The 144179-nt window shown below is 32.0% G+C and overlaps 9 protein-coding genes, 18 non-coding genes and 1 pseudogene across 29 annotated transcripts; 14 read left to right on the top strand and 14 right to left on the bottom strand.

Moving 5' to 3' along the window:
• Positions 1-719: 719 nt before the first annotated feature.
• Positions 720-32237, bottom strand: Nadsyn (NAD synthetase). The gene is made up of 13 exons (XM_068771620.1): positions 32101-32237; positions 13810-13965; positions 12319-12574; positions 11312-11457; positions 8619-8868; positions 6782-6986; positions 6188-6334; positions 5464-5612; positions 4701-4856; positions 3901-4115; positions 2820-3042; positions 1768-1944; positions 720-1349 (listed from the first exon to the last, which is right to left on the bottom strand). Exons 2-13 carry the CDS (start codon positions 13953-13955, stop codon positions 1209-1211), a joined length of 2211 nt encoding a protein of 736 aa, XP_068627721.1. The 5' UTR covers positions 13956-13965; positions 32101-32237; the 3' UTR covers positions 720-1208.
• LOC137929064 (U5 spliceosomal RNA) lies at positions 10702-10815 on the bottom strand. Its single transcript, XR_011108670.1, has one exon. It is a non-coding gene; the product is annotated as a U5 spliceosomal RNA (small nuclear RNA).
• Positions 20040-30516, top strand: Nna1 (Nna1 carboxypeptidase). Its single transcript, XM_068771898.1, has 17 exons — positions 20040-20244; positions 20336-20511; positions 21135-21287; positions 22473-22705; positions 22940-23086; positions 23596-23854; positions 25088-25252; positions 25327-25442; positions 26206-26365; positions 27221-27540; positions 27618-27741; positions 27813-27887; positions 28013-28189; positions 28260-28408; positions 29250-29426; positions 29944-30105; positions 30197-30516. The coding sequence occupies exons 1-17, from the start codon at positions 20040-20042 to the stop codon at positions 30507-30509; spliced, it is 3111 nt and encodes a 1036-aa protein (XP_068627999.1). The 3' UTR covers positions 30510-30516.
• An 874-nt stretch (positions 32238-33111) lies between the features above and the next one.
• On the bottom strand, positions 33112-34184 carry LOC137929010 (uncharacterized). The gene is made up of 4 exons (XM_068772024.1): positions 34131-34184; positions 33951-34037; positions 33657-33755; positions 33112-33474 (listed from the first exon to the last, which is right to left on the bottom strand). Exons 1-4 carry the CDS (start codon positions 34137-34139, stop codon positions 33163-33165), a joined length of 507 nt encoding a protein of 168 aa, XP_068628125.1. The 5' UTR covers positions 34140-34184; the 3' UTR covers positions 33112-33162.
• A 1912-nt stretch (positions 34185-36096) lies between these two features.
• LOC137928763 (vacuolar ATPase assembly integral membrane protein VMA21 homolog) lies at positions 36097-36577 on the top strand. Its single transcript, XM_068771725.1, has 2 exons — positions 36097-36258; positions 36329-36577. Exons 1-2 carry the CDS (start codon positions 36238-36240, stop codon positions 36575-36577), a joined length of 270 nt encoding a protein of 89 aa, XP_068627826.1. The 5' UTR covers positions 36097-36237.
• Positions 36578-36622: 45 nt separating this feature from the next.
• On the top strand, positions 36623-37847 carry LOC137928762 (piRNA biogenesis protein EXD1). Its single transcript, XM_068771724.1, has 3 exons — positions 36623-37210; positions 37282-37398; positions 37468-37847. The coding sequence occupies exons 1-3, from the start codon at positions 36623-36625 to the stop codon at positions 37708-37710; spliced, it is 948 nt and encodes a 315-aa protein (XP_068627825.1). The 3' UTR covers positions 37711-37847.
• Positions 37848-39397: 1550 nt separating this feature from the next.
• On the bottom strand, positions 39398-42798 carry Vps36 (vacuolar protein sorting 36). The gene is made up of 7 exons (XM_068771736.1): positions 42658-42798; positions 42384-42579; positions 41574-41935; positions 40619-40783; positions 40248-40348; positions 40064-40178; positions 39398-39797 (listed from the first exon to the last, which is right to left on the bottom strand). The coding sequence occupies exons 1-7, from the start codon at positions 42751-42753 to the stop codon at positions 39624-39626; spliced, it is 1209 nt and encodes a 402-aa protein (XP_068627837.1). The 5' UTR covers positions 42754-42798; the 3' UTR covers positions 39398-39623.
• A 569-nt stretch (positions 42799-43367) lies between these two features.
• On the top strand, positions 43368-53192 carry HisRS (histidine--tRNA ligase). 3 transcript variants are annotated; one of them, XM_068772099.1, is made up of 9 exons: positions 43368-43636; positions 43781-44056; positions 44540-44752; positions 44923-45144; positions 45674-45880; positions 46325-46619; positions 50069-50169; positions 51438-51620; positions 52209-53192. In XM_068772099.1, exons 1-9 carry the CDS (start codon positions 43544-43546, stop codon positions 52440-52442), a joined length of 1824 nt encoding a protein of 607 aa, XP_068628200.1. In that variant the 5' UTR covers positions 43368-43543; the 3' UTR covers positions 52443-53192. The 3 variants fall into 3 exon arrangements, with proteins under 3 accessions (XP_068628200.1, XP_068628203.1, XP_068628202.1); XM_068772101.1 differs by lacking the exon at positions 43781-44056 and adding an exon at positions 44299-44463 and having other exon boundaries at positions 43547-43636; XM_068772102.1 differs by lacking the exon at positions 43781-44056.
• A 1517-nt stretch (positions 53193-54709) lies between these two features.
• On the top strand, positions 54710-55843 carry LOC137928977 (uncharacterized). The gene has a single exon (XM_068771985.1). It carries the CDS (start codon positions 54710-54712, stop codon positions 55841-55843), a length of 1134 nt encoding a protein of 377 aa, XP_068628086.1.
• Positions 55844-67100: 11257 nt separating this feature from the next.
• On the bottom strand, positions 67101-67173 carry TRNAV-UAC (transfer RNA valine (anticodon UAC)). The gene has a single exon. It is a non-coding gene; the product is annotated as a tRNA-Val (tRNA).
• Positions 67174-81035: 13862 nt separating this feature from the next.
• Positions 81036-81127, top strand: TRNAY-GUA (transfer RNA tyrosine (anticodon GUA)). The gene is given in 2 exon segments: positions 81036-81072; positions 81092-81127. It is a non-coding gene; the product is annotated as a tRNA-Tyr (tRNA).
• A 1769-nt stretch (positions 81128-82896) lies between these two features.
• TRNAY-GUA (transfer RNA tyrosine (anticodon GUA)) lies at positions 82897-82985 on the bottom strand. The gene is given in 2 exon segments: positions 82897-82932; positions 82949-82985. It is a non-coding gene; the product is annotated as a tRNA-Tyr (tRNA).
• A 133-nt stretch (positions 82986-83118) lies between these two features.
• TRNAY-GUA (transfer RNA tyrosine (anticodon GUA)) lies at positions 83119-83207 on the bottom strand. The gene is given in 2 exon segments: positions 83119-83154; positions 83171-83207. It is a non-coding gene; the product is annotated as a tRNA-Tyr (tRNA).
• Positions 83208-83342: 135 nt separating this feature from the next.
• Positions 83343-83431, bottom strand: TRNAY-GUA (transfer RNA tyrosine (anticodon GUA)). Its single transcript is given in 2 exon segments — positions 83343-83378; positions 83395-83431. It is a non-coding gene; the product is annotated as a tRNA-Tyr (tRNA).
• Positions 83432-83566: 135 nt separating this feature from the next.
• On the bottom strand, positions 83567-83655 carry TRNAY-GUA (transfer RNA tyrosine (anticodon GUA)). Its single transcript is given in 2 exon segments — positions 83567-83602; positions 83619-83655. It is a non-coding gene; the product is annotated as a tRNA-Tyr (tRNA).
• A 135-nt stretch (positions 83656-83790) lies between these two features.
• Positions 83791-83879, bottom strand: TRNAY-GUA (transfer RNA tyrosine (anticodon GUA)). The gene is given in 2 exon segments: positions 83791-83826; positions 83843-83879. It is a non-coding gene; the product is annotated as a tRNA-Tyr (tRNA).
• Positions 83880-84014: 135 nt separating this feature from the next.
• On the bottom strand, positions 84015-84103 carry TRNAY-GUA (transfer RNA tyrosine (anticodon GUA)). Its single transcript is given in 2 exon segments — positions 84015-84050; positions 84067-84103. It is a non-coding gene; the product is annotated as a tRNA-Tyr (tRNA).
• Positions 84104-84462: 359 nt separating this feature from the next.
• Positions 84463-84551, bottom strand: TRNAY-GUA (transfer RNA tyrosine (anticodon GUA)). Its single transcript is given in 2 exon segments — positions 84463-84498; positions 84515-84551. It is a non-coding gene; the product is annotated as a tRNA-Tyr (tRNA).
• A 373-nt stretch (positions 84552-84924) lies between these two features.
• Positions 84925-85013, top strand: TRNAY-GUA (transfer RNA tyrosine (anticodon GUA)). The gene is given in 2 exon segments: positions 84925-84961; positions 84978-85013. It is a non-coding gene; the product is annotated as a tRNA-Tyr (tRNA).
• A 135-nt stretch (positions 85014-85148) lies between these two features.
• TRNAY-GUA (transfer RNA tyrosine (anticodon GUA)) lies at positions 85149-85237 on the top strand. The gene is given in 2 exon segments: positions 85149-85185; positions 85202-85237. It is a non-coding gene; the product is annotated as a tRNA-Tyr (tRNA).
• A 135-nt stretch (positions 85238-85372) lies between these two features.
• On the top strand, positions 85373-85461 carry TRNAY-GUA (transfer RNA tyrosine (anticodon GUA)). The gene is given in 2 exon segments: positions 85373-85409; positions 85426-85461. It is a non-coding gene; the product is annotated as a tRNA-Tyr (tRNA).
• Positions 85462-85596: 135 nt separating this feature from the next.
• TRNAY-GUA (transfer RNA tyrosine (anticodon GUA)) lies at positions 85597-85685 on the top strand. The gene is given in 2 exon segments: positions 85597-85633; positions 85650-85685. It is a non-coding gene; the product is annotated as a tRNA-Tyr (tRNA).
• A 134-nt stretch (positions 85686-85819) lies between these two features.
• On the top strand, positions 85820-85908 carry TRNAY-GUA (transfer RNA tyrosine (anticodon GUA)). The gene is given in 2 exon segments: positions 85820-85856; positions 85873-85908. It is a non-coding gene; the product is annotated as a tRNA-Tyr (tRNA).
• A 134-nt stretch (positions 85909-86042) lies between these two features.
• On the top strand, positions 86043-86131 carry TRNAY-GUA (transfer RNA tyrosine (anticodon GUA)). The gene is given in 2 exon segments: positions 86043-86079; positions 86096-86131. It is a non-coding gene; the product is annotated as a tRNA-Tyr (tRNA).
• A 2096-nt stretch (positions 86132-88227) lies between these two features.
• TRNAY-GUA (transfer RNA tyrosine (anticodon GUA)) lies at positions 88228-88317 on the bottom strand. The gene is given in 2 exon segments: positions 88228-88263; positions 88281-88317. It is a non-coding gene; the product is annotated as a tRNA-Tyr (tRNA).
• A 618-nt stretch (positions 88318-88935) lies between these two features.
• Positions 88936-89027, top strand: TRNAY-GUA (transfer RNA tyrosine (anticodon GUA)). The gene is given in 2 exon segments: positions 88936-88972; positions 88992-89027. It is a non-coding gene; the product is annotated as a tRNA-Tyr (tRNA).
• Positions 89028-126028: 37001 nt separating this feature from the next.
• LOC137928896 (uncharacterized) lies at positions 126029-127478 on the bottom strand. The gene is made up of 2 exons (XM_068771900.1): positions 127297-127478; positions 126029-126925 (listed from the first exon to the last, which is right to left on the bottom strand). The coding sequence occupies exons 1-2, from the start codon at positions 127424-127426 to the stop codon at positions 126300-126302; spliced, it is 756 nt and encodes a 251-aa protein (XP_068628001.1). The 5' UTR covers positions 127427-127478; the 3' UTR covers positions 126029-126299.
• Positions 127479-143608: 16130 nt separating this feature from the next.
• LOC137928891 (piggyBac transposable element-derived protein 3-like) overlaps positions 143609-144179 on the top strand; it is a 1001-nt pseudogene continuing 430 nt past the window's right edge.

Genomic DNA, 144179 nt, shown 5'->3' on the forward strand with positions numbered 1-144179 from the left:
AATATTTTGAAGCAGCGTCACTTTAGATGAAAAATGTAACAAGAGACAAAAGTTTCTTAACATTCGGGAATATAATTTAATCGATCCAAGGATCAAAATAAATAAGTTTGTACCAATATCATTTTTTTTATAATTGTAATGAAAATATGATTTTTTACGAAAATAACCCCACAAATAGTACATGAAAAATATATATGAATGACATATTTATGTGAAAAAGAGCAATAAAACGTGGAGATGAAACAAAAGAAGAAGTAATATTTTATTTACACTATCGTGTAAACATAACCTCAATATTATAACCTGTATATTAATTTGTAATTTTAAATCTGTTAAACATAATTCCTACCTACCTTCTTTCAATATTAAACTATCAAAAGTGCATTTCATAAAGTTCGAATAAAAGGCAAGATACAAAAAACTTAAAAAAAAATTATGAATGGCAATATTAATTTATTAAAATAAAAACAGTAACAAATTTGATTTATAAATGAATTAATGAAATATCCTTAAAGTTATTCTTACAACATTGTAGTTACCAAAAATCACATTTTTATATAGAACGAAATACAACTTAAGCGAAAAAAACATGATTAGGTACAAAGTTATAATAAAACTACTATACAAGTTTGAATTTTCATAAAATTTTCATGAACAAAGACAAATGCAGCTTAAATTTTTTTACATACATTATCTATATAATTAAACTCAAAGGACAAATGTGTTGCTAAGCATAAAATAGTTAAGGGTTCTTATGGTGAAATATACAAAAACTGAAAGGAAAATAGTAAAAGTACTTCTCTAGTGCCAAAGATAACACAGAGTAAATTAAAACATTTGACCTTAGCTGTCAACCATTTGACACCAGTTAAAACCGTAGGTAAACAGAAAGTTTTATGTGCCATAAAGCAATTACAATAAAAAAATAATCTCATAGTTAGTCTTGAGTTTATGAAAAGCGGAAGCCTATTTTGGTAAGCATTATTAGTTATAAAATATATCAATTAATAAAGTAATCACTCTGAATAATGTCGTCTTTACTTATTTTGTCTATTGTATTGCGATAGATCCATGGCGTATGACAGCGCTAAATCGGGAGTTATAAATAAACATAAACTTAAAACTAAACAAATAAACATGGCGTTGAACGGAGGTATGAAGCTTTGTTGAGTAAAAACAGAGTATACGGAACGCGCAGTGTAATGACACTATATCAACACTCCTTTCCTATCTCTGCGCATGTTATACGGCGCAGATAGTGTAGAAGTAACAGAGTTGTTGCTGCCCATGGGATCCTGCTTTGGACGATCCACGCTCGATGCACGCTTATCCTTTGTCATTTGAGCTACCTACGAAAAAATAAATGTGTTTACAATGAGCTTTACTATATATGGACCAAGAAACCAAAAAAAAAGTCGTGTTATGATTATCTTCATTTTATTATTTTGTTACTGATTCTAATGGATAAAGTTTTAATTATATTTTTACTGTAAAACGTTTACTACAACCGCTATTAGCAAAAAGGCAATGAAGGCTTTATATAGGCATCAATAATTTCACATTAAATTACAATTTTTTCTACAACATCCTGTAACCCTGAAAAATAAGTAATAACCATCTCATCACATGTTACACATGGAAAAAAAAACTTTACACCAAATATTGTCTGGAAGAAATAGCAGATTACAATAAAAAGATGTTTTGGTTATTATATATTAATTCTGTATTTCTGTTTCTACAGTCTTGATAAAATTAATTAATACTTACGGCATCATCGATAGCTTTGAATTGCCAGTTCCAGTGGACCCTGTAAAGGAAGGGTCGATGGTCGAAACGGTTGTCATCTGGACTGTACGTCTCCGCGTGGTACGAGGGAGTTAACACTGTCATCTTGTGTCGGTTGATGGCATAACATCGGAAGAAATGTTTCACTTTCTCTGCCACCTACAATTAATAGCGCATTTTTATAATTATACTAAACTGTTTAAGATTATGCTATAATAACTGATTTGCTATAATGTCAGTAATAAATTCTGGAATGTTCTGTACACATATGAAACAAAAAATTATACGTTCTTTAAGAAGTGTTTAGAATATCAATCAATTAAATGTTTTAATAAAAATATATAAAACGTAATATAACAATGTAAAATATCTATAACTAATAAAATTTTGGAATGAATTGTTCTGACTATTGGATTAAGAATTATAGTGTTACCCTTCTGGCACTCTTCTCAAAATGTATGTTCTAAATAACTTTAAACAATTCAAATGGATAATAATGTCAATAAATGAATTAATAAATGTATGTATGTAATAAGTGTATTGTATGGTACCTTAGTATGGTTCTACATGGGGTCATGTCCTGGTTGTAGTTTGTTACTTAATTAAAATATTATGTTACACTAAGGTACAATAAAACGTTCAAAATAAAATCCCATACATAACCATACTTGTTTCATACAAAAATTATCCCTTAGCACCATCTTTCTTTTACAGTGGTGGCATTTAAAAGTCGATTATCATTTAATTGCTGACAAAAGGCTCTTCGAATACCTAATATTGAGATAGTTCAATCCAAAATTGTTCAAGGAAAAAGTCGCAAAGGATCTTAAGGATAAGAATGTTGTACATTTTCCTTATTTACGAAATAGAAATAGAGAAGTCGGATTAACGCCAATGCATTAAAAGAAGATTCTCTTTCTCTTTACGACGCCATTGACCCGGCATCTACACAGTGAACCCGTGGAATGGAAAATGTTAGTTTCACTTTTTTTTAACGAATTGACATTGGACTAAAAGAAGTAGAATTAAAATACCTCCTGCGGCGTGCACTTATTGCTCCACGAGTGAACTAGCTTCTGGTACATGCTGAACGGACCACAATGGTGGGTCTTCCTAAGGCGCCCGAATTCAGAGAGCTCTGCATACGTCATCCCCATGTCTTGTTCGTCCGTTTGTGTGATTTGACCGTCGGCGAGTGGCTCGAGTTCTGCTGTGGGCGGTGCTTGTAGTATCTCCGACAGCGACGGTAAGAAGAACCTTAAAATAAATTATATAGAATCATGAAGCATCACTTCACTTGTATGTTAGTATTAATTGAAAAAGAAGTACCAAACAACTAAAATTTAAGAAAGTTTTTATATTCTGAAAACAATATGCATCATTCAATCTGGAAGGTTATGTTAAGAAACGTGCCAACTGCATAACAAAAAAAGTATGAGGGGATATTCCTAACAGCTCTTATCCATCGGTGTTTCTGGTTAGAGACCCGAATTTATTTCCATGGTTTTCGAAGAAGTGTGTTTGTCAACCGTTTCTTTGTTTTGACAATAGTAAAATAAAATAACTATTAATATATTTGTACAAATGATAATTATTGAATTACTAGAAAATTAATAAAATTAACAAATATTATTACACATTGTATAAAATAATAGATTTGCGGATCGCGCATGCGGATTGCGGATATACAATATTGATCGAAATTAATATCTTATTGATAATCACCTTCATAGTTTTAAACAGTAATCAATTATCAACCACGAAACTCCCTTCCCTTCCAAAATGGGACATTAGTAGTACCCATGCGTGATCGAATAGCAGGAGTGAAATCATCTAATTTATCTTTAAAATTTAATAACAGGTCATGTGATTACGGATAGATCAAATTAATATTCTCTTTATTTTCATTTAGCACTTATTACATTAAAGATTCAGATACTTTTGGGATAAATATTTTTTTCATGAAAATAGAGGGATTTCTTAACGCTCCTTATTTGGTCACATGAAAAATAACAGCGTTCACAAGAGAGCGCCACCGGCCTCTCCAGCAAATTATGATTTCGAAGAATATCAATATAGTTATTATGTAACAAAAAGCGAGATTTGTACAATTACCTATTCTTAGCGTATTGTAAGAAGGATTTCAAATCAGTTTTCGAAATACCCCCTATGGGGTTGACATCAGCACTGGAACAGTCATATTTCGTCATATAGCCCCTTAGAGCTTCGTCCACATTGGAGGAACCCAAAACCAGCAAGCCTCCTGGTCTGCCCCGCGCCCACAGCATTAGCTGAGCGAATAAGTAAGACAGGACCATTCTTAAACGAGCCTGGAAAAAATGTTAAAGTGTTTATTATTCTTCACCTTTTTAATTTTTTGACAAAACATCGAAAGACATCTTATCTAAAGGTACGTTATAAAAAAAAAAATAAAAAGAATGAGGTAAGTATTATTTAAAAGTAACTGCCACAAAAATTATTGGCATTCGCAGAAAAACAGAAAATAAATAATTGAACATATTTCTTCGTTGTTTATTAATTTAATTTCCTAATAACAAACAATTAATCACAAAAAATAATTTTCGGTTTCGTTCTCTGCAAGACTACTAATAATAATATAATTGCTTAAATTTTTATTATAATGATTTATGCTCATGAAAGACATGTTTTTATTTTATCAACCATAACCATTATTTTCGCATTTTTTAAAATTTATTCTTTTCGTAAAGGTCTTTCTCGAGAATCAACGAAAATTTGAATAAAAATAGTCGAGTCATACCCCAAGTTTTGAATTTAGCAACACATAGGTTATTTCGCTTGCAACTGGTTAATATGAAAGTCCCTATTTTCGCTCTAAATGTTTAATTGGTAGAGAAGTCTCAATACCATTAATTCCTTTGTATTATTAATTGTACCTGGATATTCTGCAAAGCGAGGTTCTGTCGAGGACAGCCTCCTTTAGTTCTAAACTTGGGCACTAGGCCGGTAGCAGTTGTGAATATTCCTATAACCGCACTCACTGCCGCGTCGATCACTATCGGAAAGTGGTAGCTGCCGATTTCGCTGGCGAGCTGAAAATAATTAACAAAAATGTATTTACTATCAGCATTTGAATATTATCATCCCCTGCTAAATATATCGCAACTTGTTTTAACTAAAATAAGGAAATACTACCTACTATTTATGTATCAATTTTTCGAGACATGATTCAAACTATTGTCATGCTATGACCATTCTAAAATCAAAAGCAATTATTTGCTAGAAAATTGGTAAAATAAAAAGCTTATTCTCACTAATTTCGGTATCCCAAATAGAAGCATGATTGACGATTCGAAAGTGCTTGTAATAGGCTATTTGAATATTTTGATTTTCGATTTTAATTGTACTTAGTACAAGTGTATAATAAATTATTGATATAGAAATTTTTTTACCACTTCTACTTAATGCCAAAGCTGGCATTCTTGTACTTACGAATAAGATAGTACCTAAATATAAAGATTAAAATATACATAAATTAACCGTTACATATCTCTATTTTATGTTCTATAATCTATTCTTTTCTTGTCTCCTTTATCAGAATACATGAAATATTAAGACTAATTACTAATAAGTGAAAAAAATATAAATAATGAAAAAGAGTCTATTTATAATTAAATTATATATTTTTTTCGCATTTACCTGCAGAGCTCGTTGCTTCGTCTCTTGACTAGAGTTTTCGGTGGCCATATAACACGTGACTAGAAGTCTGTTACACAACTCCATGGGATCCGACGGCGTGTAATCTGACTGGCAAAGTATCTTCCGAACGTCGTATAATACTTGACTTTCTACATCCAAAACCATTATTTCAAAAAGTTAATGTACAAGAACTTCACATTAAATTTTAAGTATTTATTATTCTTTTTATAATGCGTAGCCAAAAATTGTTTACACTTACACACATATAGTAATAAATTACAAACCATTATATAATTGAGAATAAAAGAATATCATTCATACTTAAACTAATCATAACAGAATTAATAAAAGTTTCACAAAGAATAATTAATAAATATAAATTTAAATTATTATACTTTCTAAAACAGAACCAATATTTTCTATAATTTGCAAACAAAATAATAATGGAAATCCACCATAGTTAAACACATGATTCTGCAGTCTTGGTACAGGTAAATTTACGCCTATAGTCGTTCTTCTAATGCAAAGAGGGGTCTCAGGGGACTAATCCTAGGTTGTAGAAAAATTTTTTTGACACCAAAATAGAGAGATAAAGAAATGACGACATATTAATGCTTTTGTACAAATGTTTTAAAACATGAGTGCCCGTCGAATTGAAGTTAAAAAATCACAAATAAAGGCTATTCGTAAATTAATTGATCGTCTAATTAAAATCAGAACAAACCTCCTTTTTGAACGGCGTCACATATCTGTGTGCACATGGAGAATACTATGCAAGCCGTACTTGTAGAATCCACGCCACCACTTAAAGGAAGAAAGAAGCCACCTTGTCCAGATCTTCGAAGGTAATCCCAAAGCCAACACGCTGGACCTAGAAGACATGTTGATTGGTTATAGGTGTAAAGGATTTGAAGGGATGAATGTTTATATCATTTGCTGTCAATTAATGTGTGGTTCGCCCTATCCAAATTGGTTTCAGAAACAATAATTTAAATAAAATATAACAAAAAAAAGGTCTTTTAAAATTCCGACATATTGAAGTCAATTGTTGTTTACTATTTGTCCATGCAGACTTTGTAATGCCAAAAGTTTTTGACCTCTCGCAATCGAAGAGAAAAAAATATATTAATGATATTTCAGACTGTTTGCTCAATACCGGGTGACAAGAAATAGGTGTAAAAACTTTTTGCGGATAAATAAGCTTTATCATATTATTCATCCCTTTTAAGGTGTTACACATGTAATCAATCATCCCATATAAATAAAAGTTAAAAAATTTTAAAAATACTTTAATAAATAAAAAGTAAAGCTTTCTTACCTAACTCAATTTCCTCTTCAGGTGTGAGATACTTCCAATCTATAGGCGGACTTATCGTCAAGTGTATATCTTCATCATCAGATAAAGCGAAGTCCACATTAACACGTGGGAACGGAACGTTAGAAGCTGCCAAGTGCGATCGAGAACGTATTTGTGTGCGGTAAGAACGGATGTCTTCCAGATCGATCGTCGCTGTAACGACTTCCTAAAAAAATTAGTGGTCAATAATCAAAAACTAAATTTGCTGTATACTTCATATATCAGGGGCGGGCAAGCTTCTTGATAATTTATCGCGAGCCTCTATTGTATAAATATTTAATTGGTACATAATAAAGTATCAAATATTGTTTTTTATGGAAATTATATGAACCCTTCACATGAAAGTACAAATTCTGTGTATTGAATTTTGATATTAAAACTATTCGATTTCACTGTTTTGATAACTCTACAATTTAGGAATTGATTATTTGAATAAAATTTTTAAACACATACAGAACAATAATTTTTTTTAAATATAAGGAAGAAATATAATTAAAAGGTTATGAGTCTCGGATATCCGAGAGCCACAAATAATCCTACAAAGAGCCGCAAGTTGTTTTTATATAAAACAGGAATCATTAATGAAACACACATACTTAACAAAAACTTAACATACACACTGTACATTTCATTTTGATCTCCGTTTGTTTTTTTTTTCTTCTTTGGAGTCAAAAAAAAGTCAAAGTCAGAAAATAATGAATTCTTCAAAATGACGTAATTTTTCAATTAATTATAAACATTAACTTTGTTATATAATGTAAAAATATAAAAGTATTGTTTGACAAATAATTTAAGCTCTCAATATTGAGTCATCGTCATTTCAACAGTAAGACCAGTTGCCTGTATCCAGAGTCTTCCGACGTCCTTAATAAGGTCGTCTTTCCGTCTTAATTGGACGTCCAACACTCCCGAACTTCGAGTTGGTGCGGCCTGTTTTGTATATGTAACCCATTCACTGTCACTTCTGGGTCATTCCGCTACTGGTTAATTTCGATTATTGACATTTATAGTATCCTCATTACATTTTATCACGTGGATAAGTTCTAAGCATTGCCCTTTTTCATGTCTAACTGAGCGACTGTGAGCTTACCAACGAGGCCCGGTGTGGAACCACGTCAACATCACTTATAAGCGAATAAGTATTGGGGGAACTCAGAGAAAGTCGTAAGTATGTATGCAGTAGTAGTCTTCGCCGAACGAAATCAGCCCTAAATCTGCTTACGGTGAAGTTTAATTTAAACACCCGAAAAGTCGAGGAAGTGTCTCAGTTTACTGAGAGTTCACCGCATGCGATCCCTAATATTCCAAATTAATGAATACATCTTATTAAAGAATATTATTCAAGACCGGACCGCAACATTCACAAATATATTTTTTCTGGCTATGGTTTATTAACTGTATAATTTCATTTATTTTTATTTTACGTATTACTGTTCTATGTTTTGTTTTGCTTATAATACCTAATGTAAATGATGATATTGTGCGCATTTGTCATTAATATATGTTTTGGCACTTCGGGAAAATATATGGCAACACTTTTAGAAATTTATCAAGATGCGAACGATGACAAAAGGATCGCGTTAAAAACCCTTGTCCGGATTGCACTTCTGGCGCGTTTCGAACGTTGAAAATGTAGAGATTATATGAGAGTATAGAAATTACTTTTAATAGTGTAATATTATTGGCAGTGCGCCTGAAATACCGTTTGTTATCAGTGACCATCTTGATGAATTTCTAAGTGTTGTGGTATATTTAAAAAAAATAAAAATAAAATCAATGTAAACAGCAGATAACGTACCACATCATGTAAAGCAAACTGCAGACCTCTACTGACAATTTCACCATTAACAGCGACACAAGAGCATCCGTTGAAGTAGATTCTCTGACCATCGCATCCTCTAAGATTGCTAAACAGATAAGCTCCACCACTCTTGAACGTCGCACTTTTCACCAAGTCCACAGTGACGTATGCCTTCCTCAATTCCATGTAGCTGCCTGACCCGTTTGATATAATTTCCACTCCATCAAGACTTAAAGGAATATGACGGCTGGAAATTAAAAATACTTTTTTTTAATTGGTTAAAAATCATCTATTTTATTTTTACAATAAAATTTTATTAATAAAAAATTACATCATTATTCTACAAAAAATAAATGTTGTTCTTTGCAATGGAGATCTATTTATCACCTATTGCAAAATTAATTTAATAATATGTCACAATAATTTTTAATTAGCAACTATCACAGAAAAAAATAAGATTCTATTTATAATATAAGTAGTAACTAATAACAACGTCATTTTAAAAATTTAAATTAAAATTGTAATTTACTATAGAACTTGATTTTCATACAAAAATACTTAATAAAAATACTACAACTTAAGGCAATAAGGGATTATGCAGTTAGGTATGAAAGGCGCTAAAAAAATTGTATGTGCTTAAAAATTTATTCAAATATATTAGAGAACATTTTTATTCAACATCTCAGTCATACTTTTTGCAAATAAGAGATATAGGATTTACAGGATATTATAATGCATCAAACTGAAAAACAAAAAGAAAAAAATCAGTACATTTTTTTAATATCCATAAATATAAATAATTAAAAAATGTTTACTATCTGTTGTCCCGACAGATTTTGTTCTACCAGATGTCATTGACCTGTCTCGTATTCATATATTTTTACCGAAAATAAGTTATATATATTTACTCCTTCACACTCATAACCTATCAACATGTATATTAAAAACTATAAGGTTACTTGGAATGAAAACTACTTTTCCAGCAACGTTTTTTTTAAATTATAGTTAGGGGTACGGAAATTTCGTATTTACGAAATAGATGCAAATAAATGCGAAAATTACACATAAATGCGAATAAATGCGAAATGTATGGTAGTGTTCGTATTGATTATTAAATTATTTATTAAATATTTATTAAATTATTATCGTATCGCCCGAGTCGCGACTCGCGTCAATTGCAGTTGCAAATTGCAGTTTTATATCTTAATGATTATTTGGATTACATACTTGACTTTTTTGATGAAGTAGAGAATCCAAATTCTAGTATTCTATTTTTGAAAAAATGTTACGTTGATATAACTTTTAAGCGAAAACTAAAAATTCAAATAACTTTTATCTCTGAGTTCTGCCCCAAAATAATGAAATTGATTGATGAGTTAGAAGGGACAAGTTATCCAATTGCACTCCTGTTATGGAACAAATGAGAGGATTTAAAAGTTTCAGTAAGTTTTCTTTCACATTGGCCAATTGTTTTCTCCATCTGTGGCTGCAAGTTCAACCACATTAAATATAAACGTATTGCTGGAAAGCTTTTCGAAAATTCCTTTTTTCCAAGGATTTCCTCAAAATGAGCTAATTGATGGGTATGCCGCACTTTCATTCTTCGGCCTATTAATATAAATGAAAACTCCAATGTAAGGGGCATATTGTTGGCTGTCAAATGCAACTTCCCTTCCTTTGCTGAAGCAGCATTACAGAGTATTTGGAGTCCAACCAACAGCGTGGACGCTGAACGCTTCTTCAGCATATACAATGATGCCGTAGCAGACCGAAGAACGACGCTTAAGGAGTCAAATGTTGAAATTTCTACAATGTTATCTTTTAATTAATTAAAATTGTTTAATGTTAAGACTTGTACTTTGAAATTTTGTATTTTGTTAAACTTTACTTTCATATTTAGTAATAAAATTACATAACAAGTATTTTTGTTTAATAAATACCTAATTTACACAAATTTTATAATTTCAAAAATATAAATGCGAAATTTATGCAAAATTTTTAAATTTTGAAAATATAAATGCGAAATTGGTGATTTTTTTTTTTGCGAAATTTCCGTACCTCTAATTATAGTAAATGATATACCCTACGAACGTAGGGTTGCAAAAATTTATAAGACTCATTTGAGTGTTCCCCTCCACGGAAATCTTTAGTAAAAGGCGAAAGATTTGTACGTTTTGAAGGGAAACCAGAGTTAGTCAGCATAACATATGGTCTGACTATGTAAGTTGCACGCGAACAAAACGATAGCACGCTTTTTTTCGAGGCAGCGACATCTAGTGTCAAATTTTGAAACCTTGTTGAACTTTACAAAAATCGTATACAAAACTTTACTCAAATTGGAACATTATAATTAAAAAAGTTATCAATAAAGAATATTGTAGGTATGATCTCGTGTATTTGACTACGAGACATTCACAAGTAACTGAAAGAAATTAACTCTAAACGAGCGTCTTCAAATCACCACAAGAAAGTTTTCGTATTATCAGACTACTAAGGACTGTGGTTATATGTTTTAACAAGAGTCATTTTTAAGTCAAACCTGTTTGAATACCGTTTCATTGTGAAAGGAAAACTGTTTTTATAAACGTGAAGTTTTTAGATGTTCTTTTATACTTTTTATTTTATGTGGTGCCTATGCACTGAATATAAACAGTTAAGTCTTGATTTTTGTATAAATCAAAGAATATTACCTGTGAGGATTCCATAATTCTTCGCAAATCTCAAAACCAATACACGTATCTTTGGTCGCGATCACAGCATCTCCGATGGGCACTGTAGTTTGATTTGTAATATTTGTTATCATTCTGGGCAAATAATAATCTTCGACTTGTCTTTCCTGAAAAATATTATATAAAAAGGTTTATATTATGTTTACACGTTGTGATAATTATATTTATAAGTTGATCAAATTACAGCGTTTAGTTTCACTTTAAAATAAAGGACATAACTAAATTAAGGTGCGAGACCTCGGAAGCTGAATTTATACTCTCTCGTTGAGAAGCGATTCCTCGCAAGTCGTAGTAGAAACAGCTGTCGCCTTCATCCAATGTTGTCCTCATCGCCTACGTTTTATTTTACAGATATAAATTCCTAGAATATCGAACATTGGTGTAAATTTATAATTTATTTATTTATTGCTCATTGTATAATATGTATTAATTTCTACAAATTACGATGGCTTATCTGCTGTATATGTAACTAGTTTCTATCACCCAAATACAATAAAAACATGTCATCTATTATATTTTATCTTTATACTTTCACGTTCTTTTTTGTAACGTTTGTCCCAAACTTCTGGCAGCTATTTGCAATCGTTCAGAATAAAAAACCAAACTACGTTTTTCCGAAATTTTTCGTTTAGCCATTTGAATATATATTTGAAAAAAGATTTATACATTTTTCATAATTTTAGCCGTAGAAGTTTCACTGCTAAATATAGGTTTGCCCCGAAGATCTCAAACAGGTCCGTTTGATAAGATATTGATAATAGTTTTTCTTTTTATTAACAAATAACTACTAATAATGCTCGTCAACGTTAAAACCGTAAGTTTTTATGACACATTTGTAAGTTTATTGTAGGTTTCGTAAAAAGTTCCGAGATACGTTAGTACCAAAGTATCTCCCACACGTATTATAGTCAGCATCATTAGAAACAAGAAGTGAAAAATCAGAGCTAATTATGCGAAATTAAGCTTACCTTAGTCCAACAAGAGAACCATCTAGTTTCTCTATAGTTTCCATCTTCACACAACATCATCTTTGGTCGTATCAATAGAATCTTCTTGTTAAAGAACGCAACCCGACAGTTATATGAAACGTTTCTATGCTGGACGGGCATTCCAACATCTATGAGCATATCTTTACATGTTGCGGACTTCAGCAGTTCACCCAAGACTTGCCAACTATGAAGGTATGTATCTGATTCATGAAAATGATCTTCGCAGCTGTAACCACTGTAAATAATATAATATCCAGATAAATATAAAGTTATAATTAGAATAAAAAATCATCGCTGGAAGATTTTAGAAGAATGTTAAAGAATAATCAAACACTGGTGTGGCAACGGTAAACAATTTTTGTTAATTTTTCGTTTAGTGTACTCATATACTTAAATGAATTTTTTTTTTCATTTTATAGACCTACCTATATCATAACACTAAAATATCTTAAGTAGCAATAACACCCAATCTATAATTATTTCGTGGATTCACCACCCCAATGCCAGTTCAATACCATTGTAGGAACCGAGTACGATTCACGGGGCTGACGACCCACGCAGTAGGTTTTATGAGGCCTTGCAATGCTATAAGGTTCACCTTTACCGACCTGATTCCTCTATCTACCTGACCAAAATTTTAAATGATCCTACCAATGCGGCTTTGGAATATCGTTAGTCAGAAGTTAACTGATTTTCGCTCTTGACAGACCTCATTCCTAGCGGTAGCCCAACGGTAAAGGACATAGGCTTTCGATCGTAAGTTTCGGGTTCGATTCCCGGGATTTTATATAAATTATACAAAGTATACGTAGTTACGTTAGTTTTTTTTCCACTATATACTAACAAGTTTCCAGAGGATGGCCAGCAACATCCTGAGTGTACCACAATACCATACAGCGTCCAAACTGCTTGCCAAGCGAAGCGATTTCGGTATACTTCTTTGATATTTTTGAGAGAGACCAATGTCTTGCAGTGGGCGCCTATGCGCTGACGACGAGAGATATTTCGCTGTTCTAACTCTCGTTCTTATCTCGACCGCAAACAAATTAACTATAAATTAAATCCTAGTCACTTCGTTGACTAGTCATAATACTTACTAGCTCACCTTAGCGGTATCGTCTTTAGGTAAATTGATATTCCATGGAACAATAAGTTCTATTAATACACCATGTTTGAATATTCTTGAAAACAGGGAAACATCCGGTTTAGAAGAAGTCACAACCACATTTTCAGCGAATCTATATTATTTCATATACGTGTCCATCGTTAGTGTTCAATCAAGAACTTGAGCTACTTCCAAGATAGAATAAGAACATTTTTTATATTTTTAATTATTTAGCATATTTTAACATAAATAAATAATACGAAAAAAGAGTAATAATATGTGTTGGTAATCATTAACGAACGATAAATAAGCATGTTACAATAGAAACTATATTAAGAATTAGGGATGATGATAAATTAAAATACCATATTTCCAATTCAGGACCAGTTCGATATAATGCACCCAATTCTTTCGCTTCCTGCACCGACTGTAATATCCTACTTAAGTTTCCTTCGAAATCCAAGGCCCACTGGTTCAAAGTGCAGACAGCTACTACAACTTTACGACCCATATTTATTTATCTGAAACATACAAGAGAAGTCAATTGTAAAAATGTCGGGACAACAGCGTGAAAAATTAGGAATTTGGTTTTTCTGTTCAATACACCGTTAGATGTGACGCCAAACAAAATTTACGTCCTATGTTTAATTAGGAACAAAAATAAACCTGAGATCGCTACCTAACGGGAAGACAGGTAAAACTGAAAGGTGAATTGCGTCAAAAATGAGAAATTTGGTTTTCCTTCAGACGCAACGCAGTCCTGACACCGAAACATGTGCTCGTATGTCGGGACAACGGGACAAACGGCAAAAGCAGGCAGAGTACAAAACATCATAGCCGTTCGAAATCCAATCGGCCTTGTCGGAATCGAGGTCAGCTCGTGCATCACAAGGGTCGCCAACCCCCGATCATTCTAAATATTACCGTTCCTAGAGATACTTCTGACACTTCTCCCAGCGATAACAATTTCCGAAGTGGTAGTAATGTTAGTCAGATAATAGAAAATGACTAAGTCAAGTTTCTTCCTGGGCACTCTTGAGTCGGAATTCTAAAGGGATATTATGAGTCACAGCCCAAGGAAAGGTCCTTTCGAGGGAGCCCTTTTTCCTGTTACTCCATGGGGCTTTAAAACGACCTAAGCTCTTGACAGCTTTCTAATTCTGTGAAACTGTGGTGGCCCGTACTGAGGCATATAGTGAATTTACTTAAGTACATCCCTAAGGGATGCAGATGTCGTGCAAACAATATTGTATCACAAAACTCAGTACAGCACAGTTATCGACAGGCGTCGCTTATTATCAAGTAAACTAGATATTCTGCATTTCTTAACACTTTTTAGTGTATTATACACTTTATAGTGTACATATTAAATATTTAATTGCTCCGGCTAAGTGGTCCTGTGGTGAAGTAGAAGTGGTCATTGACGAAAACGTAAATACAATATAGTTTCCTACGAATGAAACACGATTCATCAACAACATTTTTTTTTTATTTTATGCGTTCCCCTTGTTTGGCGTGGGACAGAGACGTTACAATTTCGGGTAATATGTTTTTCTGATATATTTTTTTAACAACATTTGTCCTCTTTCCTCCTTCACAGTATCTTTCATTCTTGCATTCTTTCTTTCATCCATCATAAAAAAAATCACTACATAAGCATCATTGTCATTTCACCATCGCCTTTTATCTTTCTTCTCCATTCCCAAAGTATCACAGAATTTTTCTCACATTATTGTTTTTTAGTTTTGTGTTTTGACTTCTGTATCTTACATTTTATTATATTCTGCAACTAATTTATTATTATTCATCTTTAGTACTTTTTATCTATTCATAAATATTTTTACATTCCTGAAGTCTTACGCAGCATTTAAAAAAAATCAAAAGTACCAGCAAATATACAGTAGAGTTTATCTTTACTACTGAAAACTAATTCTGAATGTACTTAGGCCTCATAGTAAGAAAGGTAGGTATTGCGTAGAAATGTAGTAGGAAATTCATTGATAGGTACAATAAAAATTGCTTAAGTGGAAATCGATCCGTGGCAACCCGTGCCAGGATCGGGGCAATCACCCCAACTGTCCGTCGTGCTTTCGCGACCCTATTACAAACTGTATGAATAATGAAAATCGAAACCGTATTTAAAAGAGTAATGTCAAATGCATTCGTTAAATTGTATTAATTACGTTTTTTTATTGACAGCAAATGATAAAATACACCTTTAACCAATCACCTGTATAATAATAGATTTGTTTGTTTGTCCGTGTCTTTTTTAAGGAAATAATAATTATCCAATGTGGCACGAAATAAACAAGTTATAGTACGACCGGAACCGTTACATACAAGTACAGTACAGAGCTTCAGGTCGGATTACATTATTACGTTGTCATCATAAAGCCTACCAATAATTTAAAAAAACCGGCTGTAAAGATAATGTTGACTATAACAAAGGACGTTAAAACTATATAATACAACTAATTTAAATAAATTTAAAAATTAAAAAAATGAAAATCATTACTATGTTTGATGAAAACCAAGTTCATTCTTACAATGGTTTGTGTTCTTTACAAAAACACATCGTGAAGGTAAATTGTATAAAACGCTAGTAACATTAGTATATAATTTACATTTAAAATCCATTTATAAGAACCAACTGCTAGCATATAGATATAAAACTAAACTATTATCAATGACCTATATACATGTATTTACTGACTAAATTTATAGCAGAATCTTTCGTTAACGCAAAACACGAGAACGGTTTAACCAATTCCGCTGATTTTTTTATACATTCCTTAAAATTCGGAGAAGGTTCTGATGCATAGAAATGAGAGAAGAACAAAAAATGCGAGATAATTTGTAAAAACTACACTTGCCAAATAACCGTGCCTTTTGTGTACCTTACGATTACTAAAATCTTCCTAGCATTGAACGAAATAGAAAAGTTATTTTCGTAAGTACCTGTATTTATTATAATGACATTAAATTAATAAATGAAGTGATCACTCTGAAATAAGTTTTATTAGCTTTTTTTCTACTAGACTGTTAAAAGGTCATTTAATTATGATGAATGATGAGTACGAAGTGTGACAAAGTAACTAGATAAGAAATAAAGTCAATTAGTTTATTAAAATATTATTAGTGCGTTATTTAGTCTCGCCATGGTGAAAAATATATTTATATTTTATATTTCATCGTATATAATTTTTAACTTATAATAATGTCAAAATCTTGAAATATAGTAACACATACAAAATATATCAAAAAATTATCACTGACAACGTGACCGATTAAATTAATGCTATTTATCACTCAGTAGTGAGTTTGTGTCACTATAGTCACGGTTAAACAATTTACTGAAATGTATATCTCACCTTAAATCCAACAGACGACGATATTGGTGGAAACTATCGACTAAACCGCGTTCGTAGTCACGGCAACAAAAACACGACTATTCTAAACATCGTTGGCATACAGTGACTAATGAAATAAAACTTTAAAAATTAATACAATATACGTGTAGATAACGTTAAAAACAACACCAGATAACCCTGTTGTAAATAAAGCTAATTTTATTTTATATTTAAACATTAGATAAATAATGTCAATTAAATAGATTACTTCAACAGAATTTATTTCGTGTTCAGTAAATTTAAAAACATATCATTTTCGAAGATCGAATCGCACCGTTAAAGTTGTCGAAAAATGCTACATGCAGGCCGCTTTCTACCAGTCTTATAAAAAAATCTATGGGGGAGATCTACGTCTAACAATGGTTGACCTGTGGCATATTATAATCAAGTTTTCTAAATAGATAATACGAAGTAAAATAAAAATCTAAATACACATTCCTATTGAACGTAAGCGTAACGTGGTTCGTGTGATATTCATGTTCCGGGCCAAAATATATCTTCCGAGGGAACCCACGAGCTTATTCTTCTTTTTTATTTGTTAACTAATTTTCATATATGTCGAGTACGGAATATTTTTGCTTTTCCTTTAATGTCATAAAGAGAGCCACAGGTCCATCTTGAGATTGTACCCGACATTGTACCAGACATTTCTTTTTCGATACGTTTGCCTATTGCATCATTAACCCCGTTTGTGTAATAGAAATAGTCGACAGTGTGGCGGGAAAAGGCGACTACGACAGGCTGGACAACGTCAAGCAACAAATTTCTTTCCTACTTTGTTCTTATTATCCGAACATGATTATGCCTGTCCCTGAGCTTCGCGAGTTCAATCGATTTTGAGGAATGACTGGCTGTGAACCCTGATTTTGTTAGTGAATAAGTTTCGATCTGGCCATTGTCAAACTCATTTGAAACACGAAGGAGTTGTAAATGATATCGGGAAACAGTAATTACATTTAATTACTGTATTTATATATATTATTTGACTTTACCATTGTAAAGTCAAATAATAATAAAAGACAGAATACTTTTTAATCTGTCTAAATTCACGCCGTAACGTACGCCTCAAACTATAATCTTAAAAAAAAGATGTTCCTTCGATCTTTCATATGATAGTTATTTAATATATCGAACCTAAATTTGATAATTGACTTAAAAGTTGTATATTTTATAAAAGAAAAGAAGAAATCAATTCTGGCCACTAAGAATTTTCTTATTCTTAATTTAAATATTCGTTACCTTTTATAATCTGATTGAAAGTGGTATAATAAACAAAGAATAATTCCTTAATTATCAAAATATAAGTGACGATTTTTCGTCTAATAAATCGTTTTTTGTTTACAGATTTCACAATAAATTTCCGACTAAATATCAACAGCGACGTAATTTTACCTTGATATGTCAAGTTGAAACAGAAACAATATTTTGAAAGCCTACGAAAACTTTTTTAATGCAATGTAGACGGTTCATCTATATGCTATACCAGGGGTGGTCAATCTTCGGCTCTTTAAAAGATTATTGGAGGTTCTCTATATTATTTCAATATTCAGAACAATATAAGTATATTATTTAAGTATATATAATTAATTCATTTCCCTTTTTTTTAAATGCAAACACCGATCAGTATTAACTCACCAGCATCGGAAAAAATTACTGAAAGTGCTTTCAACAAATATTAATCCAATTTTAAAGAATTGTCAGAAGTAATTTTTTAATGTTTAATAATCACATAAATTTTGTAATTTTATTAAATTTTTTAAAAACTATAAATTTTGTAAATATTATTTAAAAACTTTTATTTAAATAATAAAATGTTTAAATTAAACAATAAATAAATTGATGGCGGGTCGCCTATAATTTCAAATTTAGAATAATGGCGCGGTCTTTCAAGGCGGTTGGCTACCCCTGTTCTATACAAGACTTAGCTGAAATACCAGCCATGGAGCTATAACTGTCGCTGCGCTTTCCGCTACTAGAGCTACCATTTAATTATTAATTAACATTACTGACGACATACAATATTTTACTTTTTCAATTCTTTGAATATTGTAATGCTCAATAATCTTAATCCATAATTCCTAGCTCTTAATTTATTTCATACTTAGTAAGATGACATAAAAATTCATTTACATAATAAAAGTTAGCAAGTTAATGTCGTATGTGAATATTGTTATTAGTAATAACATAAAGATGTATTCATCTTTAGAGTATGGTATAATATGAAAGCAAATATGTATCAATAAATAGCAGTCATGTCTCTAAAACAAATTCTAGCTCTTTGACCGTTTTAAAGTTTTCCGACCATGATGGGGGCCGTGGCAAACTTCATCGTTTCCAAGCCATTACGTAGAAGTGCAGTAACCTTTCAAACATTCGAGGAACTAACGGATTTTTTTTTTGTTTTCCTGAAACGCTCATTTCACGGATTATGTTAAATTATAGCGTCGGCATTTGATAGATTCTAATATACCGTACCAAATTAATTTAATAATAAAAATAAAAAAACAATTATTAATTAAATTTACGTATTATCTAAAGTAGTCATTTAACAGGTTGAAATTTATTTTTATTTACAAATAATATTATAAATCTGAATATAGCAATCTTACTTCGAATGTAAAAACATTAAAATTAAATTCTGGATTGTGAAATATTTCTGCATTTTAATAAAGATTGTACCATCGGGAAACTTATAGTCCTAAAATGCTTATCTCTAAAAACATCATGAGTAAAAACGACACATCAGAATGAATAAAATAATTTATGGAATAATTATATTAATAATGACTTCGCACTTATCACTTTTATTATAAAAACTGCTAAGGATCATAAAACCCTTAATTATCGATTTCGTTGTAAATCGATTAACAACCGGAAAAGCTGACTACACTCGAGATCGGTCTGTGAATGACGTCACGACAAGCTGATAAGCTTTCGATCAAACATGTCATCAGTAAAGCATCCTTCTCCTAATATTCATAACTTTAGAACCTTGCACGACAACCCCAGTCCGCATTCGATCGTCGTACAACCCGCTTGCCTTACACGAAACGGACTACCCGAAAATTTCGATCCGATTCTAACGAAGCCATGGAGACAATATTTCATCAAACTAAGGTTTTCAATAAAAAATATAGCATTGCAATGTCAAAATAGATTTGTTGTTAAACGTAGTATTAGTCACGATGTTATGGTGGCAACAATTGGAGCGTGCACAGGAATATACAATTATGTTTGAAAGGGAAGAACAAAGGAGACACTATGTAGAAAACACAACAATAACTTTATCTCTTCCTACAAGAGATCCTGTACTTCAAGATAATCTCCTAATTGCTAATCTAGAACAAGTTAAAAATCTTCAAGCGTCGCTCTTTCCTATATGCAATAAAGGTAATAATGACATTAAATTTAGGGTATAAGACCACAAAAGAAGCAACATATTCTATCAATTTTTAATTATTTTAATTATTTCTAATTGCAGGTACATTCATATCGAGTTTTTTACAAAATAATATTAAGACGAACCAATTGGAAATCAACACGGATATAAGAACTTTTCGAACAACCGCCAAACTGAAAGAACCTAGAGATCTGTTCGCGTTACCCAAAGAACTGGACTGTCCCCAGCAAGCACCGCGGTGGCCGTCTGAATGTCAAGTAAGATCAGTCAATTGCATCAATCAATATAAAACATACGTCAGAAACTGTTTGAGTCTATACTCGTTCCTTTCTTTATTGTAACCGCTTATTTATTTTAATTTGTCAGTTATGAGGTAAATTAAGCATCAGTACTAATTATATTTAACAAAAAAGTCCGAAACTAAAGGAATTGAAAACAAAAATTAACATAATATCTAAAATCGCAAATTCCTATAATATATTAATAAATGATATGAAGCTGGATCGAAAATTATTTATCAAACTTTCTTTGAAATATATCATAGGCTTTGTAATACCAACGACACAATTGTTTATTGACCAGTTGCATCTCTTATTTTATTTAAAATTAATTTAATATCAATTATTATCTGCTTAATTTTTTTACTCATTTATTAATTCTTTTAGTTTAAGGCTGCATCTAGCGTAATTGTGACCGGAACAATTTTTTCAAACATGTATAATATGTTGCGTTGTTGACTTGCCTAAATAACGTAAAACATCGTTTAGTATTAATATGTACCTTAATTATTCGCCTAAATGAAGAAAATTAAAACCCCCGCCTTTCGATACTAAGATTTATTGACTATGTTATAAAATAAAATTTAGGAACAAATGTTTAGGTAGTAGAAGAAAGAATACAACATTTGAGTTGGAGTCCCGCAAGCCCGGAACCTTATTACGTTCCAACTGGAAAAGAATTGCGGCCGCAGCCTGTTGGAGAGGACGCAGGGACTGTGATATTTCAATACAATCCCATGAGCGCAGTCAACTATGTAAGTATTGCCATCTTATTATTAAAAAAAAAAAACTCAATATTATCATGTCATATATCGAACTAAATGTACTACGATAGATTGGTAAATTATGACGAAATTTCTTTGCCTTTTTAATTTATTATATTTAAAATTAGACCACGGACTGACAAGCTCAGAGTAGGACCTCCTCTAGAAAGGTGGACCTTGTTAATGTCGTCGAAAGATGATAGATAAATACATTACTACTTCTGATCGAGAAGAAGTTAATAATAATTTAAGGAGATAAAAACCAGTATAAGACGTTAATCTTTTTTTATTTTGTTTTTCTTCGTCGTCTATGTGTTATGATTCACGATCTGATCATTTTATTGTCATAAGATAAAATTTTCATGTTACGGCAATAACTGAAAAACAAATTAGATACCTTTCTGTATTATCTGTATTTATCAACATCAAACATTTCAACCGTGGTACGTTTTCTGCTGTACACACGTGTCCCCAAATATTTAGAATAAGCAATAAGGGTTGAAAGTCCAGCATTATTCTTTAACAAGATCATCTGTCCCCTTTGGGTAGACGTGCATTAGCCGGTCCATGTTCACCGTGAGGCCATTTTTTGAGCGCTATTGCAACACATTGTCTGCCAATTGCCACTTCAACTTACTTAACTACTTAACCTATTCCGCTAGGTTATGTCGGTTACTTTTTGTTAGTCTATAGATCTCCCCATTCTCGAATCGATATAAATAAATTCGGGAATAAAGGAATTCGGGGCATATCCTTATTCATGGCAAGTCGAGTATGTATTACTTGATTCTAAAACACGACGAATGGACCTCCATTAATATTAAACAATATGATGAGAGAAAAAAACAACAACGGGCGATACAGCTATATATTTCGTGCACCATGTAAAATAAGACATATTAAAATTGTTAGGGGGACCGGAAAGTAATGTCGTTTCTGTCGACATATTTTAAGGAAAAATTAATTGATTTTTACCGCTCCAGCATTGAAAATTTGTATACTAGATGGCAAAAACTTGTAGATAATAAAAGTGAATTTATTATTGATCAGAAATAAAAACTTGTTAAAAATGTAGTCGTGTGAATTAAACTTAAGAAAACGACATTACTTTCTGGTCGCCCTAATATTAATGTTAATGATTATTACTGGTTCTTATTATAACAAGCAAAATTTTAGTTCAGTCGATCTATAGTCGGCGGTTCGAGATTGTTCCTATCAGCGTGTACCAGCGCCAGTGGCGAAGATGAATTGAAATTCGAATCCAGATTTGAAAGCGGGAACCTCGCAAAGGCGATACGAATCACCTCCGCCTACTACGAATTACATTTGCGAACTGATCTTTACACCAACAGACATATGCAATGGTTTTACTTTCGCGTCACTAATACAAAGAAACAAATGATGTATAGGTTGGTTACCTTTTTTATTACTTAATGATCTATAGTTTTCTGCTCATAAATCGTAATAAATAACGTAGTTTCTAAGAAAAATAAAACACTTCCCATGTAAACATTATTTCAGTACGTGAATTTTGTACAAAATTTTCTACATAGAAATAATTTTTGAACCTAAATTTATTAGTAGATTACGATAGATACGAAGCGCAGAATTTTAATACATATAATATTTTTTTCTTTATACAGATTCTCTATAGTAAACCTATCAAAAGGAGAAAGTTTATATAATGAAGGTATGCGGCCATTATTATATTCAACAAAAGATGCCCAGCTGCATTCCATCGGATGGAGACGATGCGGTGATAATATCGCATATTACAAGAACGATCCTTCGTAAGGAAGCCTTACTATTTTTAACGCCAAAAATGCTATTTCCTTTCATAACAGAATTGTCTAATTATTATATAAGTACGATACATGCTTACGACAAAACATCAATGCACTTAAAATGGTTTGTTATAAATTATTTTTCTTATTTACTAAAATAATATGATACTTAACGGATTTAAGATTATGGTAATAACGGTCAAAAATAAATAATTAACTTTAATTGGGGCTTCATAGTCGCTCAACGAGCAATGGAGAGAACTACGCTTGGGATTTCTATAGGAGGATGAATCGGGAATAAGGAGATCCGTATACGAATAAAAGTATCCGGAACAGCCCAGCGGATTGGCAAGTTAAAGTGGCAATGGGCAGGCCACGTAGGGCGCAGAACAGAAGGTTGCTGAGGCCTTAAACTCAGGTGTGGAACCCACGGGGACCTAGCGCAACATAGAACGTTCTCCCACAAAGTAGACGTATGAACTTGTGATATTGATAAATGATCTTTATTTTTATAGATGTGAAGAAGAAGAACAATTTCCAAGCTATACTTTAACATTTAACATAGAATTTCCACATAACAACGACGCTGTTTACATCGCTCACTGCTATCCTTACACGTATTCAGATTTGCAAGAATACTTGTCGAGATTACAGGCGCATCCTGTTAAATCAATGTATTCTAAACTGAGACTTCTCTGCCGGACTTTAGCAGGAAATAATGTATACTATCTTACAATAACTGCTCCACAAAATACTAATGAAAACGAACAAAAGGTAAGTAGTGCAAAATATTACTACTATTGTTACTAAAGTGCTACAAAAACTACTGTACCGCGCCTTGGGTATGGGCGCGGCGAGACGAGGGTGTGTATCGGCCGCACTCGTTCGTCGGTCCGCCGTCAACACTCGGCGGCGCTTACCATCTTTTTTCCTCGGTCTCCACGTCGCCGAGATTTCCTGAGACGCATCTTATTTACAGTTTAAGTACAGCAGTTTCAACGCTATAGTCTACTAGTCACCTAGACAAAAATATTAATAAGCAAAGATTAATAATTTAGATCTGCAATTAGCCGGTTAATCGTTTTTAGACTTATGATACTATAAATTGTAATTTGCACTATTTCTGGATCTGCCATAGGTCGGATACATGACTGACGTCTATAGACCAAATTGGGTATTAATCCGCCAATGCCTTATCTAAGCTCCATATTAGCGGTAGTCAACTTATTTAAAAACAAACACGATGATATGTTTATACAGTTTTTTCTTATACGGATAGAAAAGAGAAAAAAAATTGACAGATATTAGCGTTATAATAACATAATTAAATTATTTTAATCACTATTTAACAATTATCTTACTCAATTTTTCATAACCAGGGCTGTCATATTAACATTTTTATGCAATTAATTAAATTTTCATCCGTAAGACTTGACCTAAATTGGTTTTTAATATATAGCATGAAATAAATCGTGGTCTAACTTAGATGCGTCGATTCAAAAGAAGGTTTTAACTAAGTGTGTGCTAAGTGTGTATTGTATATTTAAAAATCTACAGCGATCTCATCACAGATCAACCTAAGCATTCACGCGCCCACGTGCGCGTGGTTGTCCACCAATTTAATTACCGAGCAATGTAATGTCGGCCTTACTCCTGTTCTTTATATGTAAACTTTGAAGTGAAAAGTGGTATTGATTTATTATTTCTTCATAAAAAGTGAAATTTTAATTACCTATATGCATATGCAAAGATATAGATGGAAGATGTAATAGTCAAGGTCGCTGGATGTCACTGAATATCGATAATCCAAGACTATTCAACGTGGCAGTCTTTGGGGGATGGCCTATGCCTTGCAGTGAGCGTCTATTAGATGCTATAATAATAACATTAACAGATACAGCACATATGCAAATGCACCATCTACTATATCTATGTAATATGAATTTATGAATATGTTTAAAACAAAGTATAACTAAAAATGACATCTGTTAATGTGATCTCTTGTAGAAAAAAAAAGCTGTAATCATCACAGCACGCGTCCACCCCGGCGAAACGCCCTCCTCGTGGATGATGAAAGGTTTCATGGATTATTTAACGGGAGATACGAATCAAGCGCGTGAATTGAGAGAGAAATTCATTTTCAAATTAGTGCCAATGCTGAATCCGGACGGTGTGAGTTACGGTCTAATAATTACTAGTTTTAAATGAGCCATTCAAAAAACACTTTATTGTTATTATTATTATAGGTGATTGTCGGTAACAATCGTTGCTCATTGACCGGAAAGGATCTGAATAGACAGTACAGGACGGTGATAAGAGAAACCTACCCGCCAGTGTGGCATACTAAAGTTATGATAAGAAGGTAAAATAAACAAATCTAAAAGTTCTAAGAAAATATGATTGACATGGTTAAATTATAAAAGAGAAAATTTACAAAGATTTTCTCTTTTGTGATTACTAATAGCTTCGTAATCTTTGTAAAATTTCCATTCTCTTATCTGCTTTTTTACGTTCAAATAAACAAGGAGAGAGCGGATCTTACGTAATCAAAGCCGTGCTAGTCGATATCTTAGTAACATATTTATTGTGCTCGTTATAAAATATGAAATGAAAATAATATGTATGTATAAATAGAAGTGCTAGTATGTCTCCTAACTTTTCAATAAAGGTCAGATAAAGCGCAGAACTAATTGCCGCTGAGGGCTTAAAAGATGGACACAGACGACTTTGTTAAGTTCGGTGGGGATCGCTAAATACAGGACGCTTCCCACCAGTCAATTAATTATGATGTAATTTATGTTTATAGCTTGCTTTCAAATAAAATAATGCCATATTAAAATCATGTATACCTTCACATTGCTACTGATAATCAAGGAGGAATTCATAACGATTAAATGAGATCAAAAGTCATCCCAGAAAGCCCAACTAGGAATCTATGGATGAGGCCCCTGTCCAGCAGTAGATGTCTTAGGACTGAATTGATGAATGATGATCTGCGAGTATGTTTTTGATTTTGTATCTAGTTTAATAATACGGAACGTTCATGTAAAATAATATATTTCATTTTTAATTACAAGATGATAACAAAATGAATAAATATTGCAAATTGAATAATTATTATTTAGATTGCAGGAAGAATGCGGAGTAGCAATGTATGTAGACTTGCATGCACATTCAAGAAAACATAACGTATTTATATATGGCTGCGAAAGCCGAAGGAATTCTGACAGACATTTACAAGAGCAGGTGTTTCCTTTAATGTTACATAAGAACGCTGCTGATAAGGTAACGGTAAAAACTTAAGTATTATATAAGGTTACTCAAAAGAAAGTTAACATTTGCCTGCAATTGCTTACGGGGTTCAATTACAGGCTAATTTGTTCAACGATTTTATATTTTCACAAGTCTTTGTTTTGAAAATGGTATTATTGAATACAGCATAATTATCTTTTCAATTTACTGGACACTTAATATAACTGACGCTATCGGCGTGTAAAAAGTTCAAGCCAAATTAATGAAATTGCTGGTGTGAATTGCAACTCATCGAGCCGTGACTTAGTTGTTTAGGGCAACCACGATCAATACATTGTAATGCTAGCAAAACCCCGGTACTGTGTTTTAAGTATGCACGGAGCGAGATGAAAGAGGCCGATCCGGTACGTCAACGTTCATTCTCCTTTTTCCTGTATGGTTTTACTGTGGTTTCGGCACCATAAACGCCCATCCAGAGGTGTCATTGGGGCCTTGGAGGCAAGAGCTTGGTGGCCATCCAAAGATATCTGGTTGAAAGGCTGAAGCAATGTGCTTGAGGCTTGAGAGGGAGCCCTCAACATTGGTTATTATAAGTGAGTTCAGGCTAACCTCTTACAAAGCTATGCAGCCTCAAACTTAGCAGGATTTGTTAATGACGAATAAAACCATCACATATTTATGAATTTCTCTAAAGCAACGATTCTTATTTTGCAGAATTTGTCTTAAGATCGCTAAATTTCCATTTTTTAAATGTACTCGCAAAAACTAAATATACCCGCTTTTCTCTGGCATTGCGTTCACTCGGCTAAACAAATGTGAACTTTCTTCTGAGACTACATTTTAAAAAAATATAAAAATCATTTATATCATGTATGAATTTTCTTGCAGTTTTCCTTCGAAAACTGCAAATTTCGTATACAGCGCAGCAAAGAGGGCACTGGTAGAGTTGTTGTTTGGATGTTAGGAATCTCTAACAGCTATACTATGGAAGCGTCCTTCGGCGGTACCGAATTAGGAAGCAGAATGTCAACCCATTTCTCGGTGCAGGACTACGAAAGTCTTGGGCGAACTTTTTGTGAAACTCTGTTAGATTTTTACGATGATGATCCAAGTAAAGAAAGGTTGAGAAATAAAATAGTTGCCCGACTGATAAAGGAAGGTTCTAATGCAGACGAACCGACTAACATTGATCTCTCGGATTATTCCAGGTTTGAATTGGTACTAACTGAATTTACTTTTTGTGTTTACGATAACATTAATTGTTTTTTGTAACCTTGTACCACAGTGATGAAGGAGATACATCTAGCAGCAGTTCAGACGCTGGTGTAATGAAAGAAAGAGTTGAAGTTAGTCACCCAGCCCCTCCCCCTTCTCCCTATTTCCCTGATGAAAATAAACACAACAATAACGTAAGTCTAAAAAGATACCAAATCTAAACTACCTTTATAATTTTGTTAATGTACAGAACGATTTATTTTAGAAACCTCTAAAACAACGGATAAAGTTAGATAAATTTAAAACAGACAAAAGGAGAACAAAACGAGAAACTATAAAGGTAATTTATAACACCGTATAGAAAAAAATGGATAAATGCATGATTAAATTAAATAAAGTTAAAAAAATTGATTGAGATTTTATCAGAAAATGGAGAGTTAAGGAATAAAATATTATTTATTCCAGGTGTCACGAACTATTGTAGACCTAACATCAGATGCCTTATCTGATGCTTCATCCGATGAATCTTCGGATGACAATAGAAGTCCTGTAAGAAGGGTTCACAAACTGCTTTCAGCCGCCAAGGTCAATCCCAAAAGAAAAAAGAAAATGCCTCCAGAACTTAGAATATTCCCAGTTCCGGTACAATTTTATCAATACCTACTAATAAATATTATGTAAATTTTGCTTGGTTATAATACTGTTTTTTTAGACAAGTGATTCTCCAATAAATTCTGATCGAGAAAAAAAAACATCGAAATACAACCGACCACGCAGTGTATCAATGTTCAATGAACGCGTTGGAAAACCAAGACTGAGTCCCGCTTCTTGGCATCAGTTCAAACATTTACCACCGCCAAAGTACGTTGCTTTATTAATAATACATTTTTCACCAGAGATTGAGAAATCTGATTCATATTTACCTAAGGTTATGTTTTATACTTTTAAGAAAACTGGTCTTTATGTGATTAACAATAGGAACTGTTTTCAATGTTTGCACTAACACTTCAAAGGATGTAGTTTCTCACGTTATAATAGATTAGTTAATTTTTCATATACAGTAGCAATTTCCACACCAAACCAAAACTTGAATTCAATGGAATATGCATTGGAATATCCCAAACTGTGCTTAATACATGGTCATCTAATTAAAAAGCTACAAGGTGATGGATAATAGACATCAAAGCTTTGAAGAGTCAAATAGACAATTAAAGACTTTTAACCTATTCTCTATCATCATGTATAAAGAGATGACTTTGAAATCTATCATAATAATTTATATTTTCTATTGGAATACATGCTCTTAACTTCTGACACTACAAAGTCTGCACGGACAGATAGTAAAAAATAATTAATTTTCATATACAGCAATCATAAAATTATTTCTGAAACCATTGATTTTTGAATAGAGAGAAAACATTTATTGATTACTGCAAATGAGCTACTCATTTACCACTTTAAAACTTTGACTTGATTTACAAACTTTGTGTGAGTGAGTGTCTGTCTCTCTGTTACTTCAGTTTATTAATAGAAATATATAACACCAAATACTACATTAAATGAAACATAGAATTTAGTTCAATATGTATATTAACTATTTTTATGAATTACCTACTATTTGTAAATAATAATTTTTATTTAGATTAACAATTTTTAATAAGATTATAAGAATAAGGATTTTTTAATATTATTTTTCTTGCAGGTATCTCTCAGAAATAAAAAGTAGGCATGTGCGTCCTACAGAACTTCATATAAAGCTAAATTCATTAAAGAAAAATGTTTGGACTGGCATGCAAAATAATGAAAAAGCGCCTTTATCATGGGGTATTTCAAGTTTTGCATTAAATTCATACTTCACAGACAGTGAATCATTGCTCAGGTAAAATTCACTCAGAGTATGTAATCATGACTAGAGATTGAAATAGGCAGAATCATTTCTGGCACATCTATGCTCTGACTTTGACCACATTCTACCAAATATTATTCATACATCAATTTACTAAATAAAGTTACAACCGACTAGATCCAAAATCCCTCCTTTAAATGTTTAGATTTTCTGGAATTTTATTTTCACATTCTTGATCTCCGACTAAAATAAAAACATTAAAAAGGAACATGAACAAACCACACACTAATTAATTTTTATATTCTTTGTTCTTATTATTAGTGTATCCTCCTCTGGGAGTATTCACTAGCTTTTAGGATACTCATAAACAAATTTTGTCATAGAACATTAAAATAATTTTATCCTAGCCATGATGCAGCACAGTTTCTGATCATAATTATAGACTATATATAATAGCATCTCCAGACAGAAGTGATATATTATAAAATTACTTATTAACTCCTAAACTCCTAAGAATATAAAAAGCATAGTTTTATTTTCGTTAACCTAGGTCTTGTTCAAAAAAACTAGAGACATTAGACAATGATTTCACAAAACCTGCAGAGGAAAAGAAAAAGAAAAAATCCAAAAATAAAAAGATTCCTTTAAATGCCTCAAACAATGAAGAAGTAATAGAAAGTAAACCAATAAAGTTTAATAAGAAAAAAGGAAAGTGAGTAGTTACATGATTAAATATGTTATATTGTGTTATTATAAGTAGTTATACAGTGTTAAGGTTTTTAAAATTTTTTGATAATTTTTAGATTAAGACATGCCAAATCAGAAAGTTTGAGTCATGTAAATAATACAAGCTTTACAGATATACCTAGGAATACAAATCTACCACAAAAAATTAGTGAAAGTAAGAACATGAAAACCTTTAGAAAAAGTGCTTTTGTTGCCAGTGCCATCCAAAATAAGAAGACTGTTACTAGTAAAATATACAGCTCCCCGATCACAGAAAATTCTGACTCGGATGACTTAATAAAAACTAGGAAAAAAATTAAAAAAAGGACTAAAATTGTCAGAAGTAAACTACAGAAAGCTGCTACAGAAGTCAAAATGAAAAATGCATAGATCTTTAAATACAATGAATTCATATTGTAAAAACCTCTAGTAATATTTTAAGTCTTATTCAGGGCCAGATTTACAATTTAGACCTTACTGCCATTTAGTAATTACAAGAAAGATATTATAATGTCATTACTGTACTATATGTGTGTGTATATACATGTGTATATACATATATTCAAAACGCAGCATGGGCGGCCCAACACCATAGTCAAGGTTGTTATCATTTCAAGGTCAAAATATTTATATATATGTGTGTGTATGTGCATGTAAGTGTGTATACTGTGTATATATTTATATCATTTTATATATTAATTAGGTAATGATCCATGAATATCATTCAAGTATAGAACTAAAACAGAATAATTACTCCAAGGATTTAACAAGTCAAAATAGAATCATTAACATATTTTCTTAGTCTTTATTTCAAAATTATAAAAAATTATTTTAATGCACAGGATAATCAAGTGGAAACAACCTAATTTGGGTTTTTTCAGTACAAATAATGTTTATATTGAATAAAAAGAATTCCATGCATATAAAAAATACAGTACTATTATTTTAATGCTTACCATATTGTTCTAACTTCTCCTTGTTCTTGGTTGATTGTTATAGTTTTAACTGTGTCTAAATTTTGTTAATAAGCCTGAATGTTATTTACCCTAGTAAAATCTGGCCCTGTTCATATGAATGCAATAGTGATATTAGCATGGTTTTGTATTTATAATCAATTAGAATATGTTTTATTATTAAAAATTATTATTATGTAATACAAATTTGTCAACTGCAATAAATAGATAATTAAAAGAGTTTTATTAAATCACATTTATATCACATAGTTATATAGGAATATAGTTATTAAAATATTATAACTATCTTGCTATATAAAAAGTAACAAAATGGTTTAACAAAATATCTCTGTAAATGTTATTATCTCAGGGCACACTTTTGCTAGCATAGCATATAGCCACACTTTGTGTATTGCTTAAAACAGGCACAAACCAATATGCATCATGTGTTCGCTCAAAAGGATTTACAAATATTTATAGCTTACAACAAAATAATGCCAGCAAACTTTGATATTCTTTAAATGTTAAACTTACACAAAATAGTTTTTGTTACAATTAGTTCTTAATTCTTAGTAATGAGAGTGAAAAAAGCCTTAGAAAATTTGATAGCCTAAAAAGCATATCAACTTACTATATTGTCACAATGATGAGTTCTTCTCTGTTAGAAGATAAAGTAACCGCAATTTAACAACAATGATTTTTATCGTAATAGATGAAAAATTTCTATGAGCCAGATAAGTACCATTATTGTACATATTTAAATTAAACGTAATTTATTTGTCGGATTATTTTTATTACAATAGCTAATGCTAATATCAACCTTTGAATATATAAAAACAATATTTACGCCAAATTTTATTACGTTACTTTATAAAAATGTTTTAACCACATACATCTGAAAACCATATACTTACATATGAAAAACAGCACAAGTTTAAATTAACGTACGGAGATATTTTCTAAAAAATGAACACAACAACTTTGTATAAAAATGGAATATTACTTACAAATGTTTTATTTTTACTTACATTAACTATTGTTAAAATCTCCTAATACTTCTTAAAAATTTTAAATACAAATATAAACATTTCAAAACTTTCACAACTTTGATAGATAATGTCACATTGACTTATTTCTGTATTTTTCTAATACAACACCTTGCTCGTTTCGGCTATTTAGGTAAATAATAATGATTATACCATAAACAAATTCATGTGACTAATATCTACATTGCAATAACTTAAAAAAATGTAGAATTTAAAGATATCAGACTATAACTAATCTGTCAACACAACTAAGAACATACAACATTCTAATAGGTACTTGACCAATGGTATACGTCACTCAAAAATTTTCGCTAACAAATACATAAAAACATTGCAGACATAGCTACGTAATTTTCGGGTTAAAGTAAAGTTTAAGTAGGAGATAAGTGCCGTTAAGACACTAAACCTTAATTTTTAAAAGTTACAGTCATTGTTTTAACACCAAAATTTTCAAAACAATGAATAAAAAAAAATCGTATGTATCACTTATTTTATAGGAGAAAGTACTGATGGACGTAAACAGGGATTTGATAGGTATTTCAAAATATCTACATTTTCTTATCGTAGAGTAACGTATTGAGTTGTTTTCTGGATTTAAACATGGTCGCATATACACCGATGACCATTAACTCTAGTCTTCTAACATTTAAATGAAGATGAATAAGATAACTTGTAACTATATCAGAACAAAGTGCCTTTACAATTTTGTCTTCGATCGCGAGCGCTGGTTAACGCTGTTCATGCGAAATTAATAATAAATCCTGTGATTACCGAATGAAACCTATTAAAGCTTATTTTGAGGGCATGGGTAGATCTTTTAACATACAAAGCATCGAAAAGTGAGATGTTGGATTGCATTATTATTCTGAGAGGACACTGTGTTAACGAATAAAGTGAAATTCTTAAAAGCATTTTATATCTTTGGAGAGATTTGGATGTTATAGTATTTGCAGTCCCGTTTGTTGCTTTGTTAAAATATAAGTACATAAGTGTGTCAAAATATTAAATCAAAGAATTATTACTGTTTGATTAAGATATTTTAAGTTAACATACATTTGTTAGCCAAGATGTTTGGGTTAAATTGGAAGTCGATGAACAAAACGAGGACGTCACTGTTGTTGTTGCGGGAAAAGCTAATATTCTTAGTTCTCCTGCGTTAGAAAATTGAAGAGCATTACTTAGTCTTACGCTTGATGATGTATACCCTGGAGTCTGAGGATCTCCTGTTATTGGATTAAACGGACCACATCTGGTTTTTGCAAGAATACATGATGTAACATTTGTGTAAAATCGAACGTTATCAGCGTCCAACGTTATATTTATTCCAGTTCTTGCTTCTCGTGTACACTGAGTTATCTAAAAAAATACGAAAGCAAAGGTAAAATAATATAATTTTACTTCTGGATAACTATCATTATCAAACAAAAAAATTGTAAGAAAAATAAGCTGAATTGAATAAAAAAATATTTTTTTTAAATAAAAACTAATAGTCCTTTAATCTATAATAATGATAAAAGTATGTACGATTGTTCAACTACCAGATTAATAGAGTTGACTCTTCGCAAACACCGTACAAAGTCGCAATATCCCATGTAACATCCAGATGGCTGGACATTGAGGGCTGAAGTTGATAATGCCTGTTGATAAAAATTGTTTACAGTTATCAGACATGAAAACATGTGATTTTCTTATCCAGGATAAATATGTATCCATCCCGCGTTAATTCGATTAAAATGTTTTATATTTGTGTTCCTCATTTTAAACTAGAATAGAAAAAGTTAATGTTACTTTGCCAAATCCTAAATAGAAATTAGGACACATAGTTTAATTACCATTATCGCTGTTGCACAATTTCCGTAAGAAGTATTTGTGAAATATTGTATGGCACAAACACTTAATGCGTTTAACTCTTGTGGTCCCTACAAAAATAAAAAACAATGCATTTTTATCATAAATATCTTTTTACGCCACATGATTTAATCGGAAATGAAAAAAAAAGTGTTTTAGCTAACCTCGGGCATAGAGGTGACTCTTGAAAAGCACGTTATACATCCATCTCTGAGAGTAACATTAGTTGGTTGCGCTGTGCTACAAACTAGATTCAATAAATTCTGTAGCTGTGGCCTATAAACAGATAAACTGTTTAAAACCTATTTATTATTTTATATCATTGAACGATACACTACTTACCCATTAGAAGGACATAAACGTGTTAATTTTTGCGTTTTCCATTGCAATATTTTATTTTTTACATTTCCGAAATCAAATATACCATTACTAGCTACACCAACCTGAAATTCATTACAAAATACGGAGTGTAACTTATAAATACTATATTTTATATTACATTCCCATTTTGCATTTATAATTATTTATATTTTTCGCCACGGCGCACGGGCGCTTCTTTATTTTTCAATATCTTTATAGTTAAAGTTAAGTGTGAAATTAATAAATATAGAAAAACCGTAGGGAAAAAATAAAACTTACAAATAATGTAAGTAAAATACAGTGATTAATTCTTTTCATGGCAATTTAAATGCAAATCGTGATACACTTGTTGATTATTCTTATTACAACAAAATACTAGTTACAAATGAAAAAAAATATGCGTTACATTTTTGACGCGATGTTAGAAACATTATTTCTATTGCTTTATTGTGTAAAGCTATTACGCATTTAAAAAATGTCACACTTCTTTTTATAACCAACATAGCGTGACGCTATTAAACTTGTGTAACGGTATAAAGTTAACGGACATATATATTTCTTTTAAACATATCTAACCATATATTATTATGGATATATATCATCTTCCAAATACAGATTTAAAGATTTCTGGCATTGTGAGTAATATACATTTGTATACTTTATATTAGATCAATAAGGACCGTGTGTAAATAAACAATTTCCTTTTCTGATTGATACATGGGATCAAATACCATCGGTATAATGTTCGTAGCGACGGCTCTTATTGGACTTGCAAGCTATTTCGGAAAGGTACTGGGCTTGCAGCAGATTACGGAAACGCTCCGTATACAACGAGATATACTAGTATATCAGGTACACTGTACTTCTCTATTTCATGTCGCATTATTTTCCATAAAATTACTTCCGTTGTGAAAACCTTCTTTATCCTTATTTTTTTCTTTCTCTTCTTCACCTGCAATAAAGACATATACAGAATTTGCGCACATTATTGCCATTCAAGATATTGTCACATTTTTATATATTAAATTTCAGAAATCAAAAGTTAACTCACCATTATCGAAATGATTACTGGGGTATACAATTTTCTTACGCAGAATAAATTAGCGCAAAAACTTTTGGTGTCCTTTCGATTTTTAGTTTATTTATTACAAAATATTGTACACAGCTTTTTGTTACACTTCCGTAAGTTTATCCGGATCAATGCGCAGCTGGGCTGCTTTATAATTTTTGTTACCTATCGTTGCTATTTTTGAAAGAGCTTTAATTTATGAAGTATCTAATAATCAAATACTGCGATCAATTTCCAAAACAAATCAAAAGGAATTTTTGTATTGATTAACAAAAAAGTAAGAGAGAGAGTTTAACAATATCAAGTTTAAACAACAGTAATTGATAGTTATGAAGAGATATTTAATATGATAAGTAACAGCTATCTAACCTTACACTTCCCAAACACAAAAATGGTAAGTAAATTTAATGCAACTGTTGGGTGGGTTGTTTTGTTTAACGATAATAATGTCAGTTGGTTATTTAGGTTAGCATTAAATATTAACGAGATACAAGTTATTACGATTAGAAAGACATACGTAGAGGTATTCCACATTAATCCTTAGAAAGTGATTTCAGTGGACTAATAATGTAAAACAAAATTAGGTTAATAAATATTTGTTAATATTTATTAAAAAATAATGTAACTATTTTGGGGAGCATTTTAATTGCAAAAACTGGCAGCACCGATGTTCGACCACTAACTTAATTTTTGTCATTCATTCTTACCATAGATAATCATTTACTATCAATTTTCTGTAGCCGATACCATTTTCTTTGGATTAAAAGAAAATTTAGTTGGAAACGTTTAATGTGGTAGAGATTCATTAGATTATTTTTCTTTCTTTTTTATTTTGGTTTATAATGATCGAAGGTCGTGCCAATGTAAGGTCCATTTCATTATATTGTTTTCGAAATATCTAAAATTGTGTATAACAAATCTTTAAATTTTCAGGAACTACCAGACTTTCAAGTCTTTAGGACAGTAATAAAGTACTGTCTCTTTATAATTGTCGTACCAGTGCTGTCGTTTTTCTTTGTGAAAAGTCTTTTATTCGATGGGGTGTTACGCCTTGATCCAGTCACGAGCAGCGTCTACTCCGCTATTGTGGCAGTTATTGCTTTACACGTTACTCTAGGAATGTATATCTATAGAGCATATGGTGAGGCTGAAAAAACACCTAAACCGGTTAAGAAGGATTAAATAATTGCACAATAATTACTTTTTAACAATAAGGATAACTATAAAATGGATAATCTATATATGAAAGGAGAACTTTTACAAGTCCACACAAAAAACTTCGAAGTTGTTGAAGGCCGTTTTTACGGCATGAACACTGACAAATCTAAAATATCATTGTATAATGTTAAAGAATTGCCTCAAGGCGAAGAAGATAAAGGTATATGCCACTATTATGACTCTGAAGTGAAAAATATCATAAAACTCCAAGATCAAAATGACAAGCCGTATTTGAAATTAACACAAAAAGAATGTGAAGACATCATTAAGACTTCAAAAAAATTCATTTATATAAACCAAGTTGACAAAAGTTTTCATGATGCCATAGAGGACTTAATGCAGAATCATTATATTGCTCTCAGCAGTGATGGTGCGAATATGGGTAGAAAGTGTAAAATGCCCTTTATTGTATTGTCAACTCCAAACCAAATCTATATATTTGATGTTCAAGTCATGCAATTTCATGCATTTGATGCTGGATTAAAAAAAATACTGGAATGTGATTCTCCTAAAAAAATAGTACATGATTGTAGAAAAATATCAGACTGTTTATATCACAAACACAATGTTAAGCTTAATTCAGTGTTTGATACACAAGTAAGTATAGTGGTACATATGTTTTGCAATAAATTTGTTTGTAGACCTAAAAAAGCATAATTTTATTTTAGGTTGGAGACTTAATTGTAGCTAGAAACAAAACCGGTCGGTTACCAACTAAAGTAAAGATGTTACCTGAATGTTTAAATACTTATCTTGGGCTCCATAACAGTACTATTGAAGATAAGGTAATACAGTAAATTATAATTGTAATGTAATATTAGTTGAAACATGTTTTAATTCAATTTATTTTTCAGCTTAATATAGTTGAGTGCACAGAAAGACCATTGTCTTCAAACATAAAGGACACGCTTGCAAAAAACATAGCATACCTTCATCGTCTCTCTGAAATGATTAATGATGAAATGATGTTGCCTTTTAATAGAGGTATAGAGTGCTACATTGAAAATATTAGAGCATGTGATGATTTTAAAGCCTGGGAACTGTGTGGTAAATCTTGTCAAATACCAAAGGACTTTAAGAGTGCAATTGAGTATTAAGTGTGTTAAAACCATTCCACAATTTAATAAACAGTAGAATTAGGATATTTTTTATTTTGCCTATTACACCAATTATTTTGCTTTACACCCACACCAATATAACCATTTAAAGAAACATGATCTATATTTTACTTTATGCTTTTTAAAATGCTTAATATTATAAAAAAAATTTAATTATTTCTGTTAATAAGTCTATCATTTAAAAAACAGTTTTATTAATATTATTGACAAAATATTCTATCTAACAAATATACTATATATTTGTTAAAATTTCTGGTTACTCCATAATTTAACGACAAAGAGGATAATTCACTTTTTACATTAATAAAGAAAAAAACACTGATTTCATCTTAATATATATTTTATATTTATACATCTATATGCACAACATGCATGGTCAACATATAGTTTGTTGGATACCAATATAATTCAATTTTATTTTATATTAGAAAAGAGTTGATGAAATTCTTGCTTTAACAGATTAAACCACTAAAGTTATTGCTAAGTCAATGCATTTAAATTATTAAAACATTTGATTAAAATAATCTAAAAATGTTGAAGTTACAATGAACATCAGATATGTACTTGATAACATACATCCTGAATATGTTATGTACACTTAGGCCATGTTAAAAACAAAATGTGTTTAAGAATATTAAATAACTTGACTGCTTTTACGAAATCTACCCTAATGGTCTCATAGTTTGGATAAACGATGATCATAAGGACCTCGTCCAAGGCTTTTTGTAGTGACGCCGTTCGCGCGGTTGTTAGCTGTGTGCTATCGCCCACGATTCAGTCGCAACGCAGTAACAACAGTAACCTCCATTTTTTCCGATGTAAATCCTTACACGGGTTAAGCTGGCAACAAAAAATCGCTGTGGGTAGGGGCCTAAGAATAGGTGTTCTGTCGCGTTGTAGTTTAAACTTGTTTGTAGTAAGTTCATGAAAGAAGTAATTTGAATGAAACAAGTAATTAAAATAAAAGCTTTGTGCTAAAATTTATAGCTATAATGCCAGTGTTAAAATATATATTTAAATGAAAATGTCCTAATGTGGTAATACCTAATGGTAACTATTACGACGTTTTGTTAATCCAACTGTTTATTTGATATTCTTTGTAGTAAAAAAATTATCACACATCACCAGCTAAACTTTTTTTTTTGTTATTTGAACATTGTAACTATTTATTTTTGTATGAAAAATATCACCATTTTTATACATAAGTATAGACTTTAAGGGCTTTAATATATGCAAATAATGGTTAAAGGCATATTGCTTACACTTTGCATTAAAGAGTGAGCTATTTTGAGAAATGATTTACAGTTTTGAGGTATTTAAAGTGAGAAGGATTATAAGCTTTCATTGAAAATTGCTTGATAATAATAATTAGCTTAAAATTTGACCTATTTGGATTTAGAATGCTTCGAAAATAAATTTTGAGTGTCTATATTGGATTTTTTTTTCAGTTATAAAAAATAATAATATTTATCTCAAGTATAACACATATTGATTTAAGTATTATTTATAATGAAGGATATTTTTCACATCACTAAAGAAATACTTAGAAAATCTTTGATTTATACAATTTATTCCATACTACAAGTGCATTATTGACATTAACAGATTTTGTTAACAGAAAGGTATAATAAATAAATATGTGCTCATCAAATTTTTTTACCACTATATTTAGATCATATATAAATCAGGATATTCATATCTAGTTATATAAAGATATAGACATAGAGGTCATAACAAATTTTATAGTTACAGTAGATAGTACAGTACATCTTAGAATTTCAAGAGTTTATTTACATTTATTAAACAAGAACATATGACTAACACATCTTATTTCTTTCAAAATCAAAATGCGTAAACGAATATAAATAGTTTTATTGTGTATATAATTGCACTCATGCAGCTTTATTGAGAAACATATTTGGATAGAAAGATAGTCCCTCTATGGATTCATCTCTACAAGCTAGACCAAGGCGTTCAGTAGTGAAAAGCTGTTCACGAGCCAATAGTACAGAAACATTAGCTAATTGAGAAAGTTTTACTGGTGTAAGAGATCCATTATCTTCAAGCTAAAAAAAGTAAGAAAAATTAAGATTAATTATTAAATTTCATAACCAATATAAACATTTCTGAAGCAGAAAAGCATGCAAGTTGAGTATGGTAAAACATTATTTTGTAGCTACATTGCATAATTCAGTTCTTTTATCCAATTTATGTTACATATTATACATATATATACTGTTTTATCTTTAAAAGATAAATGCCTATCAATACATTTTGTATAATATTATATTATTTTGGGAATTCGAAAATTACACAATAATATTATACTCACCAACTGACTAGTATTTTTAGCAACTTCTTCATCCCTCTGACTATTCAATTGCAGAACACATGCTCCACTTGGAAATTTTCGAAGTAACATAGGAGCACCAATTGTTTGTAATAATCTGGAGAACATGAATTATGAATTTTCAAAGAAATTTTGTACAAATCTCATCTTTTATTCTTAAACCTACTTGCAAGCATTTAATAGATCCTCTGGTGATATAAGCTCCAAGCCTCGGGCTCTATTCACTCTGCACCACACGTCTGCTAATGACATTATACCACCGCAGTCCTGTAGTAATAAAATAGCTAAATTAATTTTTTTTTAATCAAAGATTCATATATTTGATTTGATTAGGTTTTTCAAGCTCTGTTGTCTCATATTTCTATAGTATTTCATGCATATGAATCATGAATAAAAAGATATTTCTGAGAAGCCCGAATATATACTACATACTTTAAATGAATCTAGTCATATCTACACTAGGGTATGTAATTCTAGTCCATTACATTTATATTTCAATTGCGGAAAAGATTTTTCAATTGAGGAAAAACATCTTACCAGCAGAATGGCTATCATCATGTCTGAAATCTGCTGGGCAAGGCCCACATAATAATCAGAATCTGATCGGAATGCATCTCTAGTTACTGGATCATCAATACCTAAACTCATAAGGTAGGACTTGAATCTAACAGTGTCATCTTCTGATATATCGCCTTGTTTTTCCTGTGAATTTTGAATGGTTTAGTTTAGAATTAGTTAACCTTTCTATTTTGTCAATGTAGGCAGAACTAGGTACTTTCATACTTGAGTTAATTAATACAAAACTGATTAGATTTTGTTTTCACCATCTGTAAAACCACCTTTCTTTATTTCATAAATTTTTTTACAATGTGTTATGTCCATTTTTAGTAATTTAAATTTCTATACCACCTCCTTGATCTTTTTATTTAGTGTCTCATTAATACTAATTTTTTAATGTCAACCTTCTATATTTTATACTTATTACTATGGCAATGGAAAGCTTTACAGCACTTTTGGTGTCTTCATATCTATCTGAATTCTAATTATTACAATTAATAACATCTATTTTGCTTATCTTATTTTACTCCCTATTTTATGTGGATGTCACCCCACATGGCAGACTAATTTTCATATATTAAGTTGAGAAACTGACTTGCTTAATATCATTGGCATACCTGGTAGGATCTATCAATTGCATATTTTTCTACTTAGTGAGAGAAAATAAGTGTTAGAACTTTGCATCAAGTTATATATAAAACCAATGTATTAAAATAATCTTATTACACCACAATAAAAATTAATTTTTCAACAATAAGAAAACCATTTTATTATAGTCTAAAAACATTGTAGTTAAATATAGTTCCCTCTTTATTGTAAAATAAGTGGACAGAGAAGTTGATAGTAAACTCTTTTCATAATTGCACTTGCAAGATTATATTCATAGACACACAGGTTATAAATTAAATAAATAATTTTTTTATATAGTACATACCCGGATTTTTGTTGAAATAGTTTTGGATATTGAAACCATCTCCTTTGCCTTCGCCATAAGCTTTTTAAGATCTTGAAAAGCAACACTGATGCTTTCATCGGTAGCTCTGTGCTGTTCTTCTATACTTCTTTCAATGCCCACAATCCCTGACCGTATCTTTGAGTTTACAGGAGTCACAGGGTTCTTTGATGACAAAGAAGTTACAGATTCTGTACTTGGAGATAATAATGGCGTTGATCTCTCCCATGCCTTAGCAGTTACAGCATCACTTAATGCTTTATAAAATACAGGATCTATTCCATCTTTAAATGAAAACTTTATGAAGTGATATGGACTGACTACTGCTGGACCAGGTCTTTTCCCTGTAAATAAAAAATAAAATTTCATTCTAATTAGAAAAGCAAAGAAGTTAATATATATATATATATATATATATTTGTAACAGAGAACCCATAAGACTACCTTTTAAATTGTAATTACATGTTAGTCATACACTGTACTAAATATTTAATAAAAAGTAAAATAAATAAGTACTATTTTAAAATAAGAATGTTGCCTAAATTCATCAATAATAACTACTGAAGACTATTAACCATTAGAAGTATATGAAAAGTATTAAACCAAGAATCTAAGATTATTCAAAGTCCTAAGAATGAACAGAAAAGTATAATTTTTTCCCAAAACAAATGTCAATAAGAAAAAACTGTAAGTAATTCATAAACGCTTAACACATTATTCAACACCTAACCATTTTATTAGTAATTAAGTATAAAGATTACATAAAAATTTAAAAAACTAAAAATAATTCACCTGGAAGTGATGGACCTAGGTGCAAAATAATCCTTTTTGGGCCGCCAAGCCCAAAAACACCACCACTCTCTTCTTCCAAACAAAACACATAGTACAACGGTAAAGATAAACATGTCAGTCCTTTAGGTATATCTCCCGGCTTGCCCCATAAAATTCTGTGGGTAGTGAGGACAACTTCACCATCTACAAATTGTGTCTAAAAATTTCCAAAAAATTTAATAACAAATCTAGAACTAATATTTACCTTAATATAGACTATCAGATTAACACTCGCCTTATCTTCGCCGTCGTATATTTTAACATTTTTTTCTCGTTTTAAATAGTTTTCCCCCTCGAATAAGCGAGCATCAATGTATTCAAATCTGTCCATTTTTATGACATTTGGAAAAGACAAATAACAATGCACTGTGCTGGATTATACAGATAAGGATTGAAGATGTCTATTAGCTATGATAATGAACTATGTTGGCAATTATAATCACAGGAAATTTGACATCTCTTCAATAAATATTAACATTTTTTGTTATGAGGATTATATTGTTTGGCTAGAAAATCTCTATTGGTAATGAAAATTTAAATTTTAATATTGAAATAGTCTTATAATAGACATTTTGTGAAAAGTGTGAACACCGGCGGAAATATTCAAGTTTTTAATTTTTTTTTGTGGACACTTTCTTAAAGAATAATTTAAATATTAAGAGGTTTAAATTAAAAATATTTATTAAAAATGTAAAATATATAAAAATCATATCTTTACTTAATAAAAAATAGTTTTTATCGGTATTAACATTCATGTTATTTGGTTTTTATGGTTACTTTCATAAATAATAATTTTAAGATTGCGATATTATAAATATAATATATTAAACGAATATCGTAAATATATAAATATAAACAAAAATCGTTTCTTAAAGTTAATAACAAATAATTTTTATCGATATTAACATCACTAATTTGACAGATTGGCGAAACTTCTAATATCTTTGTTCGAGATTTTGCACGTCTGAAACAGCAAAGCAAAACGAAATGAAAGGTGGTGTGTGGCGTAAGGTTAACCTACAATTATTTGTTAGACACTGTACTTACTTTTACTTTACTATTAGCCTTGAGTGGTAGTGACAGTAAAGACTACCAAAGATTTTTTATTATATTGTGTTATTATGGCCGAGAGTCAAGAAACATTACTTCAAAAAATTAAAGAGCAGGGTGATACGGTGAGGAAATTAAAAGCTGCAAAGGAATCCGCCGAAAAGGTTAGTTTTAACTTAAAAGCCAAAGACAAAATCTTTAAAAGTGTGATCACAAAACATCATTGGTTAATTGTCAAATAATTCATTTGTGTAAGAAATTTATGAGTTGCGTCATTTAATTTTTAATGATGATTATTGGTTTTATAGCAGAAGACGCAAAAATGTTCCTATGATCTTGAAGAAATGGATAAACATTTATCTCGGTTTAGTTATTTATCAGGCTATACACCCTCTGCATTAGATTTAGAGGTTTTAAATAAATTAGGACAGGATTTAGACTTACAAAAGTATATATACATCAAGAGGTGGTGGTACCATATGCGGAGTTATGATGAATCAGAAATTAAAAATAACCCCTTAACTTGCTTCCAAAATGCTTTTACAAATTTACAAAAATACAATGATAAATCTCTTGATGACCAGGTTTGTGTTTCTGTACTTTAGAAGTAGCTTGTTTTTATTATTTTTGCACATTAAATAATACTTTTTATTGTGGTGCACCCAAGTCCTCCAAGTATTTGTTATAATAATCTCCCCATATGGTTCCTCATTGCTACATAGATATGTTACCTCATAAATATTAATATAAACTTGATTATTTTAATATATTAAAAAAATATATTGATATTCAATTTCTTTTCCGGTTTTGAAATTTTCATCATCAGTGGTGATAAGGAACCATTTTGTTACTTTGCTACTGGAACAGTATTAGAAACATGTATTACAAGGCATTGAGATTGGTAAAGAACCAAAAACATTATTACCGATTATGCAATTTGATTGCCAACAATGATTACAAAAAATGCTTTTCAACTACATCATTGACCAAGGTATTAGTAAACTCATTATAAAAAGAAATAGGCACAATGACATTTAGATTTACAATAAATCTCATTTTTTTTTTAGATTAAAGATGAAGTTAGCAAACTTTTAGCTCTGAAGGCACAATTAGGTACAGAAGATGCAACTCCACAGAAGTTTGTTCTTAAAACTCCAAAAGGAACTAGAGATTATAATCCACAGCAAATGGCAATAAGAAATAATGTTCTTCAAAAGATTATCACTGTTTTTAAAAAACATGGTGCTGAGTGTATAGATACTCCAGTTTTTGAATTGAAGGTAAATTTACTAAGCAAATTTATTATTATACATGAGTTGTAACAACATGATTTACTCTGAATCATTTTTACTTTATTACACATTTAACATAGAAATAATTGTGTGTGATTTTGTTTACATTTCTGATAATTTCAATATTCATTTAGTTAAAATATAATTTTGATTTGCAGGAAGTGCTAACAGGAAAATATGGAGAAGATTCAAAATTAATTTATGACCTCAAAGATCAAGGAGGAGAAATTCTTGCTCTGAGATATGACCTGACTGTACCATTAGCACGTTATTTGGCAATGAGCAAGATCAACACACTAAAAAGATATCATATTGCCAAAGTGTACAGAAGAGATAATCCTGCCATGACTAGAGGAAGGTATAGAGAGTTCTATCAATGTGTGAGTACATTAAAAATTAATAGAACTTTAAGAGAATTTTAATTTTTAAAACATAGATATAATAGTTTGTTTCAGATGAAAACTAATTGTTTACAGTAGGCATAGAGGAAGTATAAATCTATTGAATCTTGGCTGGAACAATGATGATATATTAATCAAACAACTTGTTTTGTCAATTCTAATTTGAAAATTTTTACTAACTCTAATTTGTATTGCTAGTGTTTTTTTTACAATATTTTTTTTTTTCGCTTTTACTAAATGCAGACAGTTGGGAGAAGAGGGCTGCCACTATTTGATATGGATTAGTTGGTAAATCTTAAATGTTCATGTTTAAACAAATAGATTAAAGTACTTGGGTATTTTCAAATATATTATTATATTTTAAATATATTATTTTCAAATATATTATACATAATTGTTAGGCAGCATATATTTTTTATGAATATTATGCCAGTACTAATTAAAAAATTATTATAGTTAATGGTTATACATAGTAGTTATATAATACAAATATTGTTATTATTTTCAGGATTTTGATATTGCTGGTCAATATGATCCAATGGTTCCAGATGTTGAATGTCTTAAAGTAGTAACTGAAATATTAGATGCCCTTGATATTGGAAAGTATGTTTTAAAGATCAATCATAGGCGATTGCTTGATGGTATGTTTGAGGCATGTGGTGTACCTGGAGATAAATTTCGGTCCACCTGTTCAACTGTTGACAAATTAGATAAGGTAAATATAAATGAGTTTATTAATTACTGTCCAACTTTTTACTTGTATCTAATCAGTTAAATAAATATTACTTGTTGACTGACTTTTAATTTACTTTTCACAACAGCAATAGTAACCTACTTAATGGTACAGTTATTGTGGCATGTATTTAGAAATGAATAGGTAAATGACACGCTTTCTTGTTATAATTAAAGATATATAAAATGTTCTCTTTTTAAACAAATTATAACTAATAATAATTTCAATATATATAATATTGGTATAAGCAGGAGAAAAATATTATTAAATACAGTCCCCAGCAATAGTCAAAGTTGTATGTTCATATTTTCATATGTGAATTATTTGCATATTTTAATTGACTTATCAGGAACTTACTCACATTTTCTTATTACCTTCACTACTTTATATATAAAATATATTGTATATGAAACAACCATTTTTCAGTCACCATGGGAAGAAGTAAGAACTGAAATGATTAATGAGAAAGGTATTACACCAGATGCTGCCGACAGAATAGGTGAATATGTACGGTTGAATGGTGGAATAGAATTAGTTGATAGGCTATTGCGAAATGAGAAGTTAACTAAATCAAAGGCAGCAGTTGAAGGCCTGGAGAGTATTAAGTTGCTGTTAAACTATTGTGATATAGTTGGTATTAAGGATAAGATCCTGTTTGACTTGAGTTTAGCTCGAGGCTTGGATTACTACACTGGAGTTATCTATGAAGCTGTTTTAACACGTAAGTTCAGTTATTATGTATACTTTTTTATTTTAGTTGTATTAAAAATTTTAGATTGTCAATCGAATTGCTTATTATGTCATTCATTGATTTTTATTTTAATCTCTAGTTATCATTGTTTGTGTATCTAAAATGAAGTTAAAAGTATATATCCTTTAGTAGTGAAAAGCAAACCTATTCTAATCTGATGCACCTTCAGTTTTTTTCGCGGCAACTCACAGTGTAAAGGCTTTTTGAAATCGTAATAGTGTTATTAGCCAGGCAATCGACAAGGTCGAGGTTCAACACTTTCGGGCAGCCTCGTGTGGGAATGCTAAGTGAGTAATATCGATGAGTGGCAGCCCATGCAGAAGTTCCCTTGTGGCGGAACAATCTAAGAGTTCGGAAGTCTCCAAACCGGGAGAATTGGGCCCTAGCTGGGGTTTCCCCGGGTACCTTTAAGCTTAGGATCTTAGGCTCACTGCGCACTTCCGCTACTTGGGCGGCAGTGAAATTCCGGTCCACAAAACAAAAAAAGCTTTGTCTAATATTTTTCTTAATTTTTTAGAGTATACAATAAGCAAGTGTAATACTAAGAGCTAAGTGTCATTATTTCAACCATAGAACGACTGCTACTGGGATTTGGCCTTCATAGATTTCCAATAGGAGAAATGTTAGAAGGTTGTTTCCTTACCTCATGGTTGGACGTCTTTGGCTGCTCTTACTAAATATAAATAATACTTAATTTTTTTGTATATTGCATCATTCATGATAACTAGGTTATTTATAACTGAATATAAAAACTACTTAATATCATTGTCAGTAACACATGTTATGGTGACAAAGTGCAAAATAATGTCATATAATCATAGTGCACCTTTCATTGTTAAATATTAATAGGTTTGATAGTTGATTTATTATTGAACTTTAGTAATAAGTTATTATTTTTAATTCCAGTAAATGCATTTATTTGTCTCTATTAACAGTGATTTTGAGAATGAACACGAGTATATTCTTAAAACTCCGGTACTTTTTGAATTATTTGCCGTGAATCATAATTGAAACAATTTCTATAACATAATGAGCATTTATTTTATATATATTGTATTTAATATCAGGAAATATACAGATTTAATTATATTGGAAAGTTAATGATTTCAACTCTCATCAAGTTTATATTACTTTATATTACTTTAATGTAACAAAGTACGTGATTTACTTTTGAAGTTAGAGATTATAATTCATAGAATAACTGGTTGTTTTGATCCTTTTTTACTGCAGTTTTGTAATATAAGATGAGGTCGTTATTCTCCGATGTACTTTCACTTTCTTAAATCATTCGTCTGTTCAATGAGGGTCAATAAACTTGCCATCTAAAGAAATGTAAGAAATAGGAGACTAGAATTTAAAGAGACAATTAAAAAAAATATTTTACTTGCATGGAAATGAATGAGCTTCTTACTACATTCTCTAATTTATTTTTGCTAAATATGAATTATCTTTTTTTAAATTTCTAGCGTCCTTGGTAAAATTAAAGGTAAAATTAGTCATTTTTATAATTATTGTTGCAATTATTTTTATTTGTTTAACATTTTATAATCTATTTTAATCAGTTTTTTTTTAATGAGGCTGGCCGTATACCTGGTATTATATTGGTTTTCTTTTATCTAGTCAAGAAATGAATGGCTTAATCCACTACAATAAATAAATAAGATCCATCTATTTTACTTTATTTCCAATAGTTCCCACGACACTGACTGCATCATGTCTAAAATGTCAGTAATCAGATTGATTCCTTTGATAGTTGCTTAATTCGTCTTTTCAGCAAATAGACTCCCACTGCATTGCAATCTTCCTTAAAGATATCTATGTGGGGATAAACTGTAATATATTCGTCACGTGTGGCAGGCGGGTAAGCAATCGCACCGTAGAACGATGGCACGCAGAGGACACTGCTGCCCATCCTCTCAAAACATGTTTGTGTAGCAATTATATACAATCAATACCCGCAACGTGAATTACATAGATTGAATCTCGGGAATAAAACTCGCGACTTACGATCGCAAGTCTCAATGTCCTACCCCTGGGCTACCACTGCTCATTTAATTAATCCTAAGAAATTATTCTCCAATTTACTTTATTTATTTATTCCTATTGCTCGCGATCATGATTGAAATGATTGTGTTTCCAATAAAAAAGGTTGAGTATCACTGATCTAAATGTACCGTTCACTATAGGCCCGAGGTGAATGTTCAGCGTAGTGATTGTACTGTTGGAATTCATGACAATGGTACTGCAATAAAATGTTCCACTGGATAACGATAGATTACATAATCACTCTGTTTCATTAAACTATTTAATGTTTATGGGACGTTTCAATGTGTTAATGAATTTACTATGCAGTAAAGACTAACAATATCAAGGTAATGTCAAGGTCCGAATAACAGTTTGACCCAGAAAATATGCATTGATTATAAGGCAAATATTTACATACCACCACTCACCATTGAGAACTAACTTCGCAATTCGCGACTTAGTAGGTCATGGTCGTTGTTATCGTATCAATGTGATTATAGCATAACCAGTAAAATATTAAGAATTGTATAACTTGTATTTTATAGAGAGGTTAGTAATTCAGATTTACCTTATATGGTTTAGCTTGACCGGTTTAAGAACTGGTTTTTGCGAAATATCACGCAATATTGTTTCGTCTTAAAGGTGATTGATTACTCTGTTTATTCTCGGTAATATCAACGTTTTTCCTTATTAAGAATCTAGACATTTCACTCAATTCGTCTTAGCTGTAACTGTGAATCATTTGTACTTCACGGGTTTATGTACTTATCTGAAGGTAAACAAGATTTAACCCTTCGTGTGCCGCAACATGGCGACTGTCGGTGTCAGGAACGAATTTTTTAAAAAGATAAATGAAATATTATTGTTTGTGATTCTGTTGTCTGTAGATTTTATAGTGTATTTTTAAGGTGATTTGATATAATGTAGCCTACTTTATTTCGGGCAATCAGACCCGTACGCACCCGGGGAGTTCGGACAGATATGTCCATAGGCAGTTGACAGGTTAAATATTAAATTTGATGTATTAAGGGGTACGAAATATTTTATTGTAAGAGTTATAATTCACAAAATATAGCTACATTGATTGTTATTTCACTGGATTTAAAGACTGTCAAGCTTAGATCGGTTAGGCGGATGCCACAAGTGGCTAGTCAAGAGCTCCATCAGGGACATCGGCTTAGGGGTTGTCTTTTTATGCCTACTTAATGATTTGATGGTGTCCTTTTAAATCGAATTTCGAATGGGTGCTATCATAGGATTATGATTTAGAAGTAGCGTTGTGATGAAGGCCGCTTGGTCCAATTGGATATTTATGTAGTAAACCTATATCACTGGAAATTCTACTGTTGGGATGATAAAGATGTTGTGTAGATTTATAACTTGCTTTTTTACAGAACCTATTAAAATCGGCAATGAAGAACATTCTGTCGGATCAATCGCTGGAGGCGGTCGTTACGATAACCTCGTCGGAATGTTTGATTCGAAGAACAAGCAGGTATGTCATTTTAGGCTTATCTAACCTAGTAATAGTATTTATTAGGGGGACCGGAAAGTAATGTCGTTTTCTTAAGTTCAAATCACACGACTACATTTTTAATAAGTTTTTATTTCTAATCAACAATATATTCACCTTCGTTGTCAACAGCCTTTTGCCATCTAGTATTCAACGTCTAGCAAGTACTGCGGAGAAACGACATTTTTTCCGGTATATGCGGTATATTTATCCGGTATATTTATATCTATATAAGGGCTGTGATAATTGTAAGTTAAAGCAATCTCGAACTTTAAAATGTCCAGAATAATCAAGCTTATAGGTTTTAATATCAAGGTTTACTATTTCACATATTTTAATGTACTATTATTTTTTGTGTACTTGAGTCAGGCGTAAAAACAGCCGACGTATGCCTGACCGTCATGAAGCATGAGCAAGATTGAATTTGTAAATTATTCTTTAGATGTTTAGATGCTTCATATTTAAACGCATTATGGTAAAGCATTTTCAGGTGTGGATTTAAGTCTTGTGATTTCCTTTACAATCTTACTATTAATTAAATAGACATAAGCAGAGAATTCACCTGAATAGAAGTGATATGCTCTTAATCTCAAGAAATTGAGCTGATATAATAGCAACATAAGTAATCGTTTTTTAGAAATATCAGAGCGAGATATAAAAAAGTCCAAGAATTTAGTGTTGCCATTGGCTGACCATTCTTCATTTCTAATGCTTTTGCTAAAGTGATAGCAGTGTTAGTGGTAACTGCCGTTGCCCTTGAGTTGTAATCCTTTACGCCTATTAAGCGACAGTCCCCGCTAAGGTCCACTTTTAGGCCTTTGCGTCATGACGTATCTATCAAAGCGATCTAAGAGCACACCTCGTAATCCGGTAATATTTGATGTAACAGCCCGCCCAAGCCGGAACTCCTAAAAGAGCGCTCAGTCTAAACCTCGCACGTAAACTTCGCGCTCAACCCCTCAAGTCTACAAAGTCTGTAAAGACCAATGTAGATTTAGCCCGAAAAAAAAACTTCTTTTGAAATACAAAATCCTGGCAGAGCATTAGAGGTTGTAACATAAGAAAGTACAATTTGTTAGCCCAATATTTTCATTATTGGTTCACTCAGCATAAAATACTGTGAAGAAAGCAGTGAAAGTGGTTCGCTAATTATTTCTAACGATCTTTTCAGATACTCAACTTAGTGTTATTTGTATATATGTTTTATAATAAATAAATTATTTACCTATTTACTATTGTTACATTCGCAGGTGCCGTGTGTCGGTGTTAGTATTGGCGTTGAACGTATATTCTCTGTATTGGAGTCCAAACTGGCGGCCGGAGACATAACTGTTCGAACTAATGAGATCGATGTGTATGTAGCCTCTGCTCAGAAGAACTTTTTGGAGGAGCGAATGAAGATTTGTGCTGAGCTTTGGAACGCGGGGATTAAGGTATGGCCGTATTCAATAGTATGACATATTTACTTTATTGATTGTTGTATTAGTTTTGTAAACATTACAACTTGTGTATGAAGTGGATAAATAAATATAGTTTCATTATATTTGAAAGCTCACATTCTTTTGACGAGCGTAGGCGAGGGCTATGCTCGAGAGATCCGTAGCCAAGAAGATTGGCAAGTTAAAGTGGGAGTGGGCAAGTCATATAGCATTTAGAACAGATGGGAGTCGGTAATCGCAGGTTATGACGTTAACCTACAAGGTGGACAGAGAAACTTGTTAAGGTTGTTCGAAGACGATGCATCCATATTTAAAAAATTTTGAGGTTGGACTATGTCCAGTAATGGACGTCCTATGGTTAAAAGAATGATCATGATAATATATTAAATTTGGACAAAATATGAAATTGTTTTAGACCAGTGTAAGATGTTTCTAAATTGAAGCTTGGTTCTACTGTTTTCACTTTTTTATACAATTTAGTTCATGTACATTTTTGTAATCAACTTTTGATCTTTACACACGTTATTAAACATGTTTTTTATTGCTTGGTTGCTAAGACAGTACCATAATTCTGTATTCCAGACGGAACAATCTTACAAGAAGAATCCGAAAATGTTGAACCAACTGCAACATTGTGAAGAGAATGGAATACCTTTAGCAGTGATTCTTGGTGAATCAGAATTAAAACGTGGCTTGGTGAAGATTAGGAACATTGCGACGAGAGAAGAGCAAGAAGTGCTTCGAACAAATCTTGTGGAAGAACTAAGAACTAGGATAAACGGATTGAGTATCAAAGAAATGAATGGATCCATATAAATCTCTGTTAAAGAAATATAAATTAGTTGTTAAGATTTTGGATTTTGCAAAAATTGTTTATGAATAAGTTTTAATTCAAAAATTGAAATGTATATGTATTGGTACAAGTTTATATAAAGAATAACCTTTGTGGTAGGAATTAAAACTAGTTTGTGAGAGAAGATATTGTGTGTAAACAAAAAATCATCTTTTACATGCATTTACAAGCATTTTGTAAAGCGAAACGTCATTAACCTATTTTTTTCATGTTGGAATATAGGTTTCTTTCAAACGCAGCCGCCATGTGAGGTACCTAATTTATCTTATCCAAATATAACCGCTTACCGGTTCACCTATTCATACTATGTAATAAATACTGTGCATTAATTTGTGATATTAAAGCAATATGAGCTCGCAAATAGTTAACGAAATATTTAAACAATCTACCTGTAGTAATTTATTTTAGAATAACTTCTACTTCCAAAACGTTTATAAGTATTTCGAATCCTTTAGTTTTATTTTAAAAGTAAATTAAAGCAAGCTATACTCGCTGCAAGACCGACACGACCGACCGACGACCGTTGCCGGATGCCGGCAGCGAAAGACCGATCACCGTGGCGCTCTTTGGGGTAGGCTTATGTCTTGCAGTGGGCGTCTATTCGCTAAAAAGAACTTATTATTCTTAATGATATGTGTTAAACATTAGTTTAAAATAACTTCTGCTACTGTTTGTATATGTGTGAATCATAATAAATGATATTTCAATTTTAATTTTGTTTTATTTTCTGTTCTATTGTAACCTTTTGGTCGGGAGACTACGATACGTTGCGTGAGTAATAAAATAGTGATATTAATTTATTCTACACAATTTATGTAATGGCGAACTTAAAGCTTTGTATTTATTCTCTACCAGAAAAGCTAAAAAACATCCAGTATTACCAGCGATGCCGGAGTTTCTTGCGCCATTTCGCACACCAAAGGAGTAATTATTCTATTTTATTGTTGTTTAAATGTTTGTAGAAAGGTCATTAAATGTGCAAATAATTTATTGCAAGTGAAATCTCTAAGATTAAAAAATAATAAAAGTTTTTTTGGTTAAATTTAAAGCTTTGATATGTGATTGTTGAAATAGAGATATATATATATATATATATATATATAAATATATATATATATATATATATAAATATATATATATATATATATTTATGGGTATATATATATATATATATATATATATATATATGTGTATAAATAAATTAATAAAAATAAATATTTCAACGTATTATACTCTGTAAAGCTATATATGAGTTAGAAACAAAAAATAGTTCTACAAGTAATGTAGGAAATTTACGCGTGTCTGTATATTCTATGACCTAGCAGTAGCAATGATATTCATAGGTGAAAGTTATCCAATAAAATATATCATACAACACCTGTTAACTCATTTATTGCTAAAAAGACTTACATCATTGGACAAGATACTGCCTTGTATGTGATCGACGTTAGTCCTGAATATAATTGATTTTTTGATTGTTTTTTGGGCTATACGATCGATTAACCGCATGATTTCAATTACGTTTCTATTTTTAATTACACATAGCTTAGTTGTTTAGCCGGAAGATTTATGTTTTGTTTTCATCTCTTTGTACCGCTATAGATTACACGAATACCCACTATTACGATTATCAATACATTTTAGAATTAGTTTATTATTATTGCTCGTTCATATTCGAATACGAACGCCCATTTAAATTAGAGCCCAAACATAGAGAGCTAATGATGACCAACCCAACTACAATACTCTGATGATTTTCCACTGCCGACCGTTGAACGCGTTTACTGTGATTTTGTAATTAAAAAAAATTAATAGCCTAATAAATCATTTTCATACGTTCTTACACATGAAAACGATTTGTGAGGCGATTTGTTGTTAAACATGAGAGAGTGAAATTTCTCTGTAATTCATCAGTCAATGTCCTATCACGAATCATCGACCTCGATTTGTTTGTCCTAGAGCTCATTCGGTTTCAATAACATCGCGTCACGGACCATCCAACTACGTTCTTGTCGACTTTGATTATTCATTGTCATGACAATGCTCCTAGGGTAGATGGCAGTTCCTGTTATTGTCACATAAATCACCATGAAGTCCAACATGCCAATTCCTATAAAACACCTTACGTAATAAAATTTAAATCATTCACGTTTTAAACATTGTAATCATAGTAACACAAACAATGGTCATTCAAAGTAGAGATTTTTTTTGGTGTGTTTTATGTGTCGTAATGTTAAATACATTCATAAAAGCATCAGTGCTTAAAGAAGTCTTGGAAGAACATTTGAAAGATACCGCGCTAGATGAAAACACAGAATTACTCAAACACGACAAGCAAAAGGGAGAGAAAAATCATTACATCGAAAGTCAAATAAAAGACAGTCATACGAATCAATATAGTAAAGCTAGTGATGATGGGAAGTATTTGAAAAAAGAACATGATACTAAAAAGACTTCGGATAATGATGCGTATGTCGGATATAATACCAAGCAAGACAAAAGTGAAGATAATGAAAGAACCGGATTCAAAAGAGGCCACAAGAAAGGTCACCATAAACAAGGTTTCCAAAATTCATACCATAAGGATGAATCATCCAACAAAAGTACGTATTTTGATGACTTCAATGATGAAAATGACCAATCGGCTTATAATGCAAGATCTAATGTTCATGATAATCATGGTGGCAGAAGCTATAAAGGCGGCCATAATAACGGACAAGAATATACTCGAGACAATTTTAATAGTAGAGGTATCAACAAATATAGAGACAATGGCAATAAGCAGGTCGACCGTCATGATTATGCGAAAAAACATTATTTAGACGATTACGAAAATTATAAGAAACATCGCAACAATCAGGGAAGTTATAGAAGAGATAAAGTTCGCGACAGCCATAATTACCGAGTTCCACACAGTCATCAAGATTATGGTTGGGATCAAAATAGATGGGATGATCGAAACCAATGGGAGCGTCCGAGATGGGATAGAAACCAAGGGTGGGATGATGATTATGGTGGTCCGGGTTACTACGACGATCACGGTGTACGTCATGAAGGTGGTTATGGCTATGGCCCAAATCATGGATACAGTTATGAGGAATCTCAAGCGAAACCAGCACACTCACATCCACCGCTTATAGCCGAAAGAAAACAAACTATTACTATTTACGAAGACCCCCGTTACGACGACAGGAACCAAGGGCAATTGAGACGGGCTGAAGGTGACTATTTACATCTTGATTTCCAGCCCAGTCGGCAACGTTACGCACGCTATGATGATTCTTACTATAATATACCCAACAGAGACGGTGCAATGGAAGCAAGCAGAATTAATAGACTGGTTTATAATTATAGACGCCATTAGTTTTTTTATTAAAGATTCACATAGAAAGTTACTCCTAAAACTTAGATATATTTTAATTACTCTATACTACAAACATAACATTAGAACAAAAAAACTTAGATTAATAATAATATAAAAATAAGAAATAGCGATCATTTTTCTCGAGACGATTTCTTAATTTCTCACGAACAACCATAGTATCTAAACAGAAGAAGGAAAAGTAGTAGGTAGTCAACGTATAAATTGTACGAGGAAAGAAAAAATACTAGAAATATGACATATTTAACGTAATCAAAAAAAGTTATACATATGTTAATTTATTTGTACACACATGTAAACATACATTTATTTAGATGTAATAATAATAAATATATACTTAAAAATTGCAACGAAAGAGGAAGGAATGTCTAGATGAAAAATATGTAAGTACATAGTAGGTATTAATAATTAAGAATGAGTTAAGTAATATATAAATTTAACACTAACAGATAAAAAATTATTATATAACTTATTGAGATATGTATTGCATTTCTAAAAGCCTTTGTTGGATATTCAGAATATGCGAATATTACAGAGGAATCGCTTTATTGCATATTTTCCGATATTCAGTGAGATGTGAAACTTCAAATACAGGTACTTTGAAAGGGAAGATTCCTTGGGGCAGTTGCTACGTGATGTAGTTGATTCGGTTGATAGATTTCAATATGGTCCACGCGTCACGGTCGAACTATTCGGCCTCTGGACCGTAACGATTCGCACGGAATCGGGTCGTCGGTAGGGGACAAAATTTAAAAATTATTTACCGTAGAATATTACTTCAGTATTTAAAAAATAAACCTTTGTAACGCAATAATATTATTCTCTTTTAAAATTTAATCTTTTTCTCGCTTCCATATCTCTTTTTATATTTTCATTTATGTATAAATATTTATAAGTCACTTTTGTACGTAATTCTCTATTTATATTTAGAATTAACGTTTGTTTTGGCACGTCTTAAATATTAAACAATATAAACCCTTAGACTTACTTGTACATAAAATAGTTAAAATTAATTAACTTTATAAAAAGTTCGACATTACTGTACTAAGTTATTGGTTCAAAAATATTTAATTATCTAATATATTTCTAAAAAATACTTTGTATGTGCATCTTGATCTTAAAGATACTTCTTGCAGTAAGCATATTTAAAAAAAATGGAATGACATTGTGAAAAATCGATGAATACTGTTGACTACGTTGAATCAATGTATAGGTTTTATTTTTTTTGTTTGATTATTTTTATTCGCAAATTATACATTCATAAGCCTGAGTAAAACTTGTCTCCAGTTTGTCAATAGCATAACAATAAATTCTGAATAAACTCTTTGAGTGCGTCACATTTTTAGAATAAATTGAGCTCTATTACCCTATCCACGTTAATTAAAGGACGTTCCTATTGAGACACTAACCACTCGTGAATATTTTTCACTGCTTTTATTTGTAATTTAAATTTTGCAACCCTTCGCGGTGGTCCTCCTTTAGGGGAGCAAACTAATTTAAACGTTAAGCTCTCCGTATAATATTGTAATAAAATACACATTCTAAATTTTTATACACAATGGATTAAGTGGTACTGGACATTAAAAATCAGCGGATACAACCGTGTTGGTACAAAAGTATTGTATTTTACAGTTGTAATGATTTCTGTCATAAGGTCTCAAATAAGTAATTAACGAACTAATATTAATTATCTAATCATAGTATATTGTGTTTGATTTGATTGAATCTGCTGATAAGATGAAATTCTTTCTTGTAGTTAATAAAGAGCTGACTGTCTGTGAAAACTGTGTATTGTATTATAATACAAGCCAACGTCTCTGTATTATTGCGTAATAAATGTAAGAAGTTTATTTAACATAAACTTGTAGATTAACCCTATGACTGTTTGAAGGATTTTTCAAGTAATAATAAAGCTTGGAATTGGATTCCATTTTTTATTTTGGTTTGTTGCGGGCTCTTCTTAGATCAGAGCACATTTGGAACCCTCGTAGTCTTAAGTTGAAGGATGCCATCATAGAGGAACACAGTATGATTTTAGTTTCTGTCAAATTGGGTTATTTTGATTTTTTTTCTTGTGATGAACGCAAATGGTCAGGGAAAGAATAGTATATGGATAATAATATTATTAATAAACGGATCTGAAAAAAAAACATTTATAAGATTTCATTTACTGCGATTTTTTTAAAATTATGAGTTTCTATTTGACAATAATTTAAAATAACGTTATCAAATTACACTTCTTAGATATACTAAAAGGGTAACATAAGAAATAAGGATAAATTTGTAATGTATCATGTTAAAATTTTAAATCGGAAACATTTAGTAAGGTCTTTCTGAAATAAAGTTTTACTTGTTTCGAACATGGCTTTGAACACTGTTCATCGTAAGTAATATGCATTTTATGTATACATGAATAAAGATCGTTCGGGTCGGACAAAAGTTTAGTGGTTATGCATATTGCCAGCCAATCTGCAATTGTAAAAAACCTCCCACTTACAATACTTTGGGTTTTGTTCGGTGGTTACCCGTATTTGTTTGTTGAATATATAATTAATTCAATTCTTTAAAACACCGACTTTGTAAATAGATTCCATTTTAAAAGGGAAAACTTTCCGGCGAATTTTTTTAGTGGATTAAGGTTCATTTTACTGTAAAACTGTTATTCATGATGAACTTTAAGATCTTTACCGCCGTTATTGATATTTTTTCGTAAAATGTCCATGTCAAGTAATAGCCTATGGAATATTTTTTCGAAGGTAACCACAATTTTGATGGAAATTCTATCCATGTGGTCGTTCATAAAAATCATTTAGTGGTAAAAGATTGTATTAAACGTTCTGTACGTATATTGCACAACTATACATATCGCATAACTGACAACCCGCGGGCCTTTTTTGACGGCACACTTTGAGCGAAGGGACATCCTCCGTCATGTTTTAGGTGTGCTTCGCCTTCAAGAACGCCGCCGCAACGGATCACGATTTGAGAAACGTCGCCGCAGCAGAACAATGCATTGACATACGTCACCACTACACACGACATGCCATTCCATAAGCCGCGCGGCTGTTGAAAACCTTTTGTGATATTATTTCTGTGGGTGTTTATATAACCATGTAAATTTTTTAAAATAAGCATTCTGTATGGTACAGCTATGCGGATTACTTTATCACACAACAGTGTTTCTTTACTATTGAGATAAAGTAAAAAAAAATCTTCGCACACTCACCAATTGTTTTAATTTGTCATACTGACCACTCTATCTCTATTTTCAAGATCAACAAAATATTTCGTATTAATTTATGATTACCGAATAATTCCTTTATATAGTTTAATTTAAAAAACTGACGAGAAGCACCGTTCTTTAAGATTAAACATTGTTTAATATCAGAAAATTTCCGGCGGACTTTCTTTTTTTGTTTAAGACTAGATGATCCTACCAAAATCCAAGTGTATTCTCTTTTTGAACTCCAATTACTATACTTGGTACAGTTTATCAGTTACAGTTTATCACTAGACCATGGTTGCACAGACTTATCAAGACTAGGGGCCACTCGGGCAAATTATGAACTGATGGCGGGCCGGCCGCCAGAAGTATAGGTAATTAAAGACAATAAATAATTGATAATAATTTATAAAAATTGAAAAAGAATTTATTAATTTGAAGCGTGGCACTGCATAGTGCTTACAATCTTTTATTTGCAAGGCGGTTTCGATTTTTTGTTTTATTATTATTAAGAATTGAAAAAGTTTGTTCACATATATAGGTAGAACAAATTAGCCGGCACATTTCAGAGCGTTTATGCGCAACTCTTCGTACATATTTTTTATCAATGCAGCGGTAAAATTTCAGCTTGAGTTAGGTATTATTGTAAGCCCTAGGAGAGACCTGTGTCCTGCAATGAGCCTCTATCTGGTGACAAGATTATGATAATTTTTTTATATTATTATCCTTATAGAAATATTTACAGCGACCACTTGTGTCCGTCATGAGAGGCATGCTAAAGAAGCGCATTCAGAATGAATATACTACTGTGATCAAAAAGTAAGATGAAATTGTCACTTAAAAGTCCCGGTAATTAGGGAAGGCAGGTTTTCTTTGTTAGGTTGGTAGTACAGTCTTTAATATTTGCCAAGCGTTTGTTTGTCAAAAGTTGAAATATCATTTAACTCGGTTCGAACCTTTTTGAAGGAAGTTTTGTAAGAGCATCTCAAAGGCGCCAAGTCTCTATTGGTGCCAAATTCACTTATTTTTTTGAAAGAGTGTGAAATCGTTCCGGAACTACCTTATTCACCTGATTTGGCTCCGTGCGATTTCTGGCTATACAGCAAACTCAAAATGCCGATGTGGGGACGCAGTTTTGACACGATTGAGAAGATAAAAACCGAACCGAAGAAGGTCTTGAAGGCTATACTGAGAAAAGACTATTTCGACTGTTTCTGTTTGTCTGTCTGTTTTTTGTAAAAAACGCCAACGTTTTTTAATAAAACAACACAAAACAAAAAAATTTTTTTTTAACATAACGAAAGTGCGTTTTATCAGACGGGGATTACTTTGAGGGCGATGAAATTGATTTGGAAGAATAAATAAATAAATAACATTTTAGGAACAAATTCGAGATAAATTAAAGTTAGGAGAGTTCCGAAAGAGCCCTGATTGGAGAAGAATCCACAACAATCAGAGACAAAGTTTTATATGTACCACAAATACAGTAGGAGCACAATTCATTCTCAAGCTTTATTATCACGTAAATATTGCATATTTTAATATGACTTTTAATAAGTTTTTGTTTAATTAACTTTTTAAATTGATTATTATGTATATGTAGTACCGTATATACTTGCCTTCATAGAGGTACTAATTTTATGATCGCTAGAGGAAGGGTATAGCAGGCTTTTATCTTTGACCTCACACTACTTGTTCTCGACAGCGTGACAACTTTATTGTCGTCTATGTGCTTTATTTTAGATAACTTACGATGTGTATCTTAAATAAATTATCAATAGCATATACTCTCACTTGTTCAAAAGAGCCAAATATCTTTTGGAAAAATTTATTTCATGTCCAATCTTTCGTAAAATGTACTAAGAATTAAAAAATATACATTAATGCTGGTTTTAAATAAACTTATCTTTAAATAATATATTTTTATATTATTTCTGTATACAGTCTATTTATTTGAAGTTTTTTATGGAACTTATGTAGTTATTACGGGTAAATAGATATATTAAAAAAATAATGGATCATTAAGAATTTTCGTTATGTGTTTACAATTAAGACTTTATATTTTTATTATTATTTCTCCTAACGCCAATCAAATAAATTTTCTTATGAAAGAAACAGTGATTAAAAGAAAGGAATAAAACTGTCAATCGATGCTATATAAAGCTGATAATCCTCATGTCTTAGAGAGAACAAATCGTACTACTCTCTCTTTTTATTGTACTTGCTAACGACTTATCTTAGGACACTAAAGCAATTTCAAAACGGCACCCGAATAACAAGCCAATAATCGTTAGCAGCGATTGGAAAACAAAACTGTGATTATACGGCATTATCTTCCGTAACTCGATCTCTTTCATCCCTCTCTTACGTATTTACTTCTGTATTGTCATCTCATTTGTCTCGGGAGAGCTTTGTCGAGATAGAGTGACATTACTGTAACGAACTTTCGATGTACCGTGTCGGTGGGGCGGGTTCGAATTCGACTTAAGATAGATTTGGTTTGAGGCGGTCTGGATTTTCGATAAACGTTTTCCGAATAGCATTAGATAGGTGCTGCTCTTGCGTATTTTGGGTATTTTGCCTACCGTAACGGAGTTTTGGCCTTGTCTTCTAAGTTTTGGTACCTTTTGATTGGAAAGCAAAATAAAAACATTTACTTATGTGAGTAACATTTTTCCGTTCATATCAAATGCTTGATTGCCAATGTAACCGAATTGTTTATCATAATAACTCAAAAATAGCACCAAACTAACTAATATTATATGTAATAAATGTTTAAGTATACTACATTTTTCATATAGCTTTATACTGGAAATAAAAATTGTTTTAAAACCCTAATATGTTTGTAACAAATTTAAATGGAGATGTGGTCATCACCTATAAAGTACACGTATTGCAACGAATCCTTTAGTGATCCCAAAATACAGGACCAATGTATTTAAAGAACCTTTCAAATCAATCAAATAAAATGCCGCCATTCCCTACTGGAACAACATCCTACCGTCATGTCGAACTAAAAACCATAAACAGACCTTTAAATACTTTTTTAAACTTTATTTATTACAATCACCACGAAATCAGCACTGTAGTACGGGTTAAGCTTTACTGCAACACATAGTTGAATAAGGATTCCCATTGTTGGTACTTATTTTTATGAAATCTTCCTTGTCATATTTCAATAATTTTAGTAATTTGATACGTAATTTACTTGTAATATTTGTTAGCCATCAATGCACACTCTTTTGTTTCTTTCTTCGTTTCTAAAACGGACTAATTGGATTCATGTGCAACAGTTTTGCTTTTTCCATTTCTTTATGACGGCCACTTGCTTGTTTGTCTTTTTGCGTAACAAAAAACCTTCTTATTTGTCCATTAATTTATCTCTTAACTAGTGCTTGATCAACGATACCTTTAGTATCAAGACGCAATTATTAATAATATTTGATTTATACTTACTTTGTAGGACTGTAAAAGGAGGTGTTAATCAATTACAAATATTTTACATATGTATTAATTGTCAATTAGGTAGTGAAATAAATTTAAAATAAAAAAATGGTCTAATTTTTCAGGTTAAAAAAGACAGTGGACAGCTTAATGCCTAGAAATTATGAGATACGGTTGCTGCCGGTTTGGTTCCCGGTGCGACTCAAACAATAAAATCAAATAATATAAAGGGTGATTGGTTATAGGTGTAAAGGCTTAAAAGGGGTAAAATACAATAAATGACAGAATTTGAGCTATACAGTACATAGCTCAATTTGTGTCCATTAATGTATGGCAAACTCAATCTAAAAATCAATTATTTCAGAAATATTAAATAACCCAAGGAAAATATAGTACAAAAAAGTGTTATAAAAATTCGAATTACTACGTATTGAATTTAATAATTGTTTACTATCTGTTCCTGCAAACTTTGTACTGTCGGAAGTTATTGCCAGTCGCATACCGATAGATCACTTTACAAAAGATTGGAAATTGATGTGGAAATTAGCTGTACATTCACCTTTTAAAAGTCTTAATTACCCAATCATTTTGCATATCATCGTCATTGTTTAGAATCGAACCAGCCCAAGCGCAAATAATCGAACACTGTGTGACATCCAGAAACCGTCCTGCCGATCTGGTGAATTACATCCCATACACAGAGTAGAAAGAATTCCTTATCTTTAAGTGAACGCATTACAAAAACAAAGCAATTGATTTGGTATACTTAATATAAAAACAAGTTAATACGTCAATTTAACTCGTTAATTCTAACAATGTGCGAACTCGTTTGTCTCGTGTTAAATTTTATGTCATAAGGCAGGAAACTAATTTTCTACGCGAGCACGCCGCTCCTGCGTCCCCGCCGCCGCCGACTCTCTCCAGAACAATGAAGACGCAACTTGCTTATCTCTGTCGCTGTTTATTGTCTGAAGTTGGCTCGATGGCCGTTTTGTTGCAGTGTCTACGTTAACTCGCTTTAGATGAGCAAGTTTGACGTTTGTTGTGCCTCCCCAGTTTACTCCAGACGACTTTATATTTTTTTCTATTACGTGTTGGATGGTTATTTTATCATATATAAAAAAGGAGATAAATTGGACCAATAACACTATTCATCGACATAAATTTAAAAGTACATTATATTAATGTCTTGACTCTTGCCCTAGCAAATTTCATTGAGATGCCCCTAAAAGATGATGTACATTTGATTTTATGTAATATTCTAACAATAAGCTACTCATCATAATGTTTGTGTTCATAGCTTGGCATGTGGTACATCGATTTAGCTCTTTGGGTCTTCGTGCCGACTATGCTAAAAAATCACCTACTTTAAAACAAGAGAAAGTTTTAGCCTTTCTTCGTTTAAAGTCCAAAATAGAATTCATTTATTTATATTTGCCACACGCAAAACAATATGAGAAAAGAGATTTAAAATAATGTCGAACAGTTACAAAATAAATTAATATCATAAGTGTCATACATTATTGTATTGGGTTTATCCTGTAATTAGTGTTGAGTGGAATAAATATTATTAATAAAAAAATACTAATATGGTATATGTTATGCAGTATATTTGTATTGTTATATAATTAAATTGATACATTGCTACGTATAATAAATACGAATACTAAAGACAGATGCTATTTGTTTTAGTAATGTGCTCAATTTTACATACATTCCGTCAAGTGTAAGAATTTAATGTAAGTCGCTGCGTGTAAAGCGGGTCCGAAAGGGGTATCCGTTCAGTCGTGACGAATCCGCTGCCTGTAGTAACTAATTGCTACAAAATGAACCGCTCCTGAGGGAATTCTCGCCCCGATTTTGTTTTAATCGAAATCGCCTGTGCGCGAATGAAATGAATTTTGTCCCATTCAAAACGTTCCTCCAACCTTCCGATTTATGAAAATTAAAAAATCTCGATGCTAATTTTAACTGTTCTACCTTTTCTTGATTTTGTATGGCTTTTTATGAGGAAAGAGTTGCTCGTATAATTTCTTTTGAGACGAAATATTGAAAATGTCGTATCATTTTTAAGGGTTCACATTGAGAGTTTTACTTTTGAAACGTTTATTTTCATCGTTCGTTAGTTTAGTAAAGCGAATACTTAAAAGGTAACATTTTAAACGTAAATTATTTTAGGTAATAGATCTACTTCCATTGTTTACCTTATATAAGATAATGTACATTATTTAAGTTTATAATATCGAAAATATTATTGTACGAAATAAGCAGGGAGTATTAGTGATACCGTCTGTATATAACAATGTGTCGCTTCATAGTTTTGTACCCGTGTTGCATGTCTTTAAAACTTATGGTTCATTTTATTAACATATTTTTCTACTAATAATTGCAATGCCTTAAATCTGACATGTTAATGCCTACAAACTAATGTTCAGCACTTTTAACATGGCGATTTCTAATAAATAGACAAAGTAGAGTAAACAATGAGTCATGGAAAGGGTCATACTTGCGATTTCTTAACATAATCGATTGCAATAAGAAACAGGAATTAAGAGATGGGTAGGCAAAGTTGAGGTGGCAGTAGGCAGGCCATATATCGCGCAGTATACATCGCCACGGATGGGGACCACGGATCTTCATCAAATTCTGGATGGACTGCTTCCAAACGGTTCTTTTAAAAATTCATGTAGCTAGCCTATGTCCTGCAGTGGCTATGTTACGGTTGAAATGATGATGAATATTGTTATATTTCAACACATTATGTAAGTCTGACAAATATTTATTATATTTAAACAGTTATTTCAAAAGTTCACTTGTCTGTCATGACGGCCCGTTACGCAGGTTAATACGCCGTAACACGTACTTGATGTATTTAAAAGACTGGCATATGTTATATACTACAGTGATACACAAAACATAAAAAAAGAAAAGTTCCATGAAAGCCATTCGTTAACCAACCACTATTGTCGGAAGGACGATCATATCGCACAGGAGACGTGAACTTGTGATCTTTCTAGAAAGAAGTATTATTGGAGTTTTTTTTTCTACCACTTCTTAGCGCTATAGCTTTTCTCCTTGGTAGTAGTGTTGTTAGTCAGGCAATAGCAATCGACTGAGTAGAGGTTTGGACATCCCGAACGCCCTTGTATCGGAATGCTGAATCCGTGTTGTTGACAAGTCATACCCAAAGTCGAGGTCTTTTTGAACCCTTGGGCTATGGAAGGACCGTCTTATCAAAGTAAGAACTTGGCGACCTCGCAATACGGCGAAATAGTAGTATGCAGCAGCCGTGCCATGTCTTCCCGGGGAGCCGCCGGGATTCGCTGATTTAAAAGAGATTTTAGGCTAAGCGCCCTTTAAACCTCGAACTCGAGGAATCTGCAAAATGCTGTTTGGCTCGAAGCGTAAGTTCATTTCAATCAATACACTGTATTAATTAATCTAGGTTTCCTTAAATCAATATAGCTTCAGTTGTAGTAGATAATCATTAAAACAAAATGTTTATAAGTTCGTAAACATCTTTAGTAAAATAGTTTAGTAAACACAAATCAAACAAATGTCAGAATAATTTACGGGCGGTTGTAAGTTAAAGTTATCGGTGCTTATATTTCGTGTTTGCGTATGGCGCGGCTGAATATGTTCTACAAACAGCCGTCAGGTAAGTTACGGCGGCCCTTGTGTGCAGTTTTGCTTATTAACCAGTCCAACATGGCGGAAGCTTGATAAGATTTTGGTTTGTCTTAGCTATTCGTGCCTTGCGGCGATCTTGGAGCATTTGGGCCGAGACCACACGTCGTGTACATTGCGGTACACTCTGTTTAATATTAGTTAAAGCTTTATGTATTAGTTAATTAGTTTGTTTATTAAGGTATGAAACAGCTATATATTAGATTTTAAAACTAATACGTTAAAAAGCCTACAGTAACCTTGACGAACAATTGCTTTACCGCCTTTGAGTTGTGATTTACATGTTTTTAAGAATTTATTCACCCGCTTTTCTTTTATACATTATCTAATTGAAAATTGAAACATAATTTGTTTGAGTAATTACAAGCACGGAGCAAAAACAATACTTGCAATAATTAGTTCGATAAAATTTAACATTTAATGTATCTTTTGATTGTGTATTGAAGAAGTGAACAAAATTATATTATTACTTATTCACAACTCGGAAATAATATATTATACCTAACAACGTAGTGTGTGGTTATACGAATTATATTTTTTTATTGAGGTTTTAAAATTCATAATATTTGCCTATAAAAAGACAATCTTTGAAAGACTACTTAAAAGACTTACTTTAGGTAACTAAGAAAGATATACGCACTCCTCTTTAGATAAAGTTTTTAATCTTGAGATTTTTATTTCCGTCACTAAAATTTTACTAGAAGTAGGTCTCTACCGTCTAGAAAACTAAATCGAGAGTGATTTCACCTAACTAGTAAAACCTAACAACTAATTAATTTAATATGTTTTAATTAATTAGTTGTTAAGTTATTAATGAACAAAAGATTTGTTACTGTTTCTTTATGTCAAAAATCAATATTTAAAATTAAAAGTTGATAAAATATTTGATTCCGGCCAGGATCGAACTGGCGGCCTTCCGCGTGTAAAGCGGATGTGATAACCACTACACCACGGAACCAGTTGAAATCATAGTTCTTAATACGGTCCAGTTATTTAAGAAAACTTCCATCACAAACCGGTTTACATAATGTATGGTTGAATTATAATAGTCACTGCTTGAGCTACGTTAGCAGCAGGATGGGGAAAGTAGACAAAGTTTTTTTTTTGTATCGGATTCTAACTGTTGGACACACTTTCTCCTTTTTAAGGTAGCGAAGCTCTGTTAAGGCCACCAAGCTCTTAAATCGTTTCAGCGGACGCTCCATGAAGTGACTGCACTTAAGGGACCCTTCGAGGCGACCTCGGTCTGGTCTGTCACTCTTCGATAATAACCACTTAGCGTTGCAATCCAAGGGCATCGGAAACTTCAGTAACGCTTCATCTAGTATGATCGGGGGGGGGGGGGACCGCTTGGTTATCGAATGGCGACGTCTTATTGTCGTCGTACAGATACTTACCTTTAGCGAAAATTTGAGAACATGCATCGGTCTCAGGATGGTGCGGTGTTTGATTGTACAAGGTGTAATTGTATGGTAGGTGGCGGTATCTATATTTAATGAATTTGTGTGTTGATCGGCACAGAGATGCCCGTTATAGGTGTTGGGCGATTTTTGACAGTTCCAGGTCCGAGAAACAGGTCTTTATTGCATTCGTGCCAGGGCGTGTCATTTCCGAACACACCGCTAACATATCAAAGGCGGTGACAAGCACAACATGAATTTTGTGTTATTAAAATATATTACGATTTTTTTATTATTTTCCAACAAATTCATGTAACTGACACTAGAGCTTTTAAGTTCCTATTATAAAAATGGTATTAGTAAACAGCTTATACTTTGAAATCAAAAAAAAATTATTCACGTACTTTATAAAATCTCAAGTTTTATAACTTCACTAACTGTGGTATAATCATTATGCAGAATTTGAAGGAAGCATTTAACAGAAGCGGCTTAACCAAGTTGTGTTATCTCTACGAAGTTCGAAATTTGTAAGCGCCTAGAGGCTTTGCACAAAATATGAGCCTGTCTTATCCCGCACTTTGTATCGCTTTTGCCAGACAATTATACATGCCAATATGTGAATATTAAGTATATATTGGAGGCGTTTAAACTGTCAATGTGTCAAATAATTTGTCTTATGCAAAGTTAGAAAATGCCTCTAGTATAGTATTACTTAATTCTTAAAGTGAAAGTATAAAACTTTGTTTGTATATTTACTGCAATATTCAAATTAATACATAAATACCAGAAAGTACTAACATCTGTAATGTAGTAGAAAAAGTGGATGAAAAAAGTATCACACAAGTTAATGAATTATCAACTTAGAAATTATCTACAGTGTTTAATTCCAATTTTAATAATTAGAAGAAAAGTTTTTCGTCTCTGCAAACGCGCACATTTTCAGATAATTTCGTTAATTTGATAAATATGATAAGATTTTATTAAAATTAAACTAGGTTAAACAAATTATCCGTTTTCGTTTATTTGCAATGTGGTTAATTCTCGAAAGAGTTTATTCGAAAGAGTACTTCCATGTTAAACAGAAACGAGTGTCCTTGTGGTACAAGAATGTTATTAGATGATATAATTTTGCAATTTTGATTGTTATCTAGATATCAAATTGCTATAGCCGGCTACAATTAAATTAATTACATCATAATAACACCGAGTAAAATTAAATTTTAAACCCTTTGCCGCTTGAAGATATCAAGTTGAACGCCGTATAAATGCGGCCATTTCTCATTTTAACCGAAGCAAAACTTAATAACCCTACTGGAAACGCAATAATTACAAGCGTTCAGTGCGAGATTCGGGAGAGAAATAAATGAACGCCATTAAGAGACTCTCGTTTAGATATTTCATCCCCCTTAAAGAAGACGTTAGCGCGAGCTACGGCATGCTACCGATGTGGATTGTTCTCACGCCTTCGGTCAAAGACAAACATTTTTTTCATTTGTGTGTAGGTAACATCTCATTTAAAACACGTTACTTTTATAACGCATTTTCATGTCTTTTTCCACGCTGCCTTTACTTTGAGTTTTAAAATGATTTGTTTGTCCTCCAAAAAAATGTTGTTTGTTTTTAATAAAACGGACATATTTTGTTCATACTAGAGTTTTTGTCTAATGTTCAATTTAAAACCCCTTTAATGAAAAAAGTTAAATATGAATCTTTTGTTCATGACGTTTTATATGGGGTCATGTGATATAAATGTGTCGTACGATACGTACAACGCTTTTTCCTATTACGCGTAACTAAACTTAACTAGTCTGGTATATTATAGTGAGAATTATCTATTACGTACTGTAAAAGTTTGATAAAAATATATTTATCACATTTATGGAAATAGTTGAAGACTAAGAAAATGTAGAGTAGGAAATAGTACGTCATTCTTTATAAAATCGGTTGGTTTCGATGCATAAAATTTACACATCGTAAACAAATAAAAGCGTTTAATACATATATTTCCATGTATGATACTCATGGCCGTATTTGTACTTGAGAGATGCTAGATTTAAAATCACGACAGATTTTAGATAGTGCGTGTCAAGTCTTCTTGCGTTGCATACTCTTTGATAGCTGTTCACCTGACAAATTACCGTCGTTCTCAGCAATCCTCACGTTTGTTTTTGTACAACTGGAAATGTTTCTTGTAGGTGGGGGCTAATATATGATGTAATTGTTGATGGTACCCTGAGGTAGGTGTGAATAGGTATTTTAAGAAAAAGTGCAAAAAAAAATTATTATCAACAGAAAAATTATAAAAACATAATATTTCAATCTGAAAAATTGAACTATCGCTTAATGGTGACACAAATGATAATTAAACAGTTATTGTAATTTTGATATGTGTAATTGTACTATTACATGTTTCCCTCGATTTACACAAGAGATAGGTTCCCTCTAAAAATTGCGCTTAAATAAATCATAACATAATTTGAATGATAGAATAGATCACATAAAGGTCATGGTAATTTTAAATATGCCAAAAAATATTCTCACTAAATTATTCCCATGAGACCTTGATTTTGAAATTATTATGCATTTTTTTTAATGAACGCCACCTCAGCTCCTAATGAGATAATTTTCATAAAAACCGTTCAAAGCTGACCTCTATTCGGAATTTCTATCAAATGTCTCTAAGCCTTATGGCTCCAGAGATATCATGATTAGTTAGTACGAGTATATAGGTTGAAATCATTTGAATATGGATAAATAACATCAAGGTTATTGTAATAATAATAAAACACAAGCTTTACCGTTCTGGTTTAAGAGGTAGGTTAGTCAAATGGGCGAACTGTAAATAGGGCTTTAGTAATAATGTTATTATAATTTTATTGAAATATTTTGGTACACTATATCTTTCACTTAATTACATCGTAACAATCGTAATTTTGATTAGTGTCAAATGTTTCGCAGCTAAGAACATATTTTTTATCTATGATGTGGTTTTTATCACAGAAGAACAGTTTTTTTTAACTATATTTCTCTCAATTAATTTACTTTTGCCCGCCATGAGAACTTTTTGTGTACCCCGTCAAAAGCACGAGAGTAACGAATTGGCTTAATAGGTTTGCAAGTTTTCCGCCTAGCGACTCATTAGACGATTCATTTTCCTGGTAATATTTCATGCAAGTGATTCTCAAGAGAATCCTCGATTTAAGTTAGAAGTAACCTTTACGGTTTTGCTACGCGTCTTCTACGCACTGCCCTTTCAAGCTAGTAGAACCTATCCGCAGGCCAACAAGGCTAATACATGCATCGGTGTAAAACCAGCCAGAAAAATTAAAGAATTTGTTTATATTTGGATTTTATAACAGTGGATTTACACTAAATATTTTATTTTTCAACATTCGACAGAATATGTGTGATCTAGAAAGTAAGTAGATATTCCGGTAGCAAAGAGGTCTTACTTACATTTATGAGGAACGCATTTTTTGTGTCATATACGGATGTCACGTTTCGTGCACATATCAACTAAGTTGATGCCGCATGTGTGAGCATTGGAAAATAACAAGACGTATATGAACTGAATACAAAAAAATATTCATGGGAGTTTCAGAACACGTTTACCATAATATCTTTTACCAAGCTCGCTTTATTTTTTATTTGTTTAAACAAATTTATAACAGAACAAATATTCTTTTTTTACTTTTTATTATTCAGTAAAATATTTCTTTAATATTTGTTTCGTGTAATTAGTTATAGATATTTAATTTTGGTTTCCTTTATATTGTATACTAAATTCATGTGTATTTATAGAATATCTTCATCATTACATACTATTAAAAACAAGTTAATTATTAATTTAAGGTAAGTGTAAATTTTAGATAAACTTACTAACTTGTAAGTAAATAAAAAATGGTACAATATCGTAGTATTGCTCCGTTTTCTTAAGATGTTATGTTATGTACACGTACCTGTTATTAAAAAAGCATTATAAAAAAAAAGTGAGCAACAAGCTCACTACGCTTTTTTCAAAAGACAAAAATATCTTCATTTTATCTAATTTATTAGTCAAAAATTTTCTTCGAGCCTATTTACGAATTAAAGACTAAAAAAAAGTTTTTTGCGTATAAATTGTAAATAGGAGACAGATTAATTATACACCAGCATTAGGTTTTCATCTACAAAACCATTGTACAAAGTTGAAGATAACACTCAAAGTAATGGCATTTAAAATCAAAGTGAATATGATAATATCATTTTACAGGCGACAAGAGTGCGGTATGAAGAGTACGAAACAAAAGGGCTGTAACATTTTATGGCCCGCAATCGGAGCCAGTAAACCCGAGATAGTACTCCCGCCAACAATTAAAGTGTGCCGATAAAGCTGCCGGATTTGCGTCGACTCCTTTGCTTACTGAAATACAAGGCATTTTCTCGTATCTGTGTTTCCTTATTATCTGTTATAAGTGTGTAAAAAATACTTGAAAGATTTTTAATTTTTTTTGTCTATATTCGATGATTTTTTTTTCATTATTACGAATTATTCGATTTTTTTAATCTATTGCAATCTGATATACTTATTATTATGTATTTTGTATTTGTGGTTTTTTTTTTACTTCATAAATAAATATTATTTATTTGTGTTACATTTATTTTAGTATATTCATATTTGTGAAGCTTTATTACTAATCGACGTGGAAGGTGTGGGACATTCACAGCTCGACACAGGCCTCCTCAATAGATTTTCAACAGGATCTCGTGGTAGCGGCCTGTATCCAGCGTCTACTGAAGACTTTAACATGGTGATATATACACATCGTTCACCCACGATGCATCCTTAATTATATTTTTAATATTAATTTATGCATTTCAAGTGTTAAATTTAAATGAATTGGAAAAGTTGGTTTGTGATCATTTTTTTAACTTCGTCGAAGAATTTTATCTGTAGTCATTCACATGCACCGGTAACAAAGGGAAGCATTAAATCAATTACGTGCTTTCAATAATTCCCTATAGAAGGGCAATTTAAATGAGCGAGGGCTAATAACGCTAATTTTCGCTGCCCATTGTCCATGTAATAAAATTTTATCAAACATTATCTGAACAACGAGTCCCCTTTGATTGTTCACATAAATGAAACGTTCGAATTGGATGCTGCAATTTTGTCATTAGTGGGTAGTGTCTAGATATGAAATATCTATATTTATTTCTAGATAATTGTAATAACAATTACTTGTATAACTTATATTATGCGATACGAATTTACAATAACACTTCGATCTCATTTATGATTAATAAATAGGACATTAGTCGCTCTCACTAGATACACGTCAGGTGTACAGCCTCTTTTATAAGGCTAACCGCTAATGTTTCTTGGTCGTATTCTTAATGTGTGCTCTACGTTTTATTATGTTATCAGTTTGAACTTTAACTTTAATTTTCATTAAATTTTGACAAGTATATCACCTGAATCTCCTTAATAGCACATAACGCGCAGAATAGATGCCTGCTAGGGTCTTAAGATGGGTAGACGACTTTGTTAATTGTCGAAAAACCCTGGGTACATACAGGCCGCGTCCAACTAGTCCTATTGAATATTTATGGGGGAGGCCCGAATCAGCAGTGAACCCTACTGCTGAAATGATAATAATAATAATGCACTTGGTGACATCACAATAATTTTATGAGAAATCAGAGAGAAGAAATTGACGTTAATTAACAATAAAATATTTCAGAAATATGGTTTTTTTTTTGTTATAGAAAGGTAAATATTAACAGTAGTACTTTAAACAATTTGGCAAAGTATATGTAACATTTCAATAAATGTTTTTAATACAAAATTCGTCCAGACGCCTGATTTCTGTACTAAGTTTAGACCTGTGTTAATGAAGCTTGGAAACGTTTCCGATGATTAAAATGAAAAAATACTAGTAGGAATTAAGCCACGTAAAACATAAAACAATGAAAGAACTACGTTCATATATATAAGCGTGTGTGTAAATTTGTATGCGTATGAGCATGAATGACTAATTTATGAAATGTCTATACGAGATATTTTAGTCATAAATTTCCTTTACACAATACATCCCTTAATTTATTTTAATTGACGTTGTTATAGTGTTAATAATAAATGCTTTACGTAATAATGTTATAATAAACAGTATAAGAATTTTCTTTTTAAATTAACCCAACATGTCCACTCAACAAAGATTCCGAGCGGAAAATTCTCCTCGCCCACGTTTCCTTTGGTTTTTCCTGTTGGTTGATTTTCACATTGACTGCATCCCGAAATCCTCACACACCCTTGCAAGCTGACAAAAATTTCCAACACAATGGCTTCATAAAGGGTTAAATATATTCTAATAGCTCGACGAATTAAACGATGTTACAATTAAATGGTTGAAATATTTAAATTTTGCAATGAAACATCAATTTTCACGTGCTAATTAAATTTGTATTGCAGAAAAATATTTGTGCTAATTAGTATTGAGTGTACGGGAGGTATAATTTAATTATGCGTTATCGAAATAAGCATTCGCGTGTATTCTAGTTTCGAGTGGCGAAAAAAAGCAGCACGTTTTTTAAAAATTACATTATTACAGTTTAATAGCATTCCCCACTAGTCGGTGGCTCGTGGCCCACCCAGTGACTTTGATATTTTCGACGGCATTAATTAAAAAATTATAAAGCTCCCTTCCCCCCGCGGCCATTGTTCGTCCCCACAAAGCATTTATATCGCGGAAAAAGATAAATATGCGAGACGCAGGTAATTGCGTTCGCTTTTATTGAGTTGTTGTTTGATTTCAAAGGCTTTTATCCGCCCGTTGTAAAATAATAAAGACGATTGTGCGCTATTGTTGCAACTGGCGTTATAAATATTATTTTCAAGACAATATTAATAACTTTATAGTAGAGTTGACACACTGTTGTGAGTATAGTTATATCACATGTCTAGATACTTCTCTTTGGTCATTTGTTTATTGAAGAGAATCGGGCAAGTGCTATTAATGCCCCTGGATAAAAAAAATTGCTTCCATCGTATTTAATATGCAATATTAATGCAACATGTACTTAATTCATAAAGTTTATCGCGCAAATCCTGCGTGGTGAAATTAAAACCTGTATATAATATTTTTAATGTACCTGTGGGTTATTTTTATAGCATTATTAACTTATTTTTGTAGTAATTGTTAATCCATGACCAAAAATATCTTTTGTATTGTAATATTTCACTTTAAATTTTAACAGAGTCAATGTTTATTTACGCTACAAGGCGATGCGTTAATCCAGTGATGACTTTTCCGCTTTCAATAGTGCTTAACAGAATTTTGATTTAAAAGATCCTTCACAACATCTTGTTTGTGCCGTGTTTAAAATTGACATATTTTATTTACGTATGTTTGTTTCAATAGCCCTTCAAAATTGGTTTTAGAATTCATACACGTTGAAGATGACAATAGATAGATGACAGTAGAATAATATGACGGTCTCTGTAATATAAATAAAGGATTTAAAAAGCACGAATATGTAATTTATTTGTTAAATATTTTGAATTCGTTAAAATATTTGCGCTTTAATATTTGTTGATTCTGAACAAAATTCAATTGTAAATTATTATCATGAATTTCTTTTTCTGTTGTTAAAATCCCAAATGGATATTTTGTGACGTATGATGAAAAGGGCATAAAGGTAAGGCGATGATTTTCGGCAACAATGCTTCCCTCAGGACGACGGGGGTAATTATGATTGAGCACAAAATGGATAAAAATAAGTCCGGGTATTGTTTCAGACATAATTAGGGTTTGTGGTCCCGGCGGGCCGCGCTTTCCGCGCGAACTGCAAGTCACATGGTTTTAACGCCAGTATCGTATTTTAACGATTTATTGCCAAGTTTATTTAGCGATCTCTAGAGCATTAAATGTTTAGAAAAGTTGTATACATTGTATTATTAATATTTGGTTATACCAATTACATGTGTTAAAATATTTACTTTATATTACGTGTATTAAAGTGGTTCATTTTATTCTGTGCCCGTATTGTTATGGATAAAATATAAGAACGCTTTCTCTCCGCTCACTAGGTGGACTGATGATGGACCTGGATGATGGATCTATCAAGGACGGAAAGCACTGGATGCGAGCAGCGCAAGATCAGTCAACGCGGCGATCTTTAAAAGGGGCTTATGCCTTGCTGTGAATGTCGATCCGACGTAAACCGACATAGCCTAGGGGATTAGCAAGTTGAACTGCCATTGGGGAGGCAACACAGCGTGCTGAACCGATGGCCGTTGAGGCCACGGTAGGCGCTTGATGCGCTTTGGAGGCGTTTCTAAATTAAAGTTCTAAATCATAATTATAAATGACGAATGATGATTTTCAAATATGACTAAATTTACAAAAAATACTAAGGCTATTTATAAAATGTCGCATGCAATGCTACACAAAATATTTTATTTCGTAATCTGTATTGTTATAAGTCTATCTAGTTACAATGTCAAACATTTCGACGCTTTATGTAAACAAAATATTATTTTTTTACTTTTCGGTATAAGATGATCATGACAAGAATTAAGATTTTTTTTTAATACTGCAGTAAGATTACGCGGCGACATTAACTACGTGTGTGTAATGTATCTACGAGCGAGATAAGCAGTGAATGTATTACAGCTGAAATGATGATTATAAGTTAGCGTCTAGTTAAATATCACATTTAACGTAAAATTCTTTTTTTATTGATGAAGTTTGTAAATGCTAATAATAACAGATGCGAAGACGCGATAAGAAAATGCAAAGCTATTAAGCATATGTTCATAATATTTACTTAATGCAGTTGAGGTTATCTTGTAATAAAAGTAAGATAACTCTAGCCGACAAACAAAGAGGTTGAATTTATTGACTTGTCGGTTTTGAATTCAAATGAATAGATTTATTGATAAAGACGTTCCGTCATCGCGATTATTTGCTTATAATTGAGATATTTAATATGGAGTTTGCGGAGTCAAAATAGATTAATATCAAGATTTACTTCGCTGCACGTTCCGAAATAACACGCGAGCGGAGACTCGATTATGAATATTAATATGGCGGCGACACCGCCTTTGTCGGTTTAACGTTAATTCATATAGACAAACCTTCCTCCTTCAGTTTGCTAGGTGCGTCTTAGCTGAAACTTTATACTAGGGCTTCTTAGTTACCTTTCTAACAAGTTTGTAAATTGAAGAGACAGAAAAACGCTAATTATTCGAAGATTGATTGAAGCTTACCTTCTCCTTGCTACTGCCAGGACGAAAAGGATGTTATTTTATTTTATTCGGAAAACAAACAGTGTCTTATAACTACAAATAAAAACCTAAATAAAAACGCACATTGATACACAAACATAAAAAACGCAGAAAGTAAAAAACAATAAAAAATACATTATTGCCTTTAAGTTGAGCTAATACACTAAAGTTTTTTATTTTTTGTTAGATTTATAGAAAGAACTTGTCATCGATTCCGTCAAGACGTTTTAAGATCGACGTGATCTTCAGAAATAATTAGATGGCTGCGCAGGAGAAATAAAGAACACGATAAAGAGAGAGTACTCATTCATATGAGGATGTATTCATACGTTATACTATATTTTTTTGGTTCAGTAGACTATTCGATGCATTAATTACAATGTTTTTGAAGTGAACACTACATGTTTATTGCATGTGGAATTGGAATACCGTAATTATTTAAAAATTAAAAATTTAACATTTAATTTTTGATTAACATGACGAGTTTTTTAATTTGAGTTATTTTATCACCAGAAATATCTATTTCTAGAGGTGTATTATTGTAGGATTTACATGTATACCTCGTAAGCGATTGGTGACTATAACTGGTTCGCCGTGTACGTGTTGATGGCTTTTCGCATCTTTTCGCGCTAAAAATCACATTTGCCACGTTGCATCTACTTTCCAGTGAGATCTATATAAGTAATGACAAAAATATCGGATCCTAGTTATCGTCATAACATATGATTTGAGACATTCCTTCAAACTGTATTCAACGCTACATTCTTTCTTGAATTACAAAGGATCTGAATTAGAAACTTTGTTCTTGGTAGATTCGAGTAGACTTAAATCCGTTCACTTCGATCCTCATTGCTCCTTAAAATAAAGCCATAATTAAAGGCCTTCTCGATCGATTAAGTTAAGCCGAGTTTAAATAGACGTTAACTCCGAGAGAAAGGTTTACTCCGGCGTGAAATGGCATTAGGTTTTCGCGCGTTTTATGCGCCTCGAGACGGGAGACGAGTCGCTAAGAAAGGGGGATTTAATGGGAGATTGACTTAATTACGCACCATCGTAAATTAGCGCAAGTATTTTTGACTGATACTTCTTAAAAGGATTTGTTTAAATAATTCTAGTCAACGTTGAATATACCTCCACTCTCTTTTTATTTATTCTAGCAACCGGATTGTGGTTAATTGATTATTTTACAAATACTTCAAAGGACAATTTTTAGCTGATATTAGAAACTATCAATTGCTTACTATTTTTCTTTCGGTATTAGTATTTTCTTAAAGCTCCAGTTTAATGTCGACTGTTTAACTTTACGCAGGATTTTATGTATTTATTGAAGTGGCAGTGAGTATACATAGCGTGCAGAACTGATTACTTCTACGATCTTAAGGTTCTGTAGCCGAGGCCACGAATCAGTAAGCACTGCGTATGACGTCCGTCAAGGTGCATATATGACCCAGTTAAGATCGTGTCAAATATAGCGATCTTTAGAGAGCGGTAAACCGTTTAGGTATCGTTGCAATATCGGATAACCTATTGTTATTATGTTAATCGTTTGTATGGTATGTCTCAATACTGGCTGCAGATTAAGAAGTCTCAAAAATAATACACAGTGATAATATATGTTATCAGCCAAACTATAACTATAACTAAAATAATAAAAATAAGGTTTTTTTATACATATGATTATAAAATATGTTCTTCTATACTAGTATTCCCTGTATTAAAGAAAAATTCTACCCAATTAAATTTTTATTTAGGTTTAAAGTGCATACAAATATTTGGAGATACTAAAGATAATAAAGAAAAGGTACCTATTTAAGAATTTAAAAAAGGAAGGAGAAAATACAATAAACAACTTGTTTAATAATAAGGAAACCGTCGAAAATGTAGTTATAACTATTTTTGTGGTCATTATGTTTCAAATGGGCTCTAATATGGGTCTAAGTCTACAACTTGTATACTTGCAAACCTGTTAGACAATAATAAAATTAAACAGACTCTAGTTCGTTTATAATAAAGGAAAATAATGTATAATAAAATGGAAAAGGTAAAATATAATAAAAGAAGATGAAAGGTAAAGATATAGTAGAAGTAGAAGATTCGTAGATGAATGAGAGTAACTGCCATAGCCTAGCAAATTGGCAAGTTCAAATGGCAAGCGTATCGTACGTCGTCCGTTCATGAAGTATAGAGACTGCCGTCTTGTTAAGTTTGTCAGAAGACACTGGATGCAGGTGGCTTCCAACCGGTCTTATTGGAAACCTATAGGAGATTTCCATCAGTGGACGTAGCTGAAATAGTTATAATGTTGTAGAATTACAGTAAAAATATTTTTTATAAATAATTTTGACTTTCGTTTGTTAAATTCGTGTATAGAAACTTACATAACAACACCGTAGTCCGCGGTGCGTGACGTTCATTTTCTTATAACGATATGAATTCCCGCTGACGTAAATGTTGTTAGAAATGTCAGTTTGACCTTATGATAAGTGACGGGGAGCTCCTGTATTGTTCGACAGGCTTGTGTTTGATCTTTGAAAGGTGCCCTTTACATGAATGTCATGTATAGCTCCGAAAAACACGAGTGCCGTTACTAAGGTTACACTATTAGTAACGTATATAATTAACAAAGAATCGCTTAAAGCGTTGCTAAGACTCAAATTATATATATATATATATATATATATATATATATATATAATATAATAATACTTTCTGCCCTTCATTCATACAAAAGAGTAAATTAAACCACCAGTCCCTAGTCGACAAATTTTTGAAATCAATCGAAAGCAAAAAAAAAATCTGTATTGTTGTTATCAAATAGAATACTACACACGATATGTTTTTGAAGAAAGCATTGCAATTAAAGTATTAAAATTATGACATTTCATAGAAAACTAATTTTTTTAAGTATTTGTTGTTAATTATTAAGACAATAAATTAATTAACAAAGCGATGTCTGTCAAACACGTTTTATTTATTATATTTTTCGATTTTAACGCGACTGGTCGTACTTTTGACACTGCGAAGTGCCAAGGCAGCTAGTAATTACTAAAAATTCTTTTAAATGGAAATTGAAATTTCTTGTATTGAATAACACCGTAATATTAAATTCTTATACTCGTATTTTTTTATTTATATTAAATGCTAGAGATATTAAGTAACTCTTAATAATACTCTTGTCCTATTGCATAGTCCGGAAAGTTCAGCTGGATACGTGTCTGGTCCAGATGTTCACGAAGCACGGGGGATTCCCTGAGCACCTGTACAGGTTCAAGCTTAAGGAAAGTACCTAGTGCATCTGTGGAGGTAGAACAGAGCATGGTGCACAACATTGCGTACTGGTTATCCAGTTTGAAGGACTCCGCTTTGATTCCGAGGAAGAGGTGGGGAAGAGGATAGAAGAACGCAGCATTGCCCCCTCGTGGGTGACGACAAATGTCGACCTTTGTTTCTAGAACAGTAGTAAAGTGTATAACAGAAAAGGATAAGACTCAGAAGTAAGTCAAAAAGGATGGAGTAAGATCCCAAGGATTAATAAATCAATTTAGATTTAGTAAATAAGAAAAGATAATGAAATAGTACATAATTATATAAAAATAAAATTGGAAATAAAAATTACAACTAATAATAAAATGTAAATAAAATTGAAAAATTGCCTGGAAACTGTGATAATGTAGTAAACTGTAGTCTGGGAACGAAGGTAAGTCGATTTGAATGTGAAGAAAGATAGAGATTGTGAAGAACAGAAGAATTTGTTTCATAAGAGATTGTGGAGAATGAAAGGAGAAAGTGAAATAAAAGGATAAAACGAAAAAAATATATTACCCGAGTTGCAACAGTCCCTGCCCCATGGTATAGGTAACAAGAGATCCTCAAAAATCCCAAGGACCCACTTTGAAAAAAAAATAACGCTCTAGTCGAGGATTGGAAAGCCATAATATTGTAATATTTCAGCATATTCGATGCGAACTTGTTATAATTTTTTTTTAAATATATCTGTTCAAATTACCGACCCGCTGCATAAAACGTGTTTTTATAACGTGTTACTTATTAAGCAATGTCATGATACAGTTAAACAAATACTACCACATAACGTTCACTTACACAATAAAAACAAGTTTGATACTGACTTTCCTTTTCAACCGTTATCTCATACCTTCGATAGCTCAGTTGGTAGAGCGGTGGACTGTAGATGTATATGAGAAATTGATATCCATAGGTCGCTGGTTCAAATCCGGCTCGAAGGAGTTTATTTTTTGGGTGCCTTATTTCTCTAAATGAAAATACAGAGCGTTATAGTCTTTTTATATACGATCGAAATAAACATATGTAAACATCGTGTAACCTAGTATCTTGTGTTTTAAAAGACGAGATAACGGCTTAATTTATGAGGTTCTAGATAAATAGAACTTCAGAATCAATTGGATAACATAATGTTCTGATCATATAGTTTTAAGAAGTCTGCAGATAATCCAGTATAAAAGTAAAAGTAACATAATACCGTCTAAATTTGTAATACAAAAAAAAATCTTTTATAAGGATTGAGAAAATGAAACGAAATCTGCTCTAAAAGATCTTTTTTGTGCGCTCTTAAGGTCGAGAAAAAATCACGTAATCATAAAACGTACAAAACCTAACATAATAAATATATAAAATTAATAATATTCAATTACCCATTTGGTTTGGTAACATCGCATCACAGATCTAATTACATACGGTTTCATTATGGTTATGTTTTTATAAGCTACTATTTAGTTTAGGTTTTCTCTTCTGGTGGGCAAATACGTACAGTTTTGAAATAAACTCATTTGTAGCGCATCTGAATCATAATGCAATAAATTAAAATGATTATTAAACATGACCTGATTACAAACTCATCCAAAAATATCATAAATACCATAAATATATAAGAATTTTTTGGTGCTAATACAGCTAAGGAACTATTGTTCTAATTAATGGACTAAGAAAAAATAAATACTTTTGACTGTTTTGTTAAGCTTGTATCAGATCAAAACTTGTTTCGAATTCTCATAGGTTTATTTTAAATTAATGGATGCCATTATATGGAAGCTTACATTGATTATTACTTATAAAATTAGGCTCAGTTTTCCCAAGATCTATTAAAATTAAAACCATAAATGATCTTAAGTGTAAATGATATGGATATCCAGCATACTAATCTCTAGCTTCGATTATTTACTATCGGAAACCCAAAAAAAAAAAAAACAAACACCATTGGTCTAGTTCATGCGTTGAAAACTGTGTATTTCTTTTTCGTTGACATTGACTTATATATCTCCTCTCATTGACTTGTACGTGAAAGGGCAGAAAGGGTGCTGAGTGCGATTCTAGTTGGATCTGTCTTGGGCTTCATGTTTCTCCTCGTTCCAATCTTGTCAATGAGTTTTTTTCCAGCATTATAGAGCAAAGTCTGACTGCTGGAGACGGCAACGTTTTTCCCTTGAGAGTGCCAACCCACCTGGGTTCTTAAGCTGCAATGTAATCTCGATGATGCAATGGTTACATTCTGCCATGTAAGTGGCGGTACACAGGAGCATAACCTGCCAGTTCGAACATACTAGTCTGTATCGCCTTTCGTTGAACCGACTACAAACTGGGTATTATGCGGCCATCGTCTACGAGTCGTAGTTGTAAAGGATGCAGGGTAATAGGCGAATACCGTGCGCTCTATAACAGAGAATAAGTTACTAGAGAAGAATATCTAAAATAATAATATATTAGTCTATAGACTCTATGGTGGTAAATCATCAACATCATCGTTTCTGCCGATAGATGTCCTCTGCAAGGCATAGGCTACCCTCAAAGATTTTAGTCTCTCACCGCCTACAGTCCACTGTTCTACCAACTGAGCTATTGAAGGTACGAAGTTGACATTCTGCGAACTCCGATGGTTATGGTCCCACACATAACCAGTTAGTTTAAAAAGAATAAATGAAGTTGATGTTACAAAAGAGCATCATTTGTAATCGGTACAGAAATAACAGTAAAAATACATTCCTTCGAGCCGGATTTGAACCAGCGACCTATGGATTTCAATCTCTCGCCGTCTACAGTCCACCGCTCTACCAACTGAGCTATCGAAGGTACGATGTTGTTACTTTGCGAACTCCAAAGCTTTCAGTCTCACACATGATTTTTTTTTTAAAAAGAGTAAATGAAGTTGATGTTACAAAAGTGTACCGCATGTAGTCGGTACAAAAATAGCAGTAAAATATATTCCTTCGAGCCGGATATGAACCAACGACCTATGGATTTCAGTCTCTCGCCGTCTACAGTCCACCGCTCTACCAACTGAGCTATCGAAGGTACGATGTTGATACTTTGCGAACTCCAAAGCTTTCAGTCTCACACATGATATTTTTTTTTAAAAAGAGTAAATGAAGTTGATGTTACAAAAGTTTACCACATGTAGCCGGTACAAAAATAACAGTAAAAATACATTCCTTCGAGCCGGATTCGAACCAGCGACCTATGGATTTCAGTCTCTTGCCGTCTACAGTCCACCGCTCTACCAACTGAGCTATCGAAGGTACGATGTTGACATTCTGCGAACTCCGATGGTTATGGTCCCACACATAACCAGTTAGTTTAAAAAGAATAAATGAAGTTGATGTTACAAAAGAGCATCATTTGTAATCGGTACAAAAATAACAGTAAAAATACATTCCTTCGAGCCGGATTTGAACAAGAGACCTATGGATTTCAGTCTCTCGCCGTCTACAGTCCACCGCTCTACCAACTGAGCTATCGAAGGTACGATGTTCATACTTTGCGAACTCCAAAGCTTTCAGTCTCACACATGATATTTTTTTTTAAAAAGAGTAAATGAAGTTGATGTTACAAAAGTTTACCACATGTAGCCGGTACAAAAATAACAGTAAAAATACATTCCTTCGAGCCGGATTCGAACCAGCGACCTATGGATTTCAGTCTCTTGCCGTCTACAGTCCACCGCTCTACCAACTGAGCTATCGAAGGTACGATGTTGACATTCTGCGAATTCCGATGGTTATGGTCCCACACATAACCAGTTAGTTTAAAAAGAATAAATGAAGTTGATGTTACAAAAGAGCATCATTTGTAATCGGTACAAAAATAACAGTAAAAATACATTCCTTCGAGCCGGAATTGAACAAGAGACCTATGGATTTCAGTCTCTCGCCGTCTACAGTCCACCGCTCTACCAACTGAGCTATCGAAGGTACGATGTTCATACTTTGCGAACTCCAAAGCTTTCAGTCTCACACATGATATTTTTTTTTAAAAAGAGTAAATGAAGTTGATGTTACAAAAGTTTACCACATGTAGCCGGTACAAAAATAGCAGTAAAAATATATTCCTTCGAGCCGGATATGAACCAACGATCTATGGATTTTAGTCTCTCGTCTTCTACAGTCCACCGCTCTAACAACTGAGCTATTGAAGGTACGAAGTTGACATTCTGCGAACTCCGATGGTTATGGTCCCACACATAACCAGTTAGTTTAAAAAGAATAAATGAAGTTGATGTTACAAAAGAGCATCATTTGTAATCGGTACAAAAATAACAGTAAAAATATATTCCTTCGAGCCGGATTTGAACCAGCGACCTATGGATTTCAGTCTCTCGCCGTCTACAGTCCACCGCTCTACCAACTGAGCTATCGAAGGTGTTATTCAGAAAATTCAATATGTTCGTTATACAAGTAAATCTGGTTTATTACGTGCACGTCAGCGAAGTGAAAGTTAACAACGCGTGTATGCGAAATATATTATTACAATATGGCAAATTCGTGAACACTAGCAAATATTTTATTTTGAATTAACCCACATAATTAATGGATAAATATTAATTTATATTTAATAGATAATGTATGCTCTCTACTAAAATTTAAGACAAGAATCAACAGATATTTGATCGTAATTAAGCTCGAATGATATAGTTTTGATGTTGTTTTAGTACATAAGAAGCGTGGTACACTTTTATTTCAATTTCACTGGTACGAAACTGAAAGACAATGCGATCGCAAAGCATAAAATCGTACCTTCGATAGCTCAGTTGGTAGAGCGGTGGACTGTAGACGGCTAGAGACTGAAATCCATAGGTCGTTGGTTCAAATCCGGCTCGAAGGAATTTATTTTTACTGTTATTTTTGTACCGACCACCTGTGGTACACTTCGGTAACATAAACTTCATTTATTCTTTTTAAGCTAACTTATCATGTGTGAGACTGAAAGCATTGGAGTTCGCAGAATATCAACATCATACCTTCGATCGCTCATTTGGTAGAGCGGTGGACTGTAGACGGCGAGAGACTGAAATCCATAGGTCGCTGGTTCAAATCCGGCTCGAAGGAATATATTTTTACTGCTATTTTTGTACCGACTACATGTGGTACACTTTTGTAACAACAACTTCATTTACTCTTTTTAAAAAAAATTATCATGTGTGAGACTGAAAGCTTTGGAGTTCGCAAAGTATCAACATCGTACCTTCGATAGCTCAGTTGGTAGAGCGGTGGACTGTAGACGGCGAGAGACTGAAATCCATAGGTCGCTGGTTCAAATCCGGCTCGAAGGAATGTATTTTTACTGTTATTTTTGTACCGATCACATATGATGCTCTTTTGTAACATCAACTTCATTTATTCTTTTTAAACTAACTTGTCATGTGAGGAACCATAACCATTGGAGTTCGTAGAGTATGAACATCGTACCTTCGATAGCTCAGTTGGTAGAGCGGTGGACTGTAGACGGTGAGAGACTGAAATCCATAGGTCGCTGGTTCAAATCCGGCTCGAAGGAAAATATTATACTTTTATTTTTGAACCGATCACATATGATACTCTTTTGTAACATCAACTTCATTTATTCTTTTTTAACTAACTTGTCATGTGTGGAACCATAACCATTGGAGTTCGTAAAGTATGAACATCGTACCTTCGATAGCTCAGTTGGTAGAGCGGTGGACTGTAGACGGTGAGAGACTGAAATCCATAGGTCGCTGGTTCAAATCCGGATCGAAGGAAAATATTATACTTTTATTTTTGAACCGATCACATATGATACTCTTTTGTAACATCAACTTCATTTATTCTTTTTTAACTAACTTGTCATGTGTGGAACCATAACCATTGGAGTTCGTAAAGTATGAACATCGTACCTTCGATAGCTCAGTTGGTAGAGCGGTGGACTGTAGACGGCGAGAGACTGAAATCCATAGGTTGCTGGTTCAAATCCGGCTCGAAGGAATGTATATTTACTGTTATTTTTGAACCGATCACATATGATACTCTTTTGTAACATCAACTTCATTTATTCTTTTTTAAGTAACTTATCATGTGTGAGAGTATAAGCATTGGAGTTCGCAGAATGTTAATTTCGCCCTTTTGATAGCTCAGTTGGTAGAGCGGTGGACTGTAGACGGCGAGAGACTGAAACCCATAGGTCGCTGATTCAAATCCGGCTCGACGGAATATATTTTGCTTTTATTTTTGTACATTAGAAGTGTGATAAACTTTTGTAAAAACTACCTTATTTGTTATTTTTTAACCAGCTTATCATTTATGAGACCACAAGCATTGGAGCTCGCAAAGTATCAACATCGTATTTTCGATAGCTGAGTCGGTAGAGCGGTGGGAAAAATCTTTTGAACCTTGTCTACTACCTTTTGTTTATTTGTTTGTTTGTGTCAGTTTTAGTTCTGTTTATTGCATCCTCCACTATCTTCCTGCAGCATTTAAGGAACGCTGGCCTATCATTGTCATCTTTTATTAGTGACGCGTTGTTGTCCTCACTAATCTTTATGCCCGACCGGCATTCAAATGCAAACCAAAAATGGTATATAGGAGGTTGAGATTAAACAACGCCAAGCGACAATCATTTACTCTGAAAATTTAAATTCCATGACTCTCATTTTAAAACTTGTTGTCTAGGGTAAAGTGTTTGGGTCATGATCTAGCAGTCATTTAGCTTTGTAGTAAACGGGTTATGTAAAGGCCGTATGCGTGCAATGTGCACAGAAGATAGGAAGATGCCGGTAGATTGCGAACTTCGTACTACCCCCATAATCATGACTACTCTGTTTGTTTGTTCTTCTATCGCTGCGTTAGTTAGACGGAAAAAGAGCCAGACTGCAGTAGTAGGCTCGTAGTCACCTAAAATAAACAAGGATACTTCGGAAGAGACCTGTTTGAGCAATCTACACTATGACAACTAGAGATTCTCTAAGAGAAAAGTTTATGTTGCATAGTCGATATAAATGACAATCTGGTTGGTGCATATGAATATTAATATACATAACAAAATGGCGATGTATATAAGGTTCTATAAAAGATAAGCTTATTATAACTTTTTCTAGGATTCATAAAATTAGCAATTATTTTTTGGCATGTGTGTACAGTACTATATTACACTTCCAGATATTGTCTCTGAAAGATCATGCAACAATATGAAAACTAATAAGTTTTATTTCAGACTGTAATAAGTCCATAGAATATTAGTAGGTAAGTAAGAGTAGTAATGGTTTAGTATTTTAATACGATTTAAAGATAATACAAATTAAAAAATTACTTTCAAGTTTTAAAAATAACTTCCAAAGAACTGCACTGCAGTATTGATGCCGACCCATCAAGATCTTAAAACTATTTTTTTTATTTAAAATATATTGGATGCGTAGAGAATTGACTTTCCGCTGAGTATAATTTCCACAAAATGCACGTGTTAAAAACTTGACAAAAGGAGTGATGCTTACAGAGAGATTATAATCGATAATATTCGTTAATACATGTATACTGCCTTTGAAAGTTATAAAGGTAAGAAAGCATGCAGTTTCTTTTATTTTTTATTTTTCGTTTATAAATGCTTCCATTTTTGCATTTATAGCTTCGATGCTTAGGAATCGCTCAGCTTGGAACTTTTTACTGTATGTAAGATCTCTTGCTTGAACTGTCAGAGATTTGAATGAATAGTATAATGTACACAAAAAAAAAATCATAATATGATACTAAAAACTTTCCAGCATCATAATTAAAACACTTACAGCTCCCGTTGGCAGAATAGTAGTAGCTTTATTTATCTATCGTTAAATTTTATACAAGTATCCAATGGTAAAGGTACCTCGCCTAAAACTGTTTGATCTTCAGCTGCTTGGAATTCCTAAATTAAAGTGAGGATATTCATACTACATAGCAACTAAGCATCTATCTAGTCTCGCGATAACCCTAAATTTTGCAAAAATTAAAAATACAGCCCTTTTTCACGTAACTAGTTTCGTAAATTTTTTAGCATATGTATTCCGCGCCTCACAGATACCTAAGTTCGTTTGACCTTCGCAGATAAAAAAATCTCCTTCGAGCCGGATTTGAACCAGCGACCTATGGATTTCAATCCTATTTACATCTACAGTCCACCGCTCTACCAACTGAGCTATCGAAGGTGCGAGAAATTTGCCAAAAAACTTGTATCTATTATGCATATGATCTACATTTCTTCGGTGAAAGGCGAATACGTGCATTGCAAATACATTATGTTTTGTAATATGTTTGTGTGTTAACAGAATGCCAGGACTTATATGTACGATTAAAAGTTTAAATATTTGTAACATTATGTTGCCCCGAGAATTATTTCTTTAAGAAATATTTCACATTCCAGATGTATAAGGAAAGAGATAAAAATTTCTAGGACAATATACGTTTCTTGTAATGCCTTGTCATATTAGTTTATTGAAAAAAAAATATTTTAAAATTCCATATATTGAGATATTATTAGTTGAAATATTTATTTTTATGAGAAAGCTTCATAGTGTGTGAGTGATAATTACGATGGTTTACTAAATAGAAACAATTGTATTCTATTTAGTGTTATAATATCTTTCTGAGTAAAGTCATATGTATTTATATTTAAGGTTATGTATTGAGTTTTATGTAAAGTACATAGAGGTGATATTCCATTACACACATTTGAATTAATAACATGCGTAAGACACGTTTTTGACTTTCACTGCAATTACACAATGCAAATGAATCCGAGACAACATTATTAAACAATTATTACGCCTTCGATAGCTCAGTTGGTAGAGCGGTGGACTGTAGTTGTAAATAAAGGGTAGTTATCCATAGGTCGCTGGTTCAAATCCGGCTCGAAGGAGATCTTTTTTATAAAACCATATCAACTAATGTTTAACAATATATTATACTTCGATATATATATATTAATACGTAAAGGAGCTGCGTTTGTAAGAGATTTATGTATGTAAAGATAAATATATTATTATAGTTATAAATTAAGCACAAAATTTTTCGAATATCAGTAAACAGAATTTAAAGAAATTACTCACACATGTAATGGATAAGATAAATGTTTAACAAATAAATTAACTTCAGTGTTTGAAATAAATTATAGTTTTTCTTCATTTTCACAGTAATTAAACAAAAAACAAGAATTGATTTACGTTGAATATTTTAAATACTCAGATTTTTATATTATACTTACACTTTGGTGCAAATGTTATTATGCAGCATTATTTTTTTTTAATTTACGTGTTTTCTACACTTAAATTGCAATAAAATTGTGATTATTAATTTCAGTTGAGATTAGGTCTTCTTCTAAGTTGTCTCTTTATTCGTGAAGAACGTATGTGTCTTCTTCCATGACAAGTTCTTTCTATACTATTCTATGCTTTCCGCAGTATGCATATCTTTTACCGTCTACTTTCTCTACAATTATTAGTTTATCAATAGTTATCTAGTTGTCGGCTGGTGATATTGTAAAATAACTCAACACTACCGACGTAGCATGTTATGGAGAGCTCGTTTTTAATCTTAAGCTGGTTGAGGATGGACTAATTTAAATTTCAAGTAGAACAAAGTGTTTAAATGTTCTTGAAAATAGGAACTAGTCCAGTCAGGAAGATGTGACCGCCATATCTTTAAAAAAATGAAAGATGTAAAAGTCATTTTAATAATTTACGTATTTTCGTAATCAAATATCGAATATAAGCAGCCTAACTAACCGATAATATAAATGCCACGTGAAGCATAACCAAGTCTTGCACTCGGATGCAGAGCTGTCATATCCCCTGAATTCATACTTAAATTAACATATTAATTGAGAACTGTTTCACGATCCGAGACGAAGTAAGCTGCTTTACATCGACGACTGGGGTGACTATATTGCTTATAAAAAAGGATAAATTGAAATAAATCACAATACTTACTAGTCACTTATCATTACGATGTGTGACACGACAATAAACTATAGTTTATGTTAACAATCTTTACTTCTTTTTTACAATCAGGTAGTTTTTTTTTTATAATCAGGTAATTGAAAGCAAAGCAACAAGTGACTTGATTAGGAAAAAACGTAAAACTTAAGTGAGATTTTCTAAGTAAAATCGTATGCAGTTTGAAGTTTTGTAACGTCTTATTAAGATGAAATTTGTATTTGTTTTTTTATATTTTGATTTGTCTATAAAAATAGTGTTCCCATGGTAACCTTAATTAAGATGTGCACCTGAGATTGGCGACTACATTATTGCGTCAACGTGGCCCGTAGAAATTGATTGCGTTGTAAGACATCTCACGTCATTTGAATATAATTTAATTTGATAAGTAACCTTCTTGGTCATGTAAGCGTTATATATTAAGTACATTTTTATTATTAAGTATATATTTTTTAATAAAAATGACTAAAATTTAGAATTGAAATCAATATCTGATTTAACAATAATAAAATAATAATTTAATATGTTGCTAATTACAAAACGAAAACGGAACAATTCATTTAGCTATTTTTTTATTTTTATTTACAATATATTTATTTTTTAAAGCATTAGGAAAGACCCCCCTGGTAAAAAAGTGGAAAAAATACAAAAAGAACATTAAAAACATCAATTATCTTTACCCGTACCAACTACAAACCAAATGAAAATGTTTTTTGCTGTAAAATATTTGTCGATAACCATTGCAAAAAAAACATGCAAGGTGACGTTTTGGGCAATGATTGTGTCACTTTTATTTTATTTTTTTATTTAATATTCTTTATTGTACCCGATAAATTACATAATATACAGATACAATAATATACAGAAAAGTACAATGGGCGGTCCTATCACTCAAGGCAATCTCTTACAGACAACCATAGTAAGGAAAAGATAATAGGTAGTTCACGTGTACAAAAAAATACATATTCACAAACAAATGAACATAAATATACATAAACATGCATAGACATACATACTTAAACATACATACATACGTATATAACATATATACTTATAATAAAAAAGGTTTAATACGCACTTTGAAAAATTACAATTACTTTTTAAGTTCACGGACCCTTCCGCTCCGTGAACTCAGCTCCGATGAATCTGTTAAAGCCCCCGGGCTAACAGCAACAACGTCAACTGAGATTAATCAAGTACAATTCACATTATCAGTAGACTTTTGTACGAAAGGAAAACGTTTTGTAAGCAATCGTTTTTTTATTATCAACACTTTTAATCATTAAATAAAGTGATCAGAAATGCGTTTTGTATATTGTTTCTATTGGACTGCCAATTACTTTCGACAGTACGAAGTCTTTTGGGGTTTCTCATCACGTCTGTAATATATATGTCTTATGTGAATTATTAATATACGTACAGTGTGTATTCAGCTCTGCCTTTCTGCAGCTAAATGGGAGCGACGTACAACCATTTTGTAGCCAGACACACTGTCACTTCTAACTTGTGCGACAGTTCCCAACAATAATAGAGCTGGGAACGAAACTATTTAGCGAAGTTTGCTCCGTCAATAGAGGGCGCCACCTCGACGGGAAGGAATAATTCATTTAGCGAAAGTTAGCTCGCGAATTCTATTCTTGCAAATCTCTCTTGGGTGTGTGATTGTCGCGCTGAAGTATGTAGATTTATTCTTGTTTTGTTAAGTTTGCTCCAGGATTTAGTACAGTGATTTTAATTTTTTTTTTAATTATTGTTAAGACACTTTTTGTACTTTTGTTGTTAGTAACAAATTTATAAAAGTGTAATTGTTTATGATTATTCAAATATATTTATATGTATACATATGTATGTATGTATATATATATATATATATATACATATATACACATATATATATATACATATGTATACATATATACGTAAATATATATTAAAGGATTTTCTTAGTGATAATACTTCTTAGAATTGAATTGCCCAAACTATTATTGTTTATGTTCTGAGGATATTTGTGAAAATTATTACTAAAAAGCATTACCGATTTTGTTGTTTGTTTTCTCCTAAAAGGTAAATACAATATAAATGGTATAAAGTAAAAATAAAAATTGTGGCTAGTGATAGACTCATCAGCCTGATTTTATTAAGTACTTTAAACATAGTTACTAACTTTAAAACAGGACATTTTTAATTGCACAAGAGCGTAGCTATTGTGTAGATAGTCCATCAGTGCCGCCACTTAAATGTCGATCCAGTTGGAGAATAACCAGCGCCGCACCCTTCGGAGACCGAGACACGTCTTAAACCTCCCATACGATATGACAACAATAGCTTACAATTAAAGAGCTTCGCATATTGCTACGTTTTCGTTCCAACAACAAAAGGATTGCAGAAATTCTTCTCCCGGAATGGACAATGTTATCCGAAGTTATCTTCGAGCAATCTTCAATCGGAATTTTAAACGCGTATCGAGTGACTGCTGCGATAGGCCTAGATATGGGACTATCGTGGGCTCTTTCGAACAGTCACTTCATAGAGCGTCCAAGTGTCTCGCCATCTTTCAATCCTATGGTAAAATAAAAGCCAAGCTGATGCCTCTGAAATTAAATTCCCTGTAGAAATTTAGACTAAGCGGTTCTAGGATTCTGCTATTGCTTTTTCATTAAGCTTTACTGTACATGAACTAGATATAAAAAAATTAAGTAATTGAAAACAAAAAATTAAAAACTTAATTAATAAATGGCGGTCTTATCGCAAATTGCGATTTCTTTCTGACAAAAATCGAAGTACCTTGGTTAATAATAGCATTTATAAATGACAAAAAAACAGAAGAATATTTCGATGGAAGGTACGTACTTCTTGCAAAAGAGACTACCGGTATTAAATTTGAAATTGAGATTATTAAAGATCGTTATTACGATGTTTATTTTGAATTATCAGGAAGTTTTTGTGTATCAGGTTGTTTGTATATAGGTAGGCAGTGTCCAAATTGTAAAGCCCAGTTAACAGCGTTCGGAGCTCCAGCTAACCCACCCTGACGTTCACTTAATTACATAGATTACAATATGACACTTTCGTAAGCGATGCGATTTAAATATGACTGATATGGATTAGATAAATTCATTTTAAGGGATTACATGTGACATATTTTACATTCGAGTGTAGGTAATTCAAATTTTCAGGCAAATATATTTTTAGAGACATATTTTGTATATATTGTCTATAATATTAAAATTTGTGTACCTTTCTAAAATTTTAATGTGATTGAAATCAAAGAAGTATGTTGTTTAAAACAATATTTATGTTTACATATAGGTGTTTTAAATATGCGCAGGTTACCGTAACATATGATTAAGCATAATGACGATATGCTGTAATAATAATAAAATCTTATTTTTTAATATAGTTTGATGTAATTTACATTTCAAACATTTTCAGTAGCGTGAGTATATGTCCGGTATAAGTAATAATCAATGAGTAAATAATCTGAACACATCATTTCTATGTGTGCTGTATTCTATGAAGCCACAGCGTAGTAACCGTTTTAGCATACAAACATTCTACTATTTTTTTTTTCAATCTAAATCTCAATCTCAAAAGGAACTTTTTCGAATATCTTTTTGTAAACAATGTGTACGACATTGCCAATAGAAACATTTATTTACTCATCTTAATAGGTAAATAAGAAACTATCGAAGCAGATTCGCGAGAAATTTAAAAGACAATCATTAGAAACCTATTTTTTACGCCTAATATTATTAAATGAATATTAAAGATTTCGGTGTAAATTTACATTTCTTAAGTTGCACTAGCATAAACAACGTACAGTTGGCTTACGAAAGGAGTGCAAAAACGGACTTTACAGTTATGCAGGCCAGAAACAAAAAAAAAACAATACTATGCTTCCATAAAAAAATAGCAGGTGAACAGGTTTGAGTGTGTAAATAATGTATGTCAGGCGCCTGCTGTCTTGTGTTATAACAGTCTAAGTAACATAGACCTGGTCGAAGGAGGTTGATATGGACTTCCTTTTTAATGACGTTGAGCTGTATCAAGATCTATATTTTAATCTGTGTTACGAGTAGCGAGTATGTTACTGCGCCGCACTCGATAGTGTTTATTAAAACTTTTGTTAAAACTACGCACTGTCTGCTTCCAAAAAAAAAAAAAACTCATTACAATTGAATTCCCAAATACCAGACTATCAGTCAATATATCCATCAGAACTCACAGTTTGTTGCGGACGTATTGGAACCAAGGTAAATCAAAATTGAAAAAAAAAAACTAAAATAAAATTGACATTACTATTTTATTAATTATTTTTTCGTATTAATGTATTACATATATTTTTTGTTTTTATCAGAATAATTACATAATTAAATTCCATTTTTTTTCATGTTATCATCATCATCTTTATTTCATCCGAAGCGCATTCGCTGCTGAACCTATAGGCCTCCTTCAAAGATTTTTAATAGGGCCGGTTAAAAGTGGGACCCAGCGTCTTTCGACACCTTAACTATTTTATGTATTGTTTCTAAAAAAAAAATATTAAATTACTATCATAATTAATGATACCATTAAACTCATTTACATAATTATACCGTGCTTGAAAACAGTAAATAAGTTCGTAAAAATAAACAATTTCATTTAGTATTTAATGACAATGAGCTGTCATATTCAAATATTAATCAAAGTTGAAAAGGTCTAGCCGTAGAGACATGTCAGGGCTTTTTAATTATAATGTTTGGCTATGATCATTTTTCATTTTAAATTGCCAGTCTCATGCGACGCGTTTACATTCAACTAATCACCATTATTAAGGTAAACAATGATGTTGGTTGCGTTAGGGTTTGTTATTTACGGAAAATGTAATATGATTAAACGTACGTTATAATAGAATGCTCCTCGAGAATTTCATATTAAGAACAGTAGTCACATGGTTAATTGTTTATGTACAATTATTAAACAAGAGAAAGATTTACAGTTTATTTTGCCAACAAGCAAAATAACTTTTTTTGTAAATTTATTTTTCTGGAAAAACTACATAATTAAAAATTTTTAAAGCTTATTTAAATAATGTTCTGTATAAGTATAGATAAGAATATTCTATGTTGTGAGTGTATTGTTATATCTTAGAAAAAGTGTAGAATCTGTGATCAATAATATTTACAGCTCTATACATCTACACGACACAGTAATTATCCAATGCAAAAAATTTATGTACATAACTTGATCGCAAAAGTAATTTCTTGAACGTACACACATTTATTCTTTACTTTATTTTATTTACAAATTTCAATAGCTAAGCATTATATATGTTTACATACGTTTTATATAACACTACAAATTAATGTATGATGGCCTATTGTAGTCACACATGTAATCATGGGAAATAAATCAAAATTTATAATTTAATTTATGGGCAAATCAATACATTCAAAAATGATATTTCATGCAATATGTTTATAACATTATAAATATACTAATACTGATGTAGTTGGTAATTTTAATAATAAATATTAACTTTATATAGTCGAAAAATAGTATGTTTATATATGCTTTGCTACGTTAATCGTCATTTGCGTAATAATTTTTCTGTATATCAAGAGTGCAATAAAACTAAGTGCAGACAATTCACCGAACAATAAAAGCTGATGAGACGGCGTGTAAAGTTGGGTGGTTGGCAGTCGAGTTTAGTGACGTCACTTCGCTTTCATATCACGAGCCTAAACCCCGCTTACTGAATGCGATGCCTTACCGACGACGACGTGTCGCCTGTGACGCTATTCATTTAGTGTTGTTTGTGTAACGTAAACATCGATAGAAAAATTTAAAAATAATATATATCTAAGCTCTCACTAAATTAGATAAGGTTGCTTTTTTAAGGAAATGAGTTTTCTCACGCAACGGACATTCGCATAGGTATCTTAATACATACACAAAAATTGTACCGTACACATACACATACACCATACACATACACACATACAAGCTATTCGATAGTTGATTTAGCTTTGTCAAAGGCGTTGTCAGGTATGCAATCTATATAGACAAGTCAATTACTAAAAGATGATCTTCTATGCAGTAATCACATAGCTTTCTATTGCATTTTAGGGCTACCAGAACTAAAAATGTATAGCTATTTTATAAAGTCTAAGATAGTTTTCTTTGTAATAATTACTCCTTTACATAAAACGGAATTAATTCTATTGTCAATACATAACGTACTGTAGTTATCGATATAAGGCAGGAACAACCCTATACTATTGTATCTAGTGTGGTGCCCTGTAAAACAACAGCACCTGATACCATTATGCTATTATAATATTTTGCTACTTTGCCTGCTGATGTCTTCTTGACGACGCAGTGAATACCAAATTCATGTACAGCGTTCCCTATCTGTAAAAGTTGTAGGTTTGATTTCAGTCGAGATATTTATAAACGTTTTGTCTTTTGATTCGATATTAGTTTTTGTTCAACCATCGTAAACCTTTTTTATGGGTTCGATTTTTCATGTAGTGAATTTACTGATTTTTTTCCTATTTTGACATTTACGTATTGGTATTGTTGCAAGGGGCAAGCCATTTAGGATGTAGAAAAAAGTCTTCGGGGTCTTAAGTTTTTGAACGAACCGGAAGGTATAGCGCAAGTTGTCCATCCACAAGGTTGACAGACGACCTTGTTAATATTGAATATGTGGTCTAACCGATACTATTGAAAATTTTTGAAGGCCTATGTATTTAGCTGGTAATAATTTTAAACATGTTTTTTTTGTAATAAACACCGAGATGTATTCATTTAATAAATGAATTATGAACATATTTTGTAAGCGGTTAGCTATATTATTTGTTTAGATTCGTCAAACCATTGGTTAGCGCCCAAAGCTTAGTGTAAATACAATGACATTTGATTTCAGGGTGAAAAATAAAAAAGGTCTATTGGATAAAAATCCGAGCATGCGTTGGTGCACGCACAAAGCACTTACTTTTTATTGTGAGGGTTCGGAACGCGAATCTGGCGGTGAACTTTTTTATTTAAAATTGCATTTTTATATTTGGAACGCGATCCGCGGCCGACACGCCGGGTGACAAATACGCGTCCCGCTCCCATGAATGACAATGCGAGAGATGTTTTTATAAAGACGGACCGATTTTTATTTTTATGCGAAAGAAATTGTGCCCATAAAAATGGTGTTGAAATGATGACTGTCATTTTTCACTGTCTGCGATGTGCCGTTTTATGAGGCAATTGTGTAAGAATGATAAAAGGTGTATGTATACCTTTTTGCATTTGTATAAGGGTGTACCAAGTCCAAGCGAGTGAAATAAAAAGGTATATAAATTAATTTGACATTTCGAATATTAACGAGGACTAAATAAAAATAAGATACTTATAATGTTACTAATTTTATTTCCTTGAGTATAAGAAACTTGTCCTAATTTATGTATGTAGTATGATAAATGAAAGGGTGGTAATATTTTTTCTAATTTAGGCGATTAAAAACCATTATTTTTGTTACCGGAAAAGCCAAGTCTTGCGCATGAAAACAACATATTTTTTTAAAACGTATGTAGAAAGAATGAATAGTTGAGATCAAGCTTTACTATTATTACCGAATACTGCAATATTTGTTAACGTCAGACGGGGTGGTTATTCTTTCAATAAACAAAAAGTCTATTTATATTCTAGAGATTATTGAGTTAAGGTTCTCGAGCAGTGACGTAACGTTGGAGATGGAAGGCACATTAAGCTTGTTTCATTGAGCCACCCAACAATTCCGACTGAGCGCTGCTATGCCCGGAATGTGCTCACATGGTGCAGGTATTACCATGGACAGTCGTGCACAAAAGACATATTTTTTAATATAAAATAATGAGAAATAGATTTTCATGTTACATTTTAACTTTTCTGTACTAATCAATACGTATTTTATACTGTTCTGATCTTGTAACTGATTGAATATCGGAATAATCTATTTTGTTAAACCCATAAGTCTATAACCGTATCGTTGCTAAAATTTAGTCTCATTTCAGTCTACCCTATGCGCTTGGAATTAATGATGTTAATGATAAGTGTAATTTTATCTTGTCATATAGTCTTAGTTAAAGACACAAGATGCAAGTGAAAAAACTTATGCAATAAAGTTATTGAAATAGAAAAAAATAAATTCTATGGTGTACCTATAATTAGATGTCATGGACTTTGGAAAGCACTTAGAAACATAAGGAATATAAAAGTTATAATAACCTAAAAGAAAATAATCGATTAAGGTTTTTGTTTTTGTTTTACTATATTTCCAGCTTAAAAACTACATGTAAATATGAGTTATAAGTATAAATATGTTTTTATTATTCAATGTAGCACTTATTATTGTAACTGTACCACCGCATACTGCTAAACCCCAGTGGATACATTTGATTAACCTGACTAGACAAGCTTCATTGATTTACCGTTTGGCATCTACTTTAATCCTAAGCTATTAGCTATCCGATATCCTATTGCTATATAAAGGTAAGCATCTGAAATTACTTACCTATGACATCATATCCATAACGTAACTTCTGGAACTTTACATATGACATATATTTTAGTATTTATATAATTGAATTTATTTTTGTCAATTTAATGTTTCATGAATAGAGCTTTGTTTAGTGCCGTTAGGTCCTGGGGAGGGACTAATGGTAGAAATTCTCCCCAAACGTGTTCGAACTTAATCTCACTGGCTTGAGGGCATCGACGCAGGTTGACATCAGTCTTTCAATACATATATATCAACATATAGTCACTTATTACTAAGTTTATCATTCCACAGTGTCTATTAAAGACATGTGATTAAATCAGATCGTAGCTTGATGCCATTTTACTGTATTTTTGATTATACACGTAAAATATTTCATAACGGTGTGAATACATTTTAGGGAATTTAATGTATAGAAATACTTAATTTTATGGTAAAATTCGATATTTTGCATCGATTTCTAGTTTTAGAACGCTCAAACATTTGAAAATGCGTATGCAACTAATAAGGAGTGATAGGTTATAAATGTTAAATTTTCAAAGGGGAGGATGTGTAACTCATATGCGAGTATAAAGTTTTTACACCTATGAGTGATCACTCAGGAATGTTTATACGAATTATTTTTCATTGAATTACGACGGGCCAATGGCTCCTGATAATACAAAGTCTGCAGAGGTAGATAGTAAACAATAATTAAGTTTAATAAGTAGTAATCCAAATTTTTAAAAGGTTCTTACTTCTTACTATACTATATCATTACGTTATTTATTTTTTCAAAAACCATCGATTTTTCCGTAGTATGTTCTATACATTAATATACAGCGAACAAGCTATACATTTACTCTCTTAAAGCTTTTAAATTAATAACCAGTTAAATATTTTGTAAAATAAAAACCTGATTAACAGCGATGAATCAAATATTGATAACATGTTGCAAACTAAAAACTACGTTGTTTAGAAGCTAGAGCTAATTCCGCTAACACTATTGTAAATACACCGTTAAGCATTCCATCAAACAAAGAGACAACTTTTTACTACGAGTATAGGATTAATTAGTTATTGCTGATATAGACAGCAGTTGATTATTGCTCAGTGAGGGTAAAAACAAGCGATCGACGTTGGACGTTAATCGCCCGTTGGAGGCGAATTATTCACTGGCACGCGTTGCACTGAATCCTCCACCCTGCAAACCCCTTGCACACGTACCCCCACAGTCTCACCTATGCATACAAAACATATCAAACCAATTTCAACTCTCTGTCTCTAACATTACGACTTAAATTCATTTCACTGTCCAAAGAAGTTACACTTTATGGACATATTTATAATCGTTTAACTAATCCAAGCCAATATATTCTCTATTTCCCAATGAATAAAATTAATTCCCTTTTATATTCCCCGTATAGGACCGTTTGGAAATATCTATTATGGTATTGTAAAATGTTATAGCTGTGTTGACAAACTTGAAACGTATGTTGTATGAATAAGGTTCCATTTTGCATGATAATGAAGATTGTTCTACATTTGTGTTTGTTTCTGTGTATGCAATATGGCATTGCATTTATTATGCCAATATCAACAGCCACAGTTGCATCGGGCAATTAATTATTTGTAAACAATAGCAGAGAGCGATTTACGTGATGTATTTGAAATTCGCGCGGTGCTCGTGCGTGGACATGAATAGGGACATAATGGGACTTGCCTGCCTGATTGAAATGTATTGATAAACATTTGAAATATACAACAACAAATTCTGGCAAAATTGGAATTCTTTTCTCAAAACAACTGTTCACACGTCCAATTAAAAATGTTGTACTATCGTTTAATGTACTGTTATAATGTGTAAAATAAAATGTATACACAAATTTAATCAAGTTACTTGTTTATGTTAGTGGTAATTTTATAAAATGTATAGATTAGAAAACTTTATAGTTGCACATATACATCTTGGCGATATATTGTTTTTTATTTGTGAAAATTTTTAAACAGCCTACTTATATCATTGTCTCCTCACACTTAAATTAAATTTAATAAATTTTGTATTCATTATCATAATTTAAGCCAAACTGTTGGACATAAGCCTCTCCATACATTTCCGTTAGGTGTGGTTGGAATCGGCCTGTATCCAGCGTCTTCAACGACCTTTACAAAGTAAAAATAATGCCTGTCGTTTTCGGGTAACAAGGAAACTTCAAACGACATTTCTCTTTTGTTTCTTTACTCTGCATGTCTCTAAATATCAATAACTATGTTTTTAATAATTAGTTAAAATTAATAAATTACAAGCTTACACAAAAATGACCTGTATTTTAGTATCAGCTTTTTGATATTCCATTACTTTATTTGCTAATAAAATTAACAATGTTACATGTAAACACATCATAATAATAAAAAGTATAGGATTATTTTAGTTTACTAAAAAATATAAATAATACAAAAATTAGACCAACAATAACCTTAATCGAATTTGAACAGTTAGTTTCTGTTTATTTTTATAAAATATCACATTAGTTTTATGTAAAAATAGACGTGGACGTCAAGTGCGTACCGGAGGCGAGCGATCGGCGCGTCTGATGAAGCAGAAGGTTTCTGCTCGGCCAAGTGCGAAGATACCGCGATAGTGCGCTTCACTACCCCACTATACCGGAGCTACTATGTGATACGCGTAACTATCATTATTTTTTATTTTACCAAAGTTGATTGCTTTTATTTTTAACCACTATACACAATCGATAATAATTTAAGCCTATTAAGATTTCTCGAAACATCTTTTGCAATTTTTTGTTACTTATTTTTAAAATGTTGGGAATATTTTACTCACTACTACTTTTAAATTCACGCCGTAACCAAAACAATATATGCAATTTAGGTTTAATGTATTTTTCTACAGTAGGTTAAGCTCTAAAATGGACTATAAATCCTCGGATGTTCTCCTGGTTTTTATTATTACAAATAAATAAAACACTAAGTCCAATACAAGCGTATCTGACTTATCAAAACTTCTAGAAATTCTTTCGCTGTAGTGCTGTCGAAACCGCTCAATACCTCAGGTGTGGTACACCATGCTCGAGGTATTCGTGCGGCAAGACGGAGCACAGTATTAGCCACTCTGTTCCGACAGTCCGCAGTCAACGCTCACAGCGGCAGCGCTCATGTTATTGTCTCCTCAGCCACCACCTCTCGGCGCTTTCCTAATGGGTATTTTTAATCAATTATAGTACGATCTTTATTATAACAATTTTAAAGTTAGACCTAGGATCATTATATAAATATTTTTCTGGTAATCATCCTTTTAGTCGTGGGATGTCCAATGAGTCTTAGCCTCTCCCATGTGTTTCTATCAGGACCAGTTGGAAGCGGGCTGAATCCGGCGTCTTCCGACGATGCTAAGAAGGTCCCTTCACCTTATTGGTGGACGTTCTACGCTGCTCTTTATGCCGCCTATTCTGCGCTCTATAGTCTGCTACTTCAACTTGTCACAGCTTCAACAAATCTCTTAATTACTAACACACGAGAGAAATTCTTTGACATTATTTATTAGCCTTTTGATTCGTATTTAAATCAAGATGTTATGTAAAATAGTTAAATTATTAGCAATATTTTCTTAAATACATATCTGAATTATTTTACGATTTATGTTAATTCACTGTTGAAAATAATCTGCCGAGATAACTTCTCTTGTTTGTGCTAAAGTATTGCGATTCTGAAGGTGTTAAACTTATTCGTCTGAGAGTCCGTATCCTTTATGAAAGCCCTCGACACATCTGTCGCAGAAACAAAACTCGGAGCGATCCTTGAATTAAATTCTGCCAAAATGAATATTTATAAAGGCGTCAACAGTTAATCTGCTATTGTTACAATTTTCACTCCTTGTGACGGATGACGTCAAGACAATGCGGGGCTCTTACGACGACTTTACACCGTAGTGTAATTAATTGAACAGATTGTTTATTTTTGATGAAGAGTTCAGCAAACGTTAAGTGGTCTTTGCAAAAATCCTCTGTTGTTGAAAGTTTGAATTCATTTGAGAACTAGAATGTTGCATTGAAACGTTAATTCACTTAAAAATATCAAACTACTTGATACTTTAGTCATTTATTTATGAATAATTCTCATTTGAAAGGGCGTATAGCTTTATATATGGAAATAAAAATGAACTATCGCTTGGATTAATTACTGCACGAGGGAGCTTCTTATAGAGAGATAATATAGAAAAATTACTATAAAAATGAGAAGTGACAGCTCAGCAGTAGAGAACTAAGACTTTCGATCGTAGGTTGCGGGTTTGATTTCGGAGATACAATTTTTTATAATTCGCACTTTGTGCATTGCTATAGGATTGCCACTACTAACAAATACGTTTCCTAACGATAGCAGCAGCGTCTTCTGCTTACCATTATATAACACTGCGGTCGTCAACCTGACAGCCAAGTGTGGCGATTATTGCATATCACCTCTTAGATATCTTTGGGTGAGGTTTACGCTTTGCAGTGGCCCTCAATGCCTGATACAATTAGAAAAATAAAAACATAGAATTTTTCTTTAACAGAAAAGTGAATTGAATAACTTGACTATAATTGACAAATATTTTACGTTGAAATAAAAAACGCCCGTTAGGATACTCTTTGGTAGCCTTCAAGGAGATTGTAATGAATTTTGAGAGTAAGTAGTTCAGGGGACTAAATATGACCAACTTAGCTACAATTTGCCGGTTAGCTCTTGATGTTTGTATTCATCGTTTGTAAGCATTCAACCTAATTTCTATTTAGCGTTCACCTATCGCAAATTGATTCCACAACCTCCATATGTAAGCAATATAAATAAGACTATCACACGAAATGACATATACAATAAAAAATACATTCTTATAACAATTAATTTGAAAACAAGTAAATTTAGTAAGCTGTTAATGTTTAGCTTCAGAACGATCTCTAAGATCAGCGTTCATCCTTAGGAATTAACGAACAAAGAGCCGACGGCATCAACGCCTATTCGTTGTTTGTTTTACTTTCCTATAGAATGATTTACTATGTAATCTTTGAAAATCTTCTATGATTAATTATATTCAAGCTTTGGTTTTTGTTTACAAAGGAAATTATAATGTTATTTATACACAATTCATAGTGGATGTTTTTCGAAAACATTATACATCATACTCATACGCACGATATTTATTACTAACGCCACATAAATAGATAATGACATTAAGCCAATGTTTGGCCAGCTGCTGTTCAAGTATGATTGGAACGAGTGCATTTACGAAAGTAAGGATCGAGTTTCATTATGAATTAATCTAATCAAATTTAAATAAGGTATTAATATATTGATTACAGATAAGAGTAAATAATACTCAAGTTCAAGTATTTGTTAAAAACCTATTACTACAAGTGTGGATTTAAAATTGAAAACACTTTTTGGGCCTTGTCAATGATTTAAGTTATGTATTTAAACTTAGGAGAAAAAAGGAAAAAAAATTAATGTAAAAGATATATTTTAGTAATTTGTAATTAGTTTACTGAAATTTTAAAAGGGCTATTTGTAAAAATATACACGCAACAAAACCGATAACAATTTTTTATTCATCAAAGTAAATTCGTTATTTCATACATCTGATGAATACAAAATTAACATTTTATATACAAATAAATATTATAGGTTTCATAATATAAGTTCATCTGGGAAATAAAATGTGAAAACGTATACATTTTTTTTAAATATTATCCTTGGCAGAGTTTTACAAATGTCCATGGATAGGAGAATTGTACAGAAATATAGCATAATCTATATACTTTTCTGTTAAGTAAAATTACTAAAAAAAGATTATTTGTTATTTGATTGTTTATTGTTTGTATTTTGTTTAATGTATTAAAAATAATTATTTACCTATGGATTATTTACAATAGAGCCGAGAGTAAAATATATATTTTTAAAAAGTTTAATAAATAAAGATGTACTGTATAATATTTTTGCGTAATTATGAGCTATTTAAGCAAAGTGAATATTGGATAAATTTTTCTAACACCGAGGATTTAAAAAAAGTATTTAAGGTTGTTAAAGAGATTTTTCAATAAATACACTTAATATTATGAATAGGTTGGATGAATTACTGCGCTATCATAAGTTATCTTGACTATTAGAAAATATTTAAGTCATTAATAGAAACATAAGGCGTGGGTAAGTCCACTAGGTGGACCCGCAACATAGATATATATATATATAGGCGGCGCAGAACCGATTCTCGTGACGATCTTAGCGGAGGCCTATTCCTTGCAGCGGTGCAGGTGGCTGAAAAGAAGAATATAAAGATTACCAAGTATTGGCGGCTTAGTTCTATTAAGTAAGTCTTTCTAAACTTATTATAGATAAATATAAATCAAAACGTTAGCGTAACAGAAAAAATGTTTTTTTTTTTAGTTATATAAATATTTTATTGTATTATAATCATTTTTATTGCGTGCTCCGCTTAGGTTTAATGAGTTAGACGAAGAATTACAATTTGACGTGTTTAGTATCAATCCATATGTATTAAGGCGCAAATACATGAACGATTTCTTTGGTTTACGAATTTAAAATAACAGCCTTTTTATTTATTTACACATTGTACGGTTATGTATGTGTGCATGCACATGCATATATGTGTATATGCATTTTAATGTGAGTATATGTTCATATGTATCTTGAAAGACTTTGTTGTTCATGCTGTATGTGCTATAGAGTTTGAGTAACTTTCTTCTATGTATGATCCTTTTGCACATCCTCACAATGTAAATAATGCTAAAGGCGGAAACTTGTAACGACCCCCTGATATATAAGTCGCCAGTTAAAATGTAACTAGGTTTTAAGATTCCTGAACGAGTAAAACTAAAAAAAGAAAACAAAATAATTCTGCTTAATAGTTTTTCATAGCTCTTACAAAATAAAATACAATTTTCGTAAATTAAACAATGTAAAATGTAAGTGAGCATAAGAGGGTGTCAAAATATTGTTACGTAAGTTTACATTAAGTTATATTTGTCCACGAGCAGCTGTAAGCTGTCGCCCTTCCTTAAGGCTGCGGGCAAACTGTCGCCGACGTAGATCGATGCGCCGACCACAAGTCACCAATGCTCCCGAGTGCTCCCGGGTAAGTGACTGATTGTTGGAACAACGCTGTCAGGTAACTTATGTCATTTGGCTTTTCTTATCTGACACGATTAAGAGAGGGTATTAAATTTTGTTCACAACTTTTAACATCTTTTATTTAAATTATTAAACCATATTTTGAAAATAATTTGAATACATAAGAGGGATAAATAAAAGGGATAAATAAAAGGTTAAAAGAAGAATTTGTAGAGTATCATAACCCATTATACGGTATCGCCTTTGCAAGACATTTCCAAACTTTCTTCTTTGCAATAATTGATAGTTATGTTATTAAATTATGTTAAATAAATTTGTGTTTAATGAGGAAATTTTTACAGAATTACATAATTGACTAAAAACAATTTTGCCAATGAAGAAAGTGACTAACATATTAAAACCTTCTTTTTAGCCAACTGACGCTCATTAAAAGACACTGGCCTCTCATAAAGATGGCCACGATTACTGGTTTTGCGCTGCAATTATCCTGCAATTTCACGGGACCTTTATAATGTTTTTGGTCTGCCTAGTCGACCGAACCAAGGTTTCAAGGGTAGGTAGGCCTACCCTTAAAACCTTGGTATAAATAATCTAAATATAACCCAATGAGTAGTTTTAAAGTGTCGGTTGTTGATTTAAAAATAATAACTCATAAATTTTTAAATTACAACCATTCATATTATTATTATATCTACTTAATATGTTAAAAAGTATGATTTTACGAAACTAATGGTATATCCTAAATATCTTTAAACTTTAGTCAGTATTAGATGTAAGTATCAAAATTCTGATATGACAAGCCTGCTAGTACTCAAATGTACTTTAAATGTAAATTGTTTTAGTTAAGCAGTATATCATGATCTCATTCTATGTTAATATACTATCGAAACCATAGTGTTATTGTGATAAAAAAGCAATCTTATCTAGGTGTCCGTTGTCAGTACATTGCGTCATATATAGTAAAAAAAATTGTTTTAAATAAATATTTATCATTTTTAACAGATAAAGATATTTTATTCTAATTTGTATTGAAAATAATCAAACGTTTTAAAATGAAGATATATCGATAGAAGTTCGTCAACAGATTGCTGAACAAATCCGCAGTTCGGTGACGGCAGACGCCGCGCGGGGCCCAAGTGGCGTAAATAATTGATAAATTGCCACAGAGCTCCCCGAAGTGACCCGGCCCAAACTTTGAATTTACGACCATTTAATTGTAGCTTAATTCCCGAACTAGTCTCGGCACTCGTGAAATATAGTTCGCTGCGAGCAAAGCGCACCCGTTCTGGTGTCACGTGATATTGTTGTTAGGCAACAAAATAATCTGTGGCATTAGTTCGCAAATTAAACTATAAACTTATAAATACGATGTTGATATTTTGGTTCAGTGTATAAATTTTGAATAGAGATAATTTTAACTTATTTTATTACATTCTAGCTGACCATTTCCAATTCCCACTATCCAAAGTTATCACTTTCGCAGTTCAACAAAGAAAATCAAATAACTGGCATTTATTTCAGAAACCGTTGCATATAAAACAAAAAATGTTTTTTTTTTTCGTACATTTTGAAAGTAGTTGTTTGGTGATTATAGTAATTTTTTTTGTATACTGCAAGAATAATAATAATTTAATTATGCTTTTCATAAAATACTTATGTTATTAAATAAAAATTATCCGTTTATAATTGGCTAATTTAAGCAGTTTTTCTTTAGCTTATGGCTTTTGGCGATTTATTTTTGTTTGTATCAATTATACTTATTTTTATTGAAGATAGATTAAAATACAGGATTTTAGAACTAGTTCGGGGATCAGAACAATTGTTTTAATTAAAGTTTGAATTAATAATTACTCCTTAAAATCATGAATCAAGAGTTGCGATAACCAAAAGTTGTGAAATATAATATAGTTATGTAAGAAAAAATCACACTTTCATGAAATACTCGTACAGGCATAAAGATTTTAATATTTCTTGCACGGTAACTTTAGTATTTTAACTATTTTTTAACATAGACAGGTGTGATTGAAGAGTGATAAATTTTTGTCATTATCTATCTGTGTAAAACTAACTATTCGTCGCGTGCACATAATTTATTCAGAGAGATGTGAAAGCATATATAAATTATATTATGTGTATATTTTTAGCATGAGTTTCTTTCGTAACGTTTTGGTAGTAATAAAATGAATATATAAAGTAATTATCGAAGTTTGAGCAAACTTGTATGTTTTTTAATCCGAAAACAAAAAAATTGTTAGAAACATTTTCATTGGAAAATCTCTAATTAAATTAATTTCATTGCATATTCGACAAGTTACGATGTAAATTGGTCGTCACAGGCTGCGGTTACATAAATGCAACCCGGACGTCAAATACACACACACACGTAACGTTCTGTAGAAATTAAATTATTATGAATGTTTCGCCACACGATGCCATTTTAATAACCGATGGAATGATGGTAAAAACATTGTACGATATTGATTTTAATAACCATATTTTTGTCCTGTTTTATGACCACTTCTATGTATCATTAATCCATAACTGGACGTTAAAATTCTGTTTATTTATAAGGTTTATTTTATTCGTGACGAATATCTTTGAGAAGATTACTTTTTATATCTGGCTGAATATTGAATACAATTTTTTTTTTCAAGGTAAAGACTTGTGAATTTTAACATAATGAAAATGAAAACGTAAGATTTGAGAGCAACTAAACTGTAACTGTGAAAATTAGAGCATAATAAAAAAGTTACATAGTGTATCTAAAGTAATATGATAAAAGAAAAAGACTTATAATTCACAATCATCAGTTGACGCATAGAATTTCCATACTGCTTCTTCTGACAACTTCGTGACATTTACTACAGACCCATAATCCCCACGCAGCCATATGTTCTACTTACTATGTGGCCTGGACACTGACACTTCAACTTGCCTGACAGATACCACCGATTTTTTTCTTATGAAAGAAGAAAAGCTCTATGTTTTGAAATGATAAGAAATCGGTTGTTCTATATTTGTCAAAATATTTGCTGAAATATATTGTGAACTGAGTGAAAGCGGATATTTCGCGAGTCGCAACAACAGATGCGGGTGTATAGTCGAGCGTGAAATACAACGCAGGCCGACTTTCATGCATAGACACAAATATTTAAATAGATGCGGCAATTAGTTAGAATACTAATTTTTCATAACATAAACACTACACAGTACGGTAAATTTTATGTATGGTGTGGGTTATTTCAGCACGCATAGTTTAAATAATGAAATTTGTGAAAAATGAAATTGCTTTTTCATATCGATATCATTATTGATGTTTTAAATTTTATTAATTTAATCAAATACAACATCGTATTTTTTTTAAAAAACTTGCTGAATATTGAATCATGTCTCAGTTTCGCGTATAGTACGCAAACTAGCTTATCATTAGTTTCCACCTCAATACTAAAATGAAGTCGGTCCCTTTCGTTCGGCCCTTTGTGTTTGTGTAGTTAAATTAAGTTGAAAATTTATTCCGTATCTGTACTGCTGGGAACCCCCGTGTCAACGTCGAATTTATAATTAAATTAATATTCCATAGAACATTATAAGTTTTTGGCGACGATAGTTATGTGGTTGAACCAGTTGGAATTAGTTCTAGTTTATCAATCAATTACAAATGTCATTTAATATTAACTACACTGAAATATTTCGTTTAGGTTAATATTCTACTAAACAATATAAATTTACAAATTTAATTAAATTTGATATAGCCTGGAGATGAACACATCATTTCTAAGGTGTGTTATTTATTAATATTTATTTATTTATGAAGTCCTTTATAGTGTAGCAGCCCTTAGCATGCAAACGTACTTCTGCAATTTGTTTTAATCTATGAATAAAGGTTTCTAGGCCTTATTTCCCATAAAATTAAAAAAAAAAACTCGATGAAGTCGAGTCTTAGGTATACAAAGTTTGCTTTTACTTTTATTATTTATATTTTTGCGTTGATAGGTTACCGTATACCGCTTCTTCTTCTAGTCTTTACATTTTTATCCTCCGTTACTTTGCTGTGGTGAATTTTTTATTCACACCGAAGGTGATGTTTAACGGTTCCGTTTAGATAAAATAGATTCATAGCAATGGTATCCGTCATTGCTCTGTATCTATATCTGACGTTACTTACAATAATTGATTATAAGTGACGTTGTTTAAAAGAAAATTCATAAATTTAATTATTTTTTTAGTGTAGCTTTGTTATAATATAGATAAATAGATAAATTTCACAATGTGGGTTCAGACGATCTCAATTTGAAGTAAATAAAGCTAAAAACTTTCGTGTAGAATTAATCAAAGTAACAAAAACGACAATTGCAAACAAATCTCGTAGCAATCTACATTCGCAATTTGCCTGCAAGTGAAGTTTGCGCGAGGCGAGCGGCTGCGTCATAGGCAGCGGACGCGGGTTTACGCATGCCTTGCTTTTGGGCGACCACTCGCCGTTCGTCGGTACGCTGTAAATCGTTTTGAATTTATAATGAATTGTTTTTTTTTACAGAGTATATTATTAGTAATATTTTTAATCTTTTAAATGTATCTATGATTATATAACAAATTTTCAGCCAAATGTATCCTTGTACCGATATCCCGATCGGCAAAATAATCATCATTGCTAGTCATGTCATAAGTTTGTAAAATGTAATTATTGCGGGTTTTATATGTACAGTGTTATTCAGGCTGGTTGGTTATAAGTGTGAAAGCTTTAAAATGGTGAATATAGCTCATTTGCTATCAATTGTTGAATGGAATAATCAATAACATAATGCCTAAAACGCATTTAAAAAAGTCGGATTACTACATATTTATGTTAATTATTGTTTGCTGTCTCTCCTGTAGACTTACTACAAGAAGGTAATAGTCCTGCCACGTTCTAAAATAAATAATAAATTAATGTAACATATCTCAAAGTAATCACTTTATATCGGGTGATTGGAAATACATGTCAAAAGTTTACAGGATTTTGGTGACAAATGAGCTGTACATACATTCACCCCTTATTTTACATCTATAACCAAGATTTTACATCTATAACCAAGCACTCTAATATCATGTGATGCGATTTTGATCGCTGCAGACAAATGTGTAATGCAGTCACATAGTAGAAATAGATTTGTATTGGAGTTAATTAGATTTACTTTTTTATGCAAGAAAAGGCTTGAAGTTTTTCTCAGCTCGCCAGTAATTTTACTACATTCGTAGACAAAAGCATATTATAGACAAAATGCGTTATAATAAGTCTTTTCGATGTGCATAATTTAAGCGAAATATGCTTCTATTTTATCGCAACAACCACTTTTTAATTCTCTTAATTTATAAGATGTCTCTAAAGAAAATTTATGTTTAATTTGATAATATTGGTGGCGAAATCTTTAGGAGAAAGTAACTTAAACTGACCTTTAATGACTTTAGATCAAGCCATATGCCTTTTGCCTTTAGGATTAGTGTTTTAGGTAATAAACTGACTTCACTGCCGCATGTAAAATAGACATCAAAATGGCTCCATAGCGAATTCTATCTATCGAGCCGTCATAAGAAATTTAACTGTCCAATTAAATGAGTGCTGCGGACGTGGAAATTCACAATTGTGTGTTACTATTTTTGGGAAATGAACCCCATTTTATGAACTTTTATGATTTTACACATTTCGATCGACAGGAATTTTTAAAAATGATGCACCAAATATAAACTCTGTATTCTCATGTTTTTATTTATCTCTCCAAGAAACCTATTCAATTCTTCTGTTAAATAAAGCAATTACACGGAAACGTTAAGTTAATATATTTGAAGGATTTAAACAAAATATCTTCAGTGTTTTGAACGCCATCAATTGTCAAAACGAGGGTATAAATTAGAGACCCCTCTAGCAGCCCGAGGCAGGAGAGATTAATGTTAGTATTAATCGAGTGACCACCGCAGAGGCTACCCGGTGACTTCCTGACATACGGCCGAGTTGTTGTTCGCGATATGTGTTTAATTCAAGAAAATCGCGTCTACCAATGTAATTTCGGGTAAGTTATTACTCGACTAATGACAAACCAAACCTGATTCGTGTTTACAAAAGAGGCGTAATGTAGGTAATTTTCAGTTTCATACTGAACCATGTAAGGAAGAAAATTTAAGTAACGTATTCTTAAGAAATTCAAAAAAGAATTTTATTATTAAAATTATTGCAGAACAAAGAGTAGTCTTATGAAGTTATAGCTTTAAATAAATTTCATCATTTACGTAGATTTGCATATATGTGTATTTTGTTAAATGTGCTATTAATAAATTGTTGTAAAAACACATTATAATAAAGCAGCACTAAGAAAATAAATGTCAGATACAGAAGAGTTTTTTTTATACAAAAATATTATAAGATGTTAATTAGTTTTAATAACAGAAACATAAATTTTCTTTGGAAGTGAAGTTACGTGTTTTGGGATGGAAGATTAAATTAAATTGACAGTTAATTTTAAATCTTATTTATATTTACTTTTTATAAAGATTATTTATACATTACTCAAAATAATTCGTTATAAATGGGTACTTATTTAAAAGAAGGAGGATAAATGTATGGCGCACTGGAGCTGTCCTGGCGGTAAACAGTAACAATGACGTTTAGTGTAATTAAATTTCGTCGACAAACCCTACTTTATCGTTGGATTATTTGATCAAAGGGCTAATCGAGTTCACATACCTACAGTTTAGCCAAAGATAAACTTGCGACATGCGGGCAGTTGCGCGTGTTTAACTAATGACCGAGTCATGGGGGCCTGTCGGGTGTTGGGTGGGGATCGGTGGGCTCGGGTGTGGTGGTCCAGCGATATCATTAGCCACAGATGCCGCTGCCCGATGCCCGGTATAAATACATTAAGTGTGCCGTCAAACTGTTAAAGCCCGGTTAAAACGTTGTTCGTACGTTGCGCAGATTTCCCAGAAGCCTCGGCTTGCATTTACGTTTGGGAAATGCTGTCCGATAACAAATATAAGAGTTCATGCATAAGGCATCACATTTTATTTTTGATATTTAGGGAATTAAAGAAAATTGACTACATCAATAACTAATAATTTTTATAATAAAGTTTAATTAATTTTCTACAAGTGATATTACTTATTATAAGCCGTTGCAAACAGCAATCGAATAAAGGAAACAAGACATTTTAGTCAGCGGACCTCCTGTTTTTATGGAGTCAATTGAGATGAAGCTGCACAAAGCCTAAATCGGCTAGCAGCATAACTTCAGCCACATCAAACGCAAAAAAGAAACAAGACTTAATGCAAAAGACTACCTTTCATTATAACCAAAAGAGTTGAATAGTTTTTACAATACAAATTTGTAAACTGTGTTATCTGCAGTTTTGTTTCTTTGTGGTGGTAGCTGTGATAAGAGACGATGCTTGTTAAAATAAAATTAAAAAGTCTTGAAAATATTCTCATTGGTCATCATTTCTTTTTAAAGATATTTAGTCAGTAGTGAAATAAAGATTGATTCCGCTGGTAGTGCCTTCTCCTTTTAATCTTTAGCGAGATGAAGTAATCCGGTTGCGCTTCTAATCCTCGTCCATACCTTGAAATTTACGTTTTCTTGTTTTATTTCATACCAGAAAACGGTGAACTCTATAGAACTTGCTTTGTAAGTGATAAGTTCTACCAGTATCAAGACGATAAGTTTTTTTGGTCATATTTTTTGACAATACAATGTTAATAAGAGCTATAATAATGAAAGCTATAAAAATCAATATAGTTTGGTAGTTCTAATTATTCTAGTAATTCTACCAACGCCTTTAAACCACCGCTGAATTGTCAAAGAAGGGACTAGATTTGTATCCACACAAAAGAAGGATCTTTTGTGTGGATACAAATCTAGTCGATAGATATTTTAGGAACACCTACTAGCACGTGAACATGCATTTGAAGTAATTATTAAGATAATTGTATAAAAACATTGTCTTGATAAGCGGCCTAAGTCGTTATATTCAATTCCGTTACTGAACGACTTTTTAACACCCGGTCCTACGTATCGCATCCGAATCAATAAACAATGAAAAACAGCGGCCACTTCATGGGTATATTGCGTCATAAAATTCTATAAACCCAATAAAATTCGTGCTCGGCGTTAGAACGTCCACATAAAATCTCAAAGTACATAAACATATCATAAGAGGGGATGTGGAGCGAGTTATCTTCACAAAGAAAGTTTTTTAAGGGATAAACGTTGGTTTCCACAGATGGTTATTTTATACAGCAGAGCCGAGTTAACGGGCTTGGCTTTTGGCTAGCGTAATGTACGGTAGCACTTTTTCTAAACATCAAGTAATAAGTCGTTACAAAAAAAACCGAAACTTTTGTTTTACACTAAATTAATAAAAAAAGTATAGTAGAAAGTGGTAAACGATATTTTAAAAAATATATAAAGTTCATTTAAAATCATTTTGTATGCTTTGAATGATGTTTATATTTGGTTATGATGGTCGTTTCATTATTTTTAATGATGAGATTATTACAAATAATTTTCAACGTCATTAAAATTATTTGAACAAGTGTTACGTTACAACATTTTCATAAGCGAACGTGCGTTTATTGATATGCTCCTGCTCGAGTAATTTCGTATCATTAAAATTGTCGTCTGTTTTTAATACGCACTGAATCAAAAATATGTTTTAAATAATTGACATATATCTCAGCTTTATAGTTGGAAATATCATTTTTTAAGGATAACTAGATGCATTGGTTACTATCTTTATCATTATTATCATTTTAGCAGTAAGAAACCCACAGCTGGACATAGGTATTCCCCATAGGTTTTCAAAAAGACTAGTTGGATGCGACCTGTAATGTGCATCTTCTATGGACCTAAATGTGATCGTCTTTTTACTTTGTTCTAGGCCGTACTTGCCGGCAATCTATTTCTCGATCTATATGGCCAGTTTACTACCACTTCTACTTGCAAAAAACTCTAGGTTACATTACATTACTTCGTCTACGGATCTCCTCATTCGTAATTCGATTTGGTAAAGGAATCCCGAGTGCATGCTCTGTCGCTGATTAAGCGTTCAACCAACCACGAATTATAATTTATAACCACGAACATTATCAAAATAATTCTGATTTAAACGTCATACAACACAAAACACAATAAAGATTTGATTGTTTATAACCGCCATTCCTCCAAGTTTATTGCGAAATAAATCGGCGACTAGATGTGATTTATCAGCTCATCATTTCTGGTTAGGCGTGAGTAATGTTCTGCCGGTTATTACAACACAACAAACATTGTTACGCAGTTTTGATATATATTTATTTCTTATACCTTTTTGAATTATCATAATAACATAAATATTAAATAATTAATTGAAAATTCTAAAATTTCATTATAAATTAACCTTAGATAATAAATCTTAGATAGCGTCATAGCTAATGTTTAAGTTTACAGGTTTTATGGAAATCGCGTTTATCTTTTAATACGATGATTGGTTACAAATCTTAAACCTTGAAGGGAAGAATGTATTGCTCATTTCTCAGCAAAAAAAGTTCAAACTATTTGCAATCTACCTGTATAAAGTTGAAATGCAATAGGCCAATAACCTCTGGCAGTACAAATGCTACAGCGACAGATTGTAAACAATAATTAGTTTTAATAAGTAGCTATCCGAAATATTCAAAAGTCTTCTTACTACTTTATCATTATGTTCTCAATTATTTTGGAAACTATTGATTTTGGATTGGGTTTACCATAAATTGCTATCATCCTTTGTGCCTTAGGACAATAATTTTAGGTTTTAGAACCGATCTGCCTATTACGAACGCTTCAAGGTATTTTTGCCATAAACCGGGGATACTCACCCTTTACAAGAAGGTATCGGTCGGAATTGAAATGGATCGGATTCGAGAGTCCATCCATCACGGTCCTTGCTTCGATCTAATGGTTTTTTAATAACTCCACTTCGGACTCTCAACGTCGCCCTTCATTAGAAAAAGAAGAGTGATCGAGTGCCGATTGTCCGCAATATGACAGACAATTGACAGTTAGCGGTATAATTGAATAATATCAGCAGAGCGGCGGCGTATAATGGGCGGTGACAGATGAAATGAGAGGAACATCTTACTTGCAGATAAGGTTATTATCTTGTCTCGAAATACGTTCGCCTTTTGTTTTGTTCAATGCACAATAGAGAGTTTAAATAAAATTTACAAGATCTTATAAAAAATCCAAATTTAATTCATTAAAATAAAAACTTTTTCAGCATAGTAACGCTTTTACTGTTTGAGGACTGTTTACCCCTTTTTTATATCTAGCACACGGTGTTCGTGGCATTTACAATTTCTCCGAACGTGTGTTGGAATATGCTGAAGATGCTTATAGTAGCTCGCACCAAGAGAATGGAGATGAAGAAGCAGTCTAGCTTTCTTTACTGTATCGGTGTGAGCCGAATGCGGGTGAATGTGTACAGGTCCGTGAAACAAACCTATCAATATACCTGCAAAGACTAACGGACTAAGAAAACGAACCCAGACGTCTTTAGAGTAAGCCTCAGAGCTTTCTCGACTCAAGTAGTCTGTCGAGTCTGTAGACAATAGTTTACTTCTGGAGTAAAGAATTCAAGTCAGCTATGATATCACATTCTACTTAAATGTTTGGTTCTAGATAATCCTGAATCCTTGCAACTATTACAATACATAAATATATTCATAAAAATCTTTAGAATCCTAACTTTGTAAGCTCGTACCTTCCCGCCACTTTATCATATCACAATTTAACCTTACAGAAAAATAAACAGTGGAGTGAGTAATATAATGAGATATCAATAATTCGAAATTGTCAGCATCGACGTCCTATAGCAGAAACGATGATGATTATGATGATGACCATCAACAAAATCGATTAGTTTATAAGGTGCTATATATTTTTTTAATATTATTAAAAAAAATACGACTATGTAACTGACGTCAGACTGTTTACGTATAACATAATAAATAGAAGCGATCAAAAATAAATAAACATCACCATACTTAAGGACTTGAGTTATTTTACTTTCATCAATTTTAGATTTTCTTGTCATTTTAATAATATAAATATTAATTACTCTTTCTTATAAGTCAACGATTCTACTAAGTACAGTATAAACACGTTACAGAATAACTCAAAACTTCGCATAGTTAAGCGTTTTCAAGAAAAAGCATTATAATATTAAAAAACCTAAAGACAAAGAATCAGTGTCTATAATAATACACAAAATTTATTGGACTAGCAATGTTCCGTGCAGTTTACAGAATCCGTACAGTCCTTTTGTTACGGTATTAATAAATATGTTTTATTCGTCATAAGCGGAAGGTAAGACAATAAAGGAGCTAAGACAGGAATGCGAAAAGGGGCGCATAAACAACACAGGCGAGCTCGCTGACCGCTATAAACAACGACAAACTATGTAAGCGGTCGCCATTATTATTTAATGCAAATCGTCTTGCTTGTGTGTACGATATCACTTCGTTTATTTTAGTTACTTTCTTTGTAAAGTAGCATTTAGTTCCTTAAGCATTTTATTAGAAAGAGTGTGCTCCTTGCCGTGTAGAAGTTATGTATCTTTACTACACTACAAATACTACTCCTACTAATTCCTATTATACTACAAATAGCCTACAAATTCCTATTATTGGAGAGTCTATAACGTAAGTAGGCGATATACCTTTAGTTGAGTAACCATCTCTTTTAGGCTAGAATTCGTATCTACAGTATAAAGATAAAAACAATAGAAGAGAAATAATAGAACACCGCCTAAAATAAAAAAGGAAAATGTATGCGAATTATAAAGAATAAAAAAAAAATTGATTCAATCAAAATCAAAGTTATTCTACTGAAAACTCCGTCAAAATCATTATACATAAATTACTAATAACAAGAAAGTCCACTACATTACTAACAGTGTTCACGTTTGTTAGAGTCGTCATTGGTGAATTCGCGCTCAGAACTATTGTTGAACATAGAAAGGTGTTTTAAAAAATCGTGGGAAGGAGCAGTGAACTTTATTTCAGCCAGTTGGTGAGGGCAATCGATTATATTTCTGTTCAGCGTATAGAGAGACACTACACTTGATTACAATTACCACGATTTTACTGCAATGAGAGCTTTCGCACACATTCGGAAAACTGTTAGCGAAAGCCGCCTGTGCAGCCCCGTCTTGGGGATAAAGACAGAAAGAAAATTAATAAAAGTAAGGAATAAATAAATTATTAAACAAATGTATGAAAGCTAAAGTATAAAGATATTTATGAAAAATTATAGAACCGTGGAGGAAAGGCGAAGGAAGTGAGGCGATGTATGAAAAGGAATGAGAGATACTGTGAAGGAAATTAAAGGAAAGAATGAAAGACATTTAGAAGGATGAAAGATGACTTTGGGAATAAAAAAAAGAAAAAAATGTGAAACAATTATTATGTAAAAAAAAAATTGTTTACCCATGGAAAAGGATTTATCCAACTCCATGACCTAGAAGCCAAGGAGACTAAAAGAACAAGTAGCACTTATTATTTAAAAAAATCAGTTCTTTGGCCTGGTGAGTATTGCCTACTCATAATTTGAATATGGAAGATACTCACGTTCTTTTTTAAAGGATATGTTTTCCCTTTCATCAGTCTCAACAGTATATATAACATATGTTATGTATTTGATATCAATGTGTTCTGGTTACAGAGGATATTATATTATTGTAAAACTACCCTGTTTTGATGATATTTCCTATAATAAAATACTTCATTCACTATGTGAGATAAAACTTTCAATAATAAAATAAAAAAAAAACACTCAATGACATCATATTTTTTTCCAAATCGATATACCTATAGTGTGTACACTAAAGAAAAATTTGTTATGCAACGTAAAAGGTTTTATAAAATCCAAAGAACGTTAAAGTGGTATTGATTATTCATTTATTAATGTTGTTATTCAACAAGGATCATTTACCAGAAGAGCTTAATGTGATAGAAAATAGAATCAGATTGAGTTCCCTTATAATGGTAACAACCAAGAGAAAGCTGCGGGTTTGAAGTGCGCCCTGATCTTGTATAAGCTTATAAAAGACTGTATTATATTATTATACTTTTACTGTGTTGTTTTTAATATTCCGTCTTTATTTTAATTTATTGATAATAAATGATAAATATCAACCATAACTGCGGTGTTCCCTTATAGTTTTATTTGTTAAAGATGATTAGTTTGTGTAGAGAGCTAGATATCTGGATATTATCTTATTTTTTTAAGTAATTATGGCAAGCATGTTATATACTTGTTCACAGTCGAAACTTTTAAAAAAAAAAAACGTTCTTAAAACACTTCGAAGAATCGGTGACAAGCACTTTCCTTATGTTAGGCGAATACTGTGCCCTGCCACCTCAAACCACCCTTAGCAGAATTTGCAAATGCCATTTATGTAGCAACGACAGTCACGTTAAAGAAAAACCACTCTCCATACTCTATCTATATTCTATCTTCTGCTTTACTCTGGAGAGTAATGGATATAATGTATTATATACAATATCAAATAAAAGACACGTCTACGTTTAAATAGTTTAAAAGATCACAAAAAACTTCTAACTTGTTTCAAAGTATAAATAAATGAAAAATCATATATACAATGTAAGTATTTGAAAAATGAAAGTAATTTAAAAAATCCGGTTTGGTCATGTATACTTAGACAAAGTAAGAAAATTACTCTCATATATGTATATCATCGAGCTCTAGGAGTACCTTAGCAAACATAAGCAACAAAAACAAAAAATTATTCATAAAATGAAATGTAATTTAGATAAAAAGTTTTTATACCCATCGCAACACTTTTCAATCGAGTATAACATGCCAAATATTAATAAATTTTATCTAAAATACATCACAGAACGTCTATGGCTGATGTAAATGTTACAAATAACCACAAAATGATGCGTCATTAAATAATATCGTTGAGATAAGTACACATTAATGTGGTTTTTATGTCGATATAGGGTTTGGAAACACCCCCCAAGGGCATTAAAAAAGCGACAGCGCGCAATGTATGTGATTTTATATTATGATACCGCAAAGTTATCAGTCGATATTTTTAAAAATGTTTTACATGCATGTTTTCCATGAATATAAAACGATAAAAGCCGTCCTCAGAGAATGAAAATATCAATATTAATTTTGTATTAAAACTGTTCCGATTTGCTAAAATATTACATTTATCATTTGTTATTGTAGTACAGCAAAAAAAGACTCCAGATTCTTAAATCCCAGCTGCCATTGGTGGGGTTGATTGTTCTGGATTACAGCGTACAAGGTAGACAGATGACCTCGTTACAATTATCAGAAGTCGGTGGACGCAAGCCGGTTAACCAGTTCTATTGGAAATCTATATAACCAGTGGTGGAAATCCTACGCCTGAAACCGCGACGATTACAATGATTCAAGTAATAGGCAAATGCAAAAATTGTCTAAGGATTCAAATTAAACAATTAATAATTGATTAATTCTATGAAATTAATTATAACTGTCATCAATATTAGAAATTTATATGAATTTTTCTTTTATTACTGTAATTTATAGCAAAAATGTTATTACAATTTAACGAATTCCCGATAAAATGAGTGATAGTGGATTACTCATTTGTCACTAAAATGACGTAGTTCTGAAATGGCTACATAAACGTATAATTTCACTACAAAATATGACGGCTTCGCATTACCAAGGGGTACACATAGAAATATACATAGAAAGGCAAGCATCTGTGCAGAAATCACCCGGTCACTAGAATATTGTTTTCACTATATTAGAAACGTGATCGCAATTTTTAAGAGCGAAAAAATTCTATTTGAACTGAACACTCTGACGTTGGGCGTATTTGATTACACGTCGAGTATGTATTCCCTTTTACAGTGTTATAAAGTGAGCGAAATTGAAGAGTTTTACGGTTCGATTTACATGAAATATTGAAATATTCACTGTTGGTTTAAAATTTTAGCGAGCTCCGCCGGAACATCTGGTTTTATTGACGATTCGCATAATTAATCCAAATCGACGAGTTATTGGTATTTTCATTGGTATCTGGCGTTACTTATTCTGTTTATGGAAGTCCTTTTTATATGTCTGCGACATTTTTAATGACCATGTAATACTTAATGCGGTTTAAAGTAATTAGGTTAGTAATACCTAAAATCTTTTATCGTTTATCAATATTTCAAATTATATAGACAAATATATTTAGCATAGATTATTAGATAGCCATGAAGTTATTGTGGTATTGTAAAGGAATTACCATAGCTAGTTGTAAAGAATAACTTGAGGAGGTTGAGGCTTGTGTTATCCTACGAATGTTATAGTATAGAAGCCAATGATGGGCAATTATGAGCAATTGACATAATAAATAAAAATATAAATATCAGTAGATTCAAAGTACAATTACTTTAAGTGTAAATGAGTATACAATTTTTTTAAATCATAATAAATAAATTATTTAAAAATAATTCATGAAGTTGTGAGAATATTAAATGAAATTTATGTATTGTATGGATAAATACCCTTTTTATTAATTATTTTTACCACGGAGACCTATTAGTTAAATTGATAAGGATTTTGTAGAATATTATGTGCTTATTGATTTTTATGTATCGTCGAAAGGAACACAAATTGTATCATAGACAATGCTTTAACAAACCTCACAGTTTTTGGTTATTTTTATCAATAACGCTTCTAATCAGGTTTTTAGGTGCTAAATCGTTTCATCCCTTTTATTCCTACCACTCAAAGATTTTAGGTTATAAATGTTTTATGTAATAGCGTTTAAAATTTTAAGATTATTTCGCTAATGCCATTTAGTTTAGTACACACTGACAAGGAGGATTCTGAATGACACATATTTGTGTTAACACGTCATTTATAAAGGGCATTGACTTTGTAAGCTGAAATTTTCGTGCAGGAAATTAACTCACTGATATCAAGTGTATTGTCTTGTCATACTCCACATTATTCTATATTATGACAATATAAGCGTATAGTTTACTTGTGCGATGTAAGAGTATATGGTATCATGTTTTACATCTTGTTGAAAATTAATAATACCAAAACTTATGATGACGAATTTATTATTGGTTTTTGTAATACAATATGTAACAATATAATTTCAGGTAAATACAGTTCAACTTCACATTAAGAGGACCACAAGAAGGAGAATTGAATGAAGTATGTTAAGGGCTAATGATACGATTTCAAAAGTATGGTATAACTAGATATCCCTAAGAAAGAATAGAGATAAATGGAAGAAAAATATGGAAGCCTTTACCTAAACAAGAACAACGAGCACAATCTAGTAACACTAGACTTAAATCCACACGACTGATGAACATTAGAAGTGTGAATTTTTTTTTTAAATATTTTCTTTAAAACCAATACTCATTGAATTATAACTTTAAACGTTTTTGAATGTTTTACTTATAAAGACCTGCAGGTAGTAACCTGCCTTTTTAAAAACTTAACATACGCCATTCAGATATACCATTGTAGTGCTTTACAAAGTTCCGGTTTCGCTAGTTACTTGAAGACTTGTTAATTCGTAAATTAGGGCGCCTGCATACTGTGTGAGAGAAATAATCAAGTACTACTGTTCTATGGCCATCGAACAGTAGTACTTAATTATTTACAATAAGGCCTTATTGACGTACCAATTGAGACGGTCTCTCACACATCCCTTTAAATAAATGTTAGTATTAGTTAGTATTCAATGTATATAATGGAAAAATATTACAAAACCTCTCATATAACTCTTAAATAACATAATCATTGGTGTGTTGTTTTATTTATTGGTTATTAAAAATACGTCATTTCGATGTCCAAAATTAAAAATGTAATATTTTTATAAACGGCTGTCCGTATCAACTTCATGCTAATTGTCGTATTTCAGTAACTTTAAAAAAGATAAGAAGTGTTTCCGAGTTGTCGCTTCATTTATTAATTAATTGTCAACCAAATAAATAATGGTTTATTTAAAAATATGACGGCGCAGTTGCGTCGTCGTGTTGTCAAAGTGACAAAAACGTCAAGACGTGACTTGTCAGTCACTGGCGGAGCGTCGTGTCTATGGTAGCGAGGCGGCCATCTTCGATAGTGGCAGTTTTTGATTGAAGGGTCGCCAGCGCACTGCGTCAGCGACGAATCACTCAATATCGTATCAATCATTCTGATTTTCTAATATATTATTATCTGATTGTGTAAAGAAAGTGAGTATAAAGAAAATACAGTAATAATTTTGAATCACATGCAAGGTTATTATAATTTTCAAATTTTCGTAACCATTCTCTGGGGCCACATGCGCTTTCAAATGTGATTCTATTTCGTACATAGAAAGATTTTAGTATTAATTTGATTATACTTTTATTGTACTGAGATATTTTTGGTATCATTGCGCTGTAATACGTCTCTCTTTAGATTTTCGTCAATTGTTAGCTAGGGAAATGTGCTTTAATTTACTCTGTGGTTTGTATAGAAAAAAAAATGTTTTAGGGTTTTATTGTACAATTCGTACAGTTTTATAAAAAAACTAAATTTGTGAAGCGAGTCCATCTATCCATTGAGTTTTGCGATTAGCAACACGCTATGCGATGCTTTTATATTTATTAAAAAAACTTACTAAATCTGACTGTGTTGCAAAATTGTTTTGATTTAACCGAGGTAAACTGGTGCTGTCCAAACTTTATACAAATTGCCATTGATTACATTGTTGTATTAAACTTTAAATCAATATTTAAACAGGGTAGCTTATATAACGTTCGTCCGCTGTACTTCGTGTTCTAGTTTATGTAATGGTTTGTACATTCTTTATTAGACTTCTGATGGGTGTTAGCATTAACTTTAACAAAGTTACAAATTAAATAACCATTGATGACAGCTTTATAAATTAAATTTTGAATGTAATTTTATGAGGTGTATCATCATCACTACAGCCTTTGGACGTCCACTACTAGACGTAGGCCTCCCTCGAAAATTTCCAATAGGATTTGTGAATCTGTCTGTGCATCCAGTGTTTTCCGACCTCAAGACCCGAGGTCGTGTGTTCACGTGGATGGATATCCTAGGTGGCCAGTCCGGTCGCTTAATAAACACTAACAAATAATTTAGGAGTCTTCCTTCTCCAATAAATTAAATTGTTAAATTTTTAATGTATATGTATATTTCCGGTAAATCATTATTAACAGATAAACCTCTACTAAATTGAAACACAATAAAAACAACAGCCAGTTGATTTCCGGTCGCCGTACTCGCTACAGGAAGTCGTTTGCAGTTCCGCTCGCCCTCTTACTTCCATTCGTAGAAAATTCCCGGCTCGAAAGTTTTGAGTCGATGAAAGAAATACTTCGCTAGAATTGTATTTGTCTTTATTAGACTTCTCATTTGTTGCCATTCTTGCTTACGGAAACGGGTAGATTCCCGAGTTTTTACTGTTTAATGTTATGAAAAGAATGATGTACTTAAAATTTATAAAGATTTTTTTTTAAATTTCAGATTGCATTTATTTTAATATCAATTTTAATATTTCAATATTATAATGTTTAACAATTTTAACCTTCGTATTAACAAAAAAACAATCATCACTAGAATTATTGTGGTCTTGTCGAAACTGATAAGATTTTGTTGCTTGACCACGAACAAGAATATATTTTACTTGGAACGCCACAGCTTTAATGATAAGTAAACTCTATATCAGTAGCAGACAGTCTACGTCGAAAGAGCCAAAACGGCTTTGTGGCGTATTAAGCTACGATTTAATTTGAAACCCCAACCCGGGCGTTGTTTAGAGTAACGGTCTAATAAATCTGTTACTTACCAGACTTCCGGGATTCGATTCCCGGCGGGCATCCAATGGTCGTTAGTATTAACTCATAAAAAATCGTACTAAACTTTAAAAAGAAATAAATGTGTGAGATAATTGAGTTAAACTTTTTCCGACTGGAAAATTACCCGAACGACTTAATAACCACTTTAGCAAACATTAGCCACTGTTATATACCACCATATACTGTTATAGCCCTACAAAAACTTGGTGACAGATGGTAAAAAACGAGGTATCTTTTGCTGAGGAGCGCCAGTCTAAAACTCATTGCAGTTAAACACGAAAAAAAAAAATCTTGGCATGAAAATGATCGTCTGATCTGATCGACTGAAGAGAATGTCTTTATTAAAAGCACAAATCCAATAGTTATAGAAGAAATAATTCAGTTCTGTAAAGAGTTAAAATATATAATTTAGGATTTAATATTACAATTGTTATTGAATACCCATCAGGCAAGACAGTCACGTCTGGCCTCAGGTCGTCAAAGGGGAACTAATCCGAACTATGATTAATTGAATTTGGAAGTGATTCGTGCAATACGAAATCTGTTACTCCAGTCTACAGACGGCGTGGCGATACAGCGGGCTAAGTATAACTTTGAAATCTGTTGGTCTTTGAAACTCCTGCATCTTGACAGGTTAAGAATTTGATATTCCTGTGCTTCAAACTGCTCTAATATTTTGATTAGTTTAGCTTCACTTGCTTTCAAAGTTCTTGTGCATATAATGTTTTCACGAATAAATATTACCTAAACCTAATCTTATACAATTTAATAAAAATACGATCTTATTATCATGCGTTTGGTTTCAAAAGGTTTTGCAAAAATTTATAGTCATTATAACTCATAATTATACACAACTAAAATGTAACATTTTTTTCATATGTATCTATATTCTATTTCATATGTATGTATATTCTTAAAATTCATCTGTATATTTAAGCGTCGTGACCTCTTTAATTTTTTCATTTACGTAAAGTGCAAGTAAACGTAAAGTTTTGGATCTAAACTTGATGAATAGCAATATTTAAGAACTTCGGATATTTAATTTAATCAAAACACGAATTACAATCTGTCACCCGCATTGGTTCTGCCTCGTTAGGTAACGTATCGTCTAAGCTTTATTTAATTAATGGATAACGTATAAAGCGGAGGTTCTACCAGTTTTGGCTATTCTAGTTTTAAACAAGGGTCAGCCACAAGTGGGAATTGTGCTTAAGTTTTTGATAGTTTGAGCGGCTTCAGTATTTACTGGTTAAGTTCGAGGGTCACTTTGGGAAAGTTAGACCATTCTCAAGGGAAAACAGTGAAATATACTCTAAATATAGTTACAGATTTTATTAATGTTAAATAAAACCTAAAATTATGTAAAAAGTATATTATTTTCTCTGTTGTATCAATAATAATATTTTTTTTTCTAACTATCTGAATACAATAAAAAATAATGATTTTATTTATGATTCATAAAAAAGTAAAAAAAAATATTTTGCATTTTGTCAAGGTAACGTCTTATCGTGTCAATGTCAAGTTAAAGTAAGTCATAAGAATTCGATTCCGTTATCATATTAAGTCGTATTAAAAAATCGTCAGCTCGTATTGTTGTATTCACATGTTCGTATTTATAAAACAAAACTATCTTAAATAAGATTAAAAATAAATCTTAATATATCACACACACTATTCACACAAAATTGTGGACTTATTTAATATCGTCTTGTGATTCTGAAACAATGACGGACGTACTCGGTGATGGGCTCTCAGTGTATCTAAATTTTGCTTCAGCTAAATCACACACATCCATTTGTCCAAACTTATCCGAATTCGTGTTATAGTACGACGTATTAGACGTTTGATTTTCAAAAGACAGGGCTTCTTCTTCAGCCCGTGTAACCGCATCGAATATTTCCCTTTGTACCCTGAGCTGCAAATATTTCGGTAATGCACGCGTTTTCTGGCACATACTAGAAAATAAATCAGAAAGGGCATCGCGTCTAAGTCTGTTCTCGTCGTAAATTTGTCTTCTAAGTTCTTCTCTCTCCTTATCTTTAATCTGACGTTTTATCTCTCTTTCTACGTCGAGCGTTGAGTTCTCTCCGTTAGATTCACATTCCTCTGTTGTTAGGCCAGCTAATGAATTATCTATGTAATTTTCGGAACAGAAGCTTGCATAAGTTTCTCGATTTTGAGGTAGTACAAACTCCATTAATTTTTCATATTTCCAAGGACCAATAGTTTGTGCTTGTATTGCTGTTGCAGTTTTTCTTCTCCTCATAGCTTCTCTGTGACTGTCTCGCAATCTTTTCCATTGATTTTTTGCTTCTGCCGCTAAAAAATATAGATGAAAATTACTTCTAGTTTTAAATTTGCTTTTAAACAAATCGCCACATTTTTACCCATAAAATATTAAAATTATATAAGTAATTATATATATTATGTCGAATATTACATGCTAAAAAATCGGTACATAAATGTCATACATTAATTTATGTATAATAATATATTTGTGTTTTGATAATAAAATTAAAGTGTTATATAAACTGTAAGCATTATCGAATCTACAATCAGAGGGCAACTACAGAGCTAATACAATACTGTACAGCCACGAATTGCTCACGTGTGTGAAAGAAAACACAATACAAACATCGCTGCGTCTCGCTCACCAATCCCCGCTCGAAAAGATAGCAAAACAGGCTCACCGTTAGTCAGGCCGCAAGTTCTCGCGACTATTTTCCACGCCAAATCTTTTCTTGAGGCGTCTCTATATGCAACACTATCCGTATCCCATAAGCAAGGGTGATTCCTCACTTGTTCTATAAACAATTCCATGTTCGATTAAAAGAAATACGGTACGCACTCTGCGACACGTTGGACGCGAGTGTTCGGGTCGGCGGGAGGGGAAGCATGGCCGCCGTGTGCCGGTCACGCAACGTGCGCCTAGCTTCGCATCGCTCGTGCACGAGCCGAGCCACGCATGTAGTTGTGATTGACACGCACACGTACACACGGCCGTGTATAGCGCGTGCGTGGGCAGCTGTTAATGTTTTTCTAATAATAAGTCATTTCTACATTCGTTCGGATTAACTCGTGCGTAGCGTGTCAATTGTACACTACAAAATAAATATATATACTAGTTTATGTTTTATTCCTATGTTTTTTTTGTCTTCAAATATCTTTTACTACTTATAATTTTTTGCCTATATTTACAAAAATATCCTTTTAAATATTTGCTATAATTAGTACTTTTAATTCAATAATATTTTGTAAGTAACTTCGGTTGAAGAAATCTTATCTAAAATGGTATGAAGAGAAACATACATTCCATTAATTTGCGTATTTTCTTATAGTAACTATATTTCATTATCGATTAAAATTGTTTTAGGATTTTTTGCGCCTTTGATAATTGTGCTATTAATGTCCTTAGAGTTATCCATTCATTACGGAGCAATCTATATGTAAGGTGTTGTTAGGGTGTAGTAGTATAATATTTTCTGAACACCATGTGCAGTCTGCAACCACTGCAGCCACGTGCCTGCAATCAGTCATTCGCTGCGCGTTGTCGCTGTGAGCCGGCGTTCGGGTACCCACGCCGCATTCTAAACAATTGATTACACCATGATGCAGCGATTTCTGATTCACTAAACGCAACACAAACATTCTCTGTGTTACAATGCAAATATATTGGTACAATTGTGAAATTGTACTTAACATTTTGTACCAAGTGTAGACGTGTTTATTTTGGATAAAATTCTTTAACTTGATATACGATGTCGTATAATGTTTGTGACAGGATCAGCAGTGATCACGGATTTACAAGTCAAGGTTCAAAAATATGTTAAGTCAAAAAAAAATTTTGCGATGAACCGAAATTTATTACTTTTCCAACATTGAAGTTTGGCATAAAAATTGAAATAAAATAACTGTAAAAAATTTTTAATATTTTTTTAATAATCGATGTAAAAAATAATGAATACACGTGAGTGATTTTTGAGGATCAAGAACAATCATCGCATTAAATAATTAGCTTTAAATAACATAATTAAAATACTTATGTATTATTTTTTATAATAAAGTGGATTTGGGTTTTAAAAAATGCTTTACTTTTCGTAAAGAGCTTTAAGGTATACGCCGCGAACGTTAACCGAAGGAACGAAGCGGTTGATACTCCCTCCCCCCCGTTTTAGCTTGCGCATACCTAAGGCGCGGTACACCAGCAAAGTTGTCGTGTTCACCGAGGTTATTTTAAGTAATTTTACTTTCAGGACCTCTTTCACTTATTCATTGTCTCTCACTTAGAGACAAAGTAAGAGAAGAATGTGGTACTTTGTGTCCTACGTATTTTTCTTATATTTTAATAAGGTTATAAGTAATATATTTTGCTTATAATCAATATATACTTTCCAGGATAAAAAATACACTTTAGTGTGGTGAACTTTTGTATTCCATTCTTACATTAGTTGGTACATCATCTAATAAGTAGAAGAAAATATTAATTTACTCATTTCAATATCCAACCCGAACCTAAATAAGATAAAAAGTTGAGAGTCAATTAGTTATCAGTGCGTGTTTTTCATTCAAATGCATTACGGTTGACTTACACTGGTGTCAGTAGTAATAGCTGTTTGTTTAGGATCTGTCCACACGATCAGTTAGAGCGTTTATTGACATTTTAACGTTAGGTGAAATATTCGCGTAGCTTTACCTGGATGGAATCTTTCGAAACATTCGTTGCAATTATTTATCAAGGTATCCGTAATCAACGTAGTTATGAATCACATAACATTTTATGAACATCATTGAGATTAATAACAACTTTTACAGTTAAATGATACATATATGAGATAGATAATTTTGAATGTTAACAAATAAAATAATAGTTGTAATTATAAGCAAAACCAAAAAAAGACAATTTATATTCTGTAGAAAAATGTTATTTTTATTTGAGTTAATTTATTGCGGTTTAAAAAAATGTTAAGTAATAATATTTAGAAACATACTATATATCCTTAAGCAAATATTAATGTGATAACCGTTGTTTTCCTTTTACCATTCCACGCGGTTAAATTTAAATAAATTGCATAAATAAATTTATTTACAGACTACCATCTCCTAAAATAACATCTTTATAAAACAAAATGAATATGTTATTTTAATTGTATAATATAATATTGCTTAGAATAAAAGGCCGATTTACCTTTTCCATTCTATTTACGCTTAGTCACGTAGTAGGACAGTCGGTAAGAAAAGTTATTGTCAAGTATAAATTTTATAAACATTTTTTTATTCAACACATGTCAAAAATTGACATTCCCGTAATATTGATTAATACATGAAACCATATTTTTAATTTTTTTTCCTAAATCATTTTTTATAAAATAATCATAACTTGTTTAACCCTATGCGATAAATTTCAAGCGGTTTATTATGAAAGCTAAACAATTGTACAGAATATTTTATATAAATGTTAAAGTATTTGAAACACAAGATCATCACCATTATGTTAGTGGATAGACGCCCTTGACAAGTCTTGCGCTATACGCGTCCCTCGACTATGATCATGTCGGTTGTCGTTGTAAATATTATTAAATATAACAAACAAGAAAACAGTTTTCTTTTTTTGTGGTTTTAAACAAAATAGAGTATTTACTTGTATACCTAGGATTTTATGATTATTTTTGTTTAGCTGTTTTGTACAAGAGTGTACTTGACAGTACTGAGTCAGCGAATGACCGACAGCAACAAATTCAGTTGGTGGCCGCAAACGCATGTTGTTTTAGGCCGTATACAAACAAGGTGCATCGTGACCGGTGCCACTCCAGTGTTTGCATATGGTATTTATAGTACCGCCATGCTTTCCAAGTGCTTACACGCCAGAATAATTACCTCGTTATGAAAAGTGCGGCTATAATATGATTTTTCATGTTTTTGCAACGAGTGTGCCTCTTAATATTATAAAACACGGTAAACTTAATGAGGAGAGATAAATTGTAATAGTTTAACTGGACTGTTTGACTCTACTATTATACTACTACTACTATTGTAGGACTACGACTCCCAAAGCTTGTGCGTTACAATAGTCTACATATATATTAGATATGTACATAAATATACACACACACATATATATATATATATATATATACACACAGACACATAAATATTATAGTGCTAAAAGTCATGTTTATCTGAACCTAGTCGTAGGTTTATCTTAACTAGCGATTATAGGTATCAAGTTCGGATAATATGACAGGATTCGATTTTTTTATCAAATGATTTTTTTTAATATTAACCATTTCATTCGCATGTCACTGACGAATTTTTTTAATTTTATTATTAGTGCTTTAACAAAATACTTTTTTCAGTAAATTCGGCTCAAGAACTCTAATTTTAAATTATGTGAAACTGAACATGAATTTCATTAAACTGTGGCCTTGGGCATATGAAATGAGAGAAAGGTCAACAAAAAAGTAACCATACTTCAAAAGCAATTGGGATTGTTTCATTTTAATGGGCGCCTGATATTTGTATTCTTAGGTACTACAGGATTACCCATTAATTTCGGGGCAACCTGTGTAAAAGCTGTTGATAGGGTCTAGTTATTGCTAGGGCTCATGCATCGCTTTGGAGCCCTCATCGAATCGAAACTGGCTGCCTTCGAGGCCAAATTGTTCCCCGACAGGGGTGCAATAAGGCCACCGTTGGCTGCCAGAAGGACCGCACCGCCGACTCAGTCGACCGTGTCGCGCATCCATCGTGATAGTACCACGAGGGTTTCGGGGTAGCGTGTACCATAAACGCATTCCCCGGGACGGGCTATCTACAGCGCGAGGGAAGACCGCGTGGCGATCCCTGATCGGAAGATACCGCGGTCCCCCGTATAGTCCAGAGGGCGACCACCAAGGAGGGTTTTAGAGGGCAGAAATCCCACATACCCTTGTCCTCCCCCAGAAGCGGAGCACCTTGAACGCCCGGAAGATTTCCTCCTCGAAACCAAAAAAAAGTATAGTTATTGTTGGTCGCCGTTGCCGTCGCCGTTGCCGTCACCTAATGGTTATTTCACAAACATTATTTTCATTTAACAGCAACTGCCAGCCGCATGCCTACAAAATACAATCTTATCTATTTCGCACTTAGTGCCTTAATTGTAAAGGATTACCACTGCGCGCAAACACTATAATATAACAGTGCGATCGCAAACCCGCCTGCCAATCGTAGCGATTATGGTATATCCTCCATAAATACTTCAGGGAAGCTAAAACCCTCTGTAACATCCTGAGAAAAATCTGGAGAAAAACGTGCTAGTTTTATTAACATTTTTGTTACTAAATCAAGGACCTAAGAGTTTCATCTTCAATTCAAACAATTAAAGTCAATGTTGTGGATTAAAACTATAATTGATATTTCTGTAGTTAAAGTATTTAGTTATCAAATAATTAAAACCACAATATATTCATAACCAATAACTGAGTCAACGGCCTTGTTGTCACCATGCGAAGCACAGTTACCAACAGAATTAACTCAATCTTGTAATCCCGTTTATTACTCTAGTGTTCTGTTAAATGAATCTATCTGAATGTAATCTTATCGCAACCTTAATTCACGATCTGGCTGAGTCCTATTTAAATGTTAAAGGCCTTCTCGATAGATTTAGATTAATACCGGTAGGATGCGGACTGCAACTAGCGTCTTCTGACAATGTTTATAAGTTCGTTTGTCAAATTTGTGAGTAGACACCGTGTTCTCCACTCCATAAATTTAAGGCCACAGTGGCAATGTGATCTGCTCGTCGCGTGACCTGCCCGCTACAATTTCAATTTACCAATCCGCTGGGCTAATTATTTTTTTTCTTCATCGTGTGATATAACTATAATACTTTGAGTAGATCTACCTTAGATTTTTGTTTTTCACTATATTTTACTAAAAGAATACGCACTAATAACAATAAATAACAAATATATATACATAAAACTCTTGTATTTGATACAAGGGTTTTATGTATACCTGTATATATCCGAACATTTTACTTTATTTCAGACCCGTTGGATATTGTTGAGACAACGAAGATGTTTAAATTAACTTTAAATATTTCATAAGAAGGTACATGCTTACATGATGTTAGACATTGTAAGTGGTAAAAATAGGAAAACGTAAGCGAGCATAGAATTTACAAAATGTCGTTCGTAACGGATGCACCGGCTTCTGTTGCCAACGGCTATCGATTAAACTGTATAAACGGATTATACTGACCGGCGGCTAAGTGGCACTCGCCGGCGACCTAACATGCCGCTCGTTAATCGAGTCAGTGGCGTCACGGCACGTTATTCGATAATGTAAGGAAAAATACGGCTCAAAGCCGAATTATAAAAAGGTAATACCAGGTAACACCATAAACAATAATTAAAATAACTATTAAATTTAACTGTAAAAGCTCGAACTTTGGTTGGTTGATTCTAGTAAGATCGAAATCAAAAAAATAATTTACAATGTATAAATCGATTTAGTAGAATGTGAAAATTTGTGATAGGTTATACAGGGTTATTTATTAAAGTTTAAAGGGTTGAATGTAAAGCTCATATGTCCGCAAAAACTTTTAAAGATTTTGTATACCAATTTCCTATCATCTTGTATAAATTGATCAATCCGAAATATGTCATAGGAGGGGACAGACAGTAAACAATAATTATTTTAATGTGTAATAATCGGAATTTAGCATCGCTTTTACTTACGATATTTTCATTACATTATTTATTATTATTTTAGAAAATATTGATTTGGGATTCCAAAAATTAATTGAAAGCAATTGAGCTTATACATATACGCTTTTAAAGCACTGAAAACCGTCATATACCAATCACCTTGTATGATTGTAAGATAATACTTTTCATAATGTAAGTGTTGTGAAAAATTAGATGTGTTATATTTGATTCATAGTAAATTTGTACATGTGCAATATACGATAAACATACTACTAAAAATAAATGGAAAATCTCAGTAATAGACTAATAATTTATCAATATATAATTGTAATATAACGGCAATAATGTAAGTGATGTGGGAAACAGTGTGTTTGAAGTTATTCAATATTACTAACCTATCTCTTAAAGATACTCAACGTGAGATGTGTGTTTTGTTTCATAATAATTCATAATGTATTTTGTTTCATAGTCGTCATAATTTCAACTGTAGCATGAGCAAATGACTCTTCAGAGATTTCCAATAGAACTGATAGGAAGCGACCTGTATCAAAAGCGTCTTTCGAAATTAACAAGGTCGTCTGTCCACTATATGGCTTGTTATGGTTAAAAATAAAAATTTATAGATATGTAGGGTTTTGTGACACTGTTCAAAGAATACATACGTATATGTACCTTAAAAGGGATTAAGAACACCTATTAAAATTGTAACATGATTTATTTAATATAGTATCATTATCAAATTCAATAGAGTTTGCTTGTTTTCTAATATAAATAATTTAACGATAACACACGTTATTGTACAAATTGAACATCACTTCGTCGTTCGTCTTCTGTGAAGCAGACGTAATCAACTAAAGGCTTAATGACCCCTTTCTAATTGGTGCCTAAGATTTCGAGGCCTCGTCTTACATATTCATAGAGATCCAACCTTCGGGCAGGTAGCATTAATTTATTCAAAGAGGCAACGGACATGCAAATTGGTGGAGAATATCGGTCATGTTTACGTCAGATTTGAGTGAAAATTATTGCGAATTGGCTTTCTGTAGTACGTTACCCTGTCCCTAAAGCTCCGTTTCACTAATTTGTATATAGTACTGGTTGAATCTTAATATCTATCATAATATAGGGCCTTTAGTTATATAACTGAGAGTTCACCATTGTCATAAATTATTAAATTCACACTTGTATAGCTGTAGAAAATAACTTTTTAGCGGATTAATAGTTACTTTTTAATTCATTTATCTACATATTATAGTTTACAGTAACCCGTTTGTGTAGTTCATGAGAAGAATGCCAAAAAAACATAATCTGAAACTAGAATCAAATTGAGCTTCCCTATAATGGCATATCTCAACATAAAGTTACGAGGGTTCTAAACGCGCTATGTTCTAAAAACTTTTTTTTTAATTTTAAAATTCATTTCATTATGATAGAAGTTTTTAACAAGTTCTGGTTTAATTTAAAATTTCAGAGACGTTACAGGGGAGTGTAATACTGTACATAATTGATCACACGTAATGAAGCCTATAGAATGGTATAACAAGGCTATTTATTCTCTACACGCTAACCTTATAAACGTACATAGCTAGTTCTTTAGCGAAAACATAATGATGAAATAAATCACTAATAATTCATTATTTCATCGTATTCAAAAACAAGCTTGTATGAATTTTTTATAACATTTCAAAGCAACTTTGAACCCCTTCTTAGTTGCGAAGCATGTGTTTTAACTTAGCTCAAGCAAGTAACGTATCAACGCTTAATAATTTATATCAGAGTATTGAATTTTATTTTGTTGTTTGTTTGAAGTTGTATTAAATCATTGTTTATAATATTCGTACGTTGTAATGCATATTTTCATATCTATTTTACAGTTCTTGGGTAAAACAATTTACTTCGAAATAACTATAAAGATTAACGAATATTTTTTGCCAACCCAAATACTCCTCAAAGGATGGTAAAAATCTCAATTTTTCATGTCTACTAACTCTACCTAGCTGGATAGCGAGTACCCCGTGGTCTTTATCGCTGAATTTTTTGAATAGGAGTAATATTACTGATCACCATAATGTCAGATTTTATATTGCGTAAAGTTTTGTGGATCGAACTAGGTCGTATATACCTCTGATCTTAGACAGCTTGCTAACTTCAAATTAAGCTCATATTTTAACTACAGAATATTAAACCCAAAAGCAGATCGTTTAAGTAAACGAGTCTTTGGCTATTGTGATGTTATTCTGATCTAAAGCCAATAACAACATTTACAAGATTTGCAAGTTTAAGCTAAGGATTAGGTGTAGTTTGTTATCTTGTGCCCAAGGAGTTAGCATAACAGATGGGTACCTTACCCTTATGGGGATCACTCGAGGCTACAGAAATCTCACTTAGAGCAATTATCTTGAGTTAGTGCTACGTCGTAGCCCTGTCACATGCTTTCAAGGTGCCTTATATTTTCTTGTATGAATTGTGATTGAAAAATGTGTTGTAGGTATATTTAATATTAAATAGACATTAATAGGTTCAATTTTATAATCATGTACTCTGTTGAAATACTTCTTTCTTTTTACAAAATGAATTCTGTTGATATGGGAAAATTATTTTAAAAGAAGTTTTATTATACTTAGGATAAAATTTTTGAAACTTTTTAAATTGTGTTATTAAACTTATATTTTCATACTCATTAGTTCAAATAATAAGCACACAGAGGCGAAATCTTTTAAAGAATATTTTAATTATTGTGCATCAAAATTTATAATTAAAAGAATGTAAATTTTGTTTTTTATACAAAACAATATCTACGTATAAATGAAATTTAGATAATTTTGATTAAACGATAAATGTCTCATATGACATATCACAAGTAAGTGACTAGTGATGGTCTCATCTTATTTTCAAGTGCTTCATTGTACAGGCGAACGGAATGGCATGCCTTTGTCCTAAGTTAGCGGCAGGAGTGTAGTCGAACGTTAAGCCAAGGACCACTCGAGTAGCGGCATGCCGACAACTACGGTTACAGATATTAATTCGATATCTTAGTCTACATAACTTTTTAATATTATTTAGTAGGAATTAAAGTTATACAGTATTAAATTACTTTCAATTAATGCGATTTAAGTTTAAATTGTTAATTATCAACTTTAAAAACATTTGAATTTTCGAGCGATTTCCTACTATTAAATTCATTACGATTTTTGTGGCGTTTCAACAACACAAATAATGTGCATCCTAAGTACAAAACTCCTTCGATAAGTTTATTAGTAAATTATATACAATTGTTATTAATTCAAATAAGGGGACTTGATTGTAGAGTTGGAAATAGATGCCATAAATGACATGAAAGTACGGTACCGAGATTTTTTAGTTTTAACCAATCCCAGGAAAATTAAAATAATTTTTTTTTCTGTTTTCCAGTTGTTTCATACATCAAAGATTCTACTTCAATTTTTGAATTGTTTTAATTGAATATAATTAAGTATTAATTTCCGCTACAAATTGGTCGGAGCATTTATTGAAACAAATGGTTGTATTACGAACCATTCGAAACTTTTCCTTTGACGTTGCTCCGCGGCGTACCTTGCCGAATCTAAACAATCACGGAGTCGTAAAGTTCCAGCGTTCTAACTTCGAACAAGTTGCGAAACAGTTCGGTTTCGCTTATAATGCAAGTGGTTTACGGCTTATTTACTCGCTTAACTTGCGTACTTTCGTAGTATATTATTTAGATCAAAGGGTATGTTTATTCATTTATTTTCAGGTTTCACATTCTTGCATATCGCAAGCATAGACGAAATCAAGAAAATATATTAAAATTTTTGTGAAATCAAATATAATTTATATTATCACATATATTGAAGTCAAATTACAGACTTTTAACTACTTTTAAAGAAGCAATAAACGCGTTTACCACTGTAAATTAATATAAACTGTGGAATTTTAATCATCATCATAAACATTTCAGCTCTTGATGTTCACTGCTGGACAAAGACATCCTCCTCAAGGGGATATGGAAATCTATATTTCGAATACGACCGGTTGGAAGTGATCTGATCATCCAGTGTCTTCCAACGACCTTAAAAAGGTCCTGTCCACCTTGTCCTTTAATATATTTAAAACTCCTAGGTATTTATACACTATAACTTTTTTAAAACTTGAATTAAAAAAGTGTAATAATATGTTTCCCATTTATAACATTGAATTCTTAATGTATTAATTATGCTTAAAGGCAGTAAACAATATTGGCATTAAGAATTGTGGTTACAAACTGCAAACTTCAAAGTTATGCAAAATAATTAAATGAAACGTAAGCTCGTGGAAGGAAAATTGTAAATTGCATCGCATGGAGTAAATAAGTATGATTCAACTCCACTCGACTCCAAGGGGCCGCAATTAATTCCTGATTGATTCACAAAGCTAGTTGGAATTTCTACCGCCCCACCAGGCCCCGCTCGGCACCCACCTGCCTCCACATGAGCATCAGACAAAGATACGAAGTTAACGTCAGCTAAGGTTTGTTGTACAAAATTTATATGAAACTTTGCTTTGGAGTTTAAACGTGCGGACTTATTACACGAATTATTTAGTATAAGCAAGCAAGGGAACATGTTTAATATGTATGTAGTTGATAATTTATGATTAGATATTTTTAATAGCGATGTGTTTTTATTTTTATGTGTATACACTAACAGCATTTCATATAATATATTTTTTTCGTATAATTTATAATATGCATACTGAAAAATATACGCAATATTTACCAGATTATGAAAGTAGTTTAAAATATTCAAACTAATATCCTCTTGATTAATTCTGTTTTTTTTTAATGGAAATAAGTATAATAAATAATCATGGTAAATAATTTGGGCTTAATATTACTCAAGAAAGGCAACAGGAAAAACCACACAGTTTGTTTGTACCTAAAAACGTATATGCTATTGTGATTATAATACGTGGTGTTTGATTTCGCATAACGGGCAATATAAGATTTACGACAAAGATGTGTAAGATTTTTTTCTGTGCTTTTTATCGCTTCAACATCTTGATATACACATAGAATTGTAATAACCGATTGTGTTTGTAAATGATTAATCTTACAGACGAAAAATATTTTCGACTTGCCAAATCAAATGTACTATGTAATTTTTTTGAAATGAATTAATAATTCGATTATAGCTATAACAGTGCCTTGGTTTAGCCGTCTGGAATTCCCTCCAAAAGTGACGCTATTTTAGTGACATCCTAAATCGAATTATTCACTAGGGAGCCACTTTCTCCAGTTTTTCCAGTGAGCGTCTGCCTGAAAGACTTAATAGCTATACTCGTAAATTATGTTTAAAATATTTCGAATTACTTAAGAATTAATTAAAAATTAAAATAATGTTCTGGCAAAAATAAATAAAGAATAAAAAATGGATGATTTACATAATTTAAAGTTCGCAGTAGCAAAGCGGCACGTGATAAGAGTGACGTGATAGCGGTTCTCTTGCTAAGATATTCCGAGGCGCTGCGAATGTTCGCGGCCGTCGCTCCATTATGCAACAACTACTCCCTTTTTGTTCCTCGCCTCATACCCTTGACGTATGTTCTCGACGTAATTAACTCGGAGCTATGGACAGACGAAGGCTTTAAGTATTTACCGATATATACATACATCTTTCGTAATAAATATAAATAAGACCAATGATTTTGATCATTTTTAATTACAAATTTTATACAGTTTTCATTATTCTTACAATGTAACGCTCTAGATGTTGGCAATAGGAGAGTTTATTAATAAATTAAAACTAAAAGTGAAAAGTCTGTTAACTCCTTATTCTTATTTTAACATTTAAGTTAGAACTATAGATTTTTATAAAATTACTAACAATAGCTTATTATAGCATATTATATAACATATAAGATCTTCTCTATTATCTTTTTTAACCAACTGTCAACCTTACTCTTTCTTCTTTGTTCTTGTTAATATATTCCACCGGTGCTATTGGAAATATGTAGGGGAAGCCTATATCGAGCAGTGGATGTACAATAGTCCAAAGTCCTCTCTAATTTTAAGGCGAATATAAACGAATGACACAAAAACGTAAGCAACTAAATCATTTACATAACTCAGCAGATTTCTTTCAATATTCTAAATTGTTCTATAAATTGCGTTCGATATGTTTATAAATTCCAACCTCAATGGAATTAATTACAAAATTTTTAGTTAGCATTGTTGAGTCATCATCGACCTTCATAATCGACTCTTCTTAGCAGAATTGCAAGTAGCTCACTCATGGACTGTCTACACTGACCTTTTAATAACGTAAAAAATAATTAATGATTATAAAGTACGTTTAAATGGCTACTTGAACAAAGCAAATTTAAAATTTTTAATGTTTTTTGCAGAAAAATGTAAATTTAAGTCTAAAATATTTTTTAAAATAGATTATAGAATCCTTATTTATAGAAGAGTATAAGTTTGACGTAGATATAATCTTAATAGACGTTTCACTTCGCACACCTACGAATTATGAATATTTTGCATTATATCACGTTATACCATCAGAGCGGATTATATTAACCCTTCAACCCCTTCGCTTTTGGATCTTTTCACTCGGTCTGCAAATATTTTATTAATAAGAACATCAAATTAAATTTACAAGAGAAAACTAGAATTTTATTTATAATTAACAATTGAATACCTAAAATAAATAAATGATAGTATTTTACAACGAAATATGGCGATAATGACAATTGATTTTTATCAGTTAAATTCAAACACTACATTTTCTGATATATTCGTTTAATCAAAATCTTTCATTATTTCGTAATACATTTTATTTTAAAAAAATGTGCAATGTCACATTGCCAATATGGAGAACACGGTCCGGCAAGAGTAGCGTCGTACGTCCACTCACAAGGTGAATAGACAACCCTGTTAAGATCGATGCAACTTGTCGTATTGGAAATCTATGGGGAAGGCCCATGTCTAGCAGTGGCATATTATGGCCGAAATGATGATTATGAACGCTTTATACACATTACTCAAGAGAAACAAAAATATTTCTCACATTATCTTTATTTGCAACAGTTAATACGTTCATTTAAAAAGTTATAATCTGAGAAAAATTATAAAAATAAACTTGTTACAGTAAAGAAGACTTGATAAGCTACAATAAACGCTAACACAAAATTCGAGTAGACGTCAACGAAACAGCAAAAAGCCGACATCCGTTCCGGCATTCATGTATAACACAGGTGCTTGAAAAACTCGAGTTTTGTGTAAATGAGTGGGAGGGTAGACGTAGTAGGCACGCATATGGCGGGAGGAAGCGACGGGCATAAATCTGGGCGACGGTGGCGCCGCGGCCGGAACAGGAAGCTTGATGTCGTTTGCCGCATTGTGCTATCGGCCGCCGGGCCGCGCGGACTTCTCTTTGTATATGCCATTTTATGGTGGCAGTCATTCATGAGATACGAAAGCTCTATCGCACTTTGAAAAGCTTTTGTTGTGTCACCTTTATGGTGATAGCCGTATCGTTTAGCCTTATAGCTTCACCTTTATAGCTCTGACTTATTGTTAAAAAAAATATTTACTTTTGAAGGTCTTACTTTTATGTTGGTTGATTAAAATTAGACCTTTAAGTTATTAAAAAAAATATAACACGTACCATGTTTTCCTCACATTTGTCATACCTTTAAACTTTTGTTATTTAAAAAAAATGCTTTTGGAACACCTTTCATCATCATAATTTTAGCGACAGGACTTTTACTGCTGAACATAGGTTTCCACACATTTTCAAATATCTACCTACCATATACCTTCACAGATTAATTAATTAATTAAACCAAAAACTCAGTTGACTGTTTTAAATTCCAAACCAAAATGTGAATTTTTATTAACATAAATTATTGTTTAATCGATTTTAGTACAAAACGATTTTTTGTTTGGATATTGATGAAGCGCTTATGCAAATTGAATTGTCCAGTGGTGAACGAGTATCGCGGGCGGCGTGGATTTCCTGTTGATTGTTTACGATAACGCACTATTTGTGGTCACGCTGCACGATTCCTGAACTAAACAAAGCGCACGGCATTAGTTTTTGTCGACAAAGAACATCAAGCTATGTTAAAAAAATTCAAACGAAGAATCTAATATTTGTGTATTACGACGTGATATTCCAATTTTAAAACAAACATTTTTTTTAGTAACAAGTGTCACAAAAACGTCCCTTCTCTGCAATAAAAACACGAAGTATGAAGTTAGTGCGTAGAAAAAGTAAAGGAAGTTAAACGTGATTATCATCTTTTCAGCTCTAGGACGTCTACAGCTGGTTCTGGGCCTCTCCCATAGATTTTTTACACCCAGTGTTTTATGGAAATCTGTCTGGTCCATCTCGTACGATCTCCGCTGCGCTTACCGATCTTTGGTCTCTACTTCAGAAGTGTTAAATCCCAGCGAACATTTGTTTTGCGTGCTATGTGGCCTGCCCACTACCAAAAAATCAATTATTTATCATTATAAATATATTAAAATTAATTGAAAATCTACATTACACGTAACTGTGCATTAGATATTATATATACTATGTTCATAAGAAGTACTAGGTCATATAGTTATTCTAGAGAAATGATGAAGTGCTAGTAAAGTATCCTTATTGAGTGCCAAACTATTGCGCAGCGTGAGTTCGCACCCGCCTCAATATTTATGAAGCCAACTTTGGGCTCGGCCGTCATCAATCACAAAGTTATAAATAAAACAATAAAAGGTAAAACTTACCGCTCCCACTAGGGTCGGCTACTTCACTCCCGAACGCAATATTGCCTAGGAAAACCCACTTATTGGAATAATATGTAGATTGCGATAACAAGAAATATCATAACGGATTACTCGATATTTCATTACGAATTCGTATCGATAATATTATCGATATACGTATAAGTTATTCTTTCAAATAAATCTATTTTTAGGTCATAATATACATTATTGAGATTTTAAGATAAAAATACTTATAACTGCGGTACACAAAAATTAGTAGTACGAAAATTACATCGGTAATTACCGCGGTAATATATGCTTTTACCAGAAATTTCATCAATTTGTGTTAATATATTTTTTTCATAATGTAAAAAGATATAAAAAATAATAAAATAGCCCTTATTGCAGAAAATAGCCGTTTTATAATAATACATTATAATATATATTATTGTCGCACGAATATAAATATCGGCAAACGGTCGATAAATCTGAACGAGACTTCTTCTAAAGCGTTCTATTCCGTTCTGTCTTTTGCTATACACATTCATGTTGAACACGTTATTTTCTTAATATCATCCTGCTATCTCTTATTCTGTTTACATCCACCTCTTTTTAGTCTCTCGTCTTTTTAGTCTAGTCGTCTATTCTAATCCATTTATTATCATTCTCTCTTGCCGTGTTTAAAAGTAATAACTTTTAAATTATATTTTTTCCCAAAGTACGTTAGTGTAAAAAGTAAAAATATAAATTTTTTTATGGAATAATACAAAACGCAATAATATCTACGGAATAGATCTGATCTGTTTAAAGAAATATATAATCGATTTAAAAAGTAATAGAGAAAAATCAAATTTCCTTCGTAATATTAACCGGCATGCGTAACAATCGTATCGTCAGAATAGTTCTACCAAACGACCGGGAATAACTTATTTATGATAAATCGTATAAATCATTTTCGCTAACGCGTTCAGAGTCCGCGCGATAAAAGTGAACGAATAAACTTTTGTGTGATTCCTAAACGAGATACTCGTTCCGCTGTTCACCGACCGTAGTCGCGTCGTTTGTTTTGCCAAAAGAATTTATGGCTATATCTCTTTACTTTAACAAATTTTAAAGTTTTATTAGTAGACATTTATAAATTAATTTGAATTATTCTATTTCTTACAAACGCATTAACCCTTTCCCTCCTTACGGTACTTAGAAGTACCTCCACATTTTTCGTCTAATAACTTAAGTACGAAATAACTTTATGTTAACAACAACTGACATTCCTTTAGAGTACCGTTTCCGTAAGCCAATCACAGTGCGTTATTTGTATTACCGCGCGACATTGTCGAGAAATTTGAACAGCGAGTTACAACTGGTCGGACATTTTTTCACTTTACTGTGCGGTGTAATTGTAAAATGTTTATAAATAGAATATCATAGGTAAGTACTATTTTTTTTACTAATTACGTTGTTTATATCACGGAGTACATTTATAAAAGCTGGTATAACATATTATCACTTTATTTTATAAGAATATTTGATAAAAACTGATGAGGACTTAAAAGTACCGTCAGGTGATTTTAGTCTAAAAAATCATGAACTTTGATAATACACATACTCGATGAAGTAGGTATTTTGGTTTATCAAACATTATTGTTTTTTCTTTTTATTATTTTTTCTGAGCTATTTTTTTATTGTTTTAGCCATTGAGATGGATATTACTAAGAATACTGCTCTAATTGAAGCCCTGCTATTAGAAGAGATTCCGGACTGTAACGAAGAGTCTGATGCAGGTGTGTCCGATGATGAAGTGGAAAATATTCAACTACCCTCACCAATAGGCTTCGATGAGATTTTTGAAAGAGCTCTAGAAAATACTTTAGTCGAAGATCCGCCATCATCGCCTTCAAAACAAGTTGAACTGGAGTGCCCTGTAAATCAGGTACCACCATCACCAATACCTGGATCTAGTGTTCAGACTGATCTACCGTCTGCAAATACGTCCTCACACAGAACTAATCAGCGATTACCTGAACCAAACCGTAAATGGAAAAAGAAGGACCTAGATACAATTTTACCGGAATACGTTCTAGATACTGGAGTGATAGAAGACTACTTTGCTCACTGTAACACCCCGACTGATATATTTTTAGTATTGATTGAA

Source organism: Battus philenor, unplaced genomic scaffold, assembly GCF_028537555.1.
Source record: "Battus philenor isolate CCGP_79_NKW_IND1 unplaced genomic scaffold, ilBatPhil1.0.hap1 SCAF_4, whole genome shotgun sequence".
NCBI classification, from domain to species: domain Eukaryota; kingdom Metazoa; phylum Arthropoda; class Insecta; order Lepidoptera; family Papilionidae; genus Battus; species Battus philenor.

Coding starts and splice junctions, on each gene's coding strand:
- LOC137928977 (XM_068771985.1), top strand. CDS start 54,710: ATGTTAAATACATTCATAAAAGCATCAGTGCTTAAAGAAGTCTTGGAA.
- HisRS (XM_068772099.1), top strand. CDS start 43,544: ATGGCCGAGAGTCAAGAAACATTACTTCAAAAAATTAAAGAGCAGGGT. Junction 46,620..50,068: donor CTATGAAGCTGTTTTAACAC/GTAAGTTCAGTT, acceptor GCTTTTTTACAG/AACCTATTAAAATCGGCAAT. Junction 50,170..51,437: donor TTGATTCGAAGAACAAGCAG/GTATGTCATTTT, acceptor TTACATTCGCAG/GTGCCGTGTGTCGGTGTTAG.
- Nadsyn (XM_068771620.1), bottom strand. CDS start 13,955: ATGGGTCGTAAAGTTGTAGTAGCTGTCTGCACTTTGAACCAGTGGGCC. Junction 6,987..8,618: donor AGTTTGCTTTACATGATGTG/GTACGTTATCTG, acceptor TAATTTTTTTAG/GAAGTCGTTACAGCGACGAT. Junction 3,043..3,900: donor TTACAATACGCTAAGAATAG/GTAATTGTACAA, acceptor ATTTATTTTAAG/GTTCTTCTTACCGTCGCTGT.
- LOC137929010 (XM_068772024.1), bottom strand. Junction 33,756..33,950: donor ATTGTGCAACAGCGATAATG/GTAATTAAACTA, acceptor TTTTATCAACAG/GCATTATCAACTTCAGCCCT. Junction 33,475..33,656: donor GAGTCAACTCTATTAATCTG/GTAGTTGAACAA, acceptor GTATTTTTTTAG/ATAACTCAGTGTACACGAGA.
- LOC137928763 (XM_068771725.1), top strand. CDS start 36,238: ATGATCGAAGGTCGTGCCAAT. Junction 36,259..36,328: donor TGATCGAAGGTCGTGCCAAT/GTAAGGTCCATT, acceptor TTAAATTTTCAG/GAACTACCAGACTTTCAAGT.
- Nna1 (XM_068771898.1), top strand. CDS start 20,040: ATGTTATGGTGGCAACAATTGGAGCGTGCACAGGAATATACAATTATG. Junction 21,288..22,472: donor CCATGAGCGCAGTCAACTAT/GTAAGTATTGCC, acceptor GCAAAATTTTAG/TTCAGTCGATCTATAGTCGG. Junction 29,427..29,943: donor GACAGTGAATCATTGCTCAG/GTAAAATTCACT, acceptor TCGTTAACCTAG/GTCTTGTTCAAAAAAACTAG.
- Vps36 (XM_068771736.1), bottom strand. CDS start 42,753: ATGGACAGATTTGAATACATTGATGCTCGCTTATTCGAGGGGGAAAAC. Junction 41,936..42,383: donor CCTAGGTCCATCACTTCCAG/GTGAATTATTTT, acceptor TTTTATTTACAG/GGAAAAGACCTGGTCCAGCA. Junction 40,349..40,618: donor TGATGATAGCCATTCTGCTG/GTAAGATGTTTT, acceptor TTATTACTACAG/GACTGCGGTGGTATAATGTC.
- LOC137928896 (XM_068771900.1), bottom strand. CDS start 127,426: ATGGAATTGTTTATAGAACAAGTGAGGAATCACCCTTGCTTATGGGAT. Junction 126,926..127,296: donor AACTTGCGGCCTGACTAACG/GTGAGCCTGTTT, acceptor TATATTTTTTAG/CGGCAGAAGCAAAAAATCAA.
- LOC137928762 (XM_068771724.1), top strand. CDS start 36,623: ATGGATAATCTATATATGAAAGGAGAACTTTTACAAGTCCACACAAAA. Junction 37,211..37,281: donor ATTCAGTGTTTGATACACAA/GTAAGTATAGTG, acceptor ATTTTATTTTAG/GTTGGAGACTTAATTGTAGC. Junction 37,399..37,467: donor ACAGTACTATTGAAGATAAG/GTAATACAGTAA, acceptor TTTATTTTTCAG/CTTAATATAGTTGAGTGCAC.